Here is a 120,100-nt window from a genome sequence, read left to right on the forward strand (position 1 = left end):
CTCCAGTCCGTCTTTGTTGCCAGTGTGTGTGTTCACCACATCGTAAGAAAATTACACAGGAAATCGGGTTAATTTGGGAAGAAAGGTGCAGAATCTTTCGGAGCTGATGCAGATTTTAATTCACTGTCACCAAGACAAAAACTCTCTAAGCCTAACCCTCTCACCCTCTTTCCATTATTGATCTCTGAGCCAATAAGGAGTACCGTAGAATACGGGGTCAAGAAGGCACATCCATTAAAGAGCCCCACTTGCTTTCTCTCGGATGAAAGCATTTAACTTAATAACTTTGTGTTTTCTATGAGTTTAAAGTTTGGCTCAAAGTTTATTTCACCCTAGTTGCATGGTCTTAGTCTATTTCTAGTTCAGTGCAAACTGAACCCAAAAGGTGCTGACATTTGTTTTTTTTTCCTGCCGATTCTAAAACCTTCTGCACAACACAAACACAGAAAGGAAGCCGTTTGGCTGATCCCGCACCGCCTCGGGTCTCCTCAGAGCCAATGTGTAAACAGTCGTTCTCCGATGATTAATTCCAATGATGAAATAGAAGATGTTGGAAAATGTTCATTTATAGACACTAACCCAAACATTCTGCTAAAAGCTGGAATTAAAAGTCCCCGAATTAATCTTAAATGTATGTTTTTGGGGCTGTGAGTGAAAACTGGAATATCTGGAAGACACAGACCGAGGATTTTTTTCTCACTGAGGTTGAGGACGCCAACCACTACAACGCCTTGCATATCTCACTTTTATCAAAGATTAAAACTTCCTCTATTACTCATCTGCTTCTCCTCTTTTTTTTTGATCGTTATCTCCTTCTTAGTGTCGTGCTACTAAGGAGAATCAATAAAGAATAATGGATTTTACCTGGTTTCACCTCAGCAGTGTGCTCTATGGAGGAGATGAGCAGTAGTTTCTGGCTCTGCACCACTGATCCAGACCAAACCATTAATGCCTGTATGTATTCAGTGGAGCCCTTTTGCCCCTTATAATCCTGTGATCATTAGTAATCTGTAATTACCTGCAAGAAAAAAAAAAAATTGCTTTCTCGGTCTTGAACTTAAATGTCGATTAAAAATGTTTGCAAAGTACTTTTAATATTTGGAAAAATTGTTTGTGTGTGAAGGAATAAAGATGTCAAGTTTCAACTTTGGGCACAGAATCATCACAAAAGGGATTTTTTTTAATACTTTTTTGAAAGTGCGTTTTTGGTATCCTGCAAGTTTCCTGTCTACCAGATGAGCCTTCTAATGAGACAAATATATAAAAGAAAGGTATGTATGTCAATCGGTTCATTGAAATCACTTGTTAGTTTAACAGTACTTGTGCTTGTAGTACCACAAGAATTATAATGCTGATTATTTTATTACCTTTTCTGTGAATAGAAATTCAAATTTCATGCAAATACCATGCAAAACTTGGCATCACACATCCAAATATAGTTGTACTAAATCCAAAAGCTTTAAAATATATGTTTTAATGGTTAAAACATTGGAGATTCTTTTCATGTCGGTGTAAATAAAGGTAAAAGTTTAATCATGTTTTCTTGTCTGTAATGACATTACACATCTAAAACACTTTCACATATAAAAAGTAAACATAGGACGAAAGCAGAAAACAAACACACTTTACACATATTACCCATAAACGGGTATATTTCAAGCCTGTTAATCAAATTATCTTCATTCTGGCACAAGATTGTTGGCCAGTAGGCTCCATGAGGAAGATGTCTTTGAGTAACACATTTGGCTGTGCAAAATAAAATGCAATACAAAAGATGATTCTTCCCCTCAGGATCATCTGTAATAAGTTTGCTGTGAACTTTGTGCAACATCAGCGTTTTCTCCTCCTCAGTCAGCGACTACAGGAGCTCAGTCAGTGTTATTTGCAAGATCCTGGATTTTAAACACATTTTATTTAATCTAGTATATAGACTGTTTTATCTGATTGATGATCAAAAGGTTGATGTACCTCTGTTAAAAAAACAGCTTGTACATACATGTTTGAAAATTAAAGTAAACTTTAAAAATCCTTATTTTTCCTGTAATCATATTCAGCAAAGTGGCTGCATCCTGAGCGAATACTAAACAATGCTTGTCGTGCCGTTGGTAACAGATGTTCATTGTGTCAGTGACTTGCTGACTTGCTCAACTCTGTATGGCACCGCTGCGAAGTGTCACTAATGAAGTGTATCGTTCGGAAGTAATTAATCTTTACCTGGCGCTAATTGCCTCGTCTTGTCTTTGGCGCTTATCACGTCTTTTCGTGCTCCAAAGTCCTTGAAAGAATATAAGGTTAAAGCCGATATGTGGATATTGAAAAACAAAGCAAAGCATTTGATTACAGACTTGACAATTAAGTGGTACAAAGGGGGGGGAAATAGTTTAATAACCACATAAGTGTGTGTCTGCTATGTGAGTAAAGCTTCTTATGTTTACATATATTTCTTTTTTAAATACTTTTAAACTTCCTTCCATGATTGCCTTCAGCTTTATCCAATAAAGTGCCACCTGAGCAGGTTAAGACTTGTTTGTTGTTAGAATGCCATCATGAAGGTTGAATCCAAACTTTATTAACAGGTATTTACTGTGAGAAAGTGCTTCTCTTGTATAGTTCACTTCTCCTGAATGGCACGTAATAACGATGAGGCATAGCACACACACAGAAACTCTGATGTTCTGATGTTGCCTGCAACAATCCGGTAATAAGGATAATCCCAAAAGAGTTGACGAATAGAGCAGATTTGTACCATCTGAAGGAATCTAGATGTCAACATCATTTCTAACATGGAGTGAGAGCTTCAGCAAGTGTGAAATGATCAGCAGCAGGCTAGAATAAAACATATATTATAGCTTGAGACAAAAATATACACATATTTTGAATATTTCCAATTTTTATCCAAACATACATTTCACCTCAGAGGTTCACAAAGTATCAATGGATTTCAAAACGGTGCATTTATTGTTTCACTTAAAACATATTGGACTATTAAATGACATAAACATGGACGACAGTGCGTCAAATGTCTCAACAGTCACAAGCTGAGCCAACCAAGTGAAAGCTGAGGCTTAGATATACAGTATCAAAGTAGTTTTTCAATATCTGTAGAAGTCTTAGCACTTTGTTACCAGATTCATTCAAAGAATTTTCATTAAAAAGTCTGTAATTACAACATTAAAAAAAAAACCAAAACTGTAATAAATATGGAAAAAACTCCACAATCACATTTTCAGGACTTGAACACAAAATTATTTAAGCTCCAACCTAAAGTACAGTAGATTGAAGCAATAGGATATTTTCCTGTTATCCAATGATTGTGTAAGATGCAGATATGTAGATACTATTTGTGTGTGAAAAGTTGGTCTGATCTACAAAAGTGGGCCAGTGTGCCGATGGTCATGCTGACGTCTTCCAATCTGTATGTAAATACTGAGCGCTGTGGATATTCTAAACAGAGGCAGAAGAAACCCCTTTTCCTTCTCTACAGCCAACTTTCCGTTTCTCCGACTCTTGCTTTGGGTTCGCAACTGTGCTCTCAGTCGGTGTCTCTCAGACTCGACATCAGATAAACTGCTGAGTGAGAGAAAATACTGCTGGTCTACTTTGTGGGAGTAACAAACCGGAGATACAACACCCCCCTGGGGGGGAGTCGGAGTATATTGATATACCAGAACTTTGAAATTAAAAGTTTTCTAGGAGAATGTGAAGAGGGGGCAAAAACTTTTAACAGTCACAGCCAACTTTCAGACCTTCCTCTTGAAAGGAAAAAACACTTTTAGACAGAAATTAGAATATCGGAGATCTCTCCAAGCTGGTACAGGTTTTAGGTGATAAAATTTGAAGATTTTTGACTCTTTGGATCCATGGCAAGGCAGCTGATTATTCCTCTCACATTTTGTGCTGCGTCCTTGTCCTTTTCTGACCAAGCGTGTGAAAACCCTCTCAAAACTTCTTTGTAATATAATTGGTGTTAAAGGTGGTTTTGCACTTCTCCCAGCTCAGAGTCCATAACAAGTGATGCTGGGCCTTGCAGATGTCAGCCCGGCACCAAAGTCACTTCTGGCATCATTTCCCGTTTTGCAATCTTCCTGCAGAACTCATTTTTTTGGCTCGGCCCAGCCGTGTGTCGCCGGTCAAGCGCGAAAAGCATTTTTCACTTCATGCAGCTTGTAAAGCAGCCATATGGAAGGAGGGACCTGGCTGCACCCACCCTGGCTCGCCACTGTGGTGCTGATATTTTACTGTCTCAAGGTCATTTGACACATATATCTTTTTCTGAGGCGTTTCAGGAAAGTTTGGATGAAACTTTCGACTATATGCATGTGCCAAAAGATGAAAAAATTTAAAAATAAAAAACAAAAAAAAACCTGTCTCCCCTTTTGCTCTGATTACATAAAAGCATATCATTAGTGTCACTCCTGCTTTGGGCAACTGCAGCAAACTGCCCTTCAGAAGACAATGGCCCTAATTAACAGTGATTTACTCGTGCTGAATGTGGTCACCCTTTGGTGTCAGAAAGACTAATCGTGAATAAACAATGCAGAATTAGTCAAAACCAGCAGTCTGTCTTAATAAGCTTTGACTAACAGAGACACAATTAATTACATCTTCCACGCCCTGGATTATTGCACACAAACAGTGAAGAGTAGAAACTTCAGCCCATTTTTCAAAGCAACGTCAGAAAAGCAGCTAAGTACTCCCTCAGTGACATATCACTTTTGTGTGTATCGGGAGGGATCATCTCTGCAAGCCTAAAAGCTATTTTCCCTCGGTTGCTCTGTCTGCATGCTAACTGTCTGGATGACTTGCTTTTTTTTTTTCAATTTTTTAACATTTCCCTTTTGGTAAAGTCAGAGATACCAAGGCAAAGGCTGGAAAGCACCTTTTTTTGCCTGATTCAATTTACAAAATTCATACTGCTATCTCCTCAGACGCAGGGGAAGAGAAGACTTGCCCCCGCTCCCTACAAACTTTGTGATTTGTTTGCTATGGAAACCTCCCGGAAAATACTGCACATTGTCGTGCTAAAGAGCCACCTCGTGTAATAACAATTAATATTTTATCAAGTCGTTTCTGCACGGCGCTCCTATCTGATGTTTGGAGGAAGCTATTAGATTCTACCACTGCAGAATTATTTTCCAAGCCTGCAGGGAAACATACCTCAGAAAGAAAAATATATTAAAATAATAATAAAAAAAACCCCAACACATTGACTGCTGTGCTACAGTAACATCACAGAGAGCAATATTCATCAAATCACACATTCACGTGGAGAGCAGGGACTTGCAGAGCTGTAGCTCATCTCACATGCTGGAGGAGAAAAGGCACCTCCGAATTTCACCGCGATAAAATAACTCTGGATGGGAACAATTAGGAGAAACATCGCTGGAATGAATGGTAATAGTGTGGATGGGGTAAGTCTGAGCCAAGTGAGGCATATTTTTAAATCTGCACAAATTAATAGCTGCAATGGCTGCAATACGTGGTGCAGCAGCAGGAGGAGTCAAGTCTGGAATGCTTTTGCCTTTTTATGCTTCTAATTTTGGAATAAAAATAAATAATTGGAAGATAAAACTTAATTATTCTATTAAAACACACATTTTCATTGCAGAATTTATTGTAAGTGTAATGGAGACAAATGGAAATTATCGTATAAGCAGAAATGTGAAAACTAGATGAAACTAAAATCCGCTATGAAGCAAAGTACAATTTATTCATATTATTGCCAAAAGCTGTTAAGGTTTGAGTTCTGGGAAACATCAATGGGGTCCCCCCCCCCCCACACACACACACACACAGACACACACACTTAGAAATTTCAGATGTTTTAGCCGATTTGCCTTATCGCTGTTTGAATTCTCAAACAGCTGATCAAATAGGTCAAACTACTTAAAATGATAATACAGGAAAAATACAGGAAAAACAACTGAAATTGTAAAATCACTAAAGACAGTCTCAGAAGGTTAAGAATTTCTAAGAAAGGCGAAACTGTTCCATTAGGAGATGCACGGTGGATATAAATAGTGAAAATGGGGGAGAAAAATTGCTCCAATGGGCTATAAAAAGCAAAAACTAAAAAAGAAATTGACAAAATATACCTAAGTTATTTGAAACGTCATATTAGTTTTTAGTATGTAAAGCATTTTTTTTATTAGATGTTTTATCTCCATTTCAGATATTGAACACGTTTTGTGGCTCCAGACGAATTTTATTTGGTGGAAAATCAGAAAGAAAACGTGTCTTTTGGTCATAAAGGTTGCAGACCTCTGGTATTGATGGATGTATGGATGTATGGATGGATGTATGGATGGCTTCTGTGTCAAGAAAGATTGATTGATTAATAAATAACCACACTAAGGCATGGCAGTGATTTATTCACTTTAAACTATGGGCATTTTCTTAATAAGCAAGTGAGGTGTTTTAACGAAATTTTGGGAAAAATCTGATTAATTCCACGGAAAACTGGAAATGTTCTGTTATTTGCCTGCGTGTTGACGTCATTGGAACGCGGCAGCCCCGCCCACTTCGCCCTGATGCCGATCCCCCCCCTTGCATCAGCACCATTTCTGGGAGAGAGAGAGAGAGAGAGAGAGAGAGAGAGAGAGAGAGAGAGAGAGAGAGAGAGAGAGAGAGAGAGAGAGAGAGAGAGAGAGAGAGAGAGAGAGAGAGAGAGAGAGAGAGAGAGAGCGAGACTACCCACCCTCACCGGAGCGTAAAGGCGTCAGATCGCCGCCACAGCATCCCCGTTACGCACCGCTCCGAGGCCCCAATCGACGGCGCGCAGAGCTCCAGAAACAGCCGAAGAAGAAGTCCACGCATCCGGGCACGCAGCCACGAGCCACAGTCAGTGATGGAGAGCCTGCTGGATAATCCAATGAAAGCCGTTCTTTACCTGAAGGAGCTGACCACCATCGTGCAGAACCAGCAGAGTCTGATCCAGACGCAGCGCCAGCGCATCGACGAGCTCGAGCGGAAGGTGGAGGACCTGATCGGGGAGAACCGCCAGCTGCGGGACCCGCACCACTACGTCCAGCAGCTGCCCGCCCAGCAGCAGCAGCAGCAGCAGCAGCAGCAGCAGCACCAGCAGCAACAGCAGCCGCAGCAGCACCATCACCACCACCACCACCACCCGACTCACCGCAGCGCCAGTCCCCAGGCGCCGGCCCACCTCCACCCGCACCCGGGGAGCAACAAAGCCGCGGTCCACCTCGGGCAGCAGGCGCAGCAGCAGCCGCCGCCGCCGCCGCAGCCGCAGCATCATCATCAGCACCATCCGCAGCAGATTACCGGTTTATCGGCCCCGCCGCTGCAGCACCCGACTCCTCCTGCGCCGTCCTCCCACCACCCGCAGCAGCTGCAGCTGGTGCCCACCTCGCCGCAGTCGCCCAAGGGGAGCCAGGCCAGCCCGGACTCCGCGGAGGAGGACAAAAGGAGCCCCTGCTGCAAGTCCCTGGTTCCGCAGACTCCCACCACCCTCTGCCGCTCCGTGGGACTGGCCAGGAAGGCGGAGTGAGTATCCAGACTACTGTCAGAATGCGCTGCGAGAACAAGTCCGATTCACTGATGTTTTAATAATCTCAATAATCAGAAGCATCTCTGTTGAGTCATGGGAGAGTGGGCGACCTTTTGTGTGTAACTTGATTTGAATATACTGTCCTCCCTGTGTGTGAGTGAGTGTGTGTGTGTGTGTGTGTGTGTGTGTGTGTGTGTGTGTGTGTGTGTGTGTGTGTGTGTGTGTGTGTGTGTGTGTGTGTGTGTGTGTGTGTGTGTGTGTGTGTGTGTGTGTGTGTGTGTGTGTGTGTGGTTTCTCTCCAGGTACATGTTTTCCAAACGCATGCCTTGAAGGTTAATTGCCAGTAGCTGTGACTGCCTGTGTGGTGACCTGTTCAGGGTGTAACCTTCACCCCAGTCAGATGGCGTCAGCTCTCTGCACGCTGCAACCTTTACCTGCATATTAATGCATTCATGATAATAATCATCATCTTTGTTTCTTGTTTTTTTTTTTTTTCTTTCCTATGAAAAACACACCCGTGTCAAACAAACCACATTATAATATCTCACTGTCCGGCTTGATTGCCTGCCTCACAAAACACACAAGAAAAGGCTTATCATTAGATTGCGTGACCCCAATAAGGTGTCTTTCTCCAATGTGCTCCACTGGCAGTTCCTCTCGTCTAAATATAGCAAATGTGTTTGGCCAGATGTCAACGTGATATCCTCAAGGGCCATCAGAGGGACCAGTATTGTCATAAACTGTTATCGCCCAGGACGGGACGCCAGATGAAATCTTTGGAAAGATTTATTGAGGAAGATGCCAAGACGGTCCCCATTTTATACTTTAGCGTCATGTAGATTCAGGAAGATGGCGTAAAGGTCAGGGCCCCCGCTGCTGGACTGCACATGATTTGATTTTGATAAACTTCATTTCAAGCTCCTGTATTTCTACATTATTCTCCCAGTTGTTGCCCCGTTAGATCAATTGAATACTTAAATCGGTATTGATTGCAAGGACCTTGACGCCCATTCCAACAGTGTTGCTTTGTTAATTCAACACAAAGGTGGTCTGTGATTACTTTGCAAGCAATAATGCATTTTTTAAGTTAAGATAAATGATCCAGCTTTTGTTTTTTTCCTGACTTGCACCCAAAGAGTGTTTTATGTTCGTGAGCTTCCAGAGCGAAGTTATCCAGTGTAACCGTGCGTTGTTTTTTTTTTTTTTTAAACGCATCTGCTTTCAGGCCTAGATGAAGTAGCAGTTTCACAGGTGCCAGGAGAGCGCGGTGACATTGTGAAGACTCGTTTTTGGAAAACAAAGTGCCTGCTCCCGAAGGCGAGCCCTCTGACTTGGAGACAAAAATGTCATCGTTAGTGTTTGAAACTTAGCGGCGTGGAAGTTTGACGGGCGGGACGACAACGAGCTTGTTCCTCATTAAGACTCCAGCTGAAAGACGTGACGGTGGAGGAGCACGGCTAGAAGTAATTGCTTAGAAATATATGAGGAACCCCAGAGAATCGGATTCTGTGTGTCTATTCTGGCGATTCGTGAACAAAATCAATACATTTATCGGTATCTTTCCTGATAGTAGTTAATCATCTGATGAAGATAAAATAATTATGGATCCACCGTATGTCCATGTATATGCTCCTTCCACAAGATCAAAACATTCATGCCTTTTCAGTCACATACGTTCATGAGAATACACTCAGGACACAATGGAAGTTGTGCACAGTACTCAAGAAAAAGACACATTTTCTCTTATTACATCCAAAACATCTGGTTCCACTTTAACCCACTTCCTGTTTGACAGTCTGGACCTTTATAACCTGTTGAAAACACGGTGTGAATATAGACTGAAGACTTTCCTTTCTCCTCAATCTTTGGCCAAATTATAATGCAAGAGCAGCTAGACATTCTTGATCAGAGTCATAGTGCAAGACAGCGAGTAGATTTAAAGAAAAGTAAACTTTAGCCCTGTTTACTCGACAACGTTTCACGTGACAACACCTTATCAATGTTTACACTGCAGCAGCTGATACAGAGACAATGATGTAGTTAGTATGCGGGGCCACAGGAGAGCGCTGTGCCTTGATTTCGTAATGAAACTGCACAGACGTGTGTGTAGAGAACAAAACTCTCAACATGTGAAGAAAGTGGAGCGCACTAGACAGCCGCATGGACTGATGGCGCATCGGATACTATCAGTGGTGAGTCTCAATTAATAGACTACTGATATGGAGGATCAAACTAGAATACAGACCGCGAGTCATATCACTACAGGGCCGCCATGTTTGTTTACAACTGGATGAGGTTGGGGGAGAGACGCCCATGCGCAGTGACAGGCTCCAGCAGTCTGCAGGAGGGAGTCGCTCCCGTGAAAGAATCTTTCCAACTTGGGAGCCGGATTAAATACTTTGCGGATACAGTGCATCCGCACACTGGTGCCGTGTAAACGGACCCCCCCCCCAAAAGTTAAGAAAGCTTTGGAAATACACTCGTATTCGTATAAACTGGGCCTCAAACGTCAGTCAACGCAGTAACTTTTGCACACCAGTTTAAATAGTATGTTGTGGATTCATAATAACATGGCTGCCATACATCCATCCGTCCATCGTCTTCTTGAATTTTAGTCTCACAAGCCTTGGCAAATCTGAAGCAGGAATGATTTGATGGGACTTTTATGACGCTGATAGAGAACACTGAAAAGTCAAAGAACATGAAAACTGTCACCCTGTACGGGCGCGCACGCTGTGCTTCAGAATCATGGATGTTCTTTGCTTGACACGATCAAGGTCACAGGAATTTCCTCCGTCAGTGCTGCGTGCTTACACACACACACACACACACACACACACACACACACACACACACACACACACACACACACACACACACACACACACACACACACACACACACACACACACACACACACACACCAAACGCACCACAACAAGTCCCATCTGTTCCACTCAGCTGCGTGTGTATGGTTTCTTTTAATCCAGATTGATTTATTCCGCCATTAAAATATAATTCCCAAAGAGTGTGTGTTTACGATTAGTACATATCATTATGGACACTAGGAAAAACAATCTGCAGCTCCTTTGAGGCATAAACCAGGGACAACCACACACGGATCCTACACAATACATTGAACAAAGTAAATGTCAGAGGGGGATCCACTTAGTAGATTTACTCGTGACTTACCAAGCGTGGCCCCTGACAGCCCAGCGGAGTGATGAGCAATGAGACAGAGTGATGAATGCAAGGAAGGAACTCCAGAGAATGGAGTTGTACATGATCTCATGCCTGATGTAAAAGCAGCGATACATGAAATGCTGGAGATGTGAAGCGGCATTGTAATTTTCACTTTGCAGAATTGATCCGGGCAAGAATGCGGCGATGTGTCGCCGTGTCACTGCCGCAATTGGGAAGTGATGCACAGCTGGTAATGGATGCTCCGACGTGTCGCAAACTCACCAGACATTTCAAAACATCTGTGTCCACGAGTGTATTTCTGTGTATTTCTCTTTGCCCCTGCGACTTGCAGTTATATTGTGATGTAAGTAAGAGTCAATGCCGTGGCTTCTTGTGGGGAATACATGATACAATCAAAGCCTGTCAAACCTTAAAGGAAGTAATTGATAGGTTATTGAATCCAGTTTTTTCACTTGCAGCAGTTTTAACCGTTTCCTCTTCTGTCAATTTAGTCAGCTTCTAGAGCCATCTTCATTTTTTTATTTGATTTAAAGCAGGATCAGTTATAGCAGTGGCTGTATAAGCAATAAAAAAGCCCTAAAAGCTATGAAATAAAAACTCTCATCATAGGTATGTTTTTTTTTTCATCAGATAAAAAAAACAAAAAACAAAAAAAAACAAGGAAGCATTGAAGTAAAATGATCCCTGAATATCGAAATGCAATGGATTTCCAGCTTAACGACTATTTTCCCAGCTCAATTGCGTGTTTTTATTTGATTAAAAGGCAGCCGAAAATCCATTTGCGAAGCACTAAATGAAAAATTAAATGCTCGCTCACTCCCATCACGCATTCCAACTCTCTTTTTCCGTGGCATAATTTGCAAATGGAGGCCGCCTTCAGCCGCTTCGAACGGTGGTTAAAAAGTTGTTTCTGGTGCGAGCAGGAAACTTCTTAGAGGGAAAATGTGGGGTGTTGCAGTCGTGCTTCTCAGTCGGAGGACGATTGTTCTGGGGCGCGTGTGATCTGAAGGAAGCCTTCAGCAATCCCGTCGACTCTCCCCCCCCCCCCCCCCCCCCCCCTCCCTTCTCTGTCAACTCTGCCACCCACTTTTTGTTTTTATTCTTCTTTATTCCCATATTTTCTTGACTATAAATGCCACCTTTGCCAACCTGCATCGTTACATCCTGCCCCTCTTTTCCCCCTTCTAATTCACTGCATATGAACTTCTCTTGTCTTTTCACATCCTTTTCCTTCCTCCTTTTCCTGCCCCATCCCCCTTTTCTCCTCTTCCTGTAATCAGCAGCGTGCTACACGAGCCACCTCTGCAGTCTGAATCAGTATTCAGACCCATCCGCTATAACCATCGGGCTTTCTACCACTTAACCAATCTCCTGACTGGACTGAAGCCTTCAGTCTATACGCTTGGCTTTGCTGTTAGAGCTGAGGGATTGCTGTGTGTGTATGTTTGTGTGTGTGTGTGTGTGTGTGTGTGTGTGTGTGTGTGGGGGGGGGGGGTGTTGGTTCAAAAGGGAGTCGCAGAGAGTGACAATCAGTGTAGGCGAGGTGTTGTGTTTTCATGTGTAGAGGCGCGTGAGTGTCTGATAGGCAGCAATCTTACTGCCCGAGGTGAAAATCCTTGGATTCTCGTGTAGCTTCAGGTGCTCCTCGGATGCTTCCCTCCATCTCACACACAATCGCGGTTTCAAAACGGTTTCCAACGTGCACGGTCCTTATCGTGCCGCCTGCCACCTGGCAGGCCGCGTGTTTCTCCACATTGGTTGTGACTCCGCCTTGCCCTGGTTTCCCCTCCTCCTGGCCCTGCACCAACCGGAGAGCAGAATGTGCGCCATCTGAAAGGCCGCTTCCTGCCCGTGGCCGTCTCCTTCAGGAATAAAGCGGGATGTGGAGATGGCACTTTGGAGGGGGGTAGCTCGGTGTGCACGCATACGCTCGCGCATACGTCGGCGCATGCATTCCAGAGACGCCCTGCTGAGGGGCCTGCTGGATGCTGCAGTGCCTCCTTGTTCTGATGCTCTTAGATCAATGAGTCTGGAGATCTGCCAGCGAGAACTCCACCAGCTGAGCTGACCCAACAGAGCTGGCCTTGATCTCCCAGTGCTGTGTCTTTTCTCTAAAGCTCGAATGTTCCTTTTTTTTTTGTTTTTGTTTTTGTGAAATGCATCAAGAGCCACAAAGTGTCCTCAATGAAATTTGATTCGTCGATGATATAAATGTTTAAAGTGAGGCATATTTTCTAGAAATAGAAGGCTCTGTAGCTTGTGCACAAATGAATGTCAGCCGTATAATGCACTGCCATACTGCAGCGACATTTCTCCAAGGTTGTGTGACGCCTCCTTTCAGATATCGCAGTGCTATTTAGCCAATCCGACCCATTTCCGAAGTGAGATGCGACGTCTGGATTTCTTTTCCAGAACAATTGAGTTAAAGTGATTGGCAAGCCAATATTGCTCGGCTTAAACGACAAATCTAATTGCCAAACTGCAGAAAACTCTGAAGGTTGAGGTTTAGGCCTCATTTTAATTGTGGATTAAGAATCGCCATGCGTGAAGATATAACCATTACTAAATCGTCTGAACTCAAATGCCGGCAAGGTCTGTGAGAAAGGCCATCAGCTGCCACACCCATCTAACTTATGGTGTTGTAACCATCACATCATAACCTGCTCTAACCAAGGTGATAAGCACACAACAGAAACACAGAAACCACAGCTATATACACAATTAGACCAGAGAAAAGTCCTGGGAAATGGAATTGTGCTATCCCAACTGACAGCGCCACAGCTGCCATTACACTATCTTATAATACTTGATCTTTACTATAAAGCTTTGCTCTTCCTTGCAGTTGAGAGCATCATTGGCTAAACTTCATTGTGACTTTAAAAAAAGAAATTTCATTTTTCCAAAGAAAGCTGCTCAACACTGTGCTGAGAAATATTTAGTGACATTAGTTATGAACGACTGGAATATTTTAGGCAAATTGTGTAAAAATAGGTTACATGTCTCATACATTTACATTCAAAGTAGTTTTCTTTGAAACCGCAACCATTTGTTAACAATCGGAAATACATTTAATCAGAGGTAAATTCCAGGAAAGCTGCATTTTAATTGAAAACACTCCCGTGTTGGGAGTTTGAAAGTCAACTGGATTTAGTTTCTTTACCTCACACACCGTTGTCTCTTGGAACAGATGCAGGCAGAGGAGGGAAGAGATGAACTTCAAATGGACTCGGTGGTCTTTTCTCTTCCTCTCCCACCCACTCAGTCAGACTCCCCTTCTCTTTTTTATTTTCCTCCTCACCATAACTTGAGTAGTGGACTCTTTATTCCCCCCCCTCCCAAACTTCTGTCTGAATGGGAGTCACGTCTGCTCGGTTATGACAGGGTGGCTGCTGCTGGAATGCAAATTGTGAATATCCCATTTGGTGCGTAGTGCTTTTAAATTGCTTCATTTCTCTGAGGATGTAGCTGCTGGGTGATTCTTTACTCCCTGGTAGAATATTAGCTGTTTTCATGCACAAGTTGAGCAAAGCGGAAGACAGTCCCAGTTGTCTGTAATCGAACCGTGTGTGTTCGTCTGTGTATAAATATTCAGGATGGTGTCTGTTTTTGTGCTGGGGTGTTAAATGAACATGAAAATTGCTGCTGTGGTGAGATATATGGAATCATTTGGAGGCTCTTTCAGTCCTCTGTGAATGTGTGTGTTGTAATCCAGAGTATGACTTGCTGCGGGTTTGATTCATTGGAGCATTTCTGCTGGTTTGAGGTGTTGCTGTATTTCAATTTAGTTGTAACTGTTCCTGAATTAAATTATTCTGCACTGAGAGCAATAAAATATATGATCGCATGAGTCAGTATGGTCACAGCTGACATACAATTACCATGAACACCACGTGCAATTCTTTTGCACTTAACTTTCACGTGCGTAAAATGCTAAACAATTGTTATCTTAAAATAAAAAATAGAATTTAAAAAATCACATCTATTTAGGGAGGTTGGTAAATAACTTAAATACCGACACTTTTGCAAATACAGAGCTTGATAAAAGTGACAGATTCAACAGATTTACGTCAGTAAAAGTAATGAAATGTACTCAAGTGCAAAAGTATCGTCTTTGACATCGAATCATACCGAATCAAACAAAATATACATTTCGAATTAAAATGAATGGTTGTTCATTCATTCTAAAACAGTCAGCAGTTACATGTTGGCTTGCTGAAATAAAGACGTGTCATCCTCACCCTTGATAAATCCCGATGGCATCTGACATCGTCTTTCATAAGTAAATATTGTTGCACCCACTCGGCGCTCTGCAGAGAATTTGGATCCATTTTCTTTTTTTGTTGTGAGTCACGTCACACGAGCTGCACAGGGACTAATTCAGACATCTGATGGATTCATTTCATCTCTTCCCCATGCAAATGAACAGTGGGCTTAATGAGCAATCAGCAGTGTGTGCGTGTGTCATTAGCATGCACTCTGCATATTTCAGACTTGCGGTTGAAAATGGAAACGACGTCGTCGTTGTCATCTGGTGTCACTCAGTCTGATCGCATATTGCAAACACACGCTGTCATGAATAAACCAAAGCCTTTCCTCGATATTGAGGCCTTTTTTTTTTTTTAATATGATAATGATGACTTACTTCACTTTGGTGTAAAAAAAACCCCCAAAAAACTCCCAAGCCTCGTGAAAATACAGTCATAAAGCAATTTAAAGAGACTGTCACTTTAACAGCTGCTTACCAACAATGAGAATTGTAACAGCACGGCCTTTAAAAAGAAAAAAGAAGTGATGTGTGGCTGTAATTAGAGTTGCAATGATAAACACCTTGTATCTTGCTTTTAATTGCACTCTAATACATTACAACCTGTTTTATCTCGAGGCACAAGCCGTGCTCTGAGCTGGTAATTGGCATCGCCTAACGTATGCAGCGTTGTATATAGAAACAGATGTGTTGACCACAGACTCATTTTTAGGACATTTACACGCGAGTTTCGCCAGTTTTTGCCCCGTCAACCTGAAAAATCCTCCCCCAAGGGCAGGCCAGTTGCGCCCTGGCAGGACTCTGTAGGTTCTCTTGAAGGAGGAACCGTGTGCAGTTATGGGAAAATGTTCTCCCATCTGTCGTACAGATTTCACCTCCTGAGAGCTTAGCACTGAAAATCCCTCAACAAACAACAGTAATTGTCTTGCACCATGCACAGCAGTGTGTATCTGTGTGTGTGTGTGTGTGTGTCCAGAGAGAGTTTAGGCTAGCAGCTAAATCATGCAGTCATGCCGAACAGTTTGATTAAAATTTGCTATTATGCACAACACTGTGAGAGGGCTAATATGTTTTAATTAAATATAAACTGCAGCCCTTTATTTGTGTTTTACGCAGTAAAGATACATTACTGCACATTAATACTGTTTTAACTAACTTGTGTAATTTTTCTCTTTGAAATGAGACAATGCAGTTCAATAATACAATCTATACTGTACTGTAAATAAGAATATGCAATGCAATTCGATGTTACAGCACTATCATATGTATAGTGGATCATAGTTATTGTTAAAATGTTTACATCACCCATCAATTAATATAATTTTATGAATATAATTTGATATTGACATCCATTTCATTTATATTGGAATTATATTAAATCCAGAATATTTGCTACTATTTGCAAAAGCTGTGTGTCCTGAGTATAAGTTTGTTCATGTTTAAGTTCATTTGAAAAATGACATATTTGTTGTCTTTTTCCAAGCCTGCCATTGAAATAGCTTTGATCACTCTGCTCTGGATGTGAAATGCATCCCGCACTGCAGAAAAAGAGGGCAAATCAAATGAAATGATTAAGAAAATGACATGAGATGATGTAATATGAGTTTTTTGACGTTATGCAACATGATGTGTATGATGCAATGTAACGTGAAACAAAACAAAATTATACCATGACACCTATATGAACATATGATCAATTCATTATGGCAAATTATATGTGCAAAAATAGCTCTGTAGTACTTTTTTGATCTTTGTTGGCTTATATATCACTCTTCATGAGGATCGCTTAGTTATTAGAGTTCAATCGCTGGCCACTGCGCCCCATTATCTCCATGTCCACGGAAGCGTTGTAAACTAACAGGAACACACAGGCACACTTATGCACAGGCACACTCTTGCCTTGGGAAATGTCAGGTATGGTTAACTTTACGACCCAGAGTTACGTTCAAAGTCATCCACCTCCGGCTGCACGGCTCCGCCGAGCTGATCCGAACAGGCACCGCATGTCCACCCTCCTCTCCTGGCCTTCCCAGCAGACCTCACAAAGTCCTCACCCAAGCCTCAGCCATGATTTATTACACTGTGCATCAAAGAGAAAGGGGATGCGTTCATTCAGGAACTCTTTAAGTGCACGTTAACATTTTCACATGTTGCTTTCCGAGCGCAGATCCTTGTTGGCATGTGGTTTAATGGAAGCTTTGTGGCACACAGCAGTGTGCATCTCTTCCTGGAGGCCACATGAAGAGTTTGAATGCCACTGCTCGTGGGTTTTAGGAGCCTTCACATTTGGACGGTCATAAAAGCACCTTGTCCTTTCCCCGCGCTGACGTTACATCATCATCATCAACGGCCGTCTGTCGGCCCTCTCGACGCCAGCATTACATCATCAGGTACCGGGGGGGAGGGGCGGCTGACGCTACCGTGATGTCAGCAGGGTTTTCAACTTGGAGCGAATCTATAACAAGCAAGAAAATCAGATGGTCTGAATGAGTCATGGGAGAAGGGCTGCAGGGAAAGTTTGTGTGTGCATAATGTGGTAAAGAAAAAATAAATCATCTGCATACATGCATCCTCTTTCTAGTTTCTTGTCTTGGTTTTGCATGATGCAATGTATATATCCAGGACTGAAACTCTTTGCAGGTAACTGGGATGTAAATGGCTTCATGAACTAAAACGTACAACGCTGATGCTGATCCAGCACATGGGTAGGGCGGGGGGGTTTCTCCTCATCAGTGCTACTATCAGGCTGATATATGACAGCGATGTCGGTTTGATAGCTGTCAAGCATCGGCGTGAAGCTCGGAAAAATATCTGTGAAATCTGACCCAGTGCCAAGTCTTGGGCAGATGGCCCTGCAGCAACACAGTGTGGCTTCGACGCTCGAGAGGAGCTGCTGAAAACCGCTCGATAGTGGAGGCGCCAGCTGGAGATCAGATGAAAACAGCAGGAAAGACTGCTGCTCTCATGAGAGGCTGAGTTATTTGCGTTGTTCTCAGTAATGAGGATTTTTTTTTTTTTTTTTTTTTAACAGCGATTTTGCAAAAGAAAAAAAGAAGATCTCATCCATCCATGAAAATCATTTGAATTGACTTTGGGGGAAAAAAAAAAAAAGTACTGGAAGTTAGCTTCATTTCTTCAGTTGGAGGCACAAAGAAAGTCGCTGCTTCGGTGACTTCTCGCCACCAAAAGACAACCGATCTGTCGCCGGCTCGCGTCAAGCCGAAGAACAACCCGCTTTATTTTCTCACACAAACTTTTCCAGTTGAAACTAATTCTGCCAAGTGTCAGTCTCGCGGCCTCCCCCCGGCTGACGGAGCGCTTCTGATCGACTCCAAAACACCAGAAAATACTCCTCTCCCCTTTTTCACCCTGGATCTCTCATTCTCTGCTGGCATTCGTACCCCCCCCCCTCCGTCAAAAGCCTCCACGTTTCAGTTTTGTCGAGAGTGGACCAACGGTCGGGAGTCACAGAAGTAGCTTAAAAAGTATTTGACTTGGAGGAGGTTACATTTAACTTCACGCCGCTTAACTTCAGAAATCTGATCTGCAGGGAAAACTATGTTCAGACTCATTGAGATTTTGACACATTCAACAGCGTTTAAAGCCTATCGTCGATTTTATTGACACACGCTGCTCTGGCACAGTGTCGCCTTTGGGTATGAAGTAAGTGTCTTTTTATAAATGACTCAAAGAACGTGAAGTCCATCACAATAACACATCTCAAGCTTTTATGGAGGCAACTGGAAAGCACCATGAAATTATCTCTGGGAACAGGCTCTTGTTTTAAATTTAGTTTTTACATATAACGTTTGTTTTCCTTTTTCCTCTGAAGCATACATTGTCACCAGTACTATTTTAAGGTAGAGGCTCGTCATGTTCGTAGATTTATGTAACATAAATGCTTCAATATAAACTGGTTTCCACCACAAACGAGTGTAGTGGTTAGTAATCCTGCCTTGAGGCAGAAGCTTTGAGGAATCTGCATGTTCTCCCAGTGCATGTGTGGGTTATTCCCTTAAAATCGTCACGTCGGTGATGTAATAATGGTGCAATATGTAATAAATCGTCAACTCATTATATGATAACGCTGCATTTTGTAACACAATTCTTGAAGGCATTTTCTATGAAGCTTTGCTGCATTTTGTAATAACTTTAGTTACAAGATGTGGCAGAAGCTTACAGAATGCTGTGTTATTACATAATGAGTTGCAAATTTATTACACATTGCACCATAACGCGGCACGGCAGACCCTTCCAGGATGTACCTGCCTTTGGTCAGTTGTATAAAGTTGTATAAAGACTTAACTAAGCTGTTTTCCTATTTACTGACAAGGCTGAAATATTGACTTTTTGTCCCTTTGTTAGCTTCCTCTTGTGAAAATTGGATGTACTCTCTGGTGTCCATCCCCGGCTCTCTTGGTTTTTGCTTACAGAAGGCGAGTTAAGCCGCTTGGGACAGCCGACAGTCCACGCTGACGTAAACCTTTTGGGAAAGCTTTTTTAGTTTTTCCCTTTGCTCATTGTGTGTATGAGCAAAGGGCCTGATAAAGAAGCGAGCTTTTAGGGCAGAATATGAGGCGTGTGTGTGTTTGTAGGAGAGAGAGCGAGAGACACCGTTTGTGGAGACGAGTGGTTTACTTTAAGGATCTTCCTCGGCTAACAAACAACTCCACATGCATGTTTAATGCATCATTGTCACTTCCCAAAGATGTGCACTCGCCACCACGAGGCGCTGCATGTAGAATTGATGTCTCTCGGTAGAGCGTAACACACTTTTAGCCTGTTAAACATCGCCATAAACTGGCACTTACAGCGACTTTCAATTTGCCAAATGGAACAGAAGTATTGCAAAAACATTTGGAGTCACCTTTTCTTTTTTCCCCTCCGGAGTTAACCTGATCAAAGTGCCTCCGATTAGGAAGAAAAGCTGACTTGTGGAATATTTGTATCGTCTGACCTAAATTTTAATCTCAAGGACTGTGATCATCTCTATGCCAATGTTCTCTTTCTCTCTTATTTCTGGATGTGAAGTAGCTGTAGCCTTCGCAGTGGAAAGTTTTGCACTGGATTTGTAGGTGAACCGTCTTTAATGCTTTTCTGATTTGACCTTGAGTTGAAAATCCACTCCTTGTTTACTGCCAAACCCAATAATGGCCACAGACACTCTGTGAAAAGCCAAGAGATGGTAAGATGTTGTTGCTGTTGTGAATATGTCTTGTACACTTACCACATTGGGCCTTAAGGAGCAGGCTGTTTTAATGCGTACTATTTTACTGCAGTGACGTTCACGGCTTCTCTTTTCGCCAGGAAATGGTTTACAAACACAAATTAGTGCAAGTTTTGGCCCTTTCCCCTTCCGTTGCCCTTTTCCTGCCCTCCTCCTTTTCCCCTTTCTGCTCCATGAAAGTGGATCATTCCAGCGCACGCAGATCCTTTTTCCGCCTTGAGCCAAGAGGAATCAGCCGGGAAGCTATTGACACAGTGACGCCGAATCCGACACAAGGAGGAGCACATCGACAAACACATTAGGCGTCAGAAGTTAAAACAAAATACAATGAAACCGCCGTCGTGCAAATCACACAAACCCAGTGTGCAGAGGAGCTTATGAAAGCTTATAGATTTTTTATAGGTGGTATTAGTGGGCTTAGGCTGTGAGGGGAACCGAGTCACTGGTGTGGAAGATCAGAAAGGAGGTCATGCCAGTTCAGTTTAATCTTCAGCACCCGCATTGATCAAACAGTGTTTGTGGGTGGCGTGTGTGTGTGTGTGTGTGTGCGCGCGCGCGACTGAAGGCGAGGATTTGTAGCCTTGCAAATATTCCCATTCAAATGTTAGGGGAAGAGCTTGTGTTGATACCTTGTTGCAGGGGGGGGGGGGGGGGATGCAAAAGTCTGAACATGGGACTAAGTGCATTGTGCGATGAATAAAGAAAAGTTCTTTAACTTAATAGTTGCTGCTCGTGTTTTAAAATCAGTGGAGCTTGTCCCTACTATAAACAGATCTATGATATGGCTGACTTTTATGCCGTCTTGGTCGGGTAATGCCCTATCTCTGAAGTGCAGGCTGTGCCTTTGAAGCTCCCGTCATAAAGCAAAATGGGTATGAAAAGTTTGCGAGCTGTCTGAGTGGAAAGATTGGGGGTGATAGTGAAACTATGGCAAAAAGTAACGGGGAGAAAACTGTAACAAGGCCGAGATCAAAGTGGGAAGAGGTAGGTGGTTAAGATGTATAAAATGGAAAGGTGCTTTAAAAGATAAAGACATGCTCCTGTACACCCAAGACACCATTTCCCTGTGAGGTGTTTTTTCTTTCTCCAAAATTTGTTGGAAATCAATGAGTCAGAGATGTCCTCGGGGTGTTGAAACAGCTTGACTCTGTGTGGATATCCACCAGATATAACTGTGTGCAGTGCATTGCCCACATGTGCGTCATCATCGCAGGCGACTCACCCCGCCGCGCACCTCGCCGCAAATATTGCCCATTTGATTACATGCGGCAGCTGACTCGGCACGTTCGGAGTGCTCGGGATGGTGATGCCGTCTTGATTCGCGCGCACGTCTCACTCAACACAGAATCGAGAATAAACTGTGACGATTTTGATGAGAAATGTTTCTTAAATTGTTGCAAACTAACTAAATTGAATCCCAAGTTTATTTAGTGAGCAGCTCAATAGATCTTGTTACTTGTGGACATTAGCAGACTGCATAATGCGTTAATCCTGTGGTTCTAACTAAATAATCAGGGTGTTAGTACTTTCTCTCCAAGTGAACGCAATTAATACTCACAATGAATGCAATCAATAGAAGAAAGCCAGGGATGGGATCTATGACTATTGTGAAAGCCATCTTGTGACTGAGCACTCCATCTGGGACAGATATGAGAATTAAGGCTCCAAATGTACTCAATAAAGTAAGAGTATTGGATTGTATATACTAGTTTAACGATTAAAAATGGCCTTTCTGAAACCAGCACCCACCAGTTTCCTGTGCCTCTAAGCCGCCAACGCCCCATTGCTTGTGTGACTTAATTAAATCAAGATTTATAGCCCTCACCAATATGTGAGGTGGTAACTGCCAATGTAAGCAGGTTTTATTAACCCTGTATGTGTTCGCTGACAGCCAGTGAATTAAAATGACAATAGTATTAAGTGCACATATCCTGTTACCCATTTATCCTCGTGCTGACCGGCGGGATACACACCCGTTATTTGTGAGAACATGCGTATTTTTGCCACTCTTGTACTAATCGGTGCCTGGACTTACTAGAAGCGGCCGCGGCGGTGTCTCAGTCATTAAGGCGAACACAATTAGAGGAGCCATTAACAGTAGGAATTAATTTGCTGTCACACTCTCCCGATGCTGTCTGCTACTGTAACAGTCGCACCACCCCACTTATCGCCTTTCACTTCCTTTTAACGAAAGGGACATCAAATCTAATTTCCAAAGGAATAAATTGTGTACTCCAGAGTTGTGTAGGAGTTATGGCTTGTAATTTTATGACAATTTTATTTCATGTTATTTAATACTATGACGCGAGAGGATGTCAGGTTCAAACATGGCTAAAATGTCTTTCCTCGTCCTATAATCTGTAAAATAAGTTTTATTACTGGAGAAATGATAATATTCACTGTGTAATATGTAATAAACTGCTGTATGCTACTTCTTCAAGGAGAGTTTGGAGATGAATGCTCTTCAAGCCAAACTATATTTGTACAGAACATTTCAGCAACGAGGTAATTCAAGGTGATTTACATCAACAAACATGACCAGCGACAAAGGCAGGACCACGGCAAAATGAATTAAAACTACAAGGTGAAAATATAAAGGCATACAACACAGAGGCAAGCCAAACTCCACGTACAGCGTCTTTATCAGGACGCCTGCTGGTGGCATCATCATGGAAACTGGAGGACGTTGTGATGTTTGACCATCTCCATTCAGACGCTGTGACCCGATAAGCAGGGGGAAGATGGATGGAAAATTAGAGTTGACATGAGTGCATTATACAAGTTAAAGCCAAAAACTGCTGGGCTGAAAGGTGGCAGCAGACAGACAGGTTGTCAGAACAGCCTAAAAAACAAAACCAAAAAAAAAACCTCAAGTCAAGTCCTGTGGCTTTCTGATTGGTTCGATATTTGGTTCGAAACTTTGACATGATCTGAAATGTATATTGGGCCTAAACCAATCAAAGCATTTTCAACCAGCTGGAGTGCTTGTGAAGCAACGTGGAGGAAGTGAGGATCCTCTTGCTCATCAGTGAAAAAGGGTGTTTGTCTTTCTGACATGTAAAAAGACAAGCAGGTGCCATTGAGAGAGGGATTGTTGCTGGTTTGAATGCAAGGCTTTCCGTCTCTGCTCACCTTCGGATAGGTCGATCGGACGCAGCATACAGAGAGCCGACGCTGGTATTCCTGGCTACATCTGACAGCAAGAGTAATTGAGTAAATTCCTCTTTAGTACAGCAAAACCGTGCCTGCAGAGCTCAGGACATTGGGGGGGGGGGGGGGGGGGGGATGGGACGCCGCAGAGAATGATGGAAAATCTGTGTAAAATCGACACACGGCGAAGCCGGAGGGAGAGGCTGAGGGGAAGGAGGGATGATATTGCGGGAAGCGATGGACGGAGGCACGTGCAAAAATGTGAGGCAGCAGTCGGTTTGGTAGTGAGCTGAGGGACACGGGAAAGCTTTTCTCTCACATGTACATTAAAATTTGATGCCCCGTGCTCCTCCCCTGCTCCATTTCAGTATCAACTTCACCTGCGACTGTGTATCCGCAGAACAAATAATAAAAGTGCTACTCTTTGTAAACTCACCCTCTTTCTTTACCATCAAAATCTGACTTATTGCATATGGTGATTAATATTGCATCTGTGTGAAGGCACTTTCACACAGCCCACAGTCAGTAACTGGAAAAACAGCAAACTGGGGGAGATTGGAAGCAGTCAAAAGCCACTTTGTGGCGTACACGACTATCTCACCACTTATCTGTGAGTAATGAGGTGACACGTAAAGCGGTTGCATGAGAGATTAAACATTTTATCTGGCTTTTGGAGTCTGTAAGACAATTAATAAGCTACCACTATTATTACCGTTATATATTAGTTTCAATTGTTCATTTTAAAATGGTAGATATCTTGGTATTCATTGTCGTATCATTAAAAATGAAACCAGTTTGGGAAATAATGGCGAGAAGCGTATTGTAATTACAATTTTTTTTTTCTCAGATGTACTTGTGAAAATTAGCAATTCATTACCTCACCTTTCTTCTATCTTCAGTTAAATCTGGGATTGATCCCTTTCTATGGGGAATATGCATGTTCTGGGTTTACGTGTGGAGTTTCTCCTGTGACGTACAGGTGATTTGTAACCCGCTTTTCCCATTGCAACATTCATTTAAAAATAATATAGCTAAAATAAATAATTATTAGATGGATCAGTATTTTCACCACCTTGTCGTGGAAAGTAACTTGAGGCTGCATCTGTGAATCTGAGCCATTCGAACATGTTCTTTATGTGTGTCGCTCTCCGTGGTGCTGAAATGCTGCGCACACTCTTGTCTATCTCCATGGTGATGAAAGACTCAAATTCAGCCTCTCAGTCTCTTTTTCTCTTTATTCCTCTTATATCAGCTGAACATTGCACACACGTCAGAAGCAGATTTAATTCAACCTTTCACTTTATCTGCATCTTCAGTGCATTTACTTCTTCAACAACAGAATCTCCTCTTAAAAAGAAGCAATTTCTTTTCATAAATATTAAGAAATTGCATATCATTAATTTTACAACGTGTGCCTTCTAAATAAGATGAGTCATGTTCAGATTTTTTAGTGAGCTCAGACTTTCTAACGTTATTCTAAAAATCTCTCATAATCAACGACACTATTGCTTATTTCAGCACCGATTAACTTGTTGCCAGGGGCGTCAAATCAGTTAAGGTCCCATATTTACGTCATAACTAACCCATTCATCTACAAAACCACTTCTCAGATCTTTAAAGTTTGGGTGCCAATCCCAGTGCACACTGGACATTACAATTTAGCCTCAAACACATGGGTTTTTTTGGGAGGGGGGGGGTTTGAACTGTGGGAGGAAACTGGGCGAATCCACACAGAAACGTCCCACAAAGACCGGAGTCAATACTAACCACAGCAGCGCAGCATGGTTTCCAATGACAAAAAACGCTGTTCAGTAAGGCTTTCAGAAATTCTAAGACATGGCGTGCCCAATTTCAAATTAAGAAATGGCAATTTTTACTTGTAGGATTAAATGTCTCTTATTCCACATCAATCTATCAATGTTGAAATTTACACAGGGACATAAATAAGCTTGTTAAGGCCCAGAAGACCCCAACCTGTAGGTTAAGACATCAGTCTTTAGCCGGTATTACCGAGGCTGCTCTAAATCACGCAATAAAGCCGTCAGTGGCTCAAAATCCAGGCCACCATTGTCTTCTGATTGCCAAACGAACCAACGCCGGCATGGTGATTTCATGCCAAGGTAATCCTCAAAAGCATGGCTATAAATAAACCTTGCAGCGACACTGTATCTCGGTTGAATAAGGTGGTGCGAGGACCTCCACAGAACGAAACAGCGATTTTGAGAAGTTTCTTTAGGGAAATGGATGAAAACAGAGAGTTTGGTGGTGGATTACAGCTGTGAGGGGGAGTGCATCGGCCGAGTATGCTCTGGGTCTGAAGATGAATGGGAAGCAGGTGTTGGAGGGAGGAAATTATTCAGGTGCCAAGTTAAATTGGGAAATGCACAAAGCTCCACCCGTGGACATGAGGAATGTGAGAGAGTTCAGAATAGCAGCGACCTTGACTGTGATGCAGACCACCAGGTAAAGCAATGATGGACAGGTTAACCGGAAATAGACACCGCCGATGCATATTAAAACTCTCGAGCTTGGCTTTTACTAAAGATTTTTTATTATTTTAGAATTTAGCCTTCTTTTATTAGCTGTTCTGTAATTTTTTTAATCCATTTAAAAAAAATTATTTGTATGTTATTTCACATTTGTGTTTTAAATTACATTTCAGGTGTTTTAGCATGCATTTTGCATCTTCTGCCATTTTTAGGTTTCTTTGTCATCTTAAAAGTATTTTTTTTCCAGTTTTATTTCACACAATTTTTAGAATCACTTTATAAGTTAATTAATTACGCATGATAGGGTTTTTTGTTTACAAAGCATTAGTTCAAACCCATTAATGTCCCTTAAATGACCCATTAATGTCACTATTTTTTGGATAGATTTGTTGAAAAGGTATTTTCAGGTACATCCCTCAATAAAATGCAATTCAAGGTACTTCAGCAATGATAGACACATTACATATATGAATATACACATACGTACATTCTTTTATCAGAAAATTACTGAAAAAAGTGTGTTTCTCACAACTGAACTTGTGAGTGCAGTTTAATCCATGTTACAGTAATCGTGCTTATACATTTTTTATACTCTTTCCTCTGGTGACCAGGCATGAATATGTCACTGTCATCTAACCAGCATGTTGTGTGTACTGATTCCTTTCATTCTCTTTTCCACACAGCAACCAAACAGTGCTTCACCAGTTCTGCTGCCCGGCCCCGGAGGCTCCCGAGGGGGAAACCTCCACCGCCTGTGTCCCCAGGTAAGACCACTGCATCTTTGTAAACATCAGTGCAAATGTTTTTTCTTTTTTTTTTTGGTTCCCTTTTTGGTTGACACGTGTTTCTTTTGAGCAATTTTACTTTTTCTTTTCTGTGATCCTTTCAATTGCAGCCACGTATCATGCATCCTGTTAATTGCAGTGCTGCAGTGGTAGTAAACACAACTACCCCAGCAGTGGTGTCCAATTTGAAGTGGTTGCAAATGCTTCAGGTTGCTTCGAGGGGACAGTCGAGGTTTACGGATGAAGAGTCTTCGAGGAGATCTGTCAGTTAGAGGGGAGTCACTCCACAACGTCTTTAATCGTCTTTTGTCACAACTGTTGGGGTTCAGGTCATGTTGAGTTTGAATAAATCAGTCGGAAACACTGGAACAATGAAACAATATCAAATCAAAGCTATCGAAATCCTATTTTCTGGACATCAGCGGCACTGAGACATTTGAGAAATATTACATTGGATTCAGCAGAATGACGCCGTTATCTTTGTGTGGCAGATTAGCCAGTAATGGAACCGCGGCCGTTCGCAATATATAAAGTTGTTTAAATTGGCTGATGTGAAAATACCAACAACTAATAACCAGCTACAATACATGACCACTTTGAGGGGACCCAGTGATTATTACCTCATGTTCAGTTCTACAAAATATATAGAATTAGATGAGCAGATACAAAAGAAAAGCAAATGGCACCCCGACAGGTTATTATTTTGCTCTTTTCAGACAGAATTGACCGCACAAACACACACACGTGCACTCAAGCTGCAGAGCTCCATGGAAAACTCTGGCACTCGTTTAAAGCCAAAGCGCGTCGATAGCAATTAAGCCGTCCACCCAAAAACGGTTTGTTTGTTTGTTGTGGACTCCCCGTCTCACAGGATTGCTCTGGTGCATTCTCTGAGCTTGGCAGAAAATAGCCGATAAGCAAACACATATTGATGGGGAATGACGGCCTCCTGCAGCGCTGGACGCCATCAGGAGCAGAAGGCTGAAGCTCTGACATGTTCACACCATTTAACCCTTCATTGGGAAAGCGATTTCTTACCGTTTCTAAAAAAAATTGAAGATGGTCTGTTCACGGCAGCCTGTGAATATACGATTCAGTCAAGCTTGTGTTGATAACAAAATCTGCCAATAAAACATTGTTTCATGAGTTGATTAGTGCTTTTAAATACATTTAAAATACGGCAACATCTGATTTGGTATCGTAACGCAACAGGATTGTAAAACACTTTATAGAAATTTGTCGGTTTAGTGTTTTAATAAGCATCCAGTTGTAAAGTTTGTCCAATTTTGACCAAATAAATACATTTATGAGACATGAAATTTATTTTATCCCCAACAACACCCTTGTGAATTTCTCAGTAGTTTATTCAGTGCATGAGAAAGAACAAATTCAAAGGGATTTCTTGTAGGAAATCAGCCACTTCGATTGACTGAACAGCAGAGGCGCAAGCGGCAAACTCGACTTGAAAGAGCAGGCAATGCGCCTGCATGAAGTCATTTATAAGAGATTGTCAAACGGGCTCATAACTAACTCAAACTCACGCTTCCTCCCGCAGTCACAAAAGTCACTTCATGCCTTCTATCAATTACATGCAGAGGTTCCGTCGGCCGCCGTTAGAATTTACTCAGGAGCGACTCTCGAAAGATCAAAGCTGGAGGTGAAATTGAAAAGGAAGACAACAAAACGTGGGAGAAAAATGGAAGAATTGATCCGAGTTCAGCGGCTCGGACTTTGCCTGTTGGGAGGCATTTTGGACTGTTGTGCTTTGAGATTCGCTCCGTGCTTCGGGACTATTAACTGAAGGTACAAACAAAGTGCACAAGACTTGTCAATCCTCTCCAACTACTCAAAACAATCCCTCCCTCCCTCCCTCCTTTCCTCCCCCGCCGATCTCTGAAGCCGAACCACTTCAAAGCAGGACACCCCTGGGGCCGAGGCAGAAAGCAGCTTGTGGTTTTGTCCTTTTTATTTTTGTTTGTTTCCTGTTGCGTCTTTATCTCTATTTAAAAAAAAAAAAAAAGCTGTATTCTGTTGTTGATTTTCTGTATTTCCGCATTGTTGTCAGTGATTTGTTGATCATTTTACTCACGTGGCATCACCACATCACGGCGACATAACTCCACATAGCGCCCACACGTCATTGCATCCATCGTCATTCATGTTCACTTCATTCAGGCTTGTCTCTCCACTGTGGTCACGTTAAGTTTGAAAGAGTCATGTATGATTATTATCATGTAACTACAGTTTAAGTATGTATGTAAAAAGAAAAAAAAAAAAAACGAAACAAAAATGACCATAATGCATTGATGTGTACTGTAAAGTCTTTTTCCTTGCTGGAAACTGGTGAGCCTTCTTGTTGACACATGTAATGCATCTGTGTTCATGTGAAAAAAAAAAAAAAAAAAGTTATGTTGCATGCTTTGGCTTGGCAGTGATCAAAACGCATAGCTCCCCGTCCGTATGTGTGTGCGCGTGCGTGTGTGTCAATGTACATGTGTGTGTGCCGGCGTGTCACTACAGTGTACATGGCTCACAGGCAGAGATTTACACGTCAGCAAAAACACACAGCTTTAGCAGGAAGCTACACAATAAACTGGAAATGTTTTACTAAATCAAAAAGTTTTTTTTTTTTATTATTATTTTCTTGATTCCAGGTTTTAGTGCTGATGTCATCGAGGCAATACTGCTATGGAAGGGGATGTGACGTGGACATTTGGGTTGCATTAATACAATTATATGAGACACTTTATAAAACATTAATTAAAAAAGCACCTTCATTATTTTATGTCTTGAATTTTTTTTTTATTAATTCAACTAATTGCCAATTTTAAACAGGTTGATAACATGCACACACATATCCAAAGAAGCCAATTGTATTGAGTTTCATACCTTGCCCCCCCCCCCAAAAAAAACCCCCTGCTTATCAAAACTTTTTCCTTTCTAAATAAATGATCCCTGCTCTCACATGACCCGAGTCGTGCCATGATATACAACCACCACTGGAATATTTTGATGGCGGAAAAGCAGTGGAATTAAAATGACCATCTTTCCTTATCGTAGTTTAATGTTAATTCGTGGAGGTTTGCTCATGACTGACATGAGCGATGATGATAGCCTCAAAGGCCGCGACTCACATTTAACATCAAACCCATGTGTGTCAGTTTTGTCTGCTTGGATTTGACTTGATTTATGACTCAAAGAGGAAGAAAGATTGAGAGATTTCACGCAAATTGATTACTGCAAAACTGTGTACAAAGCCAGGAAGGAGTGGCAGGGAATCCTTACATGATTGAGGGGCCGCACACCAAACACATTCTGATTAACTTGTTTAAAAAAAAAAAGAAAAAAAAAAAGGAGACAACTCTATAACTCTTTGTGCTTTGCTTTCACTCCAAGAAAGGATTGAAGCTTTCTTTCAACTCACTAAACCTGACAAAGTGCAATCATTGATATTTCATTTGCGGCGCTCCTTCCTCCGAGAGTAATGTGTCAGAGGGGTCAGATCGGAAAAGACCGGGTATCTGTATGAGCTTCCCCAACAACTCATTGTAATGATTTAAATCCAGCCCTGCTCTTGATTTGCATCCGTCTACTGAGAAGTTTCGTGTGATTAGTTTGGGAAGCAGGAAACAAGTCAGCACTAATGACACGGTGAACGCGGGATCATTTAAATGAGCTGAAAGTAGGAAGTTGTGAGCTTGAAAAAGAGAAGCGAGGGTTTCAACTGTCGCTTATAATGAGGACCCAGAGGAGCCCGGATAGTCGCTACGACAGCCTGGTCACTCTTGTCGGGCTTTAAGGAGGCACCAGAGGTATTGGGTACTATCAGGGATTTGTATTCGGGGTCGCAGAGTCAGATCTATAATCACTCACGGAGGAGGCCGAATGTGCTGGATGGCCGCAGCCTTACAATTAGTAATAAAAGCCACCCTCTGCTGCAGTGACCTAAAGCTGCACTCGCGAGGTCTGTTGGTACTTTTACACATCCATAGGGCAAACTTGGGTTTAACTTTCCTGCTTTGCAGCAAAAGTCAGAAGTGCTGCGTTGGACACCCGGAGCCCCGGAAACCTAATAAATGGCAAGGAAAACAGTATTAAGCTTGCAGAGAGAGAAAGACGCAGGAGAAGAATAATTGGAAAAAAAAAAAAAAAAAAAGATGGTGAAGCTGATGATATCTGGTGGACTAGCTGCCAGAGGACGGTTCGTTTTCATGCACATTTCAAAAGAAATGCTTTCAGAACCAAAGAGAAATCCCGCCCGTCTTTACCACAATAAACAAAACATTCAAACACATGCTCTCTCATTAAATCTCAGTACGTCAACCTCGTATACTCAAGTGGCTCGATTTGGGCTTTCGCACAACAAAAACATTTCCGTTGCAGTTGCCGGCGTCGACTTGCACTCCCAACTCCTCCGTAGAACAGATTTACACTCACACTTTGATGCCACCTTGTGAAGTTTATGCGAGTATTTGGCATCGAATCCAAATCATTTTAAAAGTGTTATAGGGAATCAGCAATGTTTCACGCTGCTGCCACGGAGGTATATTTTGCCTGCAGATGGTGTCGGCGGCAGTGTTGTTCCATCAGCCAAAACCAACGTCTAAACAGCATGTGTGGGAGACATATTGACGCTTGAACATTGCAAGGTGTTTTTGTGACTCGGCAAATAAGAGAGCCAGCCACTTCCTCAGCTATCCCAAAATTTATATAAATATTGAGCCAATAAACAGTTATTTGTATAGGGACATGGAGGCTCGCTCGCTACAAACCGGTACAGTGCTTGCCTCCCACTGGGCCTTAAGATACAAAACATGAGAGAACTGGAGTATAAAAATGGGTTTAAAATCTGGCACAATTCAAGCTCAATGCATCAAAAATAGCACTTGAATTGACACAGGACCAGAATGGAGCCTGGATACCAATAGCGGACTGATTAAAGAAAACATGAAGGTGCTCTCAGAAACATGTTTACAGCATTAAAAGTTCAGATTCGTTGACCACAGGATGTGACGTGACCCATTGCATTGACATGTTAACTCTCATGTCTCGTGTCCTGAACTGTGTGAAAGGTCTCACAATCAGTGACTCAAATAAAAGGAGTTTTTCTTTCCCCAATAGGAAAGAGTGCCCGAATGCTCATGGAAATGATCAGTTGCGTAATGCCCGAGTGCAGCTCCAACCAAAGCTGAGCTCCAGCCACATGAACTGATGCAGCCACCACCTTATATCAAGTGAGAGCAAATTGCAGTGACTTGTTTCAGGTGCGTTTCATCTGCCAGCCACACCTCGTCCACTCAGCCTCCAAAACAGGGATTTGCTCATAGTCAAATAGTGAAAGAATACATTTTTACACACGTCCTTTTTTGCTGTATCGTCTTCCGTTTCTTCCCAACCTTTGGAAAAAGTAACAGTACATCTGCAGGGCTGAATGAGCACTTCTCTTTGTGAAGTATTAGGTTGCAAATTTCCAACTTTAGCCACAGCAAGAAATTAGCACAAAGCTGCAATGTAAAAATACACACTCGGCGACGGATGTAGAGCTGGGCTGCAAAAAAATCTGCTGAATACTTGATCCTGGGCAAAAAAATGGGTGTGAAAAATACAAACTGAAATAATAAATAGAACTTATGCGAGTAAACTATTTAAGTGCCCTAAGATATAAACCCATAAAAGAAGAAAAGAACACAGTAAAACCGTAAAAAACAGTAAATGTTATAGTGCATCAATTAAAACATTTAGACTTCAAGCAGACATAAAATATACAGAAAGGACTGCGAGTTCACCGTCTACTAAAAGCAAAAGAGTGTATTCATGAGCTCGTCCAATAAGATGCTGTACATAAAAAAAAAAAACACTCGCTCATTAAAACTGGCCTTTGCAGAAAAACAGCCCAGACAGTGGTGAGGTAGCAACATAATGTCTTCAATCAAACTCGTTCCTGCTTTACAGCTAAATGTGTCCCAATACATCACAATTTCCACACACACTTAAAATTCAGTCTTTTTAGCGAGAATACAAGCCGTCTTATGTGATTTATCGTTTTCTCCCTGAAGAAAATGACAACTAAAAATGATCCCCCTGATTATCACCGAGTCCTATGATGGAGCGGAAAAGCTGGGCGGAAGTCAACTCTTTTTCAGTCGCAGAGTTAAATATAAACTGACCGGCAAGCCTTTGGCAGGTGGCGGCACGCGGGTTTTGGCATCATACCTGCTCCTGGGGGAGGGGTTTCTGCTTCTAAACAGGTTGATGTTTCTCCAAAAAGCACATAAAAAACACTGACACGTTGCTCACACTTTAAATGAGTCCTCCTGCAGGGCTCTCTCTCTCACGCACACATATAAACCAACCTTTTAATGAAGTGTCCTCCCGTGCTAATTAGCACACACAATCTGTCAGTTACCTCGTCAGAGGGGGAATTAGCAAGGCATCTTTGTGGAGGCTTCGTCTCCATGATAATCAACATGCATCCATAAAGCCTCTTGTTGGCCTGATTGAGTGTTGCCGGGTAGAAAAATCCACTTTTCCAAAAAGGCGTGACTCACAGGAACAATGAGGCCTGTCTGAATTATTAGTCACCATTTGTTATCTTTAACTTTTGCTGCAATTATAATTAACATCCTTGTCGTTTATTGTTGAGTGTTAAATTGCAGGTTTGTGTATTTGCTCCTGCTAAACCGAATGAAGAAAACGCCTGTTGAATTAGATTTATAAAATTAGTGTCTTAGTTTTCTTGTACACCCGTTTAAAAAAAAACACAAAAAAAAACCCCTTGAAATCACAAATAAAATATTGACAAACGCCACAAGTGGTTAAAGCCAAGCTGGCACCTTGAGAGATGGCAGTGGGAAGAATCAGAGAGTTTCTACAGGAAATTAATTCACCTCCGATCGTGGCACAAGCAGACAGCTGTGTCATCTCGCCAAGACTCCTTTTTTTTTTTTTTTTTTTTTAAACCTGTAATTAATCACTAGAATTAATAATAAACTCCACTAATTACTGGAGTCGTGCTGTCTGCCAAATGGGGAGGTGATGTGGGATGAGTAAGGACAGAGCCAGAAATGCTTTGTCACTTCAGGGGAAGAGACCAAGACGAATGGAGGTTGGGTCTGGAGGGAGGAGAGCTGGCGGGGACTGTGGAGCGCACAGAACTGATGGGATGATTGATCCTTTTTGTTGAAGGATGTTCAGGGGCATGTTGATGTAGCATTCCTGCAGTCTTTAATCATGTCTTTCTTTTTTTTTTTACTCATACGACTACCATACCAACCTCCTTAACTAGCCCCTGACCTTTTTTCTTGACCTTAAACCGACACTAAATTAAGTTTTATATGAGTAAAGAGGCTTCCTCTGTACGTGCCAATTACGGAGTTCATAAATAGGAAAAAATGTGTGTGCTGGTCATTAAACAGTGACACTAGTCATTCAGGACAACTCCGTATAGGTTTAAATCTTGAGCTTTATGCTCAGCAAAGCTTTTCACTTTTCTCAAACACAAGTTTTTCTTGAACAGAATTTGCTCCTAAAGCACTAATCAAGCCCACGACCTCATTCTTTCCACTAACCGTCATTTAATTGTGATTTTGTAGTGTCCCGTGTCGTGTCCTCTGCCTGCATCACTTCAATGATGTAAAAGGCAAGAAATACTACATGGATATTCAGACTGAGACCACTTTCAAGAATGTCTTAGTAGGATCCTTCTGGTACTTCAGTGTAGGTTGTACCGTCCAATGGCAGTTTTTCCCCACACAAAGAGAGTCCTCACACACACACACACACCAAACTTTAAAGTCCAAGATCACCTCTGCTTTTATCCGTACTCCGGCAGTCACCCCGGCATTAGTCTCACCTGTGCAGCCGCAAATTAAATTTCACACGTGCTCTGCTCAAACGCCGTTCGCCAAACACCCTCCACCTCTCCCCACGGTAATTTAATATTTGTCCTCATCTCCCTCCGCCGACGCGTCCGAGTGCGCCGCATGCCGAGGTCGTGCTAACATGCTGCCTCAGCTGGAGCGAGTGACCTTGTTGGCTTGCTGTTCTGTTGTCATGGGAACAGAGGGCACGGCAGAAACATGCAGCGCTAACATCTGGACGCCACCGAATTAGGAGCGTCTGTGTGCTCTCATGTATGGATTTGCACCCCCACACACACACACAGACACACACACACACACACACACACACACACACGAGTAATACTTGCAGATCTGTCACTAAGCCGCGGTGTTTCATTTCTCTCGCTCTCTGCAGTCGTCTTCCTATTGGCTTAGAGCGTTTGCCCGTGAGCCAATCAGAGAGGCGTACTTGGTGTCATCTCCTCAGGGGTCCATCCATTCAGCTGTTGGTTTTTGTTCTGGCTTATTCCTCTTTAAACACATCCTGTGGGGCCTGAGCAACCCAAATTCACTTGAATATTGAAATACAGCATTGTGAATGAATGAAAGGGAGCTGTGAAGAGTGCTTGGAGTTATTTCTAATTAAAGTGATGCACCGACTCATTTGTTTTTTCACCCCGAGGCCCGCTTCACGCCGCTGCACGGCTCTGCTCATGCAGCAGCGTGACGAGACGTCATCCGTCAGTTTGTTTCTTGCAATGCCATCGACAGTGACGGAACACACACACACACACACACACACACACAAAGAGCCACAATAGGTTTGACAGCTAGTGCGATCAGCGCAAAGAGAGGAATAGGAGGAGTGGTACTGGTATCCTCTCTGCAGCTTATCTCAGTGCTGAGAAGCTGGTGGAGGGTTTCATCGCAGAGGAGATTTAATAACAGCACATTTTGATGAAGTTGCTACAACTGTGTGTGTGTGTGTGTGTGTGTGTGTGTGTGTGTGTGTGTGTGTGTGTGTGTGTGTGTGTGTGTGTGTGTGTGTTCGCGCATATCAGCAGTCTTCAAAAGTTTTAGCCGCTGTATATAAATGTCAGGCCTCGGTCCTTAGATCTTCTTTGACACACACAGTACAAACTGCTGTGAAAGCACAGCACTGTGAACAGTGCTGACAGTGATGTAATGTATTCTTTTTTTTTTTTTTTTTTTTTTTTTTTTAAAGGATCACTCCAAAGATTGTTTATTGGCCATGTTGAGCCCAATTGAATCTGTCAAAACTGTTGGGTAAGGCCTTCTGGAGAGCTTGAGGACCTCTAATGGCTGCATTGGATGCCAATAGCTGCAGTTACATGTATCTTTAATAATCCGATCAAATGCTGATCAGTTATAATGTCACGTGAACAACACTTCTAGACGAGAGTCCGTGTAAACACATGAAAAAGTGTCTTTGAAAAAGAAAAAAACTATTTCAAGGTACCTTTACCTTAAAATGAGTGAAAAAAATCTAAAATAAAAACATAAAAAATACAATATATAAAACAAGTGTAAATTGTCTTGGTAAGATTTCCTGAAATAAAATACATGATATTCAGAGTATTGAGATCTTAAAATTAGCAGGAAAAACTTAATTCAAGCTATATTTGACCAGTATTTGAGCTTTCTGCCTTGTAATACGACACAAATGCTAAAACATTTGTACTTTTTCCACTCAAATAGATTTCTGCTTTATCTCCATATCAACGTCTCCACTGAAGATACATTCAACTTATTGTGTTGTATTATTGTGGCACTTCTCTACATTTATGATGGTCTTGTACTTGAAATAAGATTACAAGGGTTAAATTTAGCATTTTGAGGTATAATGTCTTCACACTTAACAAGAAATCCTTATATTTAGTCACATTATGAAAGCATTTAGAGGGGCTGCGTTTTACGATAAACCAATTATGGCTTAAAGTAGGTGGTTTTACCTCAAAAGTAGGCATTTGCTTCTTGATTGGACGTCAAGAAGCAAAAATATTTCTTTGAAAAAAAAAATTCTAATTTACATAATAGTGACAATGCAAATGCAGCTATTGATGCCATATTGGCTTGATACATACACATCTCAAAAATGATTTTGTGAGAAATACATAAAGGTCCAAATGGGCACCATTTCCTGCCTCCATTTGGATTTTCCGTTTCATCCCCATAATACATGTTAAACAGAGGTTTTGCTTATTTCTAGGAACTGAATTACTTGTCCCCGCGGCGTGGCGGCCGCTATAATATCTGCTGAAATGCGCCGCAGGATGGCTCATATTATGCAGCAATAACCATTCTCTGCCGTTGCTGCAAGAAATAAAACAGTGAATGTACATTTCCTCTTAATGTCTTTCCATTTCTCAGGGAAAAAAAAGAATTGGGCGGTCATTAAGAGTTCAATTTCTATCTTGATTACATGGCCTTTTGTCTGCAGCCTGAATGCAGACATAAAGTCTTGCAAGGCAGGTGAATCTATTCAGGCTACAACCACCAAAGATCTTCGATATTAAAGATTTTGAGTACAGTGGTCGGGTTTTATGATATATGTACGTGGGAAATTTAGCACTTCTTCCTTTGTTGCTCTCTGGTTGGTTCCTCACACACTACCCTGCGAGCGTAAAGTGCCAAAAGTGTGATATCGTCCTCCCTTTTCCCCTTTTTCAAGGAGTGTCTTCGATAGTTGACTATATTATTAGAGTCCATCATCTCAAGGGCACCAGGATACTTATAGTCCCATTCCATAGGCCGATCCATAACAACTCATGCCCGAGCTGAGCTGAGATAAAATATCCTGTGTGTCAGAGCGTGATTATGTATGCAATAGAAAATGCGGGCTATGAACCATAAAGAGAAGAAAGAATGTAGTGGCCAGAGAGGAGTGTTGTTTCTTTGCATCGGTGACATCACTGTCTAATAATAAGCCTGCAGCTTCAGGATTATTCTAAATACATCCTGCCTGGAAAGCATGAGTTTGTTTTGTCTTGTTTTTTTAAAAAGGTGACATTTTGAGGTGCGTGACTGTCCCCATTTTGGCTGCACATCTTGTCCCCATCTTTTAGTTTTTGGCCGTCAGCCCATATTGGCACCTTCTGTACTTCATCTCCTCTTGTTAGACTTTAAAAAAACTATCAGTGGCTGTCTGCTCTAACTCGAGAGCCAAACAAACACCTATTTCACGTTGCAAACATGCATCACAGTCGAAAATTAGAGTCAAATTCACTGGTAAGTGGAAGGGACCTGATGGCCTCAGATGACCGTTAGCTCCAGAGGTAGCATAAAGTGCACAGCGTGAGCTGTAAATTTTTCTTTTGGTTCAGACTGACTTAACAAGCTGCTCCCTTCTGCAGTGCTCGGCCGCTACGAAAGGAGGTACCGAGTTGTTCAGAGACGATGAGGCTCGATTTGACCTTTTAAATGGAAATCTATCACCTTTTTATGCATGCCAGTGCAGTGGTGAAATTTCTTGGAAAGACTCTTCGGTTGCCCGGAAATATCTTTGGATAGGAAGGGCTCATTCAACATTTCTTTAAAATCTACACCTCTTGCATTAATAGGTACTCAGAAGATCCCACCATCGTTGTTATTGTCCACCGAGTAACGCAGATGCAGGAGAACTATGTTGTGGTGCGTGTGCACAGTCGCGCCGTTTCAGAAAATTTTGGTTTCCATGGAGGCGAAGTTGAAGCAGTTTTCAAAAGGTTGCATTTTCAGTGGCTCGGAGCACCGCTGTCGTGTAAACAAACTCCTAAATCACAGAGGTTTTCCATTTTCACTTGAAAATGCCTTTGTGTAAATAATACACAATATTATCGTCATCTTTTTAAGACACCCTCAGAGGAAATTCCCAGAAACTTTCCACTGAACCTTCCCAGCGGTCGCAAGGTGGGGTGGTTTAACATGCAGCCTTTAACATGCCATTTTTCAATACAATAACTGCTATAGTGAGATAGACGAATAGATAAATAAGAAAAAATACATTAGCAGATTTTACTTCTTCCTCTTGAATGAGGCTTTTAACTCTCATTAAAGACTCTTCTTTGACTTTGTATTATTTGGTGTTTTTGTTGCTTGTCGCACTTTTGAGATTTTTTTTAAATGAAAAGTTCATGGTGTAAAAAAAAAAAAAAGTACGATTTAAGCAGATTTCAGCTAAACGCTAAAGAAATCTCATGGCTTGACAAATGACTTTTGCCAACACTATTCTGAAAAGAATCAATGTGGCACCAAGGATGTCTCTGGGTTTCATAACATGTTTCCGATGTGAACGTTAGGCTTAATAAATGACGTGCATGCACCTTGCTGAGTTCATTTAACCAGCAAGCAGGTGAGCCTTTTTGTTTTTTCCTCTGAAACAATCATCTCACTCATTAACTGATTTCTCTTGAGATGAAGCCTTACAGCTCAAAGTGTGTACTATATTTCATTAAAAAAAAAAAAGTCATCTGATGTAATTGTGGCCAAGACAAGTGCCTTAAAAGTACAAAAACAATCTCGACAGCTCATAGCAGTTTTCCGAGCCTCACACTCTCGTCTTTGATGCCGAAATCTCAACGCTCGCCCCCATCAAGGTGCTGTATTATACATCCGAGTTTGCCGTTTGTGCAAATAACCCACAGGAACGCAGCACAAATTATGCACATACACAATCAGATGTTAAGAGTGGTAAAATGTGTGAGTTTCTCCTGCTTCGCTTTACATCCGCACACACTCCGCTGGAAGAGTTTCTGTCGGGGTACAGGTTGCTCCCGCCTGTTCCCCGTGAAGGGACATCAAGTGTCCCACGTGTGGGTGACTTGTCAGTTCCGGCGTACATCATTGGCAAGAGCCCTTGTCCTTGACAGCCTCATGACGGTAGATCAACAAGGAAATGAGAAGAGAGGAGGTGGCGGAGGCAGGAGAGGACGTGAAAAACTGCTGACAAGGCGACCTGCGCCGCTGTCGCCTCGCTCACTGTGATGAGAGACGAGGAGAAAAAAAAGTGAGGGAGTAACGGAAGAAAAGGTAGAGAGTAATTTAAGCAGAGATCAGAGACTGCAGGGGGGGAAAGGGAGGTTTAATGATGCAGATACTTGTTTTTGTGTTTTAATTATGTTACGACCCGGCTCTGCGAGGAGAAAGATGTAGGTGTAAGGAAGTAACAATTACCGGGTGAGTTTTGGTGAAATTAGGGTTTTATTAGCGTTTCTCAGGTTTACATTAATCAAAACAGAGAAACAAAGGAGGGCCAAACATGTAATGCCCAATGCCGACTATACAATGTTGTATTTAAGATAACAAAAAAGGCAGTTTCTCCTCTAGACGGCTGTTAACTAAAGCTTCTAACAAGACAGCTTTACTACACAAGTGGCAGACCAGAAACATGCAAAACAGCTGGTACCTTCACCAATCGGTCCGGTTGACGGAAGTTTAACTGAGATTCACACACTCAAAGATCAGAGTGGAGCCGAGTTCAAAAGATCAACTCAACAGCTTAAAAAGTTCTTCGGGGCAGACTGAGGCCACGTTTACACGTACCCAGTTTAAAAACAAAACAAAACAGATATTTCCCTCTACTTAGTCTTAATTTACACTGACCCACATATAAAACTGGTTCAGAGCTGCTATGAGCATGCCAAACCTGTAGGGGGCAGTGTAGCAAGAAGCATGAAGCCATGATAGCCGATTACAATCCTGGAAAAAAACCAAAACAAAACAGGACGTCACGAATTGTGACAGAAATGTCCGCCTCCCCCTTTTTAAACGCAAACAGAGACAGATTTTATCCAGATCTCCACTGTGGCTGGAGTTTTCAGAAATCATAATTTGTGATGAGTCGTAGCTGCGTTTATGTGTAAATGTGCGGCGCAAACACAGAGAAATATCACTGTTTTATTCAGATATCCCACGCAAACATGGGCTGACACACACAGAGCCATAGGAGAGGCTGTAAGAGTTACCTTTGGAAAAGCAGATGAATAAACTTGAGTGGTTGTGATGAAAACCCACATAAAGATTGCATGTCTGAAAAAATTGCGTCTTATTAAAAGACTTCTCGTCGAAGCTGTAAGTACTTCTACAATGAATGAAAGAATAAGAGCAGTCCTCGTACTCGTGACCACAGCTTGGACTGTGAGGTTTCTGTATCTTTCTGTGATTTCTTTGTCGGTGGAAAGAGGCCGGGGTTGAGTCATCCTTGCAGTGTGTATATATGTGAAGATGTCCAGAAGCTGTCAGCTCGAGCCTCGCTCCGAAGAGGTGACGGCTGTTCAAAACGAATTACTTGTTAAAAACATTGTACCGACCGGAAGGACCGTGCACGACTCAGACTTTACAGTCGTCTCTTCAAGTGGCCGTCAAGACATTCTGGAATGACGCCGCTTTAAAGGAACCTTGAAAAAAACAAAAAAAAAGAAAGAAAATACAGACAAGAGAGCCGAAAATAGCATCAGTGACTCACGAGCATGAAAGGTTAATGTGGCTTCTCTTTGTAAAAAACTTCATGCTGACCCTTAAGAATAAAGGACAATGTGAAGTCAGCCTTGTTATTTCACCGGAGCAGGTGTTTCTTTTTTTCTTCTTTTTGATTCAGCTCTTTCTCCCCCCCGGCTTGATGACAATAAAACGCATCATTAGTTTGCTTCTGTAAGAAGTCCAGTGTGACACAGACCGACTGTGACATTACCAACCGGCCTCACGACTCTCTAACAGCCCACATAACCTCCAAAGAGGACCATTGTCAGAGAGAAGATTAAATGTGAAGGTCCACACAGGCAAAGACGGACTCTCACTCTGGAAGAAAAACCTTTCACATTTCACTGAGATGTAATTGAATCCCCCCCACCCACCCCCCGACGGGATAGCATCTCGGCACACTGTGTAGACTCAATGGAAACACAACACTGGCAACGGCCGGGACGACTTTTCTTTTTTCCTTCTTTTTTTTTGCCATCAAATGAACAGAGTGAAACCTTTTTTAATACTGTTCCCTTGAAAGCAATTTCACCGATGAGGAGAGAACGAACGATTTGGGTTTGAGTGTGTGTGTGTGTGTGTGTGTGTGTGTGTGTGGACAGTGGAAGAAAATGGAGAACGTGCCAGAGTGAATAGTGTGCCAGATGCCAGACCATACTTCTCCTTCCTCACTTCCATTGTTACAATAAACAGCCTTCTTAGCGCCATTTTTTTCTCTCCCCCGTTCTTTTGCAGCACCAAGCGCTGGTGACAAATCAACCCCGTACGAAGGGAGATAAATAACTTCACCCGGCACATAATCTGAAGACTGTCTCCTCAGTCAGAAAAAGAAAAATAGACACCCTTTAGTTGTTTGCAGAAACTGTTCAAAGTGACCTGCGTTATATATAGTGCAGAGTCACATCGTAGGTGAACGTTGTTACAGCCAAATAATAAAAAAAAAACAAAAAAAAGTCAGTAGACTAAAGGGATTCTGGGAAAATTATAGTTTCACTTTGTGTTTTGTTGACTTTTAAGATTTTTTTGAAACTCTCCAAACTCACTGTCTGTTATCTGTTCTCCCATAAGAGTAATGTCACTTTCATAGCAATACTTTGAAAGATGCTGAGATAGCTGGAAACAATATCCATATATAATCTTTATTAAAAGTCATATCTTGCGAGAATAATGCTGTATGTCCGAAATTGATCTAATGGGTTTTTGACTCTGGGCCGTCACAGTTCACTCGCAAACAAATCAAATCCTTTTAAATAACCTGTAAAAAACGTGTTTTGTCCAGAGATTTATCAAAGATTGTTTCTTTCTTAATAAGGATGAAGCTTGAGCAAATTACCCATTCTGGTGAATTTATCTGCAACTTCAGACCAACATGTTATTTCAAATGACTCATGATTTATTCTGCATAAAAAAACGGATCAAAATTAAAAAAAAAACCTCTATAGCAGACGTGTCAAACAAGGAGCTCTAAACCGGCCCGCCAAAGTAAATTGTAAAAATTCCAAAGAAAACATTGATTTTCTGACAAATTTTCAGTGTGTTCTTCTCCAGCAAAGCACTTAGAATTTCAGCACTGCATTGGAAGTGTGTCTGCAACAGTGAAATTGTTTGGGAAAAAAATAGCTCTATGCGCTTTGAGTCACCTTGAAAAAAGCGCCATATACATCCAAGCCATTATTATTATTCGTTTATGTTTATTTGATGAATGCATACGCTATTGAAAATGGAGCCTTAGGCAAGTTTTAGATAGTGAAAGTGAATACCTTTATGTCATAGCTTGTAACTTGCCTTCAAATACGTACATTTTTCTATAGATTTTAATAAAAGCAGAGATCCCTACTTGGATTTCAGTAGTCTACATTCATTCTAATAAAATAGAACTGAAACCTGTATTTGTAGCTTATGTGTTTTAATACGTGAAAAAAAAAAAGCGGTGAATTTATTGGATATGTGTGCTTGTTTGCTTCCTGCTCTTCCTGTACCCTTGTTTGACAAGTCCTGACCCCCTGCTGGGCTTTGCTGCATTAAGTATCCGCGCTGTGCTGGGTATGTGTGAGTGTGTGAGAGCACGCTGTGTGTATATTTCTGAGTATTTCCGAGGTTTACTTTGGCGTAAGACAGTGTTTTCATCAGATAGCAAATATCCTGTCTTGTCGCTTTATCTCTTTTCAAAACACGTATTAACTGGATGATCCTGTATGTGCAAGAGTGGCTTTCACTCTGACAGTGTTTACAGAGGCTTCCTTCACCGAGAGGAAAGTGAAAGTGTGTTTCAATGATTATCAGCCAGCTTTTTGGGACTGCTGAAGGTGAAGTTCTTCTCCTTTTCTCGTATTCGAACCCAATTTTATTATTGCAGTATTTCTGTCTTTGCATGATAAATACCAAAAGGCTAAGATGATTGTACCAGAAGCTCGTTTCAAGAAGAATTATTTTACTTTTGCAGAAAAAAACTCATTTATTATTTATGTTATGGTTTTTGCATTGATAACCCAAGACAACCAGGGACTTGAATGCAGGATTTATACACTCACAACATATAAACCGAAATGTTTATGAGGCAAAACCAGGCAAACACGGAGCAGTTCACAGTGCTTTTAAAAAGAAATAAAAGAAATTCAAGAAATACAGACAATTTTTGTAATGAAATATATTAATAAAATAAATACATGAAAGCGTTCAAAGTGTTGTTTCCCGCTCTCCCGTCCCGTCGGTGAAGCGTTTTCCTTCTGCTCCTGTGAAGGCTTCATCCTCATCCCGGCCCACGTTGTGACACAGCACAGCGTGTCAAGCAGGTTCTCAGCCCGGAGCATAAATTTGGCCACTTATTCTCAAGCTCCTCCTGGAAGTAATGGAAGTCTGGATTTGTCCCCACGCCTCGTTCTCTGTGATCGTCTGACGCCTCGCACCCGTTTGTGCAGCCAGTCGGCGAGTCGTTCTCTCTCACTCCTGTCGGCTCGGCCATATTGTGCTCAATTCATCCTATTGTCTTCCTGTCTCTCAGTCTTTCCACCTACTTCAGCTGGGTGGCATCACTCATCTCTCACACAATAAATCTCTCCCCCACATCACCCATGTTCCCAGAAATTAGCACAATTCGGCCAGAATGTTTCAGGGTGAGCCGACTTCCTTCTAAATCTGGTTTTGCATCTTTTAATGTCTGCTTCACATTTATTGGTAATTTATTGATGACAAATGTTTCCATTTGTGCCAATTAAAGCAAAGCTTATTGCCATTGCAGCGGCCCTGTTGCTCGCCGTTTTAAATATTAACGCACCACACGAGTGAGCTTGTTTTAACAAAAAACAACAACAAAGAAAACAGGTTTCAGTCTGCTTTCAGTTCAGTTCAGCGAAAGTTCGATAAAACCACGGACCACAGCACAGGCAAAAGACTCCAGAATGAACGACACAAAACCTGAAGGGCTTTGCAAGTGCGGTACTCTGGTAGACGATCTTATCTAAAAAGCACAAAAAGTTTTAGATTCTCACTGCTTACTCATCTTCGACTCCTTCATACATTTTTTAGTTTTCGCCCAAAGACAACACCACAGTAATCCTACACATGTTAGCTCAATAATAATACTCTACGATGGTGATCATTTTTGTTTTTAAACCTTGCTGCAAGAAATGACACCACAGGTGTTTAAAACACACCGATTCAGAGTCTAATCCTTTAACGCTGTTCATAAACAGCACATCAAAATGAACCTGCTAATTCTCAGAGACGTTTCATTACATTTTCCAATCTTGTTCATACGTGCCCACGTGAATCTCCGGAGCTCCCCGGAGTTTTAAGACCACAGTGCATGACGTGGGCGGCTCGCCATCTTCTGTTTAATAAAAGAGTCACTTTAACAGCAAAATTGAAAATCCTCTTCGAAACTCAACCCTTTGTTGTGAAGATGATTTGCTGTTGCTTTTGAAGGCATTCTTATTACTCGGCACCGATTGTGAGCCAAGTAACAGGATACCAAAGACACTTCACGTATTATTTTTGTGATATTTTTCATTTAGATTAATTTTAGTTTTAAGAGGGGGAAATTGGCAAATCTGGGCATAGTTAATATCACAATATATCTTCCTTTATCTGATGGATTTCCCAAATATACACTAATGCAACTGTTTCCAACTTTGATGGGAATTGCCCCACAAGAGATGCTCTGACCCAGTTTTATTGCCATCGCAATTTGGCCCCTCATCAAACTTCTGTTTGCAACTTTTACAGCTTCAAATGCATCGACACCTCCACATTGGCCCAATTAAGAAATAGCCAGTGTTATTCACTTCACGAGTCGGTTGTGGTATTTTTATTTCCGCACGTCATTCTCCGAACCTTTCATGAGAGTTGAAGTTTCCAGTTGTCTTGTTCAGCTCTTTTGTCCCACTTCCACATCAGCATGCAAACTACATGTGACTGAATTTGTCAGACCGGCACTTTGATCGTACCAGCTGTGGATTGAATAACGATGAATCAACTTCTGTAGTATCTGAAACCATCTGACACTTATAATATCATATTAGCCCTTTACGCTCGCTTATTTATTGGGTATCAGCTATCATCAAAACTCTTGTATACCCCATTATAATAGTTTATGAAATGCAGTTATCTAACAGAGTAGGGCGATCTATATCATTGGTAGAACCTCAGTGTCTTCCCCAGGAGCAAAGCTGGTGTTTTCTAATCTTCTGTAAGTCAACACCATTGGTGTTTTCCGAGAAGTGTATAAATCATTCTGTGTTGCTAAAAAAAGAGCCAAATTTAAACATAAATATGTGCATTGGGATGTTTCCACATATGTGGAAAAGAAAACAGCCAGAGAAGGCAAAAAAAAATAAAAAATGTCACTGTTTCCCCCTGACGGGCTACATAATAGGCAATTAGTTGCTGAAATCGTCAGGGTTTCATTTGTGTGTTCCACTTGCAACAGCGGCTGAATCTTTTCTTCGGGCATTGTTGTTCTTGAACACGCCCCCTTTTCTTCCTGCCTCACTGTCAGGCACCCATAAAGGAATGCTTTTTTTCCCGTGAGGTATAAAAATAGCGGTGTAATTCCTACGTGTAACAAGATGTGAATAAGAAACGGTGAAACGAACATCAGAGAAAAAACATTGCCAGTCCAGAGTAAGCTTGGCACCGTACTGGACTCTCTGTATGTGGATTTGGAAAACGTCCATTGCCTGGAGTGCGGTAAACGAGATTTTCCAGATGTCACAAGGAATGTAAGTTCCAAACACTGAATGATATTTTTCGGTGTGGTGCTTCACCTGTCGATTCGTAAGCTGTTTGTCCAGCAGAGATGCAATCAGGACGTCAGGATGGCGATGGAATCAGGACATTGACTATCAGGCTTAAGCATTAACATTTAATCATACACACTCCAGTGACCCTGTATGACTGCATCATGTTGTTCGTCACTCAATGGAAGGAATTTAGTCTAAACAGCCTCCTGGGTTTCTCCCTTCATCACATCCATATGTGATTTTCGGGTTGTGGTAGTTCGAGCCGATTCCATCCGACAGTGGATGAAAGTAGATGAGAGAGTCAAAAAACCAAGCAGTTCCACACACGAGACTCAGATAAGGTAAGTAATCTATTGTGAATGATTGGAAAAACCCATTTAAAAATCGACAGCCACTTGTTGTCTGATTCCAAACAGCTGTCTTGACAAGTCGTAGGCCGAACCAATCAGATGGCTGGTTCTTCCGCCAATCATCTTTAGGTTACGGAAATGTCAATGATTGTAGGTCTGATGGCTGATGTTAGTTAAATACGCTGTGGACAGGTCACTAGTCCATCACAAGGCCAAAAGAGGAGAAAACAAGAAGGCGCACACGATTATCTACGGAAAAGTCATAAGATCTTAAATTAATGTATTGGACTGCAGGAAACCATATTTGACCAAAACCGACAGCCAAAGAACATGCATTGTGGATATTAAACCTACTTTTTAGACATGCAAACTGAATGAATGTAGGCTTTCTGCTGTGAAGATATCAGAAAATATCATTGAATTACTTTAATTTACTTGACAATCAGCTAATTGTGTTGTTTAAGTCATGGGCCTGTATGTGTATATATCTTCAGCTGATATTAACCATATTGAGGATGCTATTTCCATCCACCCTCCCTTTTTGTGAGCTTGTCTCTCTCCCTCTCTCTCTCTCTTTCTCTTTCTCCATTTTACCCACAACCTGGGGCAACAGCTTTTCAAGAGATTCAATTTGAAATTCTGTCTTGCATATTTCAGGAGCCTAACCTGTTTTTATACCCAAATGCACCATTGTTGCTGTAAAGATGTTTCATTGCTTTTGCACGGGAATGCCTGTGGTTACTCAGGTCTCTGTGTGTCTATACTTACACACTGCATGTGCAAGTAGTTTGTTCCTAAACCCTTGTGGGGTGAAGACCTCACCCCCAGCCCTGGAATTCAACACAAAAAAAGAAAGGCATCTCTTATATGGCAGGAGGTAGCAAGCTGTGTGTGTCTGCAGCATCTTTTGTATTCACACTTCAACCTGCTCACCTTTGTGTTACATGTCCATAAAAGAGCCAAGCGATTTTACCAGAATCACACAACAGAGACATAAAGTGGTTGACATTGATCCCTGTGCTCAGAATGTATGGATTACATATAAATATACAGAATTACAGACAGCATCTCTTTTATTTATTGCAGTTTCCTCCTTCTTCTCTTTGCCCTTTTTAAAAATTTTGCTCAACATTGCTTCTTATGATCTACGTCCTCGCCCCACTCAGTGCAGTATTGATTGGCATTTCCATAATCAATCTATCACTTGAAGATTGATCACACGGAGCAAGCAGAGAGCACAAAGCAGACGATCCCCAACATGTATCACTGCATGTCAAGCTCAAGGTGAAATTCACTGGGTGGATCTGGCCTTGCCCGCTGTAGCGTAGTGACTCCATGCATATTTTATGTTTCATCAACTGTTAAAAGAGAAATATTCTTCCAGTTCATGAGCAAGATGAGGTTCTTTTTCAAAGTTTTTTTTCTTTCTAATAATACCTTCTAATTGTTTCAAAATGACCTTCCGCTACCATGCTTTGTTTATTACAGAGTAAAATTATTATATTATTATTTCATGAAGGAAAAAGTCATGTGAGTCACCCAGTGCCTATCTCATGATTTAAACATGTCATTGCTATATTTGTTAACCATTATGCGCTATAGCTTCAGTCCTCTTGGCCAGGGATGTATAGCTGGCTCTCCAGAGATTATGCAATATGCAGAAAGCATGAAAAACTGTTTTTCAGGCCCCTTTTAGATTTTATTGTCTGCGTAGAAGCAAGAGGGCAGCTATTATTGACGATATGCAGCTGCAGATGCGGGAGTCTCCGTTTGACCTTGACCATAAAAAGCACGTGAGATAAGATGGATGCCTTTTAGTCCAGAGAGATACTGTACTATTTAATTTATAGTCAAGACCTTGTACTTTTCATCTCTCCGTAATGTTCCCATAACGCCTACAAACTCATTGACCTATATAGTCATCGACTGTATATTATATCCCACATTCATTTTTGGCTATAAGACATTAAGTCATTTGAATTGACAGTCTGTGTTGAATTTTACAAGCGCTCCAAAATCAGCTAAGACCAGTTAAGTGTGGTTAACGAAGGGCTCAGTCATGAATTAAACCTATGAAGGAGGTTAGTCACTGACCTGGTGATCAGAGAAGATTGTGGTCTTTTTGATACAAATGCTCGGCGCTGACATTGTACATTTTAGTAGCTTGTATTTATTTTATTTTTTTTAATCATTGGTGACAGCTAGTGATAATTTCAGGAAAGCAGAATAGTTTGTGTCACTGTGGGAGCAGTTTGCGATACCTGTTTTGGGGTTTTTTTCCCATTGTGTGAGGAAACACTCTGCAATGCAGAATCTTTATGTTTGGCTTAACTATAGGGAACGTAAAGAAATCACACACCCAAACGCTCTCTGACACTTTCTCCAGTCTCCTTTACAGCCTGAATTCTCGGTTGTGCTCAGCGCTCTCAGTCACGTTTTTTTTTCTTCTTTTTTTTCCGGCTTGCATTGACTGTGAAGAATTTCAAATACACCGAAGTGATGTATTCAGCAAATTTATCTCATATATTACCTCTCCCTGTGTCGGAATAAGGAAGTATTCCTATTTATGCAGGGGCTTCTGCTCCTCTGTCTGCCCTTGTGTTCTGCCTGATGAACTGATTAATTCTCGATGAGCAGCATGAGAAATACAAGGAGGAGGGAACGCGAGTGAAGGGGAGTTCAGAATAAGTTGCGAGGCGAATGAGTCCTGCCGTAAAGAGACATTATTTTGGTAGGCTGAAAAGAATTGGGGGGGGGGGATAAAACTTCAAATACATCAGTGAAAATGATTCTTCTCCATGGAAAAAAAAAAAGAAGAAGCAAAACATTCACTCCCTGTCTTGGATTGAAAGCGAGCTACTTTCTGGAGCAGTAATGGTTAGTAGTGAGCGACTTCTTCTGGGATCTCATTTGCTGTAACATCTGCTGAGGTGGTTTTCTCTGCATATTGCCCTCTTCAGCAACTCCTCAGCTGCAGCCCACCGAGGATAGACCCCTTGAACCCCTCTGGTCGCAGCACGGTGCGAAAGCTCATCACCGCTGCTGCGCACCTCTGTGTTGATGATGCGGCAAAAACCTCTGCAATCAAGGTTAATGAAAGTCAAAGGCGCATGCTGTGCCCGAGTTCATAATCACGGCACATCCTGGATGGAGATTGTGGTTCTCCTGTTCGGTGTCATCACCTTTACACGCAGTGCAACAAATGATGGGCGCTGTAGTCAGCACTCAATATGACAATATCTTCATGTCTTCCTCACCGCAAACTTGAGCACGTGTCCAGCTTTGCAGAATAAATCTCCTGAGCCATTAGACACCACAAAGAATCGTTTAAAACCAATACAGATGACACAGCTCAGAACAAACGATTTTTAATGTGCCCTTCTAAATGCAAGCTACATTTATTTTATTTCATGCTTTTTCCGGACTTCTCACAGCGTGACCTTTTGGGAATTAGGCTTATTTGCTCTCTTGCCAAGAGTTAGATGAGAAATTGATGCTCCTCTAACACCCATCTGTTAGATCTGAGACTACAGCTTGAAGCTGATTAATGGCAGAAAAACAAGGGGAACACGTTAAGCACAGCTGTATACAACGGTGACCAGAGATGCCAGCTACTGAAAGTCAGCACACTTCTATGTTTTCTCCAATTGATGTTATGAAGCAGTGAAGTTACGTGCAGCAAAACAAGTACTGCACAGAGAGACAGTTACACTCACGATCCCACCTGCTACCATAGCAGTGTGCAACGGATTGTAATTTGCACCTCTATTCATTTAACCAATTTTGGCTGAGGGCATCACAATGGGCGCTTTTTTAATTTCCTCCAACTTGCGTGCCAGTGTGAGTTGTTTATCACAGTCAAAGAAACAGAGGATTCTGCATGCATGTCCTCGACGATCGATGCTGCCTGACACGAGGAAGTGAATGACGTCTTTGTCGGGTTTCTTTGCTGCTGCCCTCTTGTTCCCTTTCCCTCAACAACAGAAATAATGGATAGCAGACAGAATGGAGGCTCTCCAAATTACATCTCCTTGATGTTTTGTCTGCTCAGGCTTCTGAGCCGCTCAAGAGGATTTTTTTTTTTGAGAAACTGAGATGGCCACAAGGCAGAAAGAACCGCGATGATTAGAAAGGAGAACTGATGAAGACTTGCAGATAATATCTTTGAGGCTATTATCTTTGTTTTACCTTAATGTGCTTACGGTATCACTGAGCTTTGAGCACAAATAGGGGGGGGGGGGGGGGGGGTTAAAATGTTGTATTGGATGAATACTTCTGATGCTCACTTCATCATGTTATCTGACAGCGATAAACATTAGTTACCAGCCGTCTGCAATGAAAGTTATTAAAATAAACTTCACATGCAGTGGACACACTGATGCATTCTTTTAATAATGCTACAAAATGGATTTTCTTTCTTTCTACATTTTTTTCTTGACTTTTCTTTGGCTCCTTTAGGTATGCTATGATGCACTTTCACTGAACTCAGGGCTTCTACGTGAGCACATTTTACTTGGAGAACAAAGGCTCTGTCCATATCTAAAGATATACAGTGAAAGCAGTGACTATAAATACATTTTCCATCACGGCAGTGCTGCAACGAGTCTCACGCGCCTCACGGATGCAAAGGCTTCATGTATGGAAATTGTGCGCAAGGTCAAGTAGAATGCAGCCGGTAATTTTTTTTTTTTTTTACGGTGCTTTTAATTCTGACACACTTGGAAATTGCAATTCACTCATGTAGAATCTGTTGGTTTATTTTCGAGAGGTGGCTGCTGTCTCTTTGCAGTTATAGTAGAGTATGATGTGGCAGCAACTGCACCGGCATGCACACTTAAACGCCGATCATGCTGACAAGTTTGAGCTAAAAATGCTGTCATCTGATGAGACAAACTTTTCAAGTAGGATCAAACACGGTCAAAGGAAAATGCCCACAACTGCGACCGAAACTAGATCCAATCAGATGTGTCACTGACGACTTCGTAAACCCACAGCTCCGAACAACTCATGGGAACAGTAATATGATGTTTAGTCAGTGCTTCTTTAAAAGATCTTGACATCAGCACTGTATAAAAGCCAAACTAAATCGTGTGGAACATATCAAAGTGTGTTGTGCTCTTGACAAAAATGGGAAACGATATTCCTGCAAAAGAAAGCGTGGTTTGAGGGGGAACATCAGTCAGTTGTGAAAAAGGGCACTCATGTTTTCATGCTCGGTCGTCATGGAAACATAACACTACACTAATGGGTGCAACGAAAGTAGGAGTAACCTGGTCCTGTGCCTGGTCACCACCGAGCGTGCAAACACCTTAAAACAAACGTCACTCTGAAGAGGCGAATGCAGTGAATTAGCCGCCGTGTCAGAGAGTAAGAGACGTCCACGGACTCTGCAATCACACTCTGGATTCAAAGGCCGCTGCACTCATCCATCTTCAGCACTGACATATGGAAAAATGAGAGCGGCGGCATCCAGGGCTCGTCTGCGCCTCGTCGCTCATGGTGACACCTGGACCTGCTCGATCTGATTAGCTGGTCGTGGACAGAGCGGCTGGAAGACTGTATACATGTTTAATGTGTGTGTGTGCGTGTGGACGGATGGTTCGGAAGCGAACATGCCGGGAGACGAAATGGAGGAGGACGAAAAGCATTGACATGCAGAGAGAATGTGAGTGACATGCATTCAGGTTGGTAAGAGGCTTTGAAGTGGTTTGAAATAACATTTATGTTAATGTACACATAACTATATACACATGCATTAAAAATATACTACATTGTATGTTTGTTATTTTTGTCTTATTTTAGTTTGTCTTATCATAAATGACTTTCATTTTATTGAAATTTGACCGAAATCCAGCTGCACATGTCCTCGCTGGTTGTCATATTATCTTTCACCATAAATGGTCCTCCAAAAAAACTCCCAAAAAACATTTAGATTCATAGCAATGAGAGGTAAGATCACAAAGATCACAAGCAGACATGGCAGGCTACAGAGCATCTCTCCTCATGAAGGAAGTCTTCTTTCTTCTCCACCCAGGTCTATTTTCTGCACACGAAAAAGCTCACCTGCAGCTGAGTGTCAAAGCAGCAGACTTTATTTCTCGATTCATTATTCATTACTCATACAAGATCTATTTTAGCGGACCCAGCTATATCCCAGCTAAAGATACTTTCTCGCCCAGCTTATGTGCTGCCATGTGTGATGAAAATAAGACGTGAGCCTCGTGTGCAGAAGCAGGAGGAGGAGGAGGAGGAGGAGGAAGAGGAGGCAGATGGGATTTTGCTGTGGACAGATCTGTCTGGATCAGAGTTTGTTTTTCTTTTTCTTGATTTAAATCTCTGCACACACAATCTCTGCACAAATGCAACCATACATTTGGCAGGTATGTAGAGGTGTGTATATATGTATATTACATTCTGCACCTTTTTCATACTATGCAGAGTTGTGAATTTTGCACCTAAAATTATATTCCCACAGTGAGATCTCTTCATCCTCTGGGAGAAAATCATGCAGATTTTTTTTCTTCAGCTCTGCATATGGCTGCCTGAATGTCCTGATTTTATGCTCACTGACTCCAGTCTTATCACCAGATCCAATAGGAGAGGAGGGGGGGGGGACAAAAAAACAAGCTCTTATCTTAATCTTGGTAATAACATGCCCAGCTGATATCACAACCACTGCCAACTAGTGTGTAAAATCTGGCTTGGATTCAGTGGATCTTTCAGGAAATACTTAACATGTTGGCCTTAAAACATGTGTATCTTCCAGACAGAACAACTGTGGAGACCTAAAGCAGAAATATCAGCAGGGGATCTATTTTATGTGGAAATTGTGATCAATTGATCATCAGGATTTTTAGAGTTTGTCCAACACTTTCAGACTAAAATATCTCTACTCACGTCGGCTTAATACTTCCATATGGTTAAAAGAGCCTCATTTACTTAAATTCTTCTTGACTCGTGTTGTGTTTATGAAACAATATAACTGACGATAACTTTTAGTTGCAGTGAACAAACTTTTAGTTGAGTGGCTGGTAAAAACATCTCAAATACCAGATATTCTAGGAGCTACACTTAAGGCCAATTAATAATGCATTCTTTAAATGTCTTTTCTGGGAGGCACTCACAGTGTTTCAGTCATTTATTCACACCAAGACCTTCCTAAGCTGAATATCAGTCAATCTTTGACTGAAGGGATTTTTTTTTTGTCTGAACATCCTCGTTTCACCCGCATAGTTTAATGACCAATGTAAAAACTATGACTATTTAAATTGACCATAAATGTTAAGACAAAATTATTTTCTCATTAAATATGGTAAAGATTCTTTAGATCTTTTTTTGTGTTAAAAAAAAATGGCTTAATCTTGTTTCAGGGGAGCGATTTTGATTCGTAACACAGTTGAACCGGTTGTTGAAGTTCGTGTAAATCTCAATCATGGGAAGTTGTTGGGAAGTTATGTGTATTTATGCTTATAGAAGTCGCTGTTGAATACTTCTAATAAACATTAATATCAGCCTTCCGATCCAGTCGCATGACTCACAGCTCCCCATCATGATATTCTGGCAGTCTACTGAACAGTTGCTTAAAAGATCAATACACTGCCAAACAGATGGAATTACTTCAGAAATAGCTGCCTGTTGAAACTAAAAAGATGGGATTGTTTCACACTGACAACAGTTTTAGTATACTGCAGGGACTTCCCTCTGCAGGCACCACAGCTTATGAATCTTAAAATAATGAAGACGAAAAAGGGATGGTATTGTAAGAAAACAGGCTGAATGAGCAGGTCCATAGCTGGCATGCAGAAACCGAATACACACGGGTTCTCACCTTCACTCGGTTTGCTCAAATCACACCTCGTGTTGTTATTTCACCACAAATAGCTGTCACCTCCCACGCTGACACCCTCACATACAAGCAGTCACCTACACACAAGCACACATATAATCTGAAAGCCGAGAAGAGATACTCGTGCTAGCTGCATGACTGTCCCCCATGTCTTTTTTGTGTGTAGGCGTGTGTCACTATTGGCTGTGAAACATCTTGGTTTTTTTTGGTTTTTTTCACATTTTCTCGTCTGAAGTTCTCAACTGTAATGATTAATCGTTTGATCTTTTTTTTTTTTTCCACTCTTGTATATTGTGGTTTGTTGTCTGTCAATGTCTAGACAGACAAGATAGGAGAGCAGGGAGACAGATGAACTGGTTCTGCACACTGTTGGTAGCAGGAAAGGAAAAAAGGTCATACACAGAAAAAAAAGGCCAACTTCTTACCACTAACCCAGACAGCCTGGAGAAGAGGTCAGAGCTCACCACGGATGAAGCAGCAACCTCACTCTGCATTTTCTCCTCCTTTCTGCAGCGATGACCTTTCTCCAGAATCGTCTATGGGGGAGGAAGGGAAGGGAGGAGAGGGGGAGCTGCAGAGTGAGGCCCAGTCACAGCCACAGCCAGAACCACAGCCACAGCCCCAACCACAGCAGCAAGAGACTCAGCCAAAGACTCAGCCACCACAGCCACAACCGCAGTCTGAACCACAGCCACAGACTCAGCCACAGCCCGAAGTCAAACCTCAGCCAGAGCCTGAACTGGAACCCCAGCCCACACCCGAGCCCGAACCCACACCCGAGCCCGAACCCACACCAGAGCCCGAGTCGGAGCCCGAGTCGGAGCCCGAGTCGGAGCCCGAACCCGAACCCGAGCCGCGAGCGGAGGCTCCGGACGAGGCAGTGACGCAGGAAACCCCAAAACCCTCGTCGCCTATCAGGGAGGAGCAGACAAGGGCGGAGAAAGACAATCAAGAGTCAGAAGAAGTTGTGGAGGTGAAGAGAAAGCAGGAGGGGGAGGAGGTGCAGGCCGAGCGGCGTGAGGGCGAGGCAGCGCAGGAGGAAGAGGAGGACGATGATGGGGGAGGAGCTAAAGGAGGTGGTGCAGGGAGGAGGGCCAGTCTGCACCACACGGCCTCCCCCTTGAGGGTGCAGCGCAACGGGGCCGGCTCGCACTCCGCCACCTCTGACTATGAGCTCTCGCTTGACCTCAAAAATAAGCAGGTAGGGTTTTGTCGGGTGTTGGGGGCCGGGTGGGGCGGCGGGTGGGTGTGTTATTTGGGTGAGGGGAGGGCGAAAGGTAAACTTGGCTTGTGTGTTTTGTGCATCTTGTGCGCTGTGGTGTTTTTCTGTGTGACGAGAAGGACGTTTGATTTGGTGGCCAAATCTGGATGGAGATCTGTACTATTGCTTGATTGTCGCAATGGTGGGTTTTCTTTTGTGTGGTTTTTTTTGGCTCTTGGGGGACGATCAAAATTGTACCTTCCTTTTTTTTTTTTTTTTCATGATCATAAATCATCATTATCATTGCCATCATCATTTCATCGGCATTCTCATCTGAATTTGTCTCCCACAAAATTTTGATTGTGAAAGGATATGTTCTGACTGCTTCACACAATTTTCTCCACAGGAAGTTTAATCACTTTGTAATTTTCCAGGAATAGAGAATGTTGATTGCTGTTTGGATTCACTGCAGTGTATTACTGCGGCACAGTTGCACATATTCATCAGGTTGATATCAAAACAATGGACCAAGAAAAATGTGTTTTGTATTAGCATTTTGTCTTTGTTATGCTGCTTTATAACGACTGAAAAAAGCCCTCATTCCCATGGACTGATTCTGTTTCATTACAGCAAATTTAATAGCTTTGATCATTGACTGTGTTTTGTCTCTGCGTTTTCATGTTTACATCTCTATGTTTTTATCATGCTTCTCATTAGGAACTCAAAACTCATCTGTGTCACATTAATCATCTGCAATCCATCATCCATTTTCCTCATCGTAATGCATCTCACCCACATCCTTCAATCTGTGGATCTCCAACCAGGTAAGGCAGCAAAGTTTTTGATACAACTGGTGAAACTGGAAAGCGGAAATGCACAAAATACATACTCCCGAAAAAAGAAAAAAAATAGTAGACATGAAATCCTATCTTTTTCATTAGTTTTGATATGGTTTTAGTTTGAGAGCTACATTTTTAAACAAACCTTGCAACGCGGGCTCAAAATACAAGGTTGGACCTTCAATGCCATCTGCAAGTCAGTGAAGGTCGAAGGAAAGTCCTTCCTTTAGTTTCCTTGTGGAGAGAGCAGGCGCTTTATTAACCCTGAGGGTCCTGGAGACTGGAGCTGAACCAAGGGCACGGCACTCCTGCAGAGGTCACCATTTCCTCACATGGCTAACCAGTAGAGACGGACAAGCTCTTACACCTGCAGGCAATTTAGAATCACCAACATGGATGTCTATGAAATATGCGAGGGAGAGAGAAAAGCCACACAGGGGAGGTCTCATACCAGGGTTCTCTTGCTGCGAGAGGCAGGAGTGCCAACGACTGCAGTGCCACAGTCCTGGCATCCATCTTCTTTGCTGGTTTATACAACTCACAGTTGTAGGGGACCGAATATGTGTGTCTTTGCACAGTGGGAGGAAACTGGTGTCCTTGAAGAAAATCCATAATTTCACAGGAAGAATAAACTACACAAGAAGCCCTCCAGACCCAAAAATAGATTCAAAGACAGTTTCACTGTGAGCCAGGAGTGCTAACCAATCCACTGACGACACTGCTGTGTACAAATATTGAAGAAATACTCAAGAAAATATTGTCAAATCAGCGAGGAGCAGATGTTCTTTGTTCTACCCTTTTAATGCAGAGGTTGCTGCTTTCTATTTAGCTGCAAGTGAGTCCTATCACCCTCACTGTTAGTGTGGTGCAGCACACTTGGCCAGGCTTAATCAATATCCCGAAACAATCAGCAAACATAGTGACTGTGGTGTGAAGTCTTAAATATGCTGGGTGTGCCTCGGTGTGCCAACCACAGACCGTGAAAGGAAATTCAGAGTTTCATTTGGATCACGTTCCTCTGTTTCTGGTAAGAAAAAAAAAGAACTAGAAGAAAGCACATTAAAGTGCAAGACTAGCTAAAAAAAAACAACTATCAACATTCTGTTGGAAAGTTACAATAATTTGTCTTCCAGCTGACTTGGCACTGTAACTGATGTCTTTGACTAGGTTGGTTTCTTACATTTCACCCTCTGTCAGCTTCATTTACCCTCAGCTTTGACTTCATTTCTTCACTCATCGCTTCCCTGATCGAGTATTCAACGTCCCTTGGACCTCAGTTCACAACCCGTTCCTCCTCCTCACCTCTGTTTTCATTCATTTAATCTCACATCTGATAGTCCCTCTCTCCTACTATCTCCCCGTCGACGGGGCAGGAGATACGCAATCAGTTAGATTGATCTTCTGTCTGTGGAGCAAAGGTTTGCTGGAGCCTGATGGATCTCCAGATCAATGTCAGGGTAATTGGATCTGTGGGGCGATACCTTGATTGGTGAGCAAGAGCTTCATGATGAAGTATTTGACCATTAACTCACTCCAACATGAGTGTGTGGTCTTTAAAACCTTCTGTTGTTTTGTTATACAACACTGGTTTGAGAGTAAATGGTCTTATGATTTGAATGAGGCCTTAATTGCAACGCTGGTAATGGTAATATAATATTATGGCAGGGGCGGGTGGGGGGGGGGTTAGTATTATTATGGCTCTTTTATAGCTAATTTATCTGGATTTAACACCCAACATCACAGCAGTAAGAGCAATTGAATGCAACTAAACTGTAAAATAGTTTGTGTTTTTAGCAGCGGTAATACGAATAGATCTGAAATGATTACCAACGAGACTGAAAGAATCAGCATTAACAATGCGACGATAAGTTGAAATTTCCTTTGATTAAGACGATATTACTAGTGAGTTGTAGTCATTAAAAATACATGATTGGAGACCAATAAGTCCGTTTGAAATAATCTGAATAAAACAATCAATTCAAGGCAATTTATTGTGAACCAAAAGTACAATAGAAATCACACGGATGAAAATCCTTGCAATCTGCAACAACACAAACTCAAATAAACTCCTCAAATCACTAATGACACAATGATAAGTTCTTGTTAAATTGTGCTCAACAGTTTTCCCCCTAATTTGCTGCTTGTATTTTTAGTAAATCCTTGTGACTACACACTCAGTCAGCCCAGGCTTTTAAAAGCAAACCACACAGTGTTTCATCTTGTTTATGTAAGACAAACAAATTTACTTAGCAGTCCCTGTTGAAACGGAGAGTGACGGCACTTTTTTTTGGTTTCAAGGTTTGATGAAGTGATGAGTCCTGACTTTAAATGCCTCATTCTGCTCACTAATAGCTGCTAATTTCAGCTCAGACGTTTGCGATTCCCATGAATCAAACGCTATTTATCTCTATAAAGTCAAACATGCAGCACTGTAAAGTTTCCCTATGGCTTCCGTTGGCTCATAATTTCACTGAAATGTGCGAGGGTGGTCAACTCTCCTCGTGCATTAAGAAGTTTACAAGTAGCTTGCGTCTCATGAAAGGGCAGTTTCGGTTTGACACTCCGAGCAATCTTTGTTCATCACTACGGGCTTTTGTCTGTTAGTGATTGAATTTCACACCAGCCGCTTCGTCCGTAAATGACTTTGGTCAAGGATGCATCAGCCAAACGGATCGCCTCCCTCTGACGACATCCCCGTTTCCCATTGTCATCCTCCTTTAGTAATGCAGTCAGCATTAGTTGTGTCCCAGTTTTGCTGTTATATAACGTTCTCATTAATCATGCAGATGCTTCTGCGCTTGTAAGAGAGCATGAAAGCTAATAATCGTGGCTTTGCATTTTTGCCCTGTGAGGTCTGATCATCTACTGCATCTGCATTTATCAGCTCCTCTATTTTGCACCTTTTAGGGTGAAACTCTGGGAATCAGTGTTTCAATTAAGAGAGGATGGATACGCTTCTTTGTAGTTAAAATGTTTGTATATAAGCAAGAATTCTATCATTCCTGTAGCGATGTTATTTCTTCTACTAGTACAAATAAAGCTCCTGTCTGCAACTTATTTACTTGGTTAAAGACAAACCTATAATGACAAAGAGACATTATAGGTAGTTTTAACTCAAAGCTCTCTTTTAACATTATTATGTTATCTTGGAAGTGACATCAGGCTCTGTTGACATTCAAATTCACACAAAGCTCAACTAAATTAACTACTTTAGGTTAATAAAATGTGGTTAGAGAAGCAATATGTCTGTTTTGAGTCTGTCTAAAGTTTGTTTGTTCAAAGCAATGGTTGGATTAATGAACAGAATTGACAGTTTTACCAAATTTTGTTGTGCCTCAAAAAACCTAGAATAATCCGTCAAGATTAATGAGATTCTGTCTCGTCTTTCTGCTCAAATATTGGTAATAAGAAGTTTCTAAAAGAAGCAAAAGCAAAGCTGTTCTGTTATTATTAAAGGATTAAAGGAGATGCAGCAGGAGAAATTGTCATATGTGTCTCTAAATAGAAAAAAAAGCCACCCAGAATGATGTAGAAAACTAAAAAATCTTGAAGTGTGTTGCACTTTTACTTTCCAGTCATTTCCATGCGAAGCACGAAACTTTACCAGACTAGAACCCACATGTCTTTTCCAAAACCCAGATAGAGTAATTTATTTTATAAATGGAAGGGAAACATGTCTTGACACTCTCCTACTGTATTTCAATCTAAAAAAAAAAAAAAAATCTGTGTGCCCATAGCTAGCAAATATTAAGTTTCCATTTGAGCTCGTATTCTTGTATAAGTAAGATCATTATCTAACAATTATTATACCAGAATAATTTCCTCCTCTTTAAATATTTACACATCCCTTTTATCCTCTGTTATCTGTCCTTTCACTTCCTTGTATCTTGTGATTTCTGTTTACGTTCACTTTTAAGCCTCAAACTATCCGTGAAAAATGTCGTTGCAGACCGTGGTTCCTTTCCACACAATGTCTCAAGCAGCGCCACTTTACCTTCGTTCATTCAGTGAGGGTGGCGCTGATCCAAATGTCAGAATCAATTCAGTGACGGGGGAGGAACAGACCAGTACCGTCGCGATTCTCTGAAATAATCTCTGCCTCCATCAGAGCTTTACTGAAGTGATCAGAGGCTTTTCAGCGTCGACACTCTTGGCGAGGTCGTTTGTCTCAGCACCTCTTTCTATGTAGCTCAGCATCTTTTTCCAACACTCTCAAACTGCTTGTTTTCTTCTTTTCTCTGTGATCCCTTCATCCGTCTTCCTGTCAATTCAGGGTTCTTTCATATTCATCTGCAAATGCAACAAAGAACTAATGTGCTGGTATGATTTGTTCATTCTTCAATACTGTAGCAGAGTAAAGCAGTAGAACATGAAATGTTCTGAAATACTAAATAATACTGGTGTTTTTGACTGACCTGTGAAGTTCTGGACTTTACAAACCTACAGAATAAATCAGGCTTATCTGTTTATGCATTTTTTTTCACTTTTATTCATCTACTAAATTCATGTATATTAGAATTAGAAAAATTAAAAAAAATTTTTAGCACCTGCTGTATTTGGTTCTTCACAATTCATTTTGAAAAACTCTGGTTTCCACCTCAACGAGGACATGGACATTTCAAAGACAGATCAAGAAAGTCAATATTTAACTTCTTTCACAAGGTAAACAAAAACATTACACCAAATCTCCAAGCAACTCAAGTTCAAAGTTTTCATTTGATCTCCATTAGGAAGAATTTGACTCGGATCGAAGGGAAATGCTGTATGAACAATACAAAGAGACGGTGTGTAATTTGACAATAGAAACTGAGTGGATTTGTATAAGTGTGACAGTAAAAGCAAAACTACAAAAAACAGAAATGTAAAGCAGTGAAATTCAGAAACAAAACATACAAATGATAAGATCAGTTCATTAAACTGATGTGACCCTGCTTCATTTACCTTCTGTGTAACTGCAATCCTTCCTCTTGTTGATTGTTCAATTTACCTATCTATACTCAAAGTACTTTAAACCAAACTGCACTGCTACAGCTAGCCAATGCACTATTTTAGTCTCATTACTGTTGAGTTTTGTCTTGAGTGTGTCCACAAATTTGTCTCAACACACTTTCACACACAAACTGCTCTTCTGCGAAGCATCTTCGCACTGGTAATGATAATTATCACTGAGAATGCAATATTGTCGTCCAACTGTAGAGGCTGCCTGTGATTCAGAAGACACGGCTTTTTCGTTATTTAAGGAAAATTAGCAACTCAAGTCAAAGACCCTCACCATGAGCGTGTACCCTTATCTAAATTATTCTTCAGGAAATATTCAGCGTAAACGACAGAAATAGAAGTAGCTGGAAGCAGTGCTGTGTCATAAAGCTGTTATACCAGCTTGTCTGTCTGTCGATTCTTTCTCCATCCATCCTTCAAGGACCCGATCATCCCAGTGACTGTAATTCCATCCGAATAGCGAAGAGCACAAGATACGCACTAATAAAGAAAGCAACGTGACCCAAATGCTCTATTCATCATCCCTGACCCAGCTTCTGCAGAAGGCAAAACAAACAAGCTTTGACTGCTACATTTAATCAAACGCAGCCATGCTGACGGCTCTCTCTCGCGCTTTCAAGGGCACCTCGGCGGAGGGACTCTTTGCAGAATTTCTTCTGAAGAGGGAGCCACCTCTCGGAGTAATGAGGTTAATCACGTTACCTTCGCTGCCTATCTTAAAAAAAAAAAAGGAATTTAAAAAATCAACTACACTGTTCATTTTGTGAATTGCGAGAGCAGCTGTCGACCGTCGTCGTCTCCACAAAGCACCTTAATATTCTCTTTGCTCGCGGAGGTCCTGCGGTGAAATGTAAATGTGAGCAGATAAGATGGATTTTCAGTGTCATCCCACTCTTCTAAAAAGCTTTGTATGTGATTTTGTGAACAGGCACTGCGTCTTGTTGAACTCGCCACTTATCAGAAATTGCAAACCCTCCGGCCATCACCGACTATCAGTGCCTTTGTGTGTGTGTGTGTGTGTGTGTGTGTGTGTGTGTGTGTGTGTGTGTGTGTGTGTGTGTGTGTGTGTGTGTGTGTGTGTGTGTGTGTGTGTGTGTGTGTGTGTGTGTGTGTGTGTGTCTGCACAAGGTAGATTGGTGACTTTGAACAGGACCAAAGCGAAGAGATAAGCAGCTGGAAGTCACAGTTTGATGCATCTCGACTGTGTTTGTCTTTTAGTCGGTTATTTTAGTTGAAATATACAACTCCCTGAGTCAACCAACAAGCGTACTTATAAATTCAACTTTAGCAACATGATGTCATTGTTCGATTTTTTTCTCCCCATTTAGGACATTAACAACACGTCTTTTCACATTTGTTAATTGGCAGGACCGTTCTTTCAAAGCCGAAATTTTCCTCCGCACTCATGTCCTTGATCAAGTTGGAAGAGCAACAGAATTGCATTCATTGATTTAGTCTGAATGAAAAGGATTTCAGAGTGACTCAAGAAGATAAGCGCTCTTTCAGGGCACTTCCAAAGATACCCACACCCTGATTGTTCTGGGAAACTCAAAGAGGTTTGAACAGCCGCCATATGAGGATAGTTATATTACATCTCTATCTATTTCCCACGGCGTTAGAGCAATTTTTCACAGGCACGATTAATGATTCGTTCACTTTCAGACAATTTGAAGTTGTGCGGAGGACTTCTCTATGGGATCCGCACGGATTATGAGCTCTATTTGTTGAAGAAATGAACAGTTTGTCCAAAATGCCATGAGTCAGCTGTTACGGTGATCTCAATTTCCAACTCCAGCTTTGACAGAAAATGCAATAATTTTCCTATATGCATCACAAAACCAGATTACAGAATGAAACTATTGAGCTCTGAAAAGTATTCACTCCTTGCCTAAATGGGATTTCTCAAGCCTCATCACTTGTGTTTTTTTCTTTCCCTCCTTATTAACAACTTTATCTTTCAGTGGTCATCTCATTCATTTGCCACCCACACTCACACTCACCAATATAATCATATTAATGGGCAGTTCAGATACAAACGTCTGTTTTGTTTTGTTTTGCTTATCTGGCTGAATCGTGGTTCTGCCTTGCATTGTTTTATTAATAAACACCAATCACCACCATTATTGATGATCACACTGTTGTGGCCTGCTTAAAACGTTATTGTAAAAACCACAACCAAATTTCCACTAATTTTCACTTTGTCCTCTCTGTGTCCCTCTTTCTTCTATTTGTCAGATCGAAATGTTAGAGCACAAATACGGTGGCCACCTAATCTCCCGCCGTGCCGCCTGCAAGATCCAGACTGCCTTCCGCCAGTACCAGCTCAGCAAAAACTTTGAGAAGATCCGCAATTCCCTTCTGGAGAGTCGCCTGCCACGACGCATCTCCCTGCGCAAGGTCCGTGTTCAAAACACAGAAGGTTTCTCTGCTGAACGGGCGCTGGCAGAAGGCTGTAACCTGGCAGGCATCCCACTGGTACGCTCGCCATCGCTGCCTGCCACGGTTGGTGGCAACCTGACGGACCTGGAAGACTCGTTCACCGAACAGGTCCAGTCACTGGCAAAGTCCATAGATGATGCACTCAGCAACTGGAGCCTGAAGACCATGTGCTCGTTGCAAGAAGGAGGCTCCTATCAGTTCAGTGCCGATTCCTTCAGTGCAGCAGCGGCGGCGGCGGCGGCAGCGGCAGCAGCTGCAGGAGGAGGAGGAGGAGGAGGAGAAGGAGTTGGTGTGGGAGAGTCAACAATTCATCAAGGCCCTTTGGACCCAAGTGACCTGTCAAGAAGTGCAAGCAAGCTCATGATGGCATTTCGAGATGTGACGGTGCAGATTGACAGCCAGAACTTTCACGTTTCATCCTCAGTAATGGAGTCGTCCGCTTCTGTCACTCTGGGTGGCTGCGCCCAGCAAGAGGGCGCCCCCACGGTCACCTCCGCACCCGTAACAAACACGCCGCCAGCCTCTGTTCCGCCGGCCCCCTCGCAAGAACCCCCTCCTCCTCCACCCGAGGCCCCGGCCGAGCCCATAGATCCCCCGCCGCCACCCCAAGAACCCCCGCCTCCTCTAGAGTCAGATCTATTAGAGGAGCAGGATGTTGAATTCCCCGCGCCGCCTCCTAGTGAAGAGGAGCTAGGAGACGAGGAACCGCCTCCTCTGACTCCTCTGGATAAGATGTCTGCTCACAAAATCCCGGAGGACGTTGGAGTTGTGATTCCACCACCCAGGGAGCCCGCTTACATCCCTCCACCGCAGGAAACGGTACCGCTGGCGAGCTCTCCGGCGGTGGAGCCCCTGGATGTGAAGAGGTGCGGCTCGGAGACCGCGGACAACAGCTCAGAGCAGATGAGCAGCAGCAGCACGTCGACGGAGGCCCGCTCCACGTCCGAGGCCTCGTCCAAGGAGGCCCTGCAGGCCATGATCCTCAGCCTGCCACGCTACCACTGTGAGAACCCTGCCAGCTGCAAATCACCCACACTGTCCACGGACGTCATGAGAAAACGCCTCTACCGCATCGGCCTCAACCTCTTCAATGTGTGAGTGCGCCATTTTCATTTGTTCTTGTTTGAATTGGTACACTGGATAGTTTGATAAGGTTGACTATTGGAACCACACAAAAAAGAGTATTTTAGCCCTTATTTGGTCAATACAGTACAATACAATTTCATTTTTTAATTTTATTTTGGACATGATCAAAACAAACATATTTCACCATACAAACAATGAATAATTACATCAGAACAATTCTACTTCTTCCTGCTCCTTTTTGGACATGCTATCTGACTAAACATTAAATAGAATTGAATTGAATTGCATGTCCGCCATTTTACATTGTCTGAATTCTAATTGTGTGAATACGTCCAATATATCTGCTAAGACTGCAATTCCACAGAAAACCCAATTACCACACAACAGCCTAGAGTATTGATGGTCAATGACTCTAACTAGTTATTGATTAGGTGTTTGAGTCCCCGCTGAAAGCAGAGCTCTTACATAATTAATTAATTATCTAATTAATTCCTACATTTCATTTTAAGGGACATTTTGTCAGGTGACGGTTCAAAATGTATATTTATATATAAGAAGTCGGACTGTAAATACAGAATCTGTATAATCTGTTGAATGGGTCACAAAGAGACATTGATCGTTTCCTCATGAATGATGTTGACGTTGGCAACATTTTCATTGAAGGCGAATAAGAAGTTCAGATTGATGCTCCAAAGGTGTAATTTGCTTGCATGGCAGCGATTGATTGGGAGGAAAAAAAATGTTGCCATGGTGACAAAAGTGCCACCACTGAATAATTATGTGGGGTTGATTTATAGAGAAAACAGGAAAAGCTGAAGACGCGTGTCTCTTTATGTAGACGAAAGTGAGATTATCTCAATTTATGCAAATATTTAGTTCATATCAAAACCAAAGCCAGGCAGCAAAGAAAATAAAAATGTGTGTATTGACACAAAGTGGGATTACTCTTCATAGCCCTGACTACATTTGCTTTAAACATTTGCATCGACCCGACTCCTGAAAGTGTGCCGAGCAGCCAACAGCACACTTGCAAAAAAAATGATTAAATATGGGCATTTACCATATGCTCTATTAGCTTTTCACCCAGAGCATACCCTTAAGGCTCAAAGCACCCCACATCGTATAATAAATGAGTTGGACTCCCTCACATACATAACGAGCTGAGCTCAACAGCTGATCGAGTAGATGGGCAAAGATTAGTACGAATGCATTAAGGATGAATCCAAAAAATAACGACAAAGATCCACATCGCCTGAAATTCTCAGTCATTCTACTATGAGTCGTGAATGTAATTAAAAGTTCTTTCGGTGATGTGTGAACCTGCACCTTGGGAACTGGAATGAAAAATCTGTTAACATTTGAGTCCGAGCAGGGATAGATTTTTGTACTTCGGCCATTTCTCTGAAAGCTTTTTTTTTTTTTAAACATTGCAATAAAGGAAAATATTCTCTCTTCCCCCTGGGTGTGCGCTCGCTACAAGATTTGGTTACGATATCAGCCTAATTAAGCCATCTCACACAAATTCAGACGATTGGAGCTCATAAACACACATTATCTCTCTGAATACACTGCCAAGCTCTGCAGAGCTGTAACGGGCACAATGAAGCCGATTAGCTTCGACGCTGTAGCAAGAAAACCAGAAAACGGAGAGAACGACTGGGCTGTGTGCTCGCAGAATCGCTGGCACAGGAGGGATAATCAACAAAACTGGGAGGTAACGGTGCCCACATTTCCTTCAAGTGGAATCTTTGTCAGGAAGCACGTTGATAGTTTTATTATGAGCTGCAGCTGGAGTGTCAGAAAAAAGAAAAGCTAAACTGAAAGCGCCATCTATCTCTTCAGATGTCATCTTTTGTACATGTCTTCAAAGAGGCCGTGATGTCTGTACACAGCCGTAATGACTGTTTAATGAGCGCTACCGGCCTCACTGTGAGGTCCCGTCACTTTTGTGAGATTCTCATTCGGTAAGTGACAAATTCCATAGCTCCTATGTCTATTGGCAAACCCACTTCTCATTCCTCTGATCAAACACCTTGAAAGATAAGCTGACTTTTAAGAAATTGGCTGAGAGAGAGAGAGAGAGAGAGAGAGAGAGAGACAGGGATAGAGAGAGAGAGAGAGAGAGAGAGAGAGAGAGAGAGAGAGAGAGAGAGAGAGAGAGCAATCGGGCTTGAGGCTTATTAGTTCCACCAGTTCATAACCTCCCTCTAATACCTCCACTGTTGTATCCTTTGCATCCTAAACAGAGTTGTTTGCTTAAGGCTATAACTCGGGTAATGCTTGCTGATGCGGACCCCCCCCCCCCCCAAAAAAAAAAGAAAGAAAAAGCTCACGCGTCGTTCAGTTGTGTAAACTCTTGAGTGCACACGGGCGCCTGTTAGTCTTGCAGCGGGAAATCTTTGCAGGGAGAGCATGAAGAGTTTGGAAGTAAAGTGAAGAAGTTTGAGGTGTGTGTGTGTGTGTGTGCGTGTGTGTGTGTGTGTGTGCGTGTGCAAGCGAGCGTGCGATGGGAACGGAGTGCAAGAGCGAGGCAGAGGAACTGAAAGAGATACCGAAAGGTAGCGCCTGGAAACGGTTGAGAGAAAGACCATTTGATAAAGTTTCAGGTGGCGCGTGGCTGGAATGACAACGACTCCATTATGTGAGGGGAGTGTGTGTCAAGGACACAGCCGAGGGAGCTGGTAGCACACAACCGACAGGGAACGGGACACATGGACAGGGGACGAGAATGACCGATTCACTCAGTCCATCTTTCTGTTTCTATGCAGGACTTTTCTTCTTCATGTTGCTCAGATAGACGTGCCCTTGATTTTGCTTTTTCTCCTTCCATTCTCATGATGACAGCATTGATTAGTCATCGTAGCGGCTTGTGGTGATTTCAGATCAACCCCCCGCCGTGCATGAAAATAAAGCCCCCCCCCCCGACCTGTATGGAGACTGTATAGGTGAGGATGAAAGCCTGAGAACGAACATCCCACGGGACTAATGGAGCTAATGAAACCTGCTGGGCGTTACAGTGAGCACTGCACACAGAGCTCTGCAGATTTGTATGTATGCCTGTGTTTGTTTGGGCATCCGAAAACCTCTCCTGAATTAACGTTCTGCCCTTGGTGCTAAATGACCCAGCACATAATTACAAACTCTGATATCCAGATGGCGAACAAAGGAAATATTTCTCACCGCACACCTTTTTTTTTTTTTTACATTTTAACCCTCATTTGCTCTGAACTTTAGCGGAGATTTGTACACAGGACAGAAAACAAACAAAAAAAATGCTCATGTACACGTTTCTCGGCCTGCATGGTTGACCTCTACTGAACACGCAGCTCTATTGTGCTAATATATTCCTGTGCTGACTACTTATAATATCCACCAAATGGCTCTACATCCACAGATTAGTCATTACAGTCACAAACATGATCAACCAGTGTGTTAGTCATATGAACTTTGTTGGGTTAAAAGCACCTAGAAATGTTGTATTTGGTGCTATTTAAATAAATAAAGTTGAATTGAAGTTGAATTGAACTTCTCTGTACCACCAAAATCCACACAGTGGTAGTGAAAGAAAATACAAATGTTCAAAATTAAAGTTGAATTCCGAATCATGAGAGGGTTAATGTCAAAGAACAAAATGTGTTGGAAACAAAGCAACTAAGAGTAAACACAAGGAACAGGAAATCAGCCGTATCACAGTATTGCCATCTTCGCAAAAGCAAATTTGATTGGCAGCAGGAGTTCTATGCAACAGCGATCCTGCATTAGTGTAATGATTTTTTTGGTTTTGGAGCGTTTACAGATACAAACACGCAATCGAGTTTCCACTTAGAGGAGTGCACAGGGGCGCTAACCGGCCGTCAATCCGTCCGTGGAACAGAAATGTGTGCACCTGGAGAAACAGGCTTCACGTCGTGCTGACAGTGGAGCGCTTGTAAAAACCATAAAATGCGCTTCTGACTTGCAGCTGTGGCACATCTGTCCATTAGCAATAAAGCAAGAGAGCCAATAAAAGTTGATATCGAGGTGGTGAGGGAGGATTGTATTTATGAGAAGGTCACGGTACACCGATGGGATGCAAGGAAAGTAAAAAAAAAAAAAAAGATTGTGTGGGTGCAACGAGGAACTGGGAGAAGAGTGGGAGGGTGAAAAATGTCTGGGCATGTTGCAGTTTATTTGGAAGTTTCCCCGTGACATCTGGGTCCTGTCTGGCGCTGTCCCTTCCTGTCACCCTGAATCACAGCACTGCGTGTCTCTTGTGTTGCACCCTTGCTCCATCTTCACATTTCTACACCCGAAAAGAACCACATTTTATCTTGCAAACTAATAATAAGATCATATTTTAAGCCTGACAAACAGCTGGCCATCACCAAAATGCCTCATGCTTGTATTTCTGAACCTCGCAGGGCCAATTAGAGAGGAATCTTGAATAATTTTTTTAATATTCTTCACTGCACTTCGTGCCATATATGAGACACTGAAAGGAAATTAATCATTTTCCTTTACTTTCAGCTTTCTTAGTTCCACCATCCTACATTTTATTTGCCAGCACTGACAGTGTCCTGACATATCCACATCGCTCATGTCTTTCCTCCAAAATGCTTTATTTAAGCATATCCCAGGCAACAGTGACATTTGCACTCAAAATTTGAGTAGAATGTTTCACTTAAAAAGTTGGATTGATAATAAATCCGATCTGCTGTCTCCCGAATTTGCTAACTTTATGCAGTGACATGTTCGCCAGCTGTTCCCATGAGGAAATGATTATCTTTCAGCATTTGAACAAACAGTCCATGCATGTGATTGTCCAATGAGGACGGCGTCACCCAGCAAACCGTCTCCAAAAATCTGCCTGTCTTGTATTTAGTGCACAATTTCCCAGTCGTGGCCCCGCTACGCGTTTTTTGATCGCAAATAATAATCAGCATGTGGGCTCCATCTGTTGTTGGGCAAACATCAAATGAGTGATATCCGCCAAATTCCTTTGGCAAGACATCACCTTCAGCTGTGGGGGTGAGCTGGAAGCTGAGAGTGTGTGTCGAGGCCGTCGCAGCGGATGCTTCCACACGGTCCAGCCGGCATTCGTCGTCCTCGCTCTCTGTCCTCAACTCCGCCATTCCTGCACATCTGCTCCGTCTGGTCCTCCTCCAGCCTCCTCCTCCTCCTCCTCCTTCTTCCATCCTGCCCCTTATCCTCCTCTCCCCTCTGTCCTGCCCTCGCCTTGCAAAGCCCATTAGCTGTGGGATGGACACACACACTCTCACGCACACACACACACACCGTTTGCTTATGTAAAGGTTGTGGTTCAAACACTGTGTGTTGATTTGAGTGGGCGAGCTGTGACAATAATGCGGTAGCATCCCTTGAGCAATTGTCCCCCGTGTTTTATAGGGTTATAAATAGTCAAGACACAACTCCCTGCTTCATGCCGCAGAGTCATCTTAAAAAGTATCCTTGAAGGATTATACACTTTATAAAAAGATTTACATCATAACAGTGCACACTATTGCTGAGCTAAATAGATGTGTGCAAGTGACTTTGTGTTTGTGTGTGTGGTTGAGGGATCTGGATAATGGTTTTGCATCTTTTATTTTTAATCTTTGCTGATTAAAAATGCACCACTTGCCCCAAATGCAATGACACTCTTATACTGCTTCCCCCCAAAAAAGTTATTGCAGAGACATTTACATTTCTCTGAAAATAAATGGAGTGCATAACAGTTCAATTAGCTCAATGAAACTTGATTACATAAAGGTTGTCATTATCATCAAAAACACATTTCATTATGCTTGCAATCAACGGTAATATCATTTTGAAAGTGAAGTGAGAGTTTATTTTCAGTCGTATCCGGCCTTCTTCTGCTTTAGGTAGTTTTCATGTTGGGCCACCAGTGGGTGCTATTGTTTGTTTTTGTAGTTTTGTAGAAAACCATACGCTATAAACAATGGCGAGTCTGCGGACAGATGACAAAGTTTTATTACTAGTTACTTTCTACTATAAAACTACCAAGTCGACAGAAATATTTTGTCGCCGTCCACACAGAGACGGAGCCCAAGTGTTTTCAGAAAGTTGCATTTTCAGTGGGTCTGGCCGCCGTTGTCGTGTCAACCGACTGCCAAAGCACAAACTTTTGCTTTTTCACTTCTGCCTTAGAGATTATCCGACAGATTATCATAGATGATGTTTAAAAAAAACTGTCTCAATAACACTGTTTTGTTTTAAGTGTTTTAAAAGTGTTTTGTTTTGAATTTGCTTGAATAGTGCAAATAGCTGGTTATATCAGGCTCCAATAACAGCAAAACAATTCATATTTTTCCCTACTGCAAATTAGTGACTGTCCATCATAAGGAGGAGAAAATTAATAAATTACATCAGGGAATTTGAGCCAAGGCAAAGCCAACAACCCCCCTCTGACCTCAAATTGCATATATTCATCATAAATACTTAAAGCGAAGCTTTCTGTGATGATTAACAACACCCAGTGTTTTTCCTTCTTTGGCACAAAATCATCCCATGGAGACTTAACTTATGTGACTAAATTAACAAAATATCCAAGAAAAACCACATTTTAACTTAACTTTCCTCTTTTCAGAAGAGTCCTGACTGAGAGAAATATTAAGGCTGCACACATAAATGGAAATTCAAAGCTGCATGAATGTTATTGAATTCAACAAGACAGTGAATATAGATTGGATTCAGCCATGTGTATTCTGTAACTTTATCATTCTCCACACACACTGCATGGAGAGGAATTTTTATATTTTACATTGAAATTACGACAATCTATAAATGACAAGTACTGAAGACAACCTCTGTTTTCAAACCAGTGCTTTTCAGTGCACACGTATTTTTGCCACTAACAATTCAGTTCTTTGTTTTCTCCCCGTCACAGTAACCCCGACAAGGGCCTTCAGTTCCTGATCTCACGAGGCTTCATCCCGGACACGCCCATTGGTGTGGCTCACTTCCTGCTCCAGAGGAAAGGCCTGAGCCGGCAGATGATCGGAGAGTTCCTCGGGAACAGCAAGAAGCCCTTCAACAGAGATGTCCTTGAGTGAGTCACTCGCGGGATTTCATACAATATTTCATAAATCACTTGAGGTCATTTTCCTCTTTAGTAATCCCTTCTTTTTTTTTTTGTTGCTTGAGAGATCAGGGGGTCATGGTCTACTCCCAGCCCTGGATTTGATTGGGGGTTTGGCACACGAGGAAATTCTGAGCCTTTTTAGTAACAAGCTGTACGCAGGCTTCATCTCATCTAAGCTTATTTTTCAGCTCAAAGTATGAAATCAAAGATAAAACCCACTTCATAACTTCAATATTTACTTATATTTACTTAATCACTCATAATCCCAATGATGGATAAATTGATAGGTTTGCCAATTCCAATATGGGAATCACAAGGACATAAAGTATATCAGCAATGGGTTATTTTGTGGGGTTTTTTCATTCGTCTTTGGTTTTTGTGCATCTAGCTTTTAGCATGTTGCTGCCAGGTCCAATGAAATGTTTAAATAATAATGGAAATGACATGTTGAGCATGAATGTACCATTTGGATGCGGATAAATGTTTGATATATCGTGCAGCCCTACCACCACAATAACTATTTAAAGCATTGTAAAGTGCTGTATGTGGATCATTTGTGTGTGTGTGTATATCTATCTATCTATCTATCTATCTATCTATCTATCTATCTATCTATCTAAATATCTATATCTATATATATATATATATATATATATATATATATATATATATATATATATATATATATATACACTGTATAACTCACATGTATTGATTGATTGGTATTTCAGGATGTGTGTAAACGTGTGAATTCACTTTCCTATTTACACTTCATGGCATACAGCGAGATCTTTGCATGGAGCAGTAGCATCGGTGTTTTATCAAAATCACAGCAGATGGTCACGATGAGCCAAAACAACAGTGTACTACAGCAGTCCAGCAATCTATAACTAGCATACTTGCTCGTCATACACTCATCAACACAGCTTTCTTTCCTGCACTTCACCTCACCAAACAGACATTAATCAGCGAAGATGACGCTGCCCGTGCCAGCTTGAAGGCCACTCATCCAATAAGCTGCATGTGAAAGTGTGGGCGGGCGTCACTCTCGTGCGGCTCGGTGGCGAGGTTTCTACTCTTCAGATTCACTGTTAGCGACGCGCCGTCTTCTCATGACATGCAGGCTCCAGCGCAACTGTGTTTACTTTGTCTCCTGCTCCCTGCGGTGCGCCGGCTCTGTGGCAGCCTGCCAGCCGCTGTCAGTCAAACACAGGCGCCACACAGCTCACTGCGGAGACCAAGAGGAGTCCGTCTAATATTTCCCTGTTGGCCTGCTGCATATTAATAATAATGACAACAACAAAAAACATTCATGACTCCAGTTTGTCACCAAGAAAGAAATGGATGTGACATAAACAACAGCGATATATCCACACTTAGTATTCATGGGATGCGAGTTCCAAAGATCTTTAATCTTTCGCTTCTTATGATGCACCTCAGGCGCATTCTGGGTTGGACTATCAGAGCTTTTTGGATATCCTTCGATACCTGAACTCCGAATGGGAGAGCCTCAAAAGAGTTGGACCCTGCGAGCGCCACTGCCCTGATAACATCAAACATATCAGGTCTCCCTTTATCAGGTTTGAAAAAGATCTTCCAGGGTCACAGACGACATCACACACAACTGATTTTAAAGTCTGGGTACGACTTGGTGGAGACACTCCAATAAGGAAAGCTGTTTTATTTTATGTCAAGCCTTCAAGCGGAACTGAAATGTGCTTTTCTGCTTTTATATTGTTGTGAACATCATAACTGAAATGCTATAACATATAACTGAGTACCTATAGCATTACAGTAATGACCATTATGCTAAGTGTTTAATGAAACACTCTCTTTCTGGATCCTTTTCTGCAACTGGAATCAAATCCAGGTCCTTAGACAGTAAAGGTCAAGACTTAATCCAGTGTCTTCTGGATGATTGCAGTAAATATGTTTGTGAATCAGTCATAAATGCTAAATCAGGAGAAATTAACTCCTATAAGGGTTCAGAGAACAAGGACAAATGTGTCCATCCTACTCGCATTACTCATTAAATAAGTGAGACTATGAGGACTTCCTGTGTTCACAGGACTCCCTTCACTCTGTACTGCTCCTTTCATTCCAGGTCATTTACCTGATTGCTATTATTGACTTTGAAACTGCAGAAAGAGTCTCTTTTTTTTTTCTTTTTTCTTTACTCGGTCCTCCGCTCCACATTTATTTCCATCTTCCGCTGCCGTCCTTGCTTGATCTCAGTAATTGTCTTTTTTATTCTATTACATTCTCCTGTTCGCCAATTATCTCTACATTTCCATATCAACTCCAGGAGGCTCTGTAGAGTCTTCTTTTATCTGCCTTTTTTGTACAAGTTACAGAAACCGAGAACATCGTATTAAGTCTTTGCGAATTCCGACAAACACCATGCGGCACTCTCAAGTTTTTCACCTCGGGTCGTCCTCATTTAATGTCTATATTTTCTTAAACAGACACGGCCACGGTCCAAAAGACATTTTATTAACAGGATTATCCTCTTAGGGCTTCGAGGTGCAGATATTCTCTCCACACAGGGGACATTGGGATAAACGGACATATATTTTTTCATCATCTTCACAGCAGCACTTGGGATGGAGGTGATGTTGAAGAGGAAACATGATAGGAGAGTGCAAAGTGTGTGTGAGAGCACTTTCAATAAAGTGTAGTCACGGGAGAGCGGGTGAGGGATAGCAGACTAAGTTAAAAAAAAAAAAAAAAAAAAAAGACTCCTTCTGATTTACGGAGCCTGTGCATGCATGCCAAAGCATAAAAAGTTTTACCAATGTGTTTTTATATGATGGTTCCGAGTGCAGTTGTGCTTTGTTCATCTGGAAGCTGTCAGTCTCCCGTGATATTTGAATGCTCTTCCTCTCCTTATAAAGCAAATGGAGCCTCATTCTCCTTCCATTTCTCCACGCATAAACAACAATAGTTAAAACGTCTCCAGTCAATTAAGGCAAATTGGGGTTATAGATTTCGGTTCCGCGAAACGCAGCGCCCCCAAGGCCTCATTCACTGATAAGGTAGTGTACTTGTTTAGCGTGAAAAATGAGCACCATTTCAGCCTGTCATTTACTTATTGGCTGCTCAAAATATGGTTCCATCTGGCCTACCTCTTCTTTATTTTCACTGTGTGTGCCGTGTAGTCGCTATCCCTGCTTTGTAAATGTACAGCGAAGCCGGGCTCTGGACACAGATGCGCCTATTTTCTGGCCGGGAATCAACAGACAGTATATATGTATGTGTGTGTGTGTGTGTGTGTGTGTGTGTGTGTGTGTGTGTGTGTGTGTGTGTGTGTGTGTGTGTGTGTGTGTGCACACGTGTGACTCCCCGTGTCAGTGTGTATTCGCGGTTGTGTGTGGGGAGGAGATGTAAGGGGGAGGAGAGCTGCTGATGCTCTCAGGCTAGAGAGCATCTCGTCTGACATGACATGAACAAGAAGTGACAGCCGGAGAGGGAGGGAGGGAGTGGGGGAGGGAGTGGGGGGGGTGGCGGTGTAAGGAAGTGAGTCATGAGTAGGCTCAGCTATCAGGAGAGGTGATTAAGTCAAGCCCGTTCTCTGCTGTATAGTAAATGTTTAAAAACCACTCCGCTATTGCTTGTAAATTATCTGGTTTAAATAAAGGTCAGATTAGCCGGACTAGTGTGATTTGGATTAATTGTATTAATGTGGTGCATCTTACAGCTGGATTGTGAAGCATGTTGTGTAAATGCACTCAATGTAATTAACAATGGTAATCTAGTATATAGTACAGTGTAATACTGACAATGAAGTATACCATCATCAATAGTAACAGATATCCAAACAGTAGAAGATATAGCGTAAAATATATATTAGTTGTCTATAATATGAGGAAATGTTGACAATGACAGGTTGCTTAGCAACAACAGTCCTACCATCTCACCTCGTTGTAACTTACTCAAATGTCACAATATCAAATTCATGGCAGTTTTTTTTAACAGGGTGTTAAGTTAGTGAAGGTCGTCTCTCAATCTGAATGTTGCAGGTTCGATTCCCTGTCTGTCCAAGTGACTTTGAGCAAGATACTAAACCCCAAATTGCTCCCAGTAAATAGACTGAGCGCCGGGCGTGAGTGGGTGAATGTGGTTAACATTGGAAAGCACTTTGACTGTGAATCAGTGGATGTGAACTTCATTTAAAATCCCAAGATTGATAGGAAGGAAGGATCCTTATCCATTACATCTACTGGCATAAGGAGTGAATTACTTTGTAGGGCAGAACGCCCTTTGGGCTTGTCAGAGAGTTTTAGGGGAAACACAGCACCATCACAGGATCCGAGGGTCAGGAGAAGACCGGATTTTTCACTTGTGATTGTTTTTATTAAGAACTTTAACTAGAAATAAATGGAGGATAAATAATTCAAACGTTCTATTGAAACACAGATTTGTGCATCAGAATTGAAGTGTAATGGAGACAAATAGAAATAGCAAAATAAGCTTTAATGTAAATGTAGACTACATATTAGGGTGAGCCACATTTTATCTTTGGTTCAGGCTCATCTGCCTGCACATTGAGGATCCTTTCTTTAAGTGGTGGCTGGAGCCAAAACGACAGGCAACACCTTTACGACCAATTTCAGACCTACTGAACTAAGTAACTGAACTTAAGGAATACTCAAAAGATTAAAATAATGTTTCCAATATGGCAGACTTTAAACATTTTGTATCTCTCTTTATATATTCTGTGCAAGTATGATTAGAATTTCTGTCTCTCATAATGATTAAAAATAGATTGCATATATTATTATTGACCTGTATTATTAGTGATTAGTGAAATGATATATGAGTGGCGAGTGTGAGAGTAACTGTAAAGATAAGTGTTAATAACCGCTTCATTTCTCGAGCTTTTCTTTTAACTGCAGGAAATAGAAAAGTGAGTAGGAGGAGTATTTATTGTAGTAACAGTGCCAGTGAGGTCAGTGATGACACTAATTTGAGCAGCGTGTTGTTGTAGTGTATTCTCTTTGTGTGCAGATTTTCGCTGTGGTGTATGCAGCCTGTAAGGCAGAAGTGTACACTCAGCTATCTCGTTTCTTTTTTTTTTCTGCTGGAGCAGCATGTGTCACAGTCAAGTACTCACCTCATTAACTCTCTTTGTTCCCAGTAATCCATCTTAAAGTAGTGTGTGTGTGTGTGTGTGTGTGTGTGTGTGTGTGTGTGTGTGTGTGTGTGTGTGTGTGTGTGTGTGTGTGTGTGTGTGTGTGTGTGTGTGTGTGTGTGTGTGTGTGTGTGTGTGTGTGTGTGTGTGTGTGTGTGTTGGCATGTGCATGTAGTACACCATCCTGCTGTGCCAGTACGGAAAAGATCAGAGGCAGAAGGCGACGTCTTGACGCCACTATGTGATGCGTGTACAGTATTGAGGATTTTGAGATCAACTTGATTATTTCTCTTTTGAACATGCTGTCCCAAGCCAAAAATTTTTTTTTTTTTAAATACTGATAATGGCAGAGGAAGATTGATTTATCTTTCAGTAGTATAGATATGTTTGAAGTGAGGGGAGCAAAAAAAATGTCCTCACTCTCATGGTTCAATTATCATTCAACTTTTCTACCTCAACACAAAATTCCACATTAAAGAGAGGGAAACTTTTAAACCCCTCGCCCTGTTTTCAAAGTCACCTTTCACTTCAAACCTCATTTAACCTCTAAATTTCCCACGTCATATTTATCTTCCTTGAACCTACTGGACAGGATCTTTTGCTTTTTTTTTTAATTAAAGTCATTAAGCGAAGGTTGTCAGGTAATAGGAGGATTTTCTGCTTGAAGGCATTGTGTGTGTGTGTGTCTGTGTGTGTGAGAAGTAGCCAGTTGCAGACTTCTATCTGCAGTCAGTGTGTGGCTAATACATACAACTTGCAGACTGGCGCTTTGACTGGGAAGCGGATCGGTGAGACGCCTTCAGGCTTTTATCTCGGTTGTCCAAACGCGGGTTCATCCAGCCCACCGGTGAAGGAGCAAATACCATCACGCGGATGTGCTGCTCGGAAACCTGCTATCAATTTTAATGTACTTTCTTCTGCCCGAGTCCTTTTCTATACCCCTGCTTCCTGTCTAATCCCTCTCCCTTCTCCGTTGCTCCACAAGCTGCGTGGTGGATGAGATGGATTTCTCAGGCATGGAGCTGGACGAGGCCCTGAGGAAGTTCCAGGCTCACATCCGTGTCCAGGGAGAAGCCCAGAAGGTGGAACGTCTTATCGAGGCCTTCAGGTACTTAGAAGAACAAATTCACACCGTTTAACTCTGGATCTGTGGATATTGGAGGGGATGTTGAGGAGAGAGGGGGGAAAAAAACCCTACTAAACTAAACACTGTCACTCAAAAAGTACCTGAGGGGCTGCGCTTGTCTTGCAGTGCTTCAGATCCAATTTATGGGGTTTTTTGGTTGTTTTTTTTTAAGTAGAATACTGAAAAGTGCAGATGTGATTTGGGGAATACTTATTTTGTTAGATATGTGTTCAAGCATCGCAGCGCTAACCAAAACCATTACCTTCACCACCGTTCACACACAAAACGGGCATGTGAACAAGCTCTTTCATTTCCAAGAAATAATGTGAACCATGTGCAATAGATACACGTTATTCTTTACTTTCTGCACCGCTACACCCAAATGTTGACAATCCACTGAATAGCCCGACAGCGCTGTGTAATTTCTGACCACAAGTTAAGTGTTTGCCTGTTTGCCCCCCCCCCCCATGGAGTAACAACCACCTGTCACCGTTGTCAAGGTGCCCAATGAGGAGAAAACCTGCAGCATTGTCATAGTCAGTGGGCAGAGAGGTTGGCACTGATTATGTTTGGACATCAGGCTGACTCTGCGTGCTATCGGGAGCAGGAGGGGGAGGTGGAGGAGGAGCGATGAGCTGAAAAAAGGAAGGAAAGAGGGGAAGAAAAGGGAAAGAGGGAGGATGGTTTATAAATAACCAGCGTTGCATAACCGCCATTGCCTCTCTGTGCCTGCCTCCCTCCCCTCCTCCTGGGCTTTGAATGGCCTCCAAACACACACTCACACTCACACTCACACACACACAGACACAGAAAGAGAGAAATCTCCAAAGTAAGTGAAGGGGATTTGAAGCAGCAGTGAACAAAAAAAAAAGCAGTTAGCAAATTCTGTATCTGCTGCGTCAGTGTACCAATGAATGAGCAAATATGAACCAAATCCTGCAGATAAATTCAGGTAGACTTTTCTGCACAGTAGCCACATCTTTCAGAATCAATGTGTTTTATACCGGCATTATTTATGAAAAGCGATTTAGTTTAGTTTTTTTTTGTTGTTGTTTTGGGTTGTTTTTTTAAACATACCCTAATTATTCGATGTAGCTTTCATGACTAATCGATTACACCCTAAATGAAGCTAAACTGCATCGAGACAAATCCAATCAGTGAGAAGCATCATGTGCCAGACTTACCCTATCCTTCTTATGTGTGTTTTTATGTGCAGGATAGGAAAACGCTCACATTGAGGTTTTCTTCCCTGTGTTGAGGCGCACATGGATTCACAGGCAGGATTGTTGAGTCACAGTTTACACGCTCAAGAGGTGTGAATGAGTGTCTCTGTGCTTTGTTACTGAAACACTTTATCAAAATTCTCAAAAGCTTTTACAGTTTCACATGTATTGAAAAGCTTTTTTTCTTTCTTTTTTTATAAAATGGATGAGCTGTACAAACCTACGAGCGTTACCAACGTGCAACTCCACAGTAACACAAGGATGTTAGTTGCCATTCAGACAGCTGAGTGGGTTTTCAAACGAGGGTCACAGCCTTGATTTCCAAATGACGAGTGAATAAACACACACTAAGCTCACATGGTGCGCACACACACACACACACACACCTCCATTTCTCTGATTGTTCATACATGTGCCGTGTACTTTGCTGAAACGTTTCTGTAAAAGGGGTCAATTTATGGAACTACCCAGACAGGGAATCAAAAGAATCTAAGTCACATGCAAGATTTGAAAATTTGATTAAGACAAGCATGTTGTTAAAACACAACGAAATGAAATAAGAGCATCACAGTGTTTGTCATGAGAGAAAACTGATATGAGTGAGAGTGGCTGTGCAGGTCTCTTAGACTTCAATCAGTTTGTTTATTATGACCATTATAAAGTAATTAAATACAAAGGGGCAGTCTGCATGGGCATTTTTCTTTCTGCTCCCTTTCGTTCAGAAGTTTGGAAACTTTTGCTTGTGTATTTTATTGGTTTTTGTTTTGTCTTGTCAATTAAATAAAACAGACTAACTAACCAACCAACTAAATAATGTTTTTTCTTAAGCACAGACACATAAGCTCTGCATGCAAAACAAAAATATGCATCCACAAATGTTTTTGTAACCACACATGACAGCTGTATGTTCTGTCTACACTTTTTATTTAATCAAATTGTGCTCGTACATTGTCATATTCATAAAAAAAATGATTAGATTGTTTTTCTCCTGGGAGACAGTATTTCGGCGTAGCACGCACACAACCACCTACACTAGCATCGTTCAATCCATTAATGCTGGGGGCAACTCGCGGCTTCACATGAAGCCAGGGGGGAAATTAAAGCCATAACTCTCGTTTCAGTGGGACACCCTCATCATCAGCTTGTGTCACGACTATTACGAGCTTGTAGTTTGTTGAAAGATCCCTTTGTGTTTACAGCATAATGCGTCCTCATGGTATACTTGTTGTCTTTTCTTTGGGTGCTTTTCATCTTTTCTAAAATGACCGTATATCAGTGTCTTTTTTCTTATGCGTGCGTCCCTCCTCCCAAAGCAATCCCTCCCTCCTCTTTCCCCCTTTCCTCGGGCTCCAGTATAAAGGGCCTTCATCCATCATGCATAAAGACCTGATGTCTCTTTGATATATTACATTCACGTAAAAGCAAATGCTGTTCCGAAATATTGAAATAAAATGAAACAGTTTTGTCTTTTCTCTCACATTTATTAATTTTTTTTTCTTCCCCTCCCCCCCTTGCTTTCGGTCCCACAGCCAACGCTACTGCATGTGTAATCCTGATATAGTGCAGCAGTTCCACAATCCGGACACCATCTTCATCCTGGCCTTCGCCATCATTCTGCTCAACACCGACATGTACAGCCCCAACATCAAGCCGGACCGCAAGATGCTGCTGGAGGACTTCATACGCAATCTGCGAGGTGATGGACGGGGCATTTGTCTTCGACACATTAAAGGAGTTAAAATGACATTAATTAGTTGGCATAATCTGCTCAAGTGGGGAGGAGATCTGTTTTAGGGGCATAGATGCTTGAGGTACAGTGATATAATGTTTAGCCCTCTAGAAGTAGAATATTTATTATTAAGCTGGGCTTGGAGGGCTTTTTTTTCCTATTTTTTTTATCTGTGGAAGTATTACTGTTTCCTCTGACATGCAAGTGAAGTTAATTGGTGAATCTAAATTGCACTGTGCATGTGACTGTCTGGTGGATTCATCAATAGTCAGACGTATGGGCTCAAAGCAGTTTTATTTGGACAAATAGTATAGAAGACAGATTGGTGAGTGAATGAACTTCACTTGTAGCGCTAATAATGTTAAGATCACACATTTAAAAGTAGTATTGCAGGATACAGCTTCGTTTTCTGCTTAAATAACTCAAAAATACCAATAACACACATTTAAAATTAATTTTTTTTGAGGGAAGTAATAAAAAAAACAAAAACTGTCAATACCAGAGATTAAAACAAAATGCAGATTCCACAACAGGGTTTCCTTTGTTTGCCAGCTAAAAGTATAGATTCACCACAAAAATTAAATATGCCAGAGAGAGAAAAAATTAAGAAACCAGAATGTCCAGTTTTTTCTGACCACGACAAGCATCAGGCATCGACAACTAACTAAATCTAGCATTAATCTGCTGTGTCCTGCAGTGTTAATCCCAATGAAAGGGAGCGGCTGAGAGTTACTGTGAAATAGTGGTATTCCAAATGGAGAAATACTGGATAAGGAAGCGCATGCCAAATCCTGCTTTAGAGCAAGGCAGCAGATACAACCATGAATCAGTAGGAGTGTCTGACCGATTTTGGATCTGCATTCAATCACCCCCCCCCCCACCCCCAATAAATTTTATGGGATAAGAGTAAGGTTATATTTCTTCCCCTGCCGGTCTTGCTTTACATGTTCACTCACGGCGCTGCGGGTGAAAAGCACCTGTAAATCCTCCCTGTAATATGCAGACAGATGCTCGTTTGCCGAACGCTGACGAAGAAACAGGAGCGTCGTCGTTTTCGCTCTCCCCCCTGTGCAATCAATCAGGGACCGCTGAGGTCGATGCAGAACAACTTTAATAGATTCATCCAGACTGTTCCTCACAATTAAATTAAGTTGGAAAATCAATTTCAACATCTTATGCAAATTAAAATATGCCAGTCTCTCATGGTTTCTCTATTTTTCTTCTCTACTTTGCCCCCACCCCCCGTGTCTCCCTATCCGATTTCTTATCTTGTTTTCAGTCCGATTATGTTGTTTGTTTAGTCATCCGTCTTTCCCTCTTTGCATTCCGTTTCTCGCTCCTCTTTTCTTCCCAATCGGGTCCGTCTCATGCGCTGGCAGGAGAATAGTTTCGTTTGCTAACTGGCTAAGCTAAAATGCAATTATGCGCCAGACACGAGTGGTAATGAAGAACCAAGGAACATTTATTATCTCAATTAAAACAGATTGTCTGCATCAAAGCCGCTCCACAAAAGGGAAACATAACTGAAAACAGATTTTCCCATTTTGCCATAATTAATCTTGTATGCTTATTCACTTTGTTTTTCTGAATGGTTTTGGAATTTCAATCCGTTTTCCCCATGGTGGCCTCGCATTCATCAAGTTTTACGCGGAAGTGAAGTGGTGCGTTTTCTTTTGTTGAGTCCAGTTTAAAAAGGCTGATTGAGGATAAGTGTGCTTGCAGATCATCAAAAAATCCATTGGCTCTTGCTCGATATCTGGCTTGTTTTTTGGTGGGGGGGGTTTATGGATTTGGCCTCGCTGAGTCTGAATCTGGCAGATGCATTGAAGGACGGCACGGGGCGACCTGCTCTTTGGCAGGACGCTGACCTGGTTCTGCACTGGCTCAGTCTGCTTGGCTGACGTTGACCCGCCAGAATGGCCCCATTTGGATTTATCTTTCCTGACTTGGACGGAAACTCTTAGTTTTGTGTCTCAATAAAATACTTGGAAACAAGTTGTTTTCAACTTATTGCCAAGGTAATATATGCTTCCGAACATAATTTTCCAGATATTGAAGCATCCATGCCAGCCTCTTGTCAGACACATGGATGTCCACAACAGAACTCCATTAAATGTTTCAATGCACACAGTTGAGTTGAAGTCAGGAAAAAAAAAAGGGTAATAAAAATGCCACCTATTACTCCATACACACATATTTCCCTCTGGTCATCTCATCTCCCCGTGACGCCATAATGTGCACCGATGTCTTGGCAGTATCCCGCCGCGGCGTCACTTGTGGCGGCTTCATTTTCTCCAAACACATGCTGGCCCATTGAAAACCCAATGTAGCACGCAGCTCCGGTGCAGCTGTGTGGATATAATGGGGAGCATCTTGAGGGCAACCCGTCAGCCAAATGACATGTGGCTTCACCTGCGTCTAAATGCCTCGGCCTCCGACTGCGTATGCGTCGCAGACAGGAAATCCTCCCGGATCTCAACCTTTCACTCGCCAGTTAACCTCCTCTGTCATCACCTAATAGAGGCGATGACAGGCAGAAAGTCAAAGAAGAAGAGAGAGGAGGTTAAAAGGAATGTTGATTCTAACATTCTTTGCAGAAATTTGCAAATAACTTTACATATACTGAAGTAATTATTTGTATACATGGTCCTTGGGAGAATTGAGTACAATTCTTAATTAAAAAAAACACCGGGAAAAAAACCACATAAAATGCTTAGTACCTTTATTTTTTACTAAAATGTACAAAAAATTGAGAATTCTAATTACTCTGGTGCAGAAACTTGGACAGGGTGATTATAATTTGATTTCCAAAAGAGAACACTCGGATATACTCCATTGATACTCGAGGTTTAGTCACAAATGCCTCATGATTGTCATTTTTCTTTCATATAGAGAGAAAATCACCTAAAAAAATATTATCTCTTCATAACCTGACATGAATTCAGATTCTTTTCAACGTGCTTTAAAATGATCTCGTGGTTCAAACATAACAGCAATCATGTAACAAAATCTCTGAAATTAAAGAATGATAGAAATCATTTCTCTCCTGCAATGAAGATTTAACAAAATGTGTTTTTTTTCATCAAGTCTAACTGGAAAAATTTGAAATAATTCCTCAGCTATATACACTGCTTCAATAAAATCTATTCGACTGTACAAATATAAACAATAAAACAGCCTCTGCAAGAATGATCATGTTGATTTTTACATTGTTTCTTCAGTTCCTCTTAAAAGAAGTACTTTTGCATTTTTTGGGGCAGAATAGAGGTATTTCTCATACTTCTATTTGTTGGTTATCATATTATTTACCAGCCTAGTAGAGGTAGTAGCAGCAGCTGCAGTATTAGGAGTAGTAATAGAAGTACGAGAAGCATGCAACGGGCAGCTTCATTGGGAAAACTTTAATAATGTCCTTTACTTTACATTCAATTTAAATATGTGTCTTTTTATTTATTTGTTTTTTAACAAAAGAAAAATCTATGAGCACTTGATATTTACATGACTTTAAAACCCAAGTATGGTCTCGTATGTAAAAATATGTATGAACTTAAACAATGTAAAACTAAAATTTTGAGAGTATTAAACATTTCTTATGTGGTCTCTTGCTTCGTATAATTTATTATATTGCCTTACTTTGTTTTGTACAGATGTATTAATTTCCAGTTTCAGAAAGTCATACTGTTTCATCGTATCTGAATACACACGTTCTAATTTAACAATGTCAACACTGTTGCTTAGCCATTATCCAAGTATTTTACTACTCAAGTCATTTTTAGGGGATGTTTACTCTTTAATTTCCAATGAGTGAAATTATACTACGATAACTTGTTGATTTTAATGTTACATGCTTGTCGCCTGCTGCATTTCAGCCAGAACGGAGACGCTCTGGCTCCTCAGCCACCGTTAAAACAACTGTCACTCCATATTCGTCCAGACAGACATGGCTGTCTGGTGAAATTTACAAAACCCGTCCTGTGATGTGTGTGTGTGTGTGTGTGTGTACGCTTCGCGACTGATCAGCCTTTTTCTTGTTCAAGGTGTGGATGACGGCGCAGACATCCCCAGAGACATGGTGGTGGGAATCTACGAGAGAATACAACTGAGGGAGTTGCGCTCCAACGAAGACCACGTCACCTATGTCTCCAAGGTCGAGCAGTCCATCGTAGGCATGAAAACCGTAAGGAGACACACGGGCATGCGCACTATATGGAAATAAAGCCGTTTTTTTGTTTTGTTTTCTCAACCTGCACCAAAACTGAATATTCTACACACACACACGTGGAAACTTGTTGACTGTTATGCCAAGTCACCCGCTCATTTTTCAAGCCCTCATCACCATCACCTAGCCATGGTAGTGTTAGCGTAGCACATTTATTACTCATTAAGTGTCTCATCAGCAGCTCAATCATTACTGCAGGTCATTACTCCGGCTGTATACCTCATTAACAACCAAGATACGCGTCTTTTCTTCAAGCAGTTTAAGGTTAAAAGACTTTAATGCAAGATTTTTTTTTAAAATACACTTCCATAACCACGCTACGAGTATTTCTCTTCATTTTTTTTTTTTTTTTTTGTGGCTTTCAGAGTATTTGGTTTTATAATTGACTGATTACACAGGTCCATTTGGGAATATATCGCCTGTGCCCATTTAAAGTTTCAACAGCTTCGGGAATTAAAAATGAATCTTATCAGTGCTGAGGGCGTCTGATTTATTTACTTATGCAACACAGATGAAGAGCCTTTTTTTTCCCCCTGAAGGTCCACAACTAACTTTACAAACCTATATATCAAAGTTTTAGCAAATATAAATTAGTTAAAAATGTCATAAATGTTTAGACTATAAGTTGTTGGATATATTAAACTGATTGCACTGAATCAATGATCGATGATGAAAATGGTTAAAGGGAGCTTGAAGCTAAAAATTATTCTCTACATATATATTAGTTGTTAATATTAACTGAGCTGGCATACAGGAGCGATGATGCGACACTCATTCTGAGGCAGTAGTCGCCATAAGGATTTGTGGGGCAGCGTGAGCTGATCTCCTTTGGTAAAGGAAGCGTCAGTGTTTCCTCGACGAAAGGAGGTTCTAAAGGAAGCATGGAGCCTCCTTTCCTTAGCTTAAAGAGAATTCCAACGTCCCTTATCATGGCCACCACTTAAACACTTCTGGCGGTTAAAGAAGGTTAATCGTGTCCATGATCCATACATGTAAATGGTAGCGTCTCAATGTAAATCCTTATTTTAGATGATCATCGTGCATACACCCTGTTAACCTTCCAAATGACATTGAAACTCAAAAGAGCTGTTTCCTCTCTCTCTTGTGACTTTAAATGTCTCTTTCTTGATAGAGGAGTATCATATAGGATGACGGAGAGAGTGCTGTCACCGCCAAAACAATGATGGATTGTAGTGACAGGAAGTTTCTGCTGTGAGAAGAAGACGCAGATAAAGTTTCTTACTTTGTAATCACAACCCAGCAGGTGTCTGAATGCCTGCAATTGTATATTGTAAACTTCTTATCTCCAACACCAAGCAGAAGTAGCCTGCATGAGATTAGTTTCCCTCTATGACTGGTAAATATTTGATGACTCAATGAACGCTGGGTAGCGAGCCTCCTTGAATTAGATGAAGTAGCTTTATATCCACAAGTTTTCCTGTGAGCACTGTTCACACATCCTTTTAATATTTGATGAGGTTACCATTTGTAAAATGAGTTTAGTCTCGTAAATCCGTCCGTTAATGAAGATATTGGCAAATTCCTCTCAAACAGTTTCATAATAATCTCGTTGGGGCTCTTTCTTTTCCTTTTCCGGGGGAACGAGCAAGAGGCACTCCAGCCTAATGATATCTTCACATGTTTGTGACATTATTGTAATTAGAAAGCAGGGCTGAGCTGGAGTCTGCATGCCCTGTTGAAACAAGCGATAAGAGAGCAGCAGAAGAGGAGGAGATCATTCTTGGTGCATTGCAAATCTTTCTCACGCGGAGAGGGAGGGAAAATTGGAAAGGAAAACAGACACACCAAAAAAAAACAAAAAAAAACTTGAAGAAATGTTGTGCATATTTGTATTTCTCCTGGAATGAATTCGCCTGCTGCTGTTTGGATTGCAGCGGCGATCGAGCCCGGTAAGCCGGGCGAGACAAGTCAGACACGGGGGTGAAAGGGTGGGAACACGATTAGATCTCTCTCCGAAGGCATGAACCATTTTTGCAGGGTAATCTGCTTAAACCTGGAAAAGCACTTTAGTCCAAGAGGGCGAAGCCAGGCCTTTAAGGAAAGCTGGGGAAAAAAATCTTTACACTAGACCTCCAAGAGGAGTGCATTCATGCCAACACTTTCCCTAATCTGGTTTAGGCTTGAGTGCAAGCCAGGAACTAGATTTAGGTTTCGGAAATTGTTTTTCTATTAAAAACAAGACAGATTTAGTATTAGTGATATCTCTCCCACTACCTCTGTTGAAGGCTGCTGCATTTAAGTAACCAGAACCTTAAACAGACACAGATTTACTAATCTGTTAAGTGTTTTTCAAAGTGGCATGTATTTTTCTAAACCTTAGACAAGCTCAGTAAAATCATCAAATTCACTCTGTTTTGTCGCTCCAACCATCCTCCTCTTTGACACTTAAGAAATGCCTCTAGGCATCATGTTGGTTTTCTCTCTGTTAAAAGATCCTCGAAATGACTATGTTGAATGTGGTGCTATATAAATAAAGTTGAATTGGATTGAATTGAATTACTGTATGTAAAATAGGACAAATAAATGCCTTCCGTTATTTTGATGACATGAATTGTTAAACTTGGATTTAGATTTTTGTGAACAACTTTTTTGTGGATTAGGTTTGATCCCACGCATTTTCCTGTCCATATTCCTACATTTCTTACAGTTTAAAGAGAACAGAAGAACCATACACTTGAAGCATGTGTGAAGCAGTGGAAATGTGTTCTTACAATATAAAGCGAATGTAGCCTTTGACGAGATTCACCTGCTTCCTGATCGTGTAACCTTTGCGTTAATATACATAAGCAGACCAAAATGGAGATGTTGTCTTCTGAAGAGGTTGCTTTTATGCAGCCGTCCTTGCAGATGATCAGTTCCAGTATGTTTTCTTCACACGACAGGTATTACCTGATGTACTACAGAGAACACAGTCTGAGGAGTCTTTTCACACTAAAGGAAATCTGACTGTTGTATACAGCGAGACTATTACCTTGAGCATACTGCTTTGAAGTCCTATTCACAATAAAAAAAAAAAAGTGAAAAAGTGGGAAATGACTAAACTCTAGTGGGGATTGTTTACAGATAATATACACATATTATCATAATGTCATGCAAAAACAGAGCATTGTGTGTCCAATACCCCTTAAAAATGTGATCTTGCAACCATACAGTGAGGGAAATGCTTCCTCAGATTAGAAAACATCTCTATATTTACTCAAGATGATACATAAAGTGTCCTGTTTTTATTTCTGTTAGTCTTCATCACTCCTGAATCATTCATGTGTCATTTCATGAGAATAACTCAAGATCTAATTTTACTTCCTGAATCTTTGTTTCCACTGGGTTTTTTTTAGGTTCTCTCCGTCCCTCACAGAAGACTAGTTTGCTGTAGTCGACTTTTTGAGGTGACCGATGTCAACAAGGCCCAGAAACAAGCAGCACACCAGAGAGAAGTCTTCCTTTTCAACGATCTCATTGTGGTAAGTACTTTAAAGCTTTTTTTTTTTTTTACTCCCAATTAAATGGAGAATAATTAATGATTCAGACTGACAATTTGTTCCAGTTTTTTATTGTTGTGTTTTTTTTCTTGTATTCTTTTGAAATGGATATTTCTGCTACACCGTCAAGTTTCAAAGCTGCTTATTCTTCCGTGACAGCTGCAATGCACCATCACCTACTTCAAGGCGCCTCCTTTTTTTTATGTGGTTTCATAACTCAGGCCTCTCCGGCCATTTCTTTTAATAATAGATCGTGGCGAACGCAGCCTTTCAGTGCGTCAATACGCAGAGATGTGTTCGCAGCAAAAGCAGCGCTACAGGCTGTGTTTTCACCAGAGTCACGGCGCAGATTGGAAAACTATCAAGGGTTTAATGTTGGACGTAATGTGCTCATTAGGGGTCATCTATCCACAGTATTTAACTGCTCTCATAATTACGTCAAGTGTTGATCTCGGTCTCGGCTGCAAACAGCAGAGCAGCCATTTTTATTTTCCTTCTTTTTATATCAAAGCATGAAAGTAATTGGGAGCTCCTGGAAAGGAGGTTTAAAAGGCCGATTTGAAATAAAAGGAAGAAGAGAGTGATTCTCCAACATCACAGTGGATTTTTTTTTTTCTTGTTCATTTGGCACTTAAAGTTAGTGGTGTGATATATTCCAGCTAGAGCATTTTCTCATGTCGGCTTTGAAAGCAGGTTTGAAAGATTTTACTACGAAATGAGAGTGATGAATTGGAATTGGGCTCCTGTTCTAGCTGCTTGAACATGTCAAGAAGCATTTTAAACTGCCAATGTGATATATTGGTTTTAATACTCCACAGTAGCGCTGCCGAGCAGATCTCATCGTTCTTCATCCGGAACGTCATTCAATGAAAAACCTATAACATCTCTAATACATCCTGATAAAAAAAAAAACTTGTTTCTGCATACATATTTGGCATCTTGTGATAAAACTGGAGCTCTAAGAAGGTTGTAATGTACGTTAACATTGACTTGTCTGCCATTTGAATTACTTTCAAATGATCAAAATGTTCTTTCCGAGCCGTGTTGCTCTGTGATGTGGAAATCTTAGTTCTATTTAAATAGTTCGGAAGTGTCAAGAAAATAGAAATGAAATATTTTAATGGGGGCTCCTGTCATTCAAAGCTGGGTTTTTTTCTTCTTCTTTTTTTTTCCAACGCAGATCTTGAAGCTTTGTCCAAAGAAAAAGAGCTCTGCAGCCTACACTTTCTGCAAAGCCATGGGCCTTCTTGGCATGCAGTTTCACCTTTTTGAAAATGAATGTAAGTGACAGTGACAAATAAATCTTTGTTGAAGCACATCATATTTATCAAAGTGGTAGACATTGAGTCTTGATCTGACCTTGGCATCTCAGTGATATAATCGAGTAAATCCATTTGACAATGGCTGTATGACTTATTGATTTATCTAAAAGGGTTTAATGTATGCACAATGGGTATTTCTTTCTTTATCACCGACATCGCCCCGCTCTGCTTTTTGAATTATCATCCATCCAGCCTCTTCAGTCTATTCTCCATGACATTTTGCCAAAAAATATTTAAAAATTCTGCTAAAGTGCTTGTTTTTGTAAAAAAATAACAAAAAGAAAAAAGTCTGAAACACCTCCAGTTTAAATGGACCGTTTCCAATATTTTTGCTCCATTCACACCTGTTGGAAACCCAGTAACATCTTGTAAGTGAATCGTTAAAACACGTCTGTCCTCTAACCTCCACAGTCTACCCTCATGGAATCACCATCCTCTCACCGTTTGGCTCAGACAAAAAGCAGGTACTCCACTTCTGTGCCCAAAGTGCTGAGGAGCTGCTCAAGTTTGTGGAGGACCTGAAAGAATCGATCGCTGAGGTGTCGGAAATGGAGCAAATACGCATCGAGTGTGAGTACCTGTGACAAATATTTACCTCTTCCTTTAAAAGACATTAAAGGACAATGAAGAAAATGACCTTCCATATCGCTGCTCCGGATAATGGTGAGTTATGTGCTCGCCGACAGTATGTCTATTTATTTTCCATTTAACATCCAAGAGCCGCTGTGTGGAGAAAGTTCAAGCAAGCACATGAAGAAAAATACAAACTCCACAAAACCCGGTTTAAACCCATGGGCTTCCATCATTGTGGCCCTCCGACATATCCAACTTTCACCTCCAGCCTTCAGTTTCTGTACCTGGACGGGTTGAGAAAGACAGAAAGTCACATTCACTTTCACACGAGTCAGCAATTGGCCTAAAAAGCCTGTTTCCTTGGCTGTGGAAGGAAACTAGAGTATTCAAGCACCCTCAGGGAGAACATGAAAATTCCGCACCCTGAAACCCTAAACCGAGGCTCCATTTACACGGCGACATTTCAAGTGAAAACACATAATTTCTGCATTTTCAGTTCAGAACAGTTTCGTGTTCGCGCTACGGGAGACTCTCAACTATAAAATTACCAAGTCCCGCTGGGGGTCATGACACTCTGGAGCCCTCCATTGTTGTTGCTGTCCATCTTCTCACGCGAGTGCAGAGGAACTATTGACTGCAGCTGTGGTGCACATGTGCAGTTGCAGCATTTCAGAAAAGGTGCATTATCTCCATCCATCCATCCATCTTCTTTCCCGCTTATCCAGTTCAGGGTCGCGGGGACTGGCGTTATCTGCCCTTTACAATTTGAACAGGGAAAACTTGTAAACGAGGCCGGAGACTCAAACTCGGGACCTTCTCTCTATAAAGAACAGTGCCAACCACTACACCACTGTACAGCCCCGCCCTCCTACATAACATTCATGAAGCAGGCTTAGACATAAACGCTACGAAATACTTCAGTGAGAATTTTCCATAAATAATATTGAATCTGCACAACCTAAAGATTGCCTAAATGCATTTGTCATTCACTTGCTGTAACTCACTGGACTGCCTTCATGCATTGTGGGTAAATCTAAAGCGTCTAAATTCCTCATATTAAAAAGCACCCTGCAACAAAAGAATGATTAACGTTTTATTATGTTTTGAATCAAAGTAATTTCACACCTTTGAAAATTAGAGTCGACTGTTGGTCCGGTTAATTCTGTGTCAGGATCAATGCATACTTGGATCAGAGATGCGAGTCAGACGTCATCCTTCATTTTTTTTTTTTTTATGACGCACTGACTTGGAGTCACTATTTTGTTCATGTAGGTGCACTCGCTTTGGCGTTTTGTTTCCTTTGGTGCACTGCAGCTCGAACAGACTGCAGGAGGGCAGCAGAGTAGATTGAAGGTGAAAATAGGCCGACGTTTCCTCAAAGCAGCCGGGCGTCTTAAGTTGTTTGGGCTCGCGTGCATCAGAGACTCTCCACACAATCAGCCGTTGCTGCTTACACTCGCATGTACTCACACATGGAGATTCCTGACTATCCGGAGCCTGGCTCCCGCCAGCGGGCGTCAATGAGAGCGTCCCTGTTGGGATTTGAGGCAACTGCCTCAGCCTTCACGGTGGGAGGTAGGTGCCTGCAGCCCGCGGAGAGCAAGCAGCAACATATGGAGACAGGCGAGGGGTTGACAGAAGGAAGTTATTTATTTTTTTCTCTGCAGAAACGCACAAAGGATAGACAGCTACCTCCAACAAAAAAAAAAAAAGTAAAACACACATACGCTGTCACACGCATACAAATGAGAATACAAGTTGAGACACTTTTTTGGGGATTTGCAAATACAAACTTCTACTCGGGATGTGAAAAAAAAATTAACATTTGCAGAATATGCAACACCAACGCTGCAATTTGGTGGAGTTTTGTTTATTGCTGGATTTCTCTTGTACGTGGCTCCATTTTAAAGTAGGACGGTTTATAATGGAATTGATTATCATACTACAGTCGCCAACTCTCTCTTTACCAACAGAGATCCAAAAATGGATGAAGTACATCATTTATGTTCACTGTTCAATCAATAGAGATATAATGTATGTATTTGCGATGAATAGATGGAGCTGTGTGTGCGGAGAACATGCAAATTAAATGTATTCTCAATAGAGAACTAGTTTTTCGTCAGAGTTAGAGTTAGAAAGCACTGCAGTGCCACAAACAAAACATTTAGTAATCATGATTGGAAATGGCATGCAATTACCATCAAGTGTGAAGTTTAATTAGTGAGAAGGAGAGTTGCATTTTGAGATTGCAAAGCGAGCGAGGGAAGGAGGAATAGAGGCGCCGACTTCTGGAAGAAGGCTGTCTGACAGGTAACAGTGTCAGTCTTTCACCGTCTCCGTCGACCCAGTCTAATACACTTCCTCTGCTCTCTGTCGTGGTGATCGTGACGATGATCATCTTTTTTTGGTTTTCTCTCCTCCACAGGGGAGCTGGAGAAGCAGCAGGGAGCCAAGGCGCACTCGGTAAAGAACAATGGCACACAGCTCGAGCTGCGTGGCAAACAGGGCTCCCCATCAGGTGCGTGTGTGTGTGTGTGTGTGTGTGTGTGTGTGTGTGTGTGTGTGTGTGTGTGTGTGTGTGTTGCTGCTTTTTCGAATCCATTGTAGAGACTGTGAATGTAAGGATGCACATACCAGTGAATTAAAGCAGCTTTTATGAATTGATCGTCTAAGAGTGACCACATACGTATGTATTTCAAGACTTGTGGTTTTTCAGCTTCAAAAACACTGTATTAGTTATATTTTTCTTACTTAAATAACCTTAAATCTTCCCGTTTTGGAATTTATGACAGAAAATGAAATGCTTACCTTGTTTAACACTTGACTTGAGTCTATATCTGAAGTTTATGATACATTCTGAAGAACTGAGCTTTGTTTTACTTTTGGCAACTCAGACCAGTAAAATAATTATGCCTCTGAAGGCAGCAAAGCCCCAATAGATGAACTTGGGGAGGCTCCCAAAACTAATGAAATTGAGGGCTGGTAAGGAGGTTTCTCTTTTATATTTAAACTCCTGAGTAGAAACAAATGCTGACTCAGCACTGAAAAGGTACCAGCATTTCTAAAGACCTTGCTTTCAAATCCCCGGTGATATTTAAATGCAACAACAGATCAGGTATCAGGACTTAACTAGGAAAGCTCTTCATGCCATTTTTTAATGGTAGTTTTACTCAAGTGATTATCTAATGGCTCTATGTATTAATAATTTCCATAGCTGTGATCTTTTTGCTTTCTGTTGTCTGTCTCAAAAAAGGCTCCTGACCTCAATAATGTTTTTCTGAGTAAAGTTTATTCACCCACATATACGATATGCAGATAAACACTGTCAGAAAGCGGTATTGACCTCAAAATGAAAAAGCAACGCTATTCTTGTAAAGCAGGTCAAACTATGACTCTAACTTCGAACACAGTCCCTGTTTGGAGGCTTGGCATTAGATAACGTCAACAAATACACTTATCAGCCAACAGACGTTAAGATGTATGTTTTATTCCTCTTTTACAAGAAATGTTGATGAGTAACTGTGTCTGTTCCTGTCTTTGTAATAGAGGCTGAGTATCACCTTTCATTTCTTTTCATTTTCAATCAAATAATTTAATTCATGTTCCTAAAATATTTAATGCTGCAGTGTAAGAGCAGTTTTTTCTTTCCTTTCCATTGTACCCCATTCTTTAGGAAACCAGGAGGTAGATGACAGAAGTGGACACAATGCACTCGAGGTAAGTGCTTAGCGGCAGGTCCATTTCCCAAACAACAGGTAAGTCAGCGCAGTGAGAGGCAGTGCAGTGTGTCAGGAAAAGCAGCAGGATGAGATAGGAAGAAATCCCAGGGCTGGTCATATCTCTCAGACCAGAGGCGTCAAGCAAGTGTGGGTGAAGAGTGCATGAGAGAGCGATTGCGGCTGGGTAAAGTGCTGCGGGCATGTGAGGTAACCCAAATCAAACAAAACAAAACAAAGAAAATATGAGATTAAAGGAATCCATTGTCGTGGCAAAAAGGAGAGATGGTGGTTTTTTGGGGGGGAGGAATTAATACAATCACGGCAGTAGGAACAGGTTCTCCTCACATTGAAAATGCATCAGACTCAAAGGCTTAAATATTACCACGAAGCCTTAAAAGGAATAGGTTGTAATTAGTTTCACAAGCTCGGGCAGAAATTGTGACTCCTTTGGGGGCTTTGAAGCAGAGGAGGGGGAAAAAAAACAAAAGAGGACCAAGCAGTCACTGCTAAAAGTAGCAGGGGACTTGTGTGGAATACATAAGCCATGTGCGAGTACGGCGTCATTCTGCATGGAGACCTTAATTAACACAGCAACATGCAGGCGGATAAATTTAACGCTCATTTGACCCAAAGTCGTCACCTCCTCGCCGCGTGCCAGACCTCGGGGGGGGCTTCTCTATGTGAACATTTGGCCCCGGCAAGAGAGGAGGCCGCTCTGCAGTACCAATGAGATTGCGCAATTATCATCCCAGAGGCATCCGATGGCCTTTTCCCTGCCACTTTTATGTGTGTGGCTGTGGAGTTTAGGGCGGAAGAGCCAAACGCACAGGGTCAACTTGACATTCGGTGGCTGTTTAATTCCTCGCAGCTCTCTCCGGCAATATTTGACGCTGTAAATTTCCACTCAGGTGCCGAGCTTAGCGGGAGTAATTACATTTACCTCACAGTGAAATCCTTCATTTTCACAGCTGTTAATGCCTCTGCATTGATTAAAGCCAAACATGCATTATTTACGACATACGGGATGATTAAAGTCAGAAACACAGGTCTTTCCTGCGATGGTAAGCATTTGCTCATTTTATGCTTGTAGTGCAAATTCGTTGTCTCTCGGTCTGCGTTCACATCTGAGGTTTGATATTCAGTGTCCTGTTCAGTGTGAAAGCAACAAACCACAACAGTTAGACCATATTAGCAGAATAACAATGACCAGTAATAGTTTATTCTGCTGAAAACCTGCTCAAATGTACATAGTTTTATTATTTGACATCAACGAGAGGCCTCTTCTCCTATTTTCCAATAATATGTGCTTCTCTGGTACGGCTTCACGGTTGTCTGAGCTACCTTCACCGGCCAACTTCCCCTCTGCCATGCAGCCCACAGTAAATGTCAGGAGCTGGTGGGGAGCCGCGAGCTGTCAAAACACATTTGTGTACCAAAGCAGGATGGTTCACTCCAGAAAAGAAAGAAAAAAAGGAAAACTCCAAGGACACTACATGTCATGACAGGCTGTTAATCTTTGAAGTTCTGGTAAATAATGTCTTGGAATTCTAATTTTTAATTGTCCACCTCCAAGGAAACAGCAGGGACAATTAAATAGAAAATATTTATCCTAATTTGTATTCATATTCACAGTCAATACACGGGAATTAAATACCACAGAAAGGGCAGCGCTTAATAACAAAACAAACACAAGGTCGTGGAGAAACAGAAATGATAGTTGGGGGGTCTTATTTTTTATTTTTTTTAAACACGACTAAAAGCCAAACTCTAAACATGCCACCTCACCTGAGGTGAGGCCAGTGTCCTAATTAGTCCTTTTAAAACCTGCCAGCTGTTCTCCAGGTGCAACCAGTTAAGCTCATGCTGCTCAGAGGAAGGCGAAGTGCATGCAGCTCAAAGTGCAGGTTTACAATGGGAGAGAAAAACGACAGTGAGGAAAATCTGCAGTTTGGATTTTTACAGTGAGGACAAACAAATATATTTTAGTTGAAGGGTATAGAGCTTTGCCTATTTCTATAATGCGCCATCAAGCTAACCCCTAGTGATTACAGTACAATCACAGACAATAATTTTGTAGAAGTTGGAGCAGCGTATCACTGTAGGTCTGCAAAAGAGCAAATCCTGATGCTTTTGCTGCATTTCAAAATCTATTTGTGAGTTCAACTACATATAGCCTCAAAACCCAAGGGTCCATTGTGTTTAGCTTTTACTCTCAAAATTGTCCCTTTTCCCGAGACGGTGAGAATATGACCACGCTTAGTTTATTTAAATGTCACTGGTCCATGTTGCAGGCAGTTAACCTGCATTGTAGCAGGTCTGAACTTGTGCCGGGACCCATCTGTTCAGGAGTAGTGGTCAATTTGGATTTTGCATATCAAGGTTTAGATAACAACACTCACATCTGCTCAAACTAACAAAACGATTGCACCTGTGTTTTTTTTCTCCAATCAAATCAAACCTGTCAAGTGTGAATATTTAATTTCCTTCATAATTCCCTGCATCATATTATAGCTTGTTCTAAAAAATCCCAAATATATTCACTTCAATTTGATTCATAACACATTTTAACTAAGCACAGGGTCTAGAAAATACACATTGGCTATTAATCTGAATTTTTGAGCAGTGAAACTGAACTTTTATTCCTCCTGAGAAATTAAAACTTTTGAAAGGCGCCGGAAAGTCAGTGAAATCGTTTATTTTTTAATCTGAAGTGCTGCGGAGCGCAGTGATACTGTAGTTTAAGTCTATGTGCAGGAGAAATAGCAGTTGGCAGATTGAAAAGGAGCAAATGTTAATGGAGTTCTTTCACCATAAGAGTTACATCAGCCACTGTGAGTGAATGGAGAATGCCGCTGTAAGCCCTTTCTTACCTCAGATACCTCACATTAAGAGTCTATTATGTTGCAGGAGAATTGCCACTGACCTCGTTCACTCAGTCTCCATTTGGAAGAGGTTTGGTGGGAAAGTATGGTCTGATCCACACACTTAACTGTACAGTAGCTCAAAAGTTGATTTCAAACTGAGATCTTTGGTGCAATATCCTGAGGAACAAAGTTGACAACTTGTGGAAGTTAATGGCTGCAGCCGGCTGCATAGGTTTGTTTAGATTGATATATTTATAGTGGTTAAGCAGTTGGCTTGCTTTCTAGAGGTTAGTCCTGGATTATCCCTACTCTGCATCTTTACACGTCTTTCTATTAAAAAGAGAAAAATGTTTTCTGCTTCTTGAGATAATGTGAGATAAACCATTTACCATGAATGACACTATTCGGCTCTATTTATACAGTATTTGAAGTGAAAACACATAGTTTTTGCGTCTTCGTTTCAGTCAATGTCCGTTTAAACAAAAATTTAAGAAATCTCTCACACATGTGCGCAAGGAACAATACACTATAGATATTAAGAGTGGTACGTACTTGAAAATGTGTATGGACAGATGACAAAATTGAATTACTGTTATAGGTGACATTCGTTTTTGCATTTTCCCCATTTGTACAAAAAGTTCCAACTTGGGAGCCATTTTCAAAAAGTTTTCATTGTTGTGTAAACACCCAAAACCAAGGAAATGTTTATGTTTTCACTTTTAAAATATTCTTGTGGAGACGGTTCCTTTTTTGTAATTGCAGTAACAGGTGAAAGAACTTTTCCCAAAAGATTTTTGATAGCTACTGAAAGAGCAGAGCTCTGATGATTGGATATGTAAAGTTAGATGCTTTGCAAAAACACAGAAATGTAGGTATTCCCTCTCTCAAGGCTGCAAGTAAAATACTAATATATCCAAGATACAATTCCACCTTGTTACACAATGTTGTCGATCTGGGCGAGAGTTTGATTCCACTGCAGCAAAATTCCCATATTTTCAGTTTGTCTTTAGAAATTTTAGAAGACAGCTTGTGTTAAATAGTCTTCAATGGTTCCCTGCTCTCATTTTTTAAAGACACGGATGCTGACGCTAACAGAAAATACTACATGTGGCCGCATAATCCACACCAATTTTCTCGAGTTTAGTACACTATTAATATGCGCTTGATTAATGAATTTCTACTATATTGTTGGTTGGCCGAGGTCCACAGTTTTGTGAGGAAAGCAGGGTTAGGTTACAAGATGATTTCTTGGGACGCTTTGTAAAATCAAGTCTCAAGTCTAAAAGAAATCACATAAAGAGTATAAGATAGAGAAAAACAGAAAAAAGAAAAGAGTTGGAGGAAGTGTGGAGGTCTGCTCTCTAAATGCGTGTTGCCTGTGGACGTCTGTGGTTGTCGAGTCTGCCCACCTCCTCTCCTCCTCTTCCTCCACCTCTTCCTCTTTGTTCTGGTTTCCTCGACCCTCACCGAGTCTCCTCGTGTCCACTGTCACCATAGCGCCACACAGTGGTTTGGAAGGGAGACACAGGGGCCCTCAGTGTCCCCTTTGGAACCACCGGGCCCCTTTTGTAGCGTCGTTCTTTTACCCCCACTCCACCACCCCTCCACTCCCCCAACCCCCCACCACTGTTCTGCTCCCCACCACAGTCACACACTACTGTTCCCAGCATCCACTCAACACTGTTTCCGCTGTGGGGGTGGAGGGAGGGGAGTGAAAAGTAGTCACGATGATTCTACACCTCCACCGACCCTGAACTCCTGAGCCCCCACGCATGCCCTGTGTGTATGTGCGCGTGTGTGTTTGCTATGCGTTCACCACCACCCACCCCCCCCACCAAAAAAAGAAAAAGAGGGCTTGACGAATTCTAGAGGAGGAACCAGGTTTATAACTTTTGATGCTGTTCTCTTGGCTGTTTTCTAAACTAGGTGTCAATTCACAACAGGCTTCAGACGTACCAGCTCAGCAGCAGCAGCACGGCTCGGAGTCCCGAGAGCGTGGCCCTTCTTAACCACCGGGGGGAGCTGCTTTTCCAGCAGGGGCCCCAGGGGCCGGTGCCTCCACCTCAGCATCCGCAGCTGCGCTCGGCGGCGAGCACCCCCGCCCACCACCTCCCCCTCCAGCAGCACCAGCAGCAACCGGCTGTCGGCGTGGCCGACCTGCGGCCCGAGACGCTCATCCAGTGTCAGCAGATCGTCAAGGTCTTCATGCTGGACAACGGCAGCCATGGACGCGTGGAGGCCTTCCTCAGCCAAACCCCCACACACCACCACTACCAGCATCACCATCACGGCCACCACCAGCTCAGTCACTCCGCCATGTCCACCCCCGTCCGCTCGCCGGACGGCTCCCATGGCAGCGACAACCACCAGCCGCCGCTGCCGCCCCCGCCGCCACCTTACAACCACCCGCATCAGTATATACCCCCAGACCCCCGCCTCAGTCTGCACCGGACCCCAAGCGGCTCTCGGAGCATGGTGTAAATAGATTTCATTAGTATTCTTTCCCCTTAGCACACCTTCACGCCAACCACACACCTCCCTCTCTACCTATTTAAAAAGTACATAATGTACATATATACATACAGATGAAAGAGCTATAATTAAAAAAAAAAAAAGTACAACTTATATGCATATATTTAAGAAAAATAAACTCAAGAAAATCCAAGATTTTAAAAGAAATAGAAGGAATAAACTGCATATACAAAGTTTTACTTGATTCCACATGTATTTTGAAATATTATGTAGTTTTAACAAATTTCTATAACTTTTTGTCAGTTTGGACTCTTGCTCAGAGTAACACTCGCAGATGTTTCCGTTTGTGGATGGATTCCTCGTAGTTTCAGTATTCACCACCAACGACGAGAGAAACACACAAAACCCTCCAAACGTCTTTTTTTTAAAAATCTTAATGGATGGACACGCAACCAAGGACGTTCTGCTTCTGTTCGCTTCCAATCGCCCCCGAACCTCTCATGCCTACTGTGCTGCACGTGCACCTGCGTGCATATAGCTGACACTCGACTGGAAAACGTGTGCCAAAATACATTACATACGCCTCCACTAAACACTGACTTCTTTGCACTTGACAAAACGCTAGGGCTAGAAGAAAAGAGAAAAAATGAAAGAAAAACTCCTTTTGCTTCAAGAAAATAGTCCTTTCAGGCTTATTCTCCCTGAAGGGGAACAAAAAATGAATAGCAAAAACTGATATTTCATAAAAAAAAAAAAAAAAAAAATCCTATCTACCCATTTGTGCTGCTGCTGATTTATTTATGTGATGGAGGGCCTTTTCTCTTCTCCCTGCTCCCCTGGATTTAAAAAAAGAAAAAGTAAAAAGGCATTGTCCGATAAAATGTCTTTGTCATCCACTTCTCCATTGTGATGTGGCTCAATATCGTCTGAAAGCACTCTCACTCAATTGTCACTCTCCATACATCATGCTACAGTGAAGTATGACGGGAATCAAAGGCAACCAATCACACGGATTGATGCCGAGCCAAAAAGTCTGTCCACGATGGTTCTGTTGATTGTTGTTTGTCTCTCTCTGTCTCTCTCTCTCTCTCTGTCTCTCTCTCTCGCTCTTCATATCTAATATTGTTGAGGAATTCTTGCCACTCTTCTCCGCCGCGGGAGAAACTGTTTTTTCACATTTTGAAATTGTTTGAGCCGACGAAACTGCTCTTGAACTTTTTCTGAAACTGCAGCAAATCACATATTCAACATTGTCAGCGCCTGTTTATCAAATGCTCCTTTGCTTTTTTTTTTTTTTTTTAAAGGAAATCACCCATGAATTTACATGAAGATCCTCCAGCTACAATGGTTTAATGTCAAGATCTGTGTTTATTTCTTTTTTTTATGGGTTTTTTTTACGTCGTGCCGCCATTGTGTGTTATCCAACGGTGGATAAATGCAAGACCTCGCTTGATGTCGCTATGACTCCCAGGTTTTGTTTCAGATGTTTGCGACTGTTTTTCTTTTTTAACCCCCCCCCCACAACCTTTCCGTCTGACATTTTCAAAAAGGCAAAAAAAAAAAAAAAAAAAAATACACACAGCTTACATTGCAAATGCTGGCATTAATGATATTGTTTGTGCTGTTGGCTATCCTGCTTCAAAATGAGAATGAAACAAAAAAGAATGCATTATCTGATCTCTTTCTATTTCACCTCAGCCTAGATTGTAAATACCACATTGGAGCAGTGTCAGAAAGGACAACCAAGCTACCTTTAGACCCCCCCCCCCCCTTTCAAATTGCCATCGCCCTGCCAGGCGTCCTTCATTCTGAAATAGGTCAGCGACTGCCCCAGCCTGAATGTGTCCATCTTTAAAACATAAGCCCCGCCAGGTACTGTGGAATGGATGTTCGGTTAACTCTGCACCCTCTCTGACCTCCATCTGTCTGATTTGTTGATTTATAATCACAAAGGCACTGCGGGGAGGTCTCTATCTCATCTTTTCTGTCCTTTCCCCACTTTGTGTCTCTCCGCGTGAAAAGACAAGAGGTGGCAGAGGGAACAAAAAAAAAAAAAAAGATCTGTTATTTGGGTTGGCAGGGATGATGGGTTCAAGTGTGTGTGTGTGTGTGTGTGTGTGTGTGTGTGTGTGTGTGTGTGTGTGTGTGTGTGAGAGTGTGTGTGTGTGTGTGTGTGTGTGTGTGTGTGTGTGTGTGTGTGTGTGTGTGTGTGTGTGTGTGTGTGTGTGGGGCATCCTACCTTTTCCAGTAAACAAACCCACCCTCTTCTTCCCTGTTCATCCCAGTAATTGCTTTTGTTTGTTATTCCATAGCACAGTGGGACAAATGAGGAGCTGTGACAATGAGTTTGACACTTTTACCGGCTGATACAAACTTCCAGAGGTTACGTAATACATTTTTTAGCAGATTACATCAGGAGTTCCACTATTATGGGGTTTTACAATGATTGATTGATGATGATTGTATGGTTGCTCGTTAATTTGTTTAAATCAACTTTCAGAGGTAATGTAATTGATTTCCTCATGCATGACATTAGTTTGAAAGCCTATTGAACCTTTAATTCCAAAAGTATTGAATTAACGTGCATGACTGACTTTGCTGTGAGGACACTAGTGGGAGTCAAAGGATCTTTTTTTGTGGTTTAACAGGAAAATATCGTATAAATAATTTAATTTTAATAGCAAATACCCTTCAACCACAAAATAGCTATTTGGGCAAATATGCTTTGGTGCCTCGTGGCAGATCAGACGGCTCTTTCGTGGCCATTTTTTTTTTTTTTTCCTTTTTTCAAATTTGTTTTCCCTGATGGGACAGTTTTTCTTCAAATATGTGTTAAAGCATTTCAGGGGAAGGATTGGCGTGTGTAAAAAAAAAAAAAAAAGAATGAAAAAATTACGACGATGCACACAAGAACAACTTGCATTTACGCTTGCAAGTAAACCAATGTAGCATTTTTTGGGGGAGTGTAGCGAATGAAATGGAAGCGTAGTGGAGGCTCGCTTTCACGAAGAAACTCACAAAAAGGGCTCTGCCATACCAGTGCACCGCTTCATGAATGACATGTGGGTCCTGTCTGGTTCTCCAACACTGTGTTTGCTCATATTAGTAAAAAAAAAGAAGAAAGAAAGAAAGAAATAGAAAATTTAGTGGGACTGTTTATGATAGGAGAGGTGGAGACTGGGTGTAACCGATATGAACTATCATCTCCCTCAGTTGGCTTTGAATCCCTCTCTACCTGTCTACCTGCAGTATATCAACATGCAATTAAAGATGATTTAAGTCGATTCACCACACTGCTTTGCTTCGGTTCTTGGATTCAACAGAAAACATCAATGTCACAATCGGAATTATTTGGTTAACACACTAAACCAGGTGATTTAAACGTCTATGTGTGCATGAGCTTGTGTGTAATATTCTGCTTTTTAAATGAAATATCTGCTCTCACACTCGTGGTTTTTGCATTAAAGCTTACTTTATCTCCACTACACTAAGTTCAGTTGTAATATTATGCCTTTTGGTAAAACACTCAAGTTTTGCCCACCACTTTCCAAGCAATGTAAACTGAAATAATCATGCTGGTGTAAAGAATGTCTGGCATCGTTTGGCACATTACCATTTTTCTAAAAACCCAGAAAGTCACATAATGTCCAGTGGGTTAATTCGAAACTTCAGATCAGTTGTGTCCAAAGTTTGCAACATTTAGTGGTTTTCATGCTTTTCTTTTCATTTTTTTTTTTTGGTTTGTTTTCACAGTGCTGGTTTGGACGCCTCCCTGCTCAGACGCACCTGATTCCAATTAGGTTGCCATCCAATTCTGCAGGAACTCATTTAAATCAGGTGTGTTGGAGCAGGGAACCATGTTAAACATGCAGTGTGGGAAACGCTTGCCAACAGACCAGTGTTCTGCTTTTGTTGCTTCATAAGTAGCTTTTTGAGGGGTTTATTTGTTGTTGCATGATTCAAATTGGATGCGCTGGCGACTTGTTTTGAAGCACATCAGCATGGAAGAGAAATTCATAGTTTCCAGAAGAATTTTGTTTTGTAGATGTTTTAATTGACACTGGGGAAGAAAAGAAAAAAAGTACAATCCACATCATTTTAATCTTCAAGTTTGTGGTTCAATGACTTGTTAAACGAATGATCCTTTCAAGAAAACTTTTGGACATAGATACATTTCCATATACAAAATATTTAGATTTTGCTCTTGTCATCCACAGTATGAAAAAAAAACAAATACAAAAAAAACTATCACCAAACTATTATGTATATACAAACATGGCTGTTCCTTCAATTCACATAATTGAAATCTAAGTTTAAAAGTATTTCAAAGCTGTTCAATAAGAACCAATCTATGGGCATTTACAGCTTTTATCAATCACTGCTTTTATTGGAAAACATGACATTAGCAGCTATGAACCATGTCTGGGTGGCTCACGCAGAGAGAAAAGCTTATCACCTTCAATTGCATCATAAATTCTGCATTTAAAATGTGCATCACGTTTAATTTGTGTGCAGCGACATGCATTACATTCATAGTAGGGTTTCAGACAGACTGAATTGTGTTCAGTGGCAAACATTAACAAATAGGGTGATTTCCAGTCATAACAGTTTACCGCAGTTGTGGGTGAGGATGCATCTAATTCGGTCTATTCTATGAATTTAGAAGATGAATCTTTTGCAGCTCTTCTATTTGCCAGGTTTTTGTTTTTTTCTCCAGACGATTAAAGACAGAGGAAGGTTTCCCAGTAAGATGCTGTACCCCAAAGACAAGACTTCACGTGTCCAATTATCGAATTTAAGCGTTGACTACATTAAGTCCTGGCAGTCACATCATTTCAACCTGAACGATCCCGGCTAGACAGGCGCTTCGCCCACGCTCCCCGTTCGTGTGAATTCTTCATGCCCTGATGGCTTCTCGTCCTCCTGGGCAGTTGTCATCATCCGCCAACGCTGGTCATGTAAAGAGAGTTACATCAGCCTCTCATTAAAAGCTGAACAGCTACTTCAGAACCGAGAGGTGAAGGTTAAGAGCAACCGAAAAACAAAGCAATAAATTATGTTAATGGATGTTTCGGATTTGAAATGCTGTCGTCGCATAAGATTAAAGATAAAAAAAGAAGTTGGATTTTGTTATTTTTGGCTAATAGAAACAGTATTTTGGAAGGTGACAGCTTTACTAAAATATCACCTGTAACAAGCTGTGCTCGTCTTCAGAATCCACTATCTAAAATCAGGATAATGATGTTGGCCCTGAGCCAAACCCATTTTTTCTCCTAATTCCCAAATGAGTGCAGAAAGAGAACATCCACAGCTTCCCTGCATTTGTTTCTCACTCCAAAAATCACCCGTGCATTTTTAATTTGTTTACTCTCTGTTTTACGCTCGTTGCATCGGTTCTGCTTGGCAGTATCCTGAGCAAAATCCTTTTTTTATTTTTATTTTGAATGAATACATGGAAGAAAAATCAGAAGAGCAGGAAGACTGAGGGGTTTTTACCTGCTTGATGCTGCCCTTGGTGGTGCAGAACTTGAAGATGACATAGCCTGGGATGAGTATCATGGAGGACAGAGCCATGAACCAGCCGATCACCTGGCCCCACAGGGGGTAGACGTACTTCCCCAAGGTCAGGGGGGTCATCTCAATGGCACTGAAGGTGAACACCCCCTACAAAACACAATGGTACACTTTAGCCCATTAAATCTTTAGCCAGTCGAGAGGAAAACATTGATTTTCATTGCTCATATTGCCAGAAAATAACCAAGTCTCAAGGTCTTTTTTTAAGACCGACAACGACTCTGATGCGATTCCTTCTGGTGTTCGAGGCCCTTTCGACATGAAAGCCTTTTAAGTTTTGCATTTACACGACTAGTTTATACAGAAAAGCGGAACGAAATGTCCTTTTCCTGTAGGGTCACTAGTGGGAGCTGTTGCTTGCTTTTATAATGAAAGAAAGTTGCATTTTCAGTGTCTCTGACCACCATTGTTACGTCGACAGACAACCAATTTTTGAATTTTCACATGAAAACAATGTTGTGTAAATAGGTCCGACAGCTGGATCTGCAGACACATAGAAGAAACCTGATCTTAATGTATTGGTAGAGTTTGAGTTATGAGTTAGATTACAGGAGAAAGAAAAGCATTCAGAGACCGAGTAACTGCTCCTTGTATCAGCCAAGTTTGTTTTTTTGGACCAGAGTGTGTTTAGAACTCTTGAAATCCGAATGCGCTGTCTAAATATTATCACAACATTTAAATAACACTGTGACGGCTGTGTGCTGTCGATAAAACTGTTCCACCAGTTTTATGCTCGCGCCAAAAGTATTTTTTTATCTTTCATCAACTGGTTCGTGGTCATAAACTCAAATCTTTTTTTTTTTTTTTTATAAAAATGTGTCCAAAATCAAATTATTTGTGATCATACATAATAATTCCGTGTTGGACCTGGGAACTATTTTACCAAGTGTTTTTTTTACCTTTTCTTTCGACACAAAATTAACTCATAAGGATGGAATAATAATTAAATTTCACGTGGAGGACAGTAATGTAATAATGAATTCATGCAGCCTTGAGGCGTTTGGCATAAAACACAATTAATTTAGTGTGTTTGCATGAAGAGCACTAAGGTTTTTCTAAAAAAAAAAAAAAAATTTACAACAACCAGTTGATGCTGAAACCCTTTAGGATGTTTACTTAAACAAAATTGGACATAAGGTTTTCAGTTACTGTCAAAGGGAAAAGTCACTATGATGCATCATCTGGGAAATAAGTAGCTGTACTAAATATCTGTTTTGTTTCCATTCAAATAAAAGGACCAACCAGCTGACACCATTTCACTTTGTGTGCAGAAGCCTTAAATTTTCAAATGTTCAAATGATTGCCCTCATGTCTTTGCATCAGGATCCACTTACAAAGACTTCCACATTCAGGGCACACTGTTTTTATCTACCACTGTAAGAGTACAAAAGATAAAGATGCCATTTTGATTTCCCTGAGGGTTCGAGCGTCGACCGGACGAAGTGCAAATCACATCCTGCCAGGAGCAACCGTTGAGTGAGGACATCAATCCTCTGCCTATTGGCACCTGCTGCAGCCTGATGGGCTCATAGATCTCCTGGAGGTGGAAGGGCTTGACAGGGTGAAAGAATTCGCCAGGTGAAGGGTCGGGGAGGTCAAATCTAGAACCGTTGTCCTCCTACCAGGCAGATGGCCGGCGTGAAGAACATCCAGCAGAGCTTCCACCAGCCGCACGGCCGGTAGCCGATCATGTCCTCGATGTCCTTATAAAATCTTTCGGCTCCTGTGACGCAAAGAGGCGAGGATGTTTGTGTTTAATGCGGAGATAAGAACCGCGAGAACAAAAGCCTTGAGGGGGTGGACGAGAGAGAAAGCTGAGTGGGCGGCGTCTTATCGCAGAGGAGGAATAGCAGATAGATATAATTTCCTGTTGGACAGCCGCGTAGGAAATTTACATGTCTTGATTCATTAGTGCTTCTCATCCAGATCGCGTCCAATATTTTGGAGCCACGATTGCATTAAACTCCATTCAGTAACATTTAATTGGAGATCAGTTTGATATAATAAAGAAATAGTTGTCTCACCATAAAACCAGGATATGGAAACGGTTTCAAAGAAGACGAGGTAGAGTAGACACATCCCACTGGCAGAGTAGTAATCGAACAGCTTGAACACGTACAGGCCGCCCTGGGAGATTCCATACAGACACACATATCTGCTTCAGAGGCTTGAATATTAACTCCCCTCTCTTTACTGAATAAAATATGCATGATAAATGTGCACCTCAGGTTGTTGTTCGATCATTTTGTCATTATGTATAATGCAGCAGGTTGGGGGGGGGGTTTTCTCTCTCCCTCCGGAGCGGCGAAAACGATCAGGTGCTCACATGCGCTTCATTATAAGGACCGGCTTTTTATCTAATATTGAATCTTACGGGCATTCACACGTGCGTTTAATCGAGACTCTGGTGCAACACCTGCGTGATGTTGGAGAAGCCGATGATGAAGGAGATGAGGCAGACGATGAGGATGAAGACCTTCTTCCTTTTCCTCAACACGCTGGGGTACTCGTCCATGAGAGCGGTGATGAAGCCCTCCACTGTGCAGAACTAACGCAGACGTCACCAAAGAGACACAAGTTAGAAAACTAGTTCACTGTCGAGGGGAAACTTCTGCTACAATCCTTTTAATATGATCACCCATATAACAAATTACAAAGCTTCAAAGCCAGAGACTTTTTTTTTTGTTAGTATTTCTCTTTTCGAAGTATTACCCAGCATGCAACTCCGATTTTGGAAATTCTCTCATTGATTTTATTTGAATTAATTAATTAACTCATGTAAATGAATATGGGCAAATAATTTTCCTGATGGGTCAAAACTATGAGTCAATTATGGTCTATAAATGCATATCTTTTAAAAGTCAGTGTCATGTAGTTTTGATGAAATGCTCTTCTTGCTCTTTATTGGCCAAGTTCTTGGCTAATAAAGAGTTTTCTCAAATAATTATGAACTATATTATTATCTTTTAATGCGGCGAAGCTGGGTAAAAGGTAATGAGTGTGAATCAAATAGAATAAAATACAGTTTTCATACAGTGTTCTGGAGCGACCTTATTCTATATTACACAAACAAGCGATGTGAGAGCATGGTTTATACCTGACTGTCCAGGCCCAGCATCATAAGCATGGAGAAAAAGAGGATGGCCCATAGAGAAGACATAGGAAGCTGGGTGACAGCCTGAGGATAGGCAAGAAATGCCAAACCTGGGCCTAAATATCACAAACACATTCACATTGTCATCAGTTAATATTTCAGAAAGTAAAATGTGCTTGAATTTGCACAATTATACATCTACTAGAAAGTGAGAGTACCTGATGCTGCCAATTGAGCCACGGGTTTCTTGGTGATATAGGACATGAAGCCAACAATGGAGAAGATGACAAATCCAGCAAACATGCTGGTGCAGGAGTTGATGCAGCACACAATGATGGAGTCCCTGAGGAGCAAAGATCCAAATAAACCATAGTGGACAACAAAAGAAGGGAAAACAGAAAGAAGTCCTTACTTGTACACATCGTTGTTGTAATGGTTGTAGCTTCCCAACGCGATGAGGGAGCCCAGGCCCAACCCATAGGAAAAGAAGATTTGAGTTGCAGCGTCCAGCCACACCTGTTAGACGACATATACACGCAGTTTGTGTTTGGAAACGATCGTGACGAGACACAAACGTGTGCAAACTCCGTACTTCGGACCGGATGAGCTTGTTGAAGTCCGGGGTGATATAGAAGCGGATCCCGTCAATGGCTCCTGGTAGTGTGACACCTCGGAAGAATAGGATAAACAGCATGATGTAGGGATAAGTGGCGGAGAAATACACCACCTGTAAGAGAAAGAGGCTCTTTTAAGAGACTGCACTAAAAACCTGCCACTGGCAATGAAAGGGGAAGACATTCTAATATGTACATGCATTGGACTCCGTGTTCTGTTGTCCCTTTCTGCTGAGACGGCGCCGGAGTTGCTTAAAATCTAATCACATTTTGCAAACAAGCCATTTGCCTCAAATAAATCCCGAATTAATCCACAGTCCTGCTTGATGCAGAGTAAAGACAGAGGCAGCAAGGGGAATATTTCCACAGCTCCTCTTTGCTGGAAGAACTGTAGGATGTGGAGTGTGGTTCTGTAGCATAATGATTATGCTTAATTGGTAATGTCCATCAAGGCCAGGGACTTGGGGGGGGATTCATTTTACTCAGAGCTCTCAGATGCCACACATTAAAATCCAATTATCCCTGGCAATGAATGTGTAAATGTGATTCTTCTCATACACTTTGCCTCAACTTTCTCTAATTCAAAAGATTCCAGGCACTCGGTAGAGCAACTTTCCCAAGTCGGTTCATCACCACTCAATCATCCAGATAAAATACAACATTTCAAACAGCAGAAAGAAACACTGGAGAAAAGTAAACGAGACACAAAAACATGTCTCCATCATTTTGAGAACATTTTAGGTTGTTGTTTGGCTCTGTGCTCAGCTGATATGAACTCATGATGTCTCATTTTAAACTCGACAGCTCCCGTCAAGACGGGGAGTAAATAATACCGTTCAACCAGGATCTCAGTTTCAACACAAAAAAAATAAGGGCAGGATTATTAAGAAGATCATGTTTCAATGTTGAAGAAACCAGCATCTAATTGGGAATCGTCTCTCTGGGATGACACCTTATTGCTTCCTGAAATTGACCCCCAGGTTGGAAACTGCTGATCGGATTAATTTACATGAATAAAAATTAATGCCATGTAACATTTTGAAAATATTGCTTGTATTCGGGTGTTTGTTTTTAATGTCCTTGCAAACTTTTATACCTCACTCTTGACTGGAGATCTGCCAAGCCCTTCAGCTGGCATGACTTTAAAAGTGGATGTTTACGTTATTCTTGTGTCACCATACGTCAATTAAAGTGACTCCTCCCATCCTGGCATGCAGCATCAGCATGGCCTCCTCAGTGTCTCATCATATTTGCATGAATGAAGCTTTAACGTACGAGAGGGGGAAGTAAGAGGATTCCGAGCGGAGAATGGAGTACGATTCAAGCAGGGAGTCTGACCTTCCCCGTCCACTCGACTCCTTTCCAGATTGAGAAGTAGACAAGGACCCACGCCAGTGCCAGGGTGCCCACTAAGGGCCAGCGCAGCTCTCCTGGCTCCTCCAGACCGTTGGACAGCTGGTGCATGTTGCGCCTGCAGAAACACATGCGCGGAATTCAGACAGGCATAAACAGCATCCAGTGAAACCGTGAAAAAAAATGCTCCTTCAGACGAGTCTTGCACTAAAACACTTTTGTATTAACAGTCTCACACATATGTGTGTAAACAAGAACAGGCTTCATTGACTCACTCCCAGAACTCGGTGACGGCGCTGGTGAGGTTGGTGGTGTCCGTCAGACTGTAGTTACAAAAACATTTCTCCGTGTTCCAGGGGTTATCACAGCTCTGCCATGGCAGCTCCTGCACGCACGCACACACACACACACACACCAAAACATCCGAGTTTTGTATTTATATGTTGACCCTGCGAACAAGTGTCTCCTTGACTCCTCAGTTGTCACTTTTTTTTCTTTTATTCGACAGCCTTGAATATCACAAATATAATTCTGGTATTCTGATAATGCAACCATCCAACAGTGGAAATGACTTAATTGAGCGATGGGAGAGGCCTTTTAATTTTGCTTGGCATTTTTCTCACAACTCGACATGGAGGTCTGTGCAATCTTTTTATTTTAGGTTTTTTTTTTTACTTGTTTGTCATTTGGTTTCTTTGAACCAGGTCTTCATGTAGAGAATCTAACAAATATAAATGGAGACAGGGAAGACAAATAATCACAGAGTGACGGCAAAGGTTGAATTCAATGCAATTTTAAGCTGCAGCGAGCAGAAAAAGCTTTAAAAGCATCACAGCCAACATTAAAATGCCACTTTAGCAGCAGGTGGCGGGACACTTTATGCTTGGTCATGGTCTATCTGTGTGCACACAGTCTCTCCAGAACTGGCATAGACCAGAAAACAAGATCTAACCCAGTGAGGAATGCATCTTCTTTAAAACTACGTGAATGATTAACCCATAGTTTGGAGTGTTGATTACCAGTATAAAGATACGTACCGATCCGAAGGAGTTAAATAGGTAGTAGAGTGCCCAGGCAATGATGATTATATAGTAGATGTTGAGCCAAAAAGAAAGGACAACTGCAGCCAGACCAACACCTGAAAGAGGGAGAGGCTCAGACTTTATGTTTGCCTACAAAATTAACACTTAAAGTAGCTAAACAATATAGGCCCTGAGAGGTAAAGTACAGTTAGTTACAATGTGCTGACAGTAACAAAGGCACCATGTTCGTGAAACAGAGAAACGAAACACAGTGTCACTCATCATCTTTGTCACAGTTTTTTGTTTGTTTTTTTACCCTGCTGTTTCTAATGTTTACTTGCCAGTGGCTTTCAGTTGGTGCAGCACCGCACTCACTATGACTGCTGCTGTCTTTGCAGGCTGCAGATATATTGTGCTTCACTGGAGCTCCCTGGGCTTGGAGGCAGTGGTATAATTGTACCAACTGAGCATTAGAGCAGGAAGAATAAAAACGTAGTTTTAGGTTTTTGCCTTTATTATTTTTTGACGAAAAAGGCTGTGTCTGATGTGAATTGGGGTTATTTTCATAAGAATGCTGAAGAAAAGACAATTTAAGAGCCAATGAAGTTATACTATGACTAATATCTCACAAAGTGAGAAAACTTTTGTCCAACATCTTAACCTCAAAATTAAACGCACAACCAATATTTTGGAGTTACCTTTCATCATTGGAATGAGTTTCCACACTCCCAGTCCTCCCACCGACATGAACTGTCCCAGAGATGTCTCCAGGAAGAAAAGAGGTATCCCAGCAAACACCAGGGTCAAAAAGTATGGGATCAGGAAGGCTCCTAACACAACGCCACACAAAAAGACATGACAGGACATTTCATGAGTTAATGAAGACAGTATTGACATATTTTAGAGCAGCGGTCTTGAACTTCTCGGTTCCTCCATACTTCTGAGGCATATTATACAATTATAGACTAATGCATATATTTGCCAAAAATATAATGCAACACAATTTACATTTGTATTCGTTTTATTTTCCACATAATGTAAAATGTTTTTTTATGTGACAATTAAATGATTAAAACAACAAAAAAGTTGTAGGCATTAAAAAGAGAAAGAAAATAGTTTTATAGTGTGTACTTTATTATTGCGTAGAAAATACCAGTACTGTTTGGGTTTTTTTATTAGTTCTTTGAATAGCTTCAATATGATGTTGAGGAAATAGATTAGTACCAGCTGTTTGCAGTATTGTGTCATGTGAAGCCGGGGTCTCACCTGAGATTGAGACCCCTGCTTAAGAGTCTGAAATATAAACTATTGACAATGTCAGGCTTTATGTCTTAATGTGACAGTGAAGCCATTTTACTGTAGCTTTGCTTTATCAAATAGATTCAAAACTACAAAAAATAATTTTAGAACTAGGAAAATAAAGGAATAAAGGTAAAGAAGCTCCCAGGTCGAGTCTGGTTTGGCCTTTGAAGCCTTTTCTGTGCAGAGTTTGCATCTTCTCCCTTTGCATGAGTTGGGAGGTTCATTCTCACAGTCCAAAAACATGTTTTTGAGTTTATTCAATATCTTCACATCACCCTATGTTTGTCCTGTGAAGTGCTAGCATTCTGCCCAGTGTGCATCCAGTGAGTTAAATCTGTATAGAGGTGGGATCGATCTGAAAGGATTCTAAAGTCCTCTCTAGTTTGTTTGGTTTTTGTATTTTAGAATGAAGTGGATCCTAGGATTTCTTAACTGAAATCCCCAATTTTGTGTTTAGTAAAACAGATGTGATTTTGCAAAAGTTTTCATTTCATTATGTTAAAAAAAAACTGTTTAATTGAGCTTATTTTAAAGTCACTAATTGCTTCAATCTCCGGTGCCGCCTCAAGGGACCACAGACCCCATGTTGGATTCATCGAGCTAGAGGACAATCCATGATATTGATCGGTTCACATGTAGGAGTCACATCCCATTTTTTCACCCTGCAACAAAGTTTTACTGCTGAAAGTTCTCACTCAAAAAGGCTAAATGTAAATCTCCATAAAATAGATTTGTTTACACCAGATTCAATTGAATAAAACATTTAAATGAAAATTCATCAGAACTTTAAGGAAAATGTTGTTTTATGGGGGATTTTTATTTTTTAATGATTGGAGATACATGAGGCAGATCTGTAAAGATGAAAACGAATACTAACACATGACTTACCGCCTCCATTCTTGCCACACAAATAAGGAAACCTCCAAACATTTCCTAAACCGATGGCGTATCCCACACATGACAGCAGGAAGTCAAACTTGCCCTTCCAGCTCCCTCGGTCAGGCAGCGCCTCTTTCTGCTCCTTGTCTGCAGGGGGAGCCACTGGGTCGAGTTCTTCAAAGGGAATTGCTTGTTTGACCTCAGAAGGGGAGTTCAAGGCCAACGTGCTCTGCCCAGTCTTCCCCATTGTGGGACCAGCAAGGACCAGTGGGGTCAGAAATCCACTTCGTCCTCACAGCTGCAAAAACCGTCTCTGCAGCGTCTCCGAAATCTTTTAGGCAAATTCACACGAATGTCCGCTGACTGATTATGCAGAAAGGCTGTGGAAATAAGAAAAAAAAAAAAAAAATTCTTTGCAAGCAGTGTCCTGAGTCAGCTTTCCCCCCCAGGTTTATATTACTGAAGAGAAATTGATGGTAAAAATTACATTTTAATGGAGCCTGGGGGATTTTTACATTTGGGGCCGCAAAACTACAAAGTAAACTTAGTTGCTACCACATAAATCTCAGAGAATATGAAAATCTAAATCAACTTTTATGAAAGAAAAAAAGAAGGACCATGCATAAAGTAAGACAAATCTTTAAAGTCAGAAGAGAATTGGTCATAGCGACCAATTAAAATCCCTGGAGGGATTTTCTAAAAATGTTCTGTAACGGTCTTGCTTGTGTTTCAATTCTCAGGTTATCTTACAATAAAATCTTTGCTGAAGTTAAAACATTTAAACTGGGTTTCACAGATATGAACCTAAAGAATAAAAAACACTTATATTATTCATGAAGATAGAACAAGCAAAAATAAATAATATTGTTTGATGTTCTTTCAATCGCTTGGGGCTAAATCTTACAAAAACTATTGCCAGACTAAATGTGGAATTGATTACCATATTAAATGGTTGCTAATTGGTTGATAGGCTTGTGTGTCAACAACTGCTTACACTTGTATTTACTTTTGTTTTAAACATCCTGCATACAAATCAAAAGACAATTGAGCCATTCTGCTTTAAAGGAATAAAATACTCTTCAAGAATATGTCGACTGAAGCATCATGCACTGCTGGCATGATATGAGGCTGATGATTTAATGAAAGTGTCTTTGACTACTAACTGGATAATCAACTTTTAAGTTGAAGAAACAAATACGTATTACAGATTTCATTCCACATCACAGGTCAGACGCTGAGAGGAATTTGACCATGCAAATATTGATTGACCCGGAAATACTCTAAATAGTTTAATAACGGTGTGCCATTATAATTCCTGAGAGAAAAGGCAAACTCTGCATAACCCTTGTTGAATGTCCACAATTTTGCTGGTTTTTGACTACTTTTAAATGTACCGTGACTTTAAAGAGCTCGGTTCCTGAATTAATTTGGATTCATTATGCTCATTGTCTTTTTTTCCCCAAAGCAGTCGGATATTCATTTCGTAATGCAATATCATGATGAAAAGCCTTTGTACCATTTCCGAGATCCCTCAGTTGATCCTTTGATGATGTTGATGAAAGGAGGTTTTGGCGAATGAACCGTATGCAATATGCAGCATATGCAATGAACAAATTCTCGCTCAGATATTGCAGCTGTGCAGTGGCTTCGTGTATCGACCGCCATAGTACGGCCAAATGCTCGGAAATGAGCTTTTAAGCTGTGTCCAGATGAGTGTGTATGTGTGTGTGGACATCAAGCACAAACCAATTCCCTTTGAGAGCGTATTTAGATTTGAAATAGATGAAGCACTTTCTGTCAGTTTTTTGGATTGCAATTTTCATTTAGGCTATTATTAGGACACAAAGTTTAGTTTTATAAAATTAACCTGCCATGATTGTAAAAATGAAGCAGGACTGAACGGGAAGGGGATCAATCCTACCTGACAGATGTCCAAGTCCTGCGTCAGGTCATCAGCCTCCGTCTTCTAACCAGCAGCACAAAATTCCTTAAACTTTTAACACTTTGATCTCAACATCCAAAGGGAAAGTTCAAGTCAGTCTCCCATCCCTGGAGAGAGAAGCCGTAGTATTGCCGGTGTCCCGTTCTGGACTCTGCAGCCCACTGTCGCTCTGCTTGTGTGGGTTTCCTGCAGCTGGTATCGAGTGGCGGATAATAAAGTTCGACCTGTACGTCTGTTTTGATTCCTGCTCTGCTCTGATCAGTGAGGCCCCCGTGGCCGTGGGGGACACATTATGTCAATCGCCCAACTCTGGTGGGGAGGAAAATCTAGCGGCACCAGCAACTCTGTGTGTGTGTGTGTGTGTGTGTGTGTGTGTGTGTGTGTGTGTGTGTGTGTGTGTGTGTGTGTGTGTGTGTGTGTGTGTGTGTGTGTGTGTGTGTGCACTTTGTGCATCGCGCCGTTTGTGTCTGTTGCGGTGGCTGAGGTCAGCCCTTGGAAGTACAGTTACCATGGTATTTCCCAACAGAGAAGGGCCTGATGAGTGAAAGAGCTCATGGAGTTTTGGGAAAAATGAAACTCGACGGCTGCTGGCAGAGCCCCCCCCTAATGTATAAACACAAAATGTGACCATGCTAGTATCAGCCTGCACAAATCGACATTCAAGTGGCCTAAAACTAGTCAGAAACTTTCTTTAAATTTCATCTCTAATCAAAAATAGCTTAACATACGTATTTGAATACATATATTTGTTGTGTTTGTCACCAAGCTAAGCTAAGCTAGTGCTTTCAATGTGTCTTTAAAAATACCTCTAATAATTATTTATCCAACAACTATAGACTGTTCGAAGCTTGATGAATTATAGAAGCTATGTCTCTTTTGTTATCGCTACATCCCTGTTATTGAAAATAAACTCATAAACATATATTTATAGGGGGCAGTTTGAATTCCTGCCGTACACTGTAAATATAGAGCCATAGTGTAGGGTTGTTTTTTTAAATATTGATATGTTCTCCACTTATTTGTTTAACCTTGACATAATTCGATGATGTTCTCAATGTAAAAACAATTCCACTCTTGTTTTGATATGTAAAATAATAGCGTATTTTACAAATGTGTGTTGTATTTTTAACAATCCCGCTGGCTTTAATGCAATTACTTCATTAATATAAACAAAGTTAGACGTGAGACGTAACATGCTCATTCCTCCCTGCAGGTAGCCCCCAAAATTTTATATCAGATGAAGATTTTCAATCACAGACCAATTAAAAAGACTAATGAACACTCAAAAAAAACCGAGCGTCTGGAGACTCAGAGTTTCAAAAGTGAGAGATTACAATCATATTAAAAGCTTAATTACACCCGTGGCGAGTCTTTCCTATCAGGAGCAAATTCACTGCAATCTCTGGCGTGGCTTATTGTCCATGTGGGCCCAAGTGATGATAACTGGCTGGATTGGAGTTGTCAAAGCTGGTTTTCATCAATCTGTATACAGCGTCCCTCGATCAATGCAGCATAATTATGAATCCAGAGCCCCCCCCCCCACCACCAAGAATAATAGGGAGCAATTATGTAGGTGACCGAGGCAAAAGAGCAGAGACATGATGCCATGAAAACAAAACTTTGTTATGATTATATCACAATATGACACATTTGATCATGTTTACTCTCTGGAGGATGTTAGATGGAAATATTGCAGTGACACAAAAAAGGCAAAAGGAGCTTTGAAGCGGAGTAGGAGGAAGAATAACAAAGGCAGAAGTGAAGATTTTACATATTGCCATTCTGCTTTTTAAGTCCTGCTTCACAGCATTAAGTTCCTGCGCTGATGCTTGCTGCCTTTTTGAGACAGAACGAGTTCAGACTCTGAGTCAAAATGTAAATGTTTCGTAATCTGAAATGGAAAAGATATTCCCCAGCAGAAGTGCACCTCACTGACTCTCATGAAAAAATATATATTGTGTATTTGAAGATGTTTACAGTCTGGGAACTTTTCATAAGCTTGGTATAACAGCAGCTTTACCTGGGAGGGATCTTTTTTTATTTTTTAATCTGCTGAGTCAGCATGTTTGGATCTAAGCTTTAGCAGCACATTTGTAAGTATGAGTGTCGGTTCTGTCGCTGTGTAATGAGTACTTGTAGTGACAAAAAATCTATATAAAAAAATTGGGGCGAAACAGTTCATAAATCCTAACTCATACACATTCTGTGTGCAGTGGGGAAAATGAAAAGTTCTCTAAATACCATATATTTCATCGCACTAATGTAAATGAAGTGCTGCAGTGCCGTGCTGCACATTTATTGTGATGGTTTCTCATTTTTTTTATGTTTTTATGTTTGTCCTTTGTGCACCTGAGCATTATTTCACAGGAGGAGGGGGGGGGGGGGCAGGCATGGTGATTTTATTGTAACTCTTTCAAAATAAATGTTCCATTTTTAGATGAGAACTTGACCAAAACATTACAACATCCCATTTCCATTTCCAAAAACAAACAAACGACTACGGATCAGTCTTTCCTTGATTACTACAACCAAAGGATTAAAGATGCAGATGTACGTATTAAGTCTTGACCTTGAATAGAGAGGCCCAGGATTTGAATACTGGATGTAAATAAGTTAGTATTTACATATTTACAATCCTACAAGTCAAGTTAGAATGATTTGCTGTAAAAACAAAGCAGCTGAATATACAAAAATGATGGTAAATCCAGAAATAGAAGTCTTCAAGAGACAATGAAGTCATGTAAAGTCACAGGAGCAGTGAGAAGCGGTGACCGGGGTCACTCCAGGACCAAATCAGAAAACAGAATGAGCTCCAACAAAGACATAAGAGGAGGAAACACAGCAGGACTGAACAGATGAAGCTCATATACTGAGAAGGGAGTAAAGAGCTGGATGAATATAAACACGAAAAGACATGAAACACAAGGGGAGAACTGGTGAAAAAGCAGGCAAGGCAAAATGCAAATCAAAACACCGGCACCGTGACACAACTCCCCAATAATCTCCATCACAGGAATTTGAAGAGGTTTTTTTGTGTGTGTGTGTGTGTGTGTGGGTGGTGGGGGTGTTGTTGGAAAAGTCTGTTTTTGGGGCATCCTCGCGGGCGCCCTTTAATTCTCAGCACGTGTCGCGGCCTCTGAATCAATGCGGAGGTTATTATAAAGCAAGGAACACCCAGGGGCGATCGGCATGCGCGCAGATAGGAGACTAATATCACCAACATTTTCATCCAGCAGGATGATGGATGCCGCATAAATTTCCACAGGTTAAGGACAAACATGGGGCGAGGTGCACATCAGAGGGAGCATGATTGCGTTAATGAGAGGGAAAGAGTGAAGAGATGAAAGGAGAGGGAATGGGGGGGGGGGGGGGGGGGGCAGAGAAATCTCAGTGAAGAATGAGTTGAAAAAGGTATAGATATGAGTTTGGAGGCAGGGTGAAAAGATGGCAAGATTAAAAAAAAATGGGTAAAGCTGATATGTTGCAGGCGTTGCCCGGGTAGATAAGAGGAGAATGAGATGAAAAGATACGGAGGAACGTGGTAATGACTTTTAAGACACAGAAAAAGATGCCGGTTTCATCATTGAAAGGACAACTGGAAAAGAAGTGACACAGGGCATCCGCATTTTTCCTTTACTCCTCCTTCATCTTTGCATCTTTGTCTCAGATCCTCGTGACCTTGCCACATCCAAAGTCATTGTCCTTTAAGCATCCTAAAACGAATTACGGCGAGGCACTGCCAACCATAAAGGTCCTGGAAGAAGCTATCAAGCAGAATTACAGTCCGTTATATGGAAGGATTTTGGAATCCATTACAGCGTGGCGTTCTGTGTTTCCTTCGTCTTAAAAACAATAAGGTCATGACGCTTTGCTTTTCTCTCAGCCGGTGGGAATTGTTGCTGAAGACGATCAACACCATCAATAAATATTGATGGAGACAAATAGGCAACTCGGAACGACTATAAACGCAGCACCGAGTGAAGCGGGTTGACAGAAGATGTCATTGAGTAAAAAAGAATAACTTCATTTTCATTGGTCATTTTCTATGTTAAATACACTAATAGACAGGAAAAGTTACTTTGATAGTCGATCTGTGCCAGAAAAAATGTTCCCAACCCCCTAATATATATATAGTTTTTTGTTTTTTTCAACCAAAAGTCTTTCAATGCGCTTTAGTCCCATATACCTCTACATCAGTGAGCATCACTGTATAATTCAATGAGCCTGACCTAATTAAGTTTTGTTTGTATATCAACGTGGTATTGCACATACAAAATGTGGGAACTGCTTCATTAACAGAATGGTCAGAGAATAAATATCCAACAACCCTTATTGGGTGTATTTTGAAAACCCCCTTTGATTCATTTTCTGTCTTGATTTTCAAGGTTTTGTTACATTTTCATCAATTATACGCA

General features: G+C 41.5%; 2 protein-coding genes across 2 annotated transcripts; one reads left to right on the top strand and one right to left on the bottom strand.

Annotated features, from left to right (window-relative positions):
- Nucleotides 1-6,847: 6,847 nt before the first annotated feature.
- On the top strand, nt 6,848-99,914 carry iqsec3a (IQ motif and Sec7 domain ArfGEF 3a; the record flags this gene model as incomplete). The annotated part of the gene is made up of 14 exons (XM_080517968.1): nt 6,848-7,506; nt 26,528-26,608; nt 54,897-55,584; nt 63,657-64,954; nt 71,833-71,994; nt 78,144-78,266; nt 81,037-81,203; nt 85,274-85,413; nt 88,812-88,937; nt 90,136-90,235; nt 90,689-90,847; nt 93,276-93,368; nt 94,524-94,567; nt 99,360-99,914. 14 exons carry the CDS (start codon nt 6,848-6,850, stop codon nt 99,912-99,914), a joined length of 4,395 nt encoding a protein of 1,464 aa, XP_080374094.1.
- A 4,688-nt stretch (nt 99,915-104,602) lies between these two features.
- Nucleotides 104,603-113,990, bottom strand: LOC308146552 (sodium- and chloride-dependent GABA transporter 1-like; the record flags this gene model as incomplete). Its single annotated transcript, XM_080518435.1, has 14 exons — nt 104,603-104,855; nt 105,402-105,569; nt 107,102-107,202; nt 107,504-107,606; nt 107,896-108,027; nt 108,577-108,689; nt 108,792-108,916; nt 108,986-109,089; nt 109,166-109,300; nt 110,526-110,658; nt 110,816-110,925; nt 111,578-111,678; nt 112,261-112,392; nt 113,753-113,990. The coding sequence occupies 14 exons, from the start codon at nt 113,988-113,990 to the stop codon at nt 104,760-104,762; spliced, it is 1,791 nt and encodes a 596-aa protein (XP_080374561.1). The 3' UTR covers nt 104,603-104,759.
- Between the last annotated feature and the right edge of the window lie 6,110 nt (nt 113,991-120,100).

Source organism: Blennius ocellaris (genome assembly GCF_963422515.1).
Source record: "Blennius ocellaris genome assembly, chromosome: 22".
Classification (NCBI taxonomy): Eukaryota; Metazoa; Chordata; class Actinopteri; order Blenniiformes; family Blenniidae; genus Blennius; species Blennius ocellaris.